The sequence below is a fragment of the Strix uralensis genome, chromosome 10 (assembly GCF_047716275.1).
Source record: "Strix uralensis isolate ZFMK-TIS-50842 chromosome 10, bStrUra1, whole genome shotgun sequence".
Taxonomy (NCBI): domain Eukaryota; kingdom Metazoa; phylum Chordata; class Aves; order Strigiformes; family Strigidae; genus Strix; species Strix uralensis.
In genome coordinates, this window is record NC_133981.1 from 2,332,985 (window position 1) to 2,476,481 (window position 143,497).

A 143,497-nucleotide genomic window follows, 5' to 3' on the forward strand; every position below is an offset into this window, starting at 1 on the left:
CAGGCAGTAGGGCAGCGCTCGTAATCCCCCAGGGATTTAAATATTGCTGTGCTGCGCGGTGAGGTGATGCAGCAAGGCTCAGGATGCAGTCAGGCTTTTCCATCTGTACAAAAAAATTACAGGCTTGGGTCCCTGAGAGCCCATCCTGCCCTGAGGGATTTGGGTATATAACTATAGGAGTATTTGGTGGGGTTTTTTTTCTCCTCACAATAGGATCTGGTGTTATCTCTTGGGATTTGCAGCACAAGGTAAGAATGAGACAAGATATTTTTACTGAATAGTGAATATTCAGCGGCCACTAATCCTAGGAAACCTGAAAGGGAAGGTAATCCAGGTCCTGTGAGAAGTCTGGCAACGTACCTGCTCTGAGTTAGGTGTTTATGAGCCAGGTAAAACCCTATGGGTCCTGTTTCAGGAGTTTTTACCCTTCCTTTCAGAGCCCTCATGATGTTGCAGATACAGTTCTTCCTTGGAGGAGGCAACATCTTAAGGAATAAGAGGGAGAAATTTCCACCTCCAGAGGGAAACTTGAAACATGTTTTTCTTGCAAGACCTATTTGTTCTTGGAAAGCTCAGACTCCTCTCTCCCCACCACCATAATCAGACTATAAAAAAGAGCACCGAGTATATGAGTCCCCGCTCTGCGTAAAGCCTTGCTCGCAGGAGATCTATGTGACACAGTAGAAAAATTACCTCTCTCCATCTCCTCCCTCCGAAACGTGTTTCCTTGCGATGCAGAAGCCACGCATGGAATCGTCTGCTGTGCACTGACACGGGATGGGCAGGACCGTGGTGGTACCTTGCTCCAGGGCTTCACAGGGTTCCCTTGAGCAGAAAGGTCAGGAGCTGGCTCCCACCCCAGCCACGCAGTGACATTACAGCCCCCCCTTCTCTTTGTATAACCCCGCGTGTCACTGTTACAGGGACGGCAGATAGACCTGGCGGGTTGCAGCTGCTTTGGGCAGTAAGGAGAAAGGCTGCAGCTTTCTGCTGTGAATGTGCAAGAAACAGGAGAGCACGAAGCAAACACCGACCGCAGGAGTGAGTCCCACACTCCTGGTGGGACGCTTGACAGGTTTGGTTTGCTGCTCTCGCTGTCCGAAGTAACTGCAGCTCCCAACGTGGTGCTGAGACCAAGGGCAATGGGCTTTACAGTGTGTGTCTGTAAATCACAGCCCTTCCTCGTGAGGGCCTCTAAATCAGGCATCAGCAGAGAACAAGCTCCCAGCTGGTAATGGCATATAAAATAATGAAATAGAAATTCCTGGTACAAAAGGCGAACACGGTCCCTAGTTGCCAGCACTGAATAAAACAGTTGATGGGTGTTTCCATCATACCAACGGCATTTCCAGTAGATGCAAGCATTGCAGACACAGAGTAGTCCTCAGAGCCTGTAATTTGGTTTGCTCCCATCACCACTGGTGCTTTTAAAAGAAAACAGCTGCTGCTTTGCTTTTGCTTTTTTTTTTTTGCCTTTTTTTTTTTTTTTTTAAATTGTGGCAGCAAGAAGGTTAAAGGAATGATCTCCTGAAATCTATTTTGACAAGAGGCCAGCACTTCACGATGAGAAGTGAAAGCCCAGTTTTTAGTCTCTTCATCTCCAAGGAGACCAGGAATCCCAGGAGATCAGGAGATAACTGCAAAAGGATCTCTGGGAAGCGGCTGGCGTTTTGTTTGGGAACAGAAAGGTCGGCAAGCTGTGGAATGAGCCAGGTTACAGTATCAGCTACTCAGGACCAGATGCTATTTGCACCATCCTAACCCTTAGTACTTTTTTTTCTGACAAGGCTTATGAACCTGCTTAACTTTAGGCAACGTACGCCGTCATACCCACCAAATCAGTGGGATTCCCCCGGGTGTGGAGTGTCTTTGGGATCCTCTGCTTCTCCTCTGCCCTGTCCCCCTGAGACCAAGGAGATTTCTCAAGGCATCAGTGCTACTTTGTATGTACAAATGGCAAAATCTGGCCATAGATTTAAAAGATCCATCAAGCATCTTGTTTTATTATTTAATTCTCCAGAGGTATTTAATGTAAATTCTACCTTTTATCCAACTTGTTTCTCTTATATATTGAGCCTGCAAATATTTACTCCAACATTTAATGGTGAAAAGTCCACCCCAGCGTGACTCTCTGCTGCTTTGAAGTATGGCTGTTGTATATCAGTGCAAAAGGGATATAAGCACTAGTGTTTTGATGAAATAATATTTGAAAACTCCCATTCTGCAGGTGAAAAGGACTACAGGAGATGGTGGAAAACCAATGGACTGCTTGAGAAAGCAATTATTCCAGCTTGGTGCTGTGAGTAGAATTGACCTTTCCTGGTTAATACAGAAATGTGACAGACCCAGTGTTTGTCTTTCAGGGAAAAATGTTGTGGGTCCCAGTTATGACGAGGATGTTTCAGATAAGGTGGCAGGAAAATTTTTTGAGGGTTTGCAGAGCTGGAAGGGCTTGCTTGGTAAGATCATAAGGTGTCCATCTCGGGGAAACTTTCAGAACAGGCTGCACAAACATCTGCTCAAGTAGGGGATGAGCTGAGGCCTTGCAAAGTCCCTCTCAGCTGGCACATTACAGTGATGCTATAAAATTTAAAACAAAGCATCAGGTATCAGGATACACTGGACCCCGCAGAAATCCTGGAGGCAGAGTGATGTCTAATGCAGTTCTCAGAAAACAGAGAAGAGATTACCCACGGTCACCTCTGGGAGTAGCTCCCCAGCTGCTGGTCTCTGAAGAAAGCCTGTACAGCACCAGTGTAATTCCCTACATATCTGCCCAAGCCCTTGCTAACTTGGTAAAATTTGGGGCCTCCAGCAGCAAAGGCAGAATGCACTGGTGCCTGGCCACCAGCAGATGGAGGTCTTATCAGCATGAGGCCAGGGTAAACTATTTCTGTGGCCTTCCGGCTCCAGAATTAAATAACTGGGTGCAAAATCAAAATATCCCCTAGAAAGGCTCCTTTTCACAGTAGCTGGAAAACCAGGAATTGGGGAGGAGTTCAACAGATTCCTCAGTTTCCAGCTGAAACTAGCTCCTGTTTGATTTCCATTCAACATGGTCACCAGACCAAAGCTTGGGGTTAATCTCACTGAGTGGCACCAAGGTCCTGGGAAACAGCAAGGCATGTGCAAGAAACCTGCTGAGAAGACAGTAAAAAGCACTACTAATGAGCAGGGAGGGAATCAAGCATGTACTGTATCAAAGGCACAGCATCTTCCTGCAGGCAAAAAGCACTCCCTCTTCACCTACAAGTCAGATGCAGTTCCAGGCCTCGGCAGTAATAAATAATTTTCCTCCATGCCGTGTTATTAGTACCATTTGACCATTATTCTTGGTTATCAATATTGTCTTTACAGCCATAAATAGCTCCAGCCATGGCCTGAGCCCCGTGGTGCAGAGAGGGAGCAGGGTGGCCCTTCCACGGGGAGTTCACAGCCTGGCAGGGAAGGAGCTGTTGCCACTCTCTAGCAAATATTCCATTTCCAATTCTTCCAATTAACCTGGCAAAGCAGCAGATTAAGAGAGCCATGCTCGTTGCTTGCCCATGGAAAACTGCCGCACTCGTTTCACACGCTGAACACTCGTATTTTCACGTGTGCTGTGTGCTGCAGTTGTTCTCCAGTTGCCAGTGGTGCCTGGGGAGGGTGATAGGGGCTTTTCCACTGCAGACTGAATCTGACAATTCCCGTAGAAATAGGCTTGGGATAATAATTTGGGAGTCTGAGAGCCTGAATTTAATCCTCTACCCTTCTACACTTCTGGGGTGGCCTTTCTTCTCAGGTAAGCACCAGCCACTGTTGGTTGCCTTACGGGCTGGGGTTACTCTTTCTTTTCCGTACGGTGGGGCTGCAGGGGAAGGGGGATGTTACAAGACATCAGCATGTGGGACCAGGGGGGCGTTTTCAGACACACAGAAATAGGCAACAGCAAAGGCCTGACCTCCCAGCAGCTGGGGCCGTTGCCACCCAACAGCTCTTACCAAAAAGTACCTCTTCCCCCTTGAAATGTGTTTGTTCTTCTAAAAAGGGTGTTTCAGCATCGGAGCTGATCATATTTGCAGCTGAGTCCACTCAGGAATCCTGTGAAATCTTCGTGGTGTGCTTCCCCTTCCAGCCCTGCGGATCCCAACGCACGTTCACCTCGGGTTGGGAGACCAGCCCTGCAGAGCTGACGTGATCACAGATGGCCCGGGCCCTGCCCTCCGGCTGTGGGATACAGACAGCAGTCAGCAGGACTCGACAGGTCAGTGTCTGAGTTTCAACTGGGATGTTTTACTGTATTTTAAGGCAATGTCCAACTATGGGTGAAGTTTGGGCACTCCTACTGTTTTTATTTCTCCTGCTGAACCCAGGAAAGCTGGGCTAAAGGGATGATTTTTTTCCCTTAGCTCCTCTGAGAGCCGTGGGCTGGATTTTCCAGTGTTTCAGTACTGGGAGATGTAAATAGTGAAAAACTCACCAACTGTCTGAGTGCACCTTCCAGCTCCTGGAAAACTACTGGAAGGGGGTTCCCACTGCACAGGCTGGATATGCCTTCAGCCTCTGAACCTCACCCTGTTCCCTTGAGAGGTTCAAGGACAGCAGTGCCAGATGTCCCTTTTGCTGTAGCAGACACTGAGAAAACTCAGGGAACTACTCAGGTCTGTTCTAATGCTGACAAAACCCGTAAGTCTTTATTCCCCTCTGAGGTTGTCGGAAGCCTCTTCAGAAACAAAAATAAAGGGCAGTTTCACTTTGTAGCACATCCCATTACGAGGGAACTCCTGTAAGCAAATATCAAAATGTATTCACACACACACCAGTCCCTCCTCCCCACCTGGACTCAGCCAGCCCCTTCATCCTGGGGGTCTCGCAGCCCATCTTAGCCTGTAAGGCAAATCTCAGCTCTTGGCACACTCGCCGAGGGGGGCAAAATTGCTGCACCACTCGCCACAGGGCGCAGCCTGCATCTGCAGAGCCATTCCCAGCTCTCCCCCAGCACTGTCTTGCTGCCCAGTGGTGGGGTTACAGCCCCTCCCTGCACACACCAGGTGGGCACAGGGCTCAAGAGCTGAGATGATCTTTCCAACTGGTTACTGCAAACACCGGTGTGTCCTTGCAAGGAGGTACATGAGGGTCTCAGCTGTGGTCTCTCGTTTCTATTGCCCCTCTCTACATCATCCAACACGGACTTTAAAGCACTGGGTAATTTCATGGTCATAGCTCAGCTTGGCCAGCAAGACACTGCTCGGGTTCGTGTTTCGTTCCAGCTTCCTTCACCGCAGTGAATTCCTCCTCCTGGTTTACTCTGCCCTAATCAAGGGCAGAATGAAGCCCAGCATGTGCATGCACCCAGGCTTTGTCATTCCCAGCAGCTCCTCCTTGAGCTGTCCTCTTTTTCTTGAAGCTAAGCATTTCGGGGATGAAGAGAGAAGCACTCGGTGACTGTTGTCAGTGGGAATCCAGCTCTCAGCCCGGCTTTCTAATTCGGCAAGTGGCCTTTGAGTAGATCCTGAGTGTTTTACAGAGGTGGGTCAACAGCATTGTTGCTATTTAAAAACTGGGGCAACAGAAGCTCAGAGCTTGTTTTGCCTGCAGTTACAGAGCCTGGAGGTTAAGGGATGCCGTAAGAGAGCTCTGCGCCCTTGCTTTCCAAAAACATGCAGAGATTAGTAGAAAATTATGTCCTCCTTCTATAATATAACTTAATTGCTTGAGTTCGAATTAGTCAGAAGCATGACTGCTTTCAACTGAAGTCTGCCGGGGGGGTTAGCCAACTGAACAAAATCAGTTCAAAGTAAGTTGTTATTCCCATAAATAAAGGTGCTAAAATGTGGTCCAATGCAGAATTAGTGCACTGATTAGATTTTTATAAAAACGAAACAAAGGCCCCACAGACAAACTGTCCGAGTGCATCGTCCTTATTTGACTAAGTCTCTGTCACGGATGAGTGGAATACACCTCGCTCAAAAGAGAAAAGCAGCAATATGTTTTACTGAGGTAAAATAATAATTTGGCGTAGTTCAATAAGTTTGATGGACTTTAACAGAGTTTAACAGTGGTCTGACAGGGTTCAGTAAGTTTGATGGCAAGGTTCATCTTCTTAATTATGGCATGGCAGACCCATATAAAGAAAAATTGAGTTAGAATCGAATTAGAGTGCTTCACACAGAGACCAGAGACGCAGAGAATAAGGAGGGCTCTCCCGTGGAGTCATGAGGTTCAGAGTGGACCCCGCTTTGCTTTCTAAACTCCTTTTGGAGCCCAAGAGCAGCTGGATCCAATCTTAAGTTTCCAACTTGGTCAACGGTTTGCGTCTATATTTCATTGTGTCAATGCCTTCAAAGTCTGCAGGGCCGGGGGGTTAGCCAAAAGCGAAATCAATTTTTAAAAAAAAAAAAAAAAAAAAAAAAAAAAGCGGTTTTAAGGCCACGAAACTTGGGGATGCTTAGGAAGTACCCAAAGCGCTGAGAAAAGTCAGCAGCAACTGCCGAGCCCTGGCAGCCCCCAGCCGCTCGCCCTGCCCCTGCCAGGAGCTGCCCAGCCTCGGCGGGGGTGCGGACGGGACCCCCCGCCCCGGGGATCCCCCCCCCGCCGCTGCTCGGGGCTGGATGGGGCGAGCCCCGGGGCACTCGGGGGGCGAAGTTCCCCTTCCCCCGCCGGTGTCACTTCCTGCCGGCGGCGGGGCGAGGCGAGGCGGCCGCGGCCGCGGAGCGGGGCGGGGCGGGGCGCGGAGCGGCGGGGGCCGGCGGGGGCCGCTCGGCGGGCCCGGGCCGCGGCGGAGGATGCGGCGGAGCCGGGCGCCGCGGCTGGCGCTGGCCGCCTGCCTCGGCTCGTTCCTGCTCGGCGTCTTCTACTTCCAGAGCAGCCTCAACCCAGGTGGGTCCGCCGGGCCCCCCCCAGCCCCGCTCCGCGCCGCGGCCACGGCTGCCCGCGCTCCCTCCCCCCCACCCCCGGCCCGACCCCCGAGGTCACCCCCGGCCGCCCCCCGATGTCACCCCCGATGTCACCCGCGATGTCACCCCGGCGTCGGGGGGAGCGGGAGTTGGGGGGCGCGTTGGGGGCCGTTTCTCGGCCGAGAGCAGGGAAGTTGTTGGTTGCTTTTGCTCGCTATCTGTGAGCGCCTCGCCGCCGCAGCGCTGGTGTTTTGCGGTGAAATTTCGTGTTTCGTTTTAAAAGCAAGCGGCTTTGGGGTGACTGGCCCGTCCCGTGTCCCTGCGGCCAGCGGGGAGACGGGGCGAGAAATCACCTTCCAGCTTCGTGCAGCCCCTGCGAGGCTGCGCCGGGGTTGGGACAGGTAAGAGGAGCTGCCTCTGTCCCACGAGTGCCTCTTTCACACCCACGGTCACTAAAACCCCCGGGAAAACTGGTTGAATTGCTCAAGGGACTTCTTTAGTATGTGCTCTTAGAAGTATCTTCCACATTGGGAAACAATTCAGACCGAAAATGTAAACCGTTTTGCACTGGAGGGGTTATTTATTTCCCTGTCGGCTCTCTGCTCTTTTGGGGAAATTAGCTCCTCTTTCCTAAGAGACGTTATTGAGTAAGTCCTGTAGTTTTAACAATGTACTAATGTTTTCTGATTACAGCAGCAATCCATCAATGGGGCCTTTAAAGTTGCATCTTAAAATTCAGAAGACTGATTTGACTGAAATGGTAGTGGAATTTTATCAGTGCGGACTAAATGAAATGCAATTTTCCTTTTATAGGGGCCGCTCCATCACTTTAATGTGTTTTTTCCTAAAAATAATAAAAAAAAAGGCTTAACTTGTTGGCTGAATAAGATTGAAAAGGAATTAGGTTTCGGCAAGCGTTTGTTATTTCTAGAAGAGCATGTGAAGTTTGTCAAATGAATTCAGTAATCCCAGAAGATCGCAATCAGGGTTGTATTCCTTAGTAACCTTTTTTTTTAAAGAAACGATATATGCATCTTATTTAGTATTGGGACTGTTCAGTAAAAAGTGCAGCGCGGAATCGGCGCTGATCTCCAGGACTCCTAACAGAGAGACGATTGCCTTTTACATTGGATTCGCTTTCTAGTATTTGACTGGAAAATGTGGCTCTTTTCAGGACTCTGGTTTTCAAAAGGAGACTTCTGCATGTCTGAGTCAGCAGAACTTCCTATGCTTACTTGACTTTAATCCCTTGCATGATCTCAACGCAGTTTCGCGCCGAGTTCCCGTCAGGTCAGAGCAAAGCAGGTGACGGTAACACCGATGGCATCTCACGAGGGTTTTGGGGGAATTTCGGGTCTGGAACACTCCCCGAGGCTTTGGGAAATGCGACGCCCTTAGTAGGCTGCAGATCTGTCGCCTTGGTGGGAGTGTGATTTTCGGAAGGTCTTGCAGATGGTGAGAGGTCTGGGGTAGGGATCCTCAGCTGGTGGAAACCGGCGGCGGTTGTCACTCAGTGGAAGCCCCTGTGCGAGGGTGGTGAAAACCCTCCGCAGATTTGCTGCTTAACGTTCACAAAAGGGGTGAGTTAAAGTGATATTCATGTTCTCTAAAATCTGGTTATTTTCTAGCCACACAGTTGTCCCCCTGGGTCCAGCCTTCATTTTTGTGCCATTTCTTTCCCTTATTATTTTTCAGTTTACAGTTCCTTTCCTCTTTAGTTCTGTGAAAACTCGCACTAGCAGAGGAAAGGTCATTGCCATATACAGAAAAGCAGCAAGCTAAAAATTGCTGCTTTTTTTTCCTTTTTTTTCCATCCCAAAGGAGAGCAAACTGAGGCCAATTACTTGGATTTTGGAAGTTACAAAAGAAATAGGTAAACAATCTGCAGACAAAAATGTCATCTTTAAAGCGATGGTTGCCTTGAGGTTATTTGGAGTTCTAGTTGTCTGGTGTCATTTGGTTTCTGTATAATAATGAAGAAAAATGCTAGAAAAAGCAGCAGTGCCCTGAGTTTCCCCCAGGAGCACTCAGATCCTTTTCTCCATCTTTAGCAGGATTCAGCAGGTCGCCTTTCCTGGGCCACCCACAGTCCGTTACGTGTAACGTGCTGGATTAATCCTTGCTAACAGCACACGGAGACCCAACCATCCTGTGACCAGGACAAGGCGAGGGGGGACAAATGATACATCCAGAAACCTTTAAGTCTGAGCGTGCTAAGGGCTCGCACAGCTCAGGGAGCGGGAATTAACTCCTCCGGTTGGGTTTTCCACTTTTAACTCCATCGGGGCAGTTGTGGGCTGGAACGGTTTACGCTGAACATCATGGGTGTGCTGAAATAAGGCTTTCTTGTTCTGCCCTAGGAACACCCACACACCAGTGTGTGCTGAAATAACTCTGCTCCTAAATGTCGCTGAGTTGGTTATTTCAGTGCTGGGCTGAATTTGTTTGTACTGAAGTCGGTGGCAGAATCCCGGAGGCAGAAATGGGCTCGGGTGTGTTTGCCAACCTCACTGGCACTCAGGAGAGGTGAGACAAGTCTCAGAGCAGCCGCATGTGGATTTGAGCTTGCATTGGCTTCCTACCCCTGACTGCTTTGCTTTGGCTTGTCTTGCTGCTGGCTGGACCAGTGCACGGCTGCGGGGGCTGTAGGCCTTGACCCTGGCCGTGGGGTGCAGCTGCAGCACGTGGACTGTCCCCTGCTCGCTTCGGGACGGTGATGTCCTGCCTGTCCTGTTGGCCTTCAGCTGTCTCACTCCAGGTTCCCAGACACGTGGCCGAGGCAGTGGGGAGTTACGGGGTTTGGCTGGAGCATCTTTCAGCACCCCCAGGCCCTCCTGCATCTGAACCAGTGGTGTGGGCAGGTACACTCAGCTCCTGGGCAACCCTCACCCCATCTCAGCTTGGTGCTGGGAGTGACGTGGTCCATCAGGGTGACTTGGTTGTACTGGGGTCAACCCACAGCACCCAGGAGAGCCTGCCTGGCCTCAGCATGATCGTCATCATCTTCTGAATCACAGAATCACAGAATCATCTCGGTTGGAAAAGCCCTTGAAGATCCTCCAGTCCAACCATGAACCTCACACTGACCGTTCTCAACTCCACCAGATCCCTCAGCGCTGGGTCAACCCGACTCTTCAACCCCTCCAGGGATGGCGACTCCCCCCCTGCCCTGGGCAGCCCATTCCAACGCCCAACAACCCCTTCTGCAAAGAAATACTTCCTAAGAGCCAGTCTGACCCTGCCCTGGCGCAGCTTGAGGCTGGAGCACAGGACTGATGGGGAGCGGCTGAGGGAACTGGGGGGGTTTAGTCTGGAGAAGAGGAGGCTGAGGGGAGACCTCCTGGCCCTCTACAACTCCCTGAAAGGAGGGTGCAGAGAGGGGGGATGAGTCTCTTGAACCAAGGAACAAGCAACAGGACAAGAGGGAATGGCCTCAAGCTGCGCCAGGTGACTAGATGATCTTCAAAGTTTTTTCCAACCGAGATGATTCTGTGATTTTAGCAACAGTGGGGGAGCTGGGGATGAGTATGTTAGTACAGATGTGGGGTAGAGGGAGGGGAGAGCGTCTGAAGGAGGTAGACGGAGGTGAGTGGCAGGTGGTGAGGTGATGACCTTAATTAAAAGTGCTATGGGGTCACCCTGATGATAGGTCTTTTGGGGAGACTGTGAGTAGGCAAATTGTGCTGACATCCAGAGAGCTGGCAGTTTTCAGGCTGCTGTTGAGGGGCCAGAGGGATATGTGCATGAACTTGCAGTCTCCTAAGCAGTTAATAAGCAGCTCCTCCATCCCAGAAGAACGTATTTCCCCATGAGAGGCGACTGGGTGCTATGCGAAGTGTTTTACATAACCTTCCCCCTCTCGAGGCTTCTATCTCTGACAGTGTTATTTGAGAAGAAATCCCCTTGCAATCTCAGAAGTGTTTGGAGGAAGAGGCACCTTTGGAAGCCTGAGGCAAGAAGGGAGGGTGAGGTCATTCAGTCTGATCCCAAGAGAGCCTTGCATAAGAGCCGGGCTATTCTGTTCTTGCCCCATCCTTCCTGTGTCCAGTCCAGTGACTGGAGGTGACTGGGGGGACAAAAGCAGACCTTGCTCAGCGGCAGCCTGCGGGACGGGAGTGCTCCACTTCCTGTTGTTTCTAGTTTGTTCCAGCACTGAATCACCTTCTCCAATAAGGAAGAAGGAAAAACCCTCAATCTCAAAATGCTGTTTTATTTCTCCTCCAGTGCTGTCCGACTGCAGCATCCAGCTGTTGCATCTTATGCCTTTTTAGCAGCACTTGCTTAACGCTGGCTTCTGCGCTCCCCATGTTCTGCCATGACCTACTATCAGCATGAGTTGTTGGGCTTCGTAGGCCTTTTCGGGTTAGACATACTCAGCCTTTGACCTGAATCTTTCACAAGGAGCGATACCAGAACCAGGATCGTAGTAGTGCCAAGGTTGTGATGCTGCTCCAGAAAGGTTTACGAGTGGGGAAGAAGCAAGATTCCTCTCTCCAGCCTTATCTGCTCCTGCATCAACCAGTTGGATCTCCTCTGGGCAGTGTTAGAGCAAGGTGTCCTCCAGCCACTCCTGGAGTGGAGGTACCACTTCCCCAGCCTGAGAGAGCAGAATTGGGGTGTTACAGGAGGATGAGCAGCAGTGCCAGCAGCCACACCACCACACGTAGCACGTATGGCAGGCAGGAGATGGTGCCTCATCATTTTGGTGTGGTTAGCAGCCCAAGGTGGATGTGGAGGATACCCATTGCCACCACCCTCTGCCGACTTTGGGATGGTTTCTTTTGCCCAACCCAGCATCTCTCAGCAGGTCCTAGAGAAGCTGTTGCTTCTGATCATTGCAAATCTGGCCCTTCAGGTTTTCTGAGCTATGCATCCAAAGTCTCCGGTTGCTTTTGTGAACTCTCAGTCAGCTCCATCCTTGTACCTAAAGATTTGTCCCTTCAGGGAGGGACAAGAGGTTATAGAGTTTATAAGTGATTTGACTGAAGTCCCTCAGAGCTGCAGTCCCTGAACCTACAAATGCACCTAGACCTCGCCTGAACAGAGATACTTAGATATATATAGAGACACACTTAGATAGAGAAGACTCTTACAAACCAGGGTTGGTTTTTTTTTTCAGAACAGGAAAGAGCCTGTTTCAGACCTCAGTTCCTCCCCATTGTTTAAAGGTATTTTCAGGCTGAAATTCAGGAGCTGCCTTGGGACGTGAGCGCAGTTCGGCCAGCGAAGGCTGTCTGAGACTGGGTCATGTTTGCAGCTGGCTGACACATGTCCTCAGCCTTCCAGATAACAAGGACTACGCTGCCTTCACCCTGGCTAACGCTGCAAGCGCGGGCAGGGATGTGAAATCTAAGATGCCCTCTGAGGTGGTGTTAGTTTTTCTGTTTTGTTTGCTTTTGTCGTGAGGCAGTTTTGCCCGGCTCAAATTCTCAGTCGCAACGCTGTGACGCCCAGGATGCAGCCACTGCCCTTCAAGGAGCCAGTGCTCAAAGTACAGAAACATTTGTCAGCCAAGGCACTGGGCAAGGCTCAGATCTGCCAGGTTTGAAGAAGACGTGACATGCTGTAGCTGTGACCTGTCGTGGTAGAAAAATCTACCCGGTCCAACGCTGAGAGCAGGGAAGTAATGAAGCCCATCTGCTCCCAAGGGCCAGGCTTTTCATGAGGAATGCTTTCTCTAGTCCTTCTTGGCTTTCTACAGTTTCCTGAGAATCTCTGATACATGCGAGAGCTTTGGGAGGGGGAAGGAGGGGGCTTAGCACGCCTGGAGTTAACTCTGTGCCTGCAGGAGAGGTTCACGTCTCGGTGGCTTGCCAGGTGGATCCAGCTTTTGCCAGCCCCGCATCCCTCTGGCATCCCAGCCCGGCTGTTTCTCTCTAGCAGCACGTTACACCTGCACTTTCTGCTTTGTCCCCACTCCCAAAGCCCCAACACTTCTATTTATGCTGCAAAAAGGGCTCCACAAAAACATCTTCTGGGAGCAGCAGGACCTTTGCCTGTGTTGGTGCAGGAAGGACCTTCTGGTGATCATCAGTCAGGGCTGAGGCTGGGAGACTGAGTGCTCACACAGGGGCTGGGGCGCTCCTGGGGGTGCTGGGGTTTATTACGTGCTGGATTTTCTTTCTTGGTCCTTGCTGCCCGCAAGCATCTGAATGGAGAGCATGACAAACCCTCCATCTTAATCCCAGTGCAAACACAGCTGTCTTGCCCAGGACTAGCTATCAGAAGCCAAGAAACTACAAAGGCATTAGGTGCTTAACTCCCATTACTCCCCCTCGGAGCTGAGTACCCAAAGAAGAGCTTAACTCCTCAAATACCTCTGTGGGGCCAAGGGGGGGATGTTTCACATTGAGGCTTTGAGGCACAGCTGGGCAAATGCCCAAAAACTTTCCTTGTTAAAAGGCAGTTAAAGGCTATTAGCAGTCTGAGAGGGAGGGAACATCTCACCGAGTAGCTGCCTGAAAGGCCTGGGATGAACATCGCCATGCCTAGGTCCTGCCCAGCTTGCACTGATGCTGAGAACAGGGCTACCCTAAGGGCTGGGGGTATTTCCCCCCCCCCCCCCCAATAAAATCATTCATGGGTGGAGGGGAGTTGTGTCAGGGGAGACTTGAACCTGTATTCCCAGCCTTTGCTCTCCAGTTCAGACCAGTCTGCCCTCTCCCACATAGGTGCCTGCATCTGCAGAGCTTGCAACTGCTGTAAACCCTGTCTCTTGTCTCCTGTCTGGATCTGCAGCTTTAGGACAGGTCTATATCCAACTACAAGCCCTCTGCGATTTCCCCACTGTTTCACATGGATCTTTTAATTTTACCCTTCTTCAAGTACAACTGCCCCCTTGGCAGTAGAATCCTCCCAGCAGGGCTAGATGATGTGAGGTGTTGCTAAATGCACCCTACACATGCTGCCCTGTGGGGATGTCTCCAGATGCCAGGATCCTTGCTTCATGGCTGGCTGTCACAGCTAGCCCAGTTTTTGCTCTGTTGCAGGTTTGCACCCCATGTAACTCCAGTAGATTATCCAATAATCAGATTATCCAATCCAATATCAGAGTTGTAGAGCTCTGATAAATAGGGTTCAACCCCCAAATGTCTCATCTGCAGCCTGGACTCGCTCTGATCTCCATTTCCCAATTGCCCATGGCTTCCACTGGGGAGCCAAAATTTCAGTCTAAGTCAAAGCCCTGCATGGGCAAAGGTGGGAAGAAAGAGTTGCTCTGTATCCCCAGGAGCTGCTCAGATAAACTCTTTCTGCACGTCCTTCACAGATCACCCAGTGGATGAGGTAGCACTGGGTCATGTGGTTTGATTTTGTTTCTCTTATAATTTTAACGAGCCAGGGAGCAAAGACGGTGCTTTGTTTCTTGTGTTGGAAGGAGATCGTGATGCTCTGGGGGAGCACGCAGCGTGCATGAGAACAAGGAGGGGAAGGGGAGCCAAAGGACAGGGTGTGACTTGCGTCCTGTGCAGAAGTGATAGCCCACGCTGCCACTGCAAGCCTGGTGGTGTCAGGAGAGGCAGGTGCTGGCTGGTCAACAACTGGGGGCTGCACCAGCACCAGCCAGGCACTGGGACGTCTTTGCTGGAGGCAGCACCGCTGATTTCAGCAGCCACCAGTGCCTCTTCCCCTCTGCATGGAGCCAAACAAGCCAAGGAGACCTAGTAGCCAGATGAACCTGCAGCGGCTAATATCCTCAGCTGTCACCCCACCATTTAACAGCCCCTAAATTTCTGCTCCGCTCTGGCTGGGCTGGATCTGGCGCAGTACAGTCGTGCTCTGAAGTGTGCTTCCAACCTGAGCCCTGCAGACAGGACAGCGATTGCAAAAAGCAAACACACCGCAGTGCCCCACGCACGCGCGCTCCCCTGCAGTTGGCAAATAGTCTCAGCGTCAGCCCCAGGCTTCGCTGTGACTCGCCCTGGGCTGCTGCCTAAAATAAGGCCTTTCAGTATGAAAAGTTGGTGGAGAGAGCACTGCGTGGGATCTGGACCCCGGCCATGCCATTGGAGACCCATCTTGAACCTGGCGCTGTCCTGCTGACCCCCGCAGCCCGGCAGGACCTGTGGGTGTGGGGACATCTTCATGTTGGTTTGCTGGCGGACAGGTCAGTGTGAGGGAAGCTAAGCCTTCCCCTGATACTTATTTTGAACGCTATCGAGCAAGTTTTATTTTTCCCAGGCCCTTACTGGGGTGGCTGGCGTGAATATGCTCTCTGAAGATCCCTGCCTCGCAACCCTTTCCAGCTCCCACTTTTCAGAGGCTCAGAAGTGAAGATCTGCAAAACCCCTGAATTTTGGTTGTAGATAGACCTCCCTTGCCTTGGAGAAGGAATTCAAAATCTGTTCAGCTTGCACAAATCCATTCCATTTAGCTTGCTGGGATGGCACTGAGCAGGTTTAGCTTTAGGACACGGAGGTGTCCAGCCTTGAGCCATCCAGTGGGAAATTCCTGCAGCCTGGCAGAGGAACAGGCTGGCTGGCCTGGCTGCTCGTTCCTCTTTTCCCCATAGTGCCCCTGAGCTCTTAATATTTGGATGAGCTTTGATTAGATAAAACGGTTGTAAATTTATGGGCAGGCAGACTGATGGGAATTTGGTTGGGAAGAGCTGAGAGTTGGTCTTTGCTGGGAGAAGAAAGCAGTTTTTCTCCCTGCGGCAGCTCTGACACCCTTGAGTTCGGCAGCTACATCCGCAACCAAGGCAGCTTGTCACCATCTACCCATGCAGGAAAGCCTGCCCGCATAACCCACATCCTTTGGCAGCTCTGTGCTGAGATGAAAATCACCATTTGGTATTAAAAATGGTCAAGGGCCTGGTTTTGAGGGTGCGAGTGCACGTGGATTCAGTGTTTGCCTACTTTGGCTGCCCCAGTTGCATACACCACCCTGTGCAGTCTCTGGTCCTTCCCCGCGCAGTGGCGGGAGCGTCCTGACTCACAGCTGGGCTCTCCAAGCTGCAAGATGCTGCAAACCACCCTGCCCCAGATCCGGGTCTGGTGTCATGTTCACGTGAGTCTGTTTTGTGGCCGTGTAACCCAACTGTGGCTGAGCACAGGTGCTGAGACCCGCTGTGCTGGAGAAGGCCCCGGTGCTGGTGAGACCCAGCTTTTTCATAACGGGACTTAATTTTCATAAACTCCCCCAGAGTATTAACCAGCTGGACTTGAAGTTGCTTTCTCCTCAAAAAGTCTCTTCTGAAGGTGGCACTGTCTCCGTAGTGGCTCACGTGGCAGGTCAGCAAGCCCCAAGCCCGGGCACAGCACATGGGCGCTGTGGTGTGTGTGCGTGGAGATGTGCTGTTGAACATTTTGGACCTGCACAGCCTTGCACAAGGCATGTTGCGGCCCGTGGGTCTCTTCCCATCCCTTGTCACCCCTGTGGTATGGAGGGACACTGGGACCACGAGTCCTGGCACAGCACTTGCTCACAGCTTACTCTTCTCTTTGTAAATGCCACTTGATTAATATCCCTCCACGTCCCGGCTGCTCTCCGTGTGGGGAGAGGGTTTGAGACGTCCCTCGGAGTGGTCTCTCTGGGAGTGCTGCTCTCCCTGTGGATTTGCAGCCTCACCGTGAGCGTGAAACCTGACCCGAGCCTGCTCTGGCCAGATGTTGCTTCACTGCTCTGCGCCGTGAATTACTGACCTTGCAGGGACACAGGTAATATTGACATGGGGTTCAAAGGTGATGTTTGTCCGGAGCCACTGCGTGTGGGTGTCTCTGGGGCTGGCTCCCCTGTTGCAGAGGGCTTCCTTCAAGGCATGGATCTGGGAAATTAGTGCAAGCTAATTGGAGGTCAGAAGCTCCTCAGGAATTCCCCATCCCTGTTCTTGTCGTGATGCCCTGCAAGCGGCTCTGCTCGCCTGTCCCAGCCGTGGGCAGCGTCTCCGCACGGTCGTGTTTCTCCGTGGCACGGGAGGGTGGCGAGTTCAGTCCTGCACACATCTGCAGTTCCTTTTGGCAAGGGTGCGGGGTAGCACATTCACAGTTGGGTCTTTTCCAGGTTTACTCCTGGCAGTATCAGAGAGATTGATTCTCCTTTAGCTTAATAGGATCAGCAGACGCAGGTGCCGTGAGACTCAAGGCTGACTTAAGTTTTGCTCCAGCTGCCCATGAACTGCTGGGTGGGTGTAGGTGCAAGTCTCCCAGTTCCCTTCTTCCTGAGGTCTCCATTAGACCTTGATCGTTCCCTGTAAAAAGGAAGCAGCAGAGCACCTGCTGCTAACAGCCATTCTCAGGGCCTGACCGGCAACAAGGAGATAAATCCAACAACCACTCGGACAAGTTGCTACCAGTGATGTTGGATCTGTTGCATCTCGGTGCTGCAGTGACACTGGAGATGTTTGTATCCCCTGTTAAAGATGCTGACTGGGGAGACAAGGCTCTTTGGTGGCTTCAGGCAATGCCCACTGCTAAATGCAGCAGAAGTAGGCACAAGGAGCTGTGTGATGGGAAGTTATGCACTGGAGATGGTTTTCCCTAGTCTCCAGCAGGCTCTAATTACCTCCTCTGCCAGCTCATGCATCTCTTCACCCCATTGTAAAGCCTCTCATTCTGTATCTCGGGGTAGTGAGTCTCACAGGTTAGTGACCCGCTGCCAATTAGAAAGGCAGGACACAGACCCTCGGCTGCCTCCACCGAGAGCAGAGGGGTGAGAGCCGTGAAGCAGAGCTGGGGAGGGAGTGGCTGTGTTGGGAAGAGCTTGCTGAGTGTGCATTTTTCTCCAAGATCTGCTTGTTGAGGCTTTCATCAATTCCAGATGCGTGGAGCTGACAGGATGGCTTGAAACACATTCAGCAGGCAAGTTGTGGAGCCGTATGACACTAGAGAGACTTCTTCTTCTTGTGTGTGTGCAGGTAGCCTGTGTGCAGAGGGCACAAACAGCATCTGCCTGAACCAGACCTGAGGGCGGGCAGGTTTTGAGCAAGTCCAGCCTGGTCCCCTGGCCTGCCGCGGCCTCAGCAGCTGAGCAGAAGACAGCAGGCTGGTGCAGATGGGCTCTTGGCTTGGTAGACCCATGCTGCTGTCTGAGCCCAAGAGCTTTCTGCAGCTGTGGCTTGCCTGAGCCTGCCCCAGCGCTGGGAGCGTGCGGGGGTACGGGCACCACGGCAGCGTGCGGGTGTGCAGGGGAGAGGTGGGTTTCTGGTGCAGTCTCACCAGTTGAAAATCAGCCCCTGTGCATCCCGGCAGGGATCTCTGCCTTGGCACTGCCAGCCCAAGCCCTTCTGCTGCAATTCCTGTCGAGCAGCAGACTGGAAAGGAGGAGTTTATTGACAAGGAATGGAAATGCTGGCAGTTCAGGCTTGCATTATATATGCAAGCAGCCAGCTGGGGCCAGGAGAGCGACAGGCGTAATGGGAAAGAGAAATTGCTCTTGGAAAGCTTCTAGCTTGGCTTGTAAGAGGAATTAACCATTAGAAAACAGAAGGTTGCATGGTACTTATGCACAGATACTTTATTTGCTCACAGAGGCCGTATTCCTGCTGGATACTGTTAATTTTCTGTTTCCTATAAAGATCTTAATTGCAATCCTTGTGACAGCAGAGAGCTAGGCCTGTTGCCCCAGCGAAATACATCCCCACCTCAAACGCCTGTGATCCTGCTTTTAAACCTTCCTGACATCTGCCTCAGGCTGGTGCCAGGTGACCAGAGCCGCCTGCCACTGAGGAGACCTGAGGGTTTAGGAAGAACCTCTGAATGGGACAGAGCGTCCAGACCAGCTGCTGTTGGCTCTGCTCCTGCTCCGAGCCCCACAGACGATGCTGTGGCATTTGGCAGGTTGCTTGAAGCAGCTGGATTCTCTCTTTCCCTTTCTGCATGATTTATTGTGAGCTAATCCTATAGCTGTCACCCTTTTCCATCACTTGATTAGAGTTTCCCTGGCTGATCCTTGACTCAAGTAAATTGGAATAAGAAAGCCTTTGAAAAACAGAGCCTGAGCCATCCCCATCTCTGGAGAGGAGGGAGCCACACAGCCAAGGACCAGCTGTGCCAAACACTGTGCCTGGGTATGGCTGGTGACACTGAGAAATGAAGAAAAATTACCTTCAGAAACACAAAGGCAAAGTAAGCTGTGAGAGAAGCATGAGTCAAGAGAGGAAAGAGCTTTTATGAAGCTTCAGAGAAAACAAGGAGCTTCCGTATGTAATTTTAATATCTTCCTAATGGCAATGGCAATAACTTCTTCTTAAGTAAACCTCCCAGGATCTTGAGGATCAAGAGTAATGCTCAAGTGGTTTTAAAGCATGTGCAGCAGCTGGATCTCTAATCACAGTGCTTCTGGAACCAGCAACTGCCAGTCCCTGCGTTGGCTTGGGTACGGCCAGCATTCCCTCAACAGGAGTCATCTGGCTGAAGCCTGGACAGACCAGGGATTTCAGGTGTCAGGAGTCTCTCCCAGGCTGTTGTTAAAGGCTGAGCAGTCTTCTGTTAGGGAGGGAAAAGAAAAGGCAAAAAATAAAGTTAAAAAGATAATTATTTTCCTGCCCAGTGTGTGTGACAGGCAGTAGAAATCTAAACTAGTGCAAGATGTTCAGACCCAATCTCACGTCAGGAGTTTAATGTTCTTTTTGTAGCAGCTTAAAAAAATACCTACATCTGATGACACCCCCTCAAACCTCCCAGCCGCCTTTGTGGCTGCTGTCGGAGCAGTTGTGTACAGCATGTGGAAGACGGAGCTGGCAGCAGACCCATTAATGCTAAATCATCTCTCAGCTCCAGCGTTAACTGCAGAGTGCTGAGTTTGCACCGCAAACACGGAGCTCTGTGGGCTGGGTTTGTCGTCCAGGCATGAGAAGAGAAGCACACACACGAGTCCATTGTCTCTTTTGACGTGCAAGTGCTCCAGCAGCCTGCTGGGAAGTGCCCCTCTGAAGGGTCACACAGGGTCACGCTAGCTTTGCCGTGGCTGGGAGCGCCGGCATGCCTCGGATGGTGAAAAGTCAGCACCGTGCCTTCCAGTTCCTGATAAATCTGTAAGAGGATTAATAGAAATGGACAGTGGAGATTACATACTCAGCAGTGCTTGCTGTGTTTCTTTGGAGGGCTTTCAGCAGACACCCCTCTTTTTTAGTGATTTGGAAAAAAAACCCAAACAACTCTGAATATTGGACCGCTGGCCGCCCTTCCCACATCCTAGAGGGTGTTGAATGGGCACGCAGGCTTGATCTCACCCACAGAATCACAGAATCATTCAGGTTGGAAAAGACCCTCGGGATCATCGAGTCCAACCACCAGCCCTACTCTACAAAGTTCTCCCCTACACCACATCCCCCAACATCTCATCTAAACGACCCTTAAACACACCCAGGGATGGTGACTCCACCCCCTCCCTGGGCAGCCTATTCCACTCTCTGACCACTCTTTCTGTGAAATGTGATGTCCACTCTGAACCTCCCCTGTTGCAGTTTAAGGCCATTCCCTCTTGTTCTGTCACTAATTACCTGTGAGAAGAGACCAGCACCAACCTCTCTACAACGTCCTTTCAGGGAGCTGTAGAGAGTGATGAGGTCTCCCCTCAGCCTTCTCTTCTTCAAACTAAAGCCAGCACCCTGTCTCCAGCCATGGTCTGTGCCGAAGGCACAGCAGACCTTGAGGAATGAGAGTAAAGAACCTGCCTATTGGAGGGGTATTTTCTGGACCCTTTCAGTGGAAAAGGGGGTGATGACATGAAATAGGTTTTATTGTCACATTTCTGTAGTAACGGCCATGCCAACCCTGTGTGTGAGCTGCCAGAAAGCCCTGTTCAAGCGCCAGGACAAGAGGGAATGGCCTCAAGCTGCGCCAGGGCAGGGTCAGACTGGCTCTTAGGAAGGATTTCTTTGCAGAAGGGGTTGTTGGGCGTTGGAATGGGCTGCCCAGGGCAGGGGGGGAGTCCCCATCCCTGGAGGGGTTGAAGAGTCGGGTTGACCCAGCGCTGAGGGATCTGGTGGAGTTGGGAATGGTCAGTGTGAGGTTCATGGTTGGACTGGAGGAGCTTCAAGGGCTTTTCCATCCGATGTGATTCTGTGATTCTGTTCAGGTGTGATTCTTGGTTAGGATGTTGGTTGGGACATGTTTGTGCTGGAAGAGAATATACTAAAAGGAGATGACAAGGGGGACAGCCAGCAGGAGACTGAGGTTTGGAAGGGGGGGGTCAGGTCGGCTGCAAGGCTGCTGCGTCTGTCTCACCAGCCATTCAGGAGGCGTCTGCCATCGTCCCTTGGCACCATGGCATTGCCTGCCCTACAAAGGTTGCCACAGCATTTGGGAGGCTGGGCTGAGGCATTTTCCTATGAAAGTCGATGTGTTTGTGTTGAGCTGGCTCCAGACTGAGAAACCTGAAGCCTGGTGGCACTGAGTGCCAGTGGCACTTTGCACTGGAGGCCAAATGCCCCGTACCTGCAGTTTTATTGCATCCAGCATGAGCTGTCGAGCATGGAAATGTTCATGGGCAGGCGACAGTCCTGGACAAGGGGCATTGCAGCCCCGCACCAAGGAAACAGGGAGCATCCAGCTGCCTTATGCCAGCAGGCTGGAAACCATGTGAGGGTATTTAATACGCCCGAGGCTCCTGGGCTGTCCCTACGCCTGTCTGTCCTCAGCTTTCTGTGTGTGAGGGCCCCATGCTGCGAGTAATTTGCACTTTGTGGGTGGTGTCAGTGTCCCAATATCAGACAGAAAGGTGATGCAGCTCTGCTGCCACTCAGTCCCCCGATGCATCATGCCATGGGCACTGCCGTGGCGTCAGCCCCCGGGCACAGGGTCCCAGACAGCGGACGACTGTGTACAGACACCCAGGATCTCACACACAGGTGGAGGCAAGTGTGCTTGGATTTTTGGTCCTACTTCAGTTCCCTGAGGCCATGTGTTTCCGCCCCCAGACGTTCACCACAACCACTGCTGCTTCTGGCAGGCTCGGCCATTCCTTGTCTGGCTGGCACAAGAGCAGGACGTGTGCTCAGCCCTCTGCGTGACTCTTCCCATCCATCACATAGAGAATAGCTCAGGACCTTCGTCCACACCCTGAATTAACATTTCCTGGAGGCATCATGCCCCCTTGTCCTGCTCTTGCCCATGGACCGCTGCCTTCCAGCCAGCAGGGCACATCCCAAGAATAGTGAATGATTTTTCCTATTAAAAGCGGTACAGTCCGTCAAATTATCCCGTGTAAAACAGTGACTCATTGTCCCCTCTCTAGAGTGTGTTTCTTGGCTAGAAGGGGACAGTCGTTAGTGCCAGGGAGCCTGGCTGCCGTTACCATCCAGTTGTGCCACACAGCCCTGGGACTCTGGAGAAGCTGCAAGGTGGTGATTGCTGCAAACAAGGGTATTATTTTTAGGGGGTGGCACCCTCCTTTCATCTCCTCCCCAGAGGAAGTTATCTTGGACATCTTGCCCATGCACATCTTGTAGTGGTGCAGTCGGGGGATCCCCGATACCTTCAGACCTCTGTGTTTGTAGGAACTGTGTGGTTTGGGGCTGGAAATGCTGCAGAAGGGTTTGCCCCAGGGGACAGTAGCTGTGAAGCATGTGCCTTTGGTGGAAGGAGGTTGGAAAACACTCCTTTCCCTCTTGTCCAAGAGGTTTGAACAGCTGGGCCTCCTCAGAAGTGAGAAGTGTCACCTCAGGTCACTGCCCAAGGTACCTCTTCTGAGGAATGTGGCTGGGAAGGAGGTACTGGGGGTGTTTCAGCAGCAGAGGCAGGGGCTGGAGATGGGGTGTCCCATCACTCTTCAAGAGCCATCTGTGGCTGCTTGGAGTTGACCTTAGGAGAGAGTTGGCTGTCATGAGACTCCCCTGCAGTGCTGGGTCCAACTCTGGGGGCACAAACATCAGAAAGACACGGACCTGCAGGTCCAGAGGAGGCCATGAAGATGCTCGGAGGGCTGGAGCCCCTCCCCTGTGAGGACAGGCTGAGAGAGTTGGGGGGGTTCAGCTGGAGAAGAGAAGGCTCCGGGGAGACCTTAGAGCGGCCTCCCAGGACTTAAAGGGGCTGCAGGAAAGGTGGGGAGGGATAGGATGAGGGGTAATGGTTTTAAACTGAAAGAGAGGAGATTTAGATTAGATATAAAGAAGAAATTTACTGTGAGGGTGGTGAGGCCCTGGCACAGGTTGCCCAGAGAAGCTGTGGCTGCCCCCTCCCTGGAAGGGTTCAAGGCCAGGTTGGACGGGGCTTTGGGCAACCTGGGCTAGTGGAAGGTGTCCCTGCCCGTGACAGGGGGGTTGGGACTAGATGATCTTTAAGGTCCTTTCCAACCCAAACCAGTCTGTGATTCTATGATTAAGTAGCTTCCCAGAAAGCCAAAAGGATAATTTGGGGAAAAGGAGAAGATTTCCAGGGGAGGAAAGTCTGCATGAGAGGGGCTGGTAGGACCCTTCCATTGGCTCCACAGGAACGGGACATGTTTTAGCCAGGTACTGGAGAAGAGGAAGAGGGTGGACCATTATGCAGCCTTCATCCCTCTTCTGCATTCCTGCCTCATCTTGCCCTGAAATGTTACTTTATCATGGTGGCTAAAACATCACTTCTAGGTGACCCTGGTGCCTGTGGTGCTGCAAAACCTCTTTCTCCCATGTGCAAATATGTGCAGGTTCATCCGTCTGAGCGGATGGGAGAGAAGATTTGTCTTTTGCTGCTGCAGCTTATGGTGCCTGTTCACAGGCTATTTTCTGGGTAAACCTCCTCATGTGCATGTCCTATCTTGCCCCGCTCAGGTTTGCCTCCAAGCTGCTTTTCTTTGTGTTTTTTTCCCTCAGCTTTGTGGGTAACCTCCTCGCAAGGCATCTCTGTTTAGCCCTCTGCAATTTCTAAGTGCTGGGAGGTGAGTGGAGGCTGGGAGGGGGGGTTAATTATTTGGTTTGGCTGTTTCAAAAGGGCTAGGGAGGATGGTAGAAAATATGTAGCAGTGGGGAAAAAGCCTGAGCTAAGCTTTCAAGCATCCCCATGCTGCTGGGACTTGGTTCTGTCTGATCCAGCCAAGTTCAAGTCACTCGGTTGGTTGAATTTCTGCTGAATGAAACAGTGTGAAGTCAGAACCACGTGAACTGCTGTCTGGATCATTCCCCCTTCCCGTGGGGAGCAGTCCCAGCAGGCTGGGCTGCTGGTACCAGGGTGTCTCTGGGCACGATCCTGTGCTTGGCTGATTCAGCAGGACCTCTAAACATGGGTGTGTTGCACCACTTGAGCCAAAACTTCCAATGACCTGTTGCTCAGCCCCAAAGTGAGCAGGTAGATGTTTTCCAGCCCACTGTGTCGTGTGGGTGCCGCTGGGGAAGTGCCTTATACAAACCCATAGCAGCAGTCTTGTAATGGTAAGAGAGAGTAAATACCCTTCGTTAAGCCCTCTGATGGACAAGCAGATGAGCTTCAGGCTCAGGTGTGTGTTTTACTCCCCATCCCTGCAAGAACAGATGTTATTTTGGTTTTCCGTGCTCCTGGGGGGGGTGTGTGACACCGGTGACAGCTGCCAAGCTGCTGCGATGCTCCCTGTGAGAGATGGCACCTGGCTGGAGATGGGGCTTTGCCATGGGGGATAACTGGGCTGACAACATCCAGGTGGTGGCTGTGCTTGAAAATAGGGTTGTATGGCCCAAAACCAAGCTACCTGGAGGCAGTTTCTGAGCCTGAGAGTTAGGATGCAGTGCTGGTGAGAGGAGACACTTATCCAGTGGTTTGAGAGGGACAGTTGAGCTTCCAGGTCCCATGCCGGTGCCTGAGGGTTGTGGCTCAGCTGGTGACATGGGGAGATGCCATTAAAGGACTTATCCAGTGGTTTTGCAAGGGACAGGGATGTGCCTGCCTGCTGACCTGCTCAAGGTAGCAGGAGCACAGTGGTAACTAATCCTGCCCGTCTGATATGCTACATTAGCCTGGCTGGGTTACCTGGGAAGGACTTGCTCCAGGTACCCTCGCAGGGGTACAAGCAGCTCCAGATCTCAGGCTCCCTGTGGAGGTCCTGTTGCTAATGCTGCCGTTGCCCATCCCTCCAGGGAGACGTGTACAGGGTCAGGGTGTTAGCTGGGTCCTGCTGCAGACGCGTGGGCACCCTGTGCAGTTCTTTCGGCTGTCCCTAGATAGTCAGCTCGCTATAACGTCTGAAAATACTCTGGAGCAAGCGAGGGGAAGGTCCTGCTGCTCCCCAGGATGCTCCAGGTTGTCACGCTGCTGCAGGCAGCAGGAGGGGAGCTGGCAGGGGGGGGCCTGACTGAGAGCAGAGGATTATTCCCTTTCCCTAACGAGGGAGCAGAGACAGGCCGACAGACTCTACGCCGCCTCTACCTCAGCAGAGAGAAATGCAGAGGCAGCCAGCCTTTTCCAAGGCTTGGCCATCAGCAGGGGAAATACTGGAGGCGGATGGCGGTGGGTCTGCCTGCGACCACGCTGCATGGAGCTCTGTCAGGTGGCAACCTGTTGCCCACGTCCACCTAACCTCCTGCACAGGAGAGTCACTCGCTGCTCACATGCTGCTGGGAACGAATGATGATGACCTGTGCCTGCTCTGAGCTTCTTGCAAGAGGACATTGTCAGGAGGCAGAACAGGCTGAACAAGCCATAACTGCGGAGAAAAACACCAATGCAAAGAGAAACAAAGATGGGAAGGGCAGCAGGGGCATTTCCCGAGCTATGGAGGATGTTGGTCTGGAACAAGAAATGTATGTTTGTATTGTAAATATTAGTTACAGAGTTCTGCGAGCTGATGCCAGCTCCCCTCCGTCACTCCTCCTGCTCACCACTTGCTGGCGCAGCCCCAGGATGAACAAAAGAGGTCAGACACAGCATTCGCTCCAAAGGGATCTGTTGGCTGCCACGTGGAAGCTGTGCAAGGTGGGGGCCATCGCAGGTTGATATCTGAGCTCTCCCCTTCCCTGTAACGCAGCTGCTTGGGGAGCAGTGCCGTCCATGGGAGAGGCCCGGGGAAAAGATCAGAAAACATCTCTTCTGGTTGTTCTCCACAGGGCTGGCTACTTTTTGCCATTGCTTGTGCCCGTCTGAAAGTTGCTGTTCACCCTGAAATGCTCTGTCTCCCCAAAATGTTTAGTCCTGTATGTGCTCTGCTGCCAAGTGTACCTGCCAGAATGGGGCATGGATGCTGCCCCGCTACCTCTGAGCATGCCCAGGGGGCACAATCTCCTACCACTGGAGTGTAAACATAGTGCAGATACCCATCAGCTGTCCGGGGGGCAAACCTCAGCTCTGGTGATGTAGGAAGAAACTTGGTCTGCTACCTGAGAGAGCTCCTTCCAAATCCTCCCAGCCCCAGCAGCTCCTGCAGGCCCTTGGCAGAGGCCTGGAGGCTGCCAGGCAGGTCTGAAATGCCTCGTGTACCCCCCTGGTTCTCCTGCTGACCCCTGCACGCCCAGACGGGCAATGGTTGGGGCTGCACTGCAGAACAAGCACTTGCTTGAGGTCTTTGTACACAGTCGTCGTGCTGTTGTTTCACTTTTGGGGGCAGAACGGGCCCTGTCACGTCCTGCAGATTCCGGAATCAGTGTTCTTAGCTGTGACTGATGTTCTTGGCTCTCTACCCCAGCTCCCATGTTTGCACTGCCACTCTGCTGGCATCCTCAGCCAGGTCTCTGGTGTTTGCCATCCACCCCAGATTTCCCACACTATGGTCTCAAGTCCCGTGCCCCACATCCAAAGCCTTTGGGACGTTCCCTCTTCCCTTGCAAGCCATGGGTTTTGGTTTTTATTCCCAGAGGTGCTCCCTTCGCTCTGAAGATGCGTGAACACTGGAATTGCCACGCTTTTTCACAGCTGAACGCAGCGTGCAAGAAAGCAAACGGTCGCTTATTTGGTCATCTTCTCCATCAAAGAGAGGTCACTGCCTTCAGCAATGTTAAGTCAGTGGGTCTGGAGTTTGCTGTTGGATTTTGGTGTTTGGGTTCCTGCATCACCACATCATCAAAACATCAGTTTTGTTTTGAAAACTATCCTTTTTAAAAAAACAAAGCAACAATCAGCTCTTGTGCTTAGGTGAAGCAAATGTGTTCTCCACCAGTACGAGCCCAAGCATAAAAGCCAGAGCTTTCTAGAATTAAACTGCTTCCTTGAGACCAGCACTGTTCGACCCAATAGCTCTGATCCTTCCAAGCAGGGCTGTTCTTCACGCGGACCACTGGCCGCTGCCCAGGGGCTCGACTGCTGCTTCCATGTGTGATTTCTTGGTCTCTGTGCCCTGGACCATCCTCACACAGTTGAAGTGTCCAGCTGCCAAGCAGGCTGCACGTCCCAGGCTTTGCTATCAAACTGGGAGGGAAAACTGAGCTCAGACTGCAGGAACTGGATTTATCACTGCTGCTGTCAAGCTCTATTTTCTTCTTCTCTCTTTTTTTTTTCCTGTTGGATGTTAAAATCGAAAATTGGACAGATTCAGCAGCCAGTGGCTGCAGTTTGCATTTGGCTTTGAATAACGCAGGCTCAATATCCTCTCTTAAATTAGATGGCAGGATTCTTCTCCGGGTCTCCTGGGTGCAGTCATTTTAATAGCGAGGAGCCTGTCTTCGTGAAGCACGGCCGCGTTTGTGCAGGCAGGGCCGAGCGAGCCATCGCTGCCATGACTGATGCACTCACTCATCGCCCGTGACAGGTGCCAGAGAGGAGTCAGCAAAGTCTGGAGAAGCTCACTGCGGTGCCCACAAAGAGATCCAAGTCCTTATTTCTGGCTCTTCCAGTGACTGATTTAAAGCAAGTGCTGATCTCTTTACACTGTGGAGCTCTGTGTGTCGTTTCCCCTTTTGATAAAACAGGGTAGTACTGTTCTTATTTGTTTCCCGCTGTAAATTCTTCTTTCTTCTGTGAACGCCATTCAGCTGCACACATGCCATGTGTGCCAGGCAGTCCATTCGTGTCACCAGTGACCTGTGTTCAGATCCAGAGTCCGTCACAAATGTGAATCCATCACTAATGTGACGTGACGAATTTTGGATTCACACCCCACCTCCACCAAGTTCAGAGCTTTTTTTTCAGTCTGAGAGAGATCATCCCCTTTCCAAGAGGGGCTGCCCTGAGAGCTGGGACTTCCTACAGTACAAACAAGCAACTATCCCACTCACCCTCTGGGAGTCACAGGATGTAATTAACACTCAGACTGATCATTTTGGGTAGCCTGGCTACAATTATTTTTTCTCTTTTTTTAGGTTTTGCACAGACACAACAGGAAGCAAAGCTGGGGCTGTGAGACAGCAGCGGGGAGACAGTGGTGGGGTCAGGATTAGCTCCTTGGGGCCTCTGGGGTGCATACTCATGTGCAAGTATGCGTGCTGTCTCTTCACTTCCCTTGGCTGGCGACCACTGAACCTCCAGGTTTTAACCCTCTCCAGCATTCCATATTGGAGAACACAAGTGGAGCTTTTGGCTCCTTGTGGTCCCAGGATCCAGCCTGGAAAAAGCCTGAAAGCTCCATCCTCCAGCCCAGAAGGAGTTGGGATTCCTCCTGCTGCATCTTGGCCAGACTCCCACTGATCTGGGGTTTCCAAACCTCTTCTGATCTGGCACCCGAGCAAGCGGGCAGGAAGCTGTCCTGCACGTGAAATACCTCCCGTCCCTCTCTGCCAGCCAGTTCCCCGGGGGACAATCACATCCCAGCTCAGCTCCAATACACATCCGGCCCTTCCAACTCCCCACGGGGCAGCGAGTCCTGGGATCACCTCGCAGCCCTTCTCACCAGCTCTGGATCTGCCTCGGGCCCAGGAGAGCAGAGCTGTCTGTGCTGCCGGTGAGGGTCACCAATGCTATGGATAATAGTATTCATGCTTTTTTTGCTGCTACAGCAAATACCTCACCTGATACGTTTCAGGACTTCATTTGCCTTTTTCTATGACTGTCACACTGGCAGCTGGTAGCCCAGAACTAATGCATCTGGGACCTCCTGCCACTTCCAGCAGCAAAGTAGCAGAAACTGCTGAATTCCAACACTGTGAATTAAATTCTGTTGAATTTCCACTCCCCTGGTCCAGGATGAAGCTTTAGTTTCCCTGTTTGGTGTTTCAGTCTCCCCCTGCCATGGCAGCCTGTCTCAATGCTTTGTCTGTCATCAGTATCTTTCTATTTTTATGTCAACTCATTTCCGAAGTACAGATCCCAAAGCCAATCGAGGAGATATTTTACTAGAAATCCGCCTTCTGCCGAGCATTTCCCATTTAAGCACTGCCTGCTTTCCAGTTTCTTCTGTCCCTTACAGTTCACCTTTTAAACTTCATCTGCTCTGACTGAAGTACTTGTTTCCTGTGGTATGTCATATCTCATGCGTTATGTATATCTAGGTGAGGATCTACCACATATTCTTGATCTACAGAAACAGCTTATTTTATTCACAGATGAGGTTGCGTGGGTATAAGCCGCGCTTAGTAAATGCCATGTTGATTTTATTCCCCTATCCAGTTGCACCCACATCTTTTAATTGTTTTCTTTCCTTCAGACTGTTTTCTAAAGCCTCAGTCATGCTGATGTCAGCCTAGCAGGCTTGTTGGTGCCGGAATCCTGTCTCCTAGCCAAACTCTTCAGTTCAGGCGCTGGATTTGCTGTTGTGGTTGCTGAGAACCTCCCTCCGTAATCAAGAGTCTCCACAGCCAAAACAGCAAATTCTTTCACTGGTGCTTCCAGAAGTCTGGAATGGGCATGATCCATTCTTTCCCTCACCTCACACATGTCTGGCTGTCTTTGTGATCAGCTAGTACACCTAAATATTCACAGCTTTAAAATCTATTCCCTTTTCCAAAGACAGCTGGCAAGTGATGGAAACCCCGCTCCTGCTGCGGTGTTGATGTCACACCGCTGCAAGCAAATAGTTTTGGTTTTGATGGGACAGCACTAAAATCTGGGCTGTAGGGGGGAAAGGAGGGATGGAGCACGTTGCCTTTTTAGGCTCTGAAGGAAAGACTGAAAGCACTTGTAGCACAGGAGATTCCAAAATGTGCCTGAGCTGCCTTTCAGTGATTTCTGGTCAATGTTACTGCCTTTGCACGAGGCTTTTGGTCTCTTGCTCTGCATCGCTCCTACTCCCTTGCCTCATCCTTCGAAGATGCAGAGAACAAATGTGGTATTTCCTCCTGCCTGTCTCAGTGAAAAACATTTTGGATTTGGATCACGGACATACACTGTCTTGATACTTGTTATCCAAATGGTGATCCAGCAGCTGCCTAGGTTTGATGTTTTATCCCCTTTAGAAACTTGATATACCTTGGCGAAGTGACATCCTTGCTTTCGGATGCAATTGAGGCGATGCTCAATTTCCAAGGGTTACCACTGCATGTGGTGGAATCTGGGAACCTCGGGAACAAGCTATAAAGTCAGTAGGAAAGACAGGATGCAAAGATCTTGGCAGCTCCCCTGTGATGGAAGATCCTGCTGTACTCAGGGCCATGGTGCCAAAACGCAGCATGAACCATTAATTTACTCTGATGATACTCCCTCCTCAACACTGTCATATATTTTGGTATTCCTTGGCCTTTCCAAACTTGGGAGTCCCAGGAGCATCCCAGGGATGGGTAAGCCAGCAGTACAGGGGATGGGGTGACTGACCCACTGACAGCATGAACGAGTGGAAGAAGAGGGATATGTAAATGCTGTTGCCTACCTGCCCCCTTCTTCCCTCCTTCTGCTCACAGTCCAGGCTCTGTCCCAGGTCTAATAGAAGAAACAGGCACAGATCAAGAATCGAGCCTTTCCCCGGTGAGGTGGTTGGGATGAAGCAGCCAGGGAAGAGGGGTTTTGTGTTCAAATTAGGGCTGAGCTGTGTTCCTAGGGCTGCACAATGGGGACCTGGGGTCTGGCGACGGGGGGAAGACTGGGAGAGGAGTGCATCAGCAGAGATATTACAGAATCACAGAATCATCTAGGTTGGAAAAGAACTTGAAGATCATCTAGTCCAACCATAAATTGCAGGTGCTGGGGCTGAGGGATGGTGAATGGGATGGCTGCAGCTTGAGGTCATGGGGCAGAGCTGTGTTAGGTGCCAAAGCCTGGTCTTAGAGGGGCTGGACTCTGTTAAATCACTGTCTACAGCCTCCCACTGGCTCAGCCTACCGCTGTGATGGCCCATGCTGCTCTGCTGGGTGATCCCAGATTTTTGGGGGGTGCTTTGGGCACAGGTGGGCTGGACTTGCCTCTGTTTGAGCTCACATTGCCAGCTGCAGGCGTTGGCAGCTGCTCTGACCCCGGCCCTGCGGAGGAGGGACACGTTGGTCCCCACGGGGCACACAGATGGGTGCTGCCCCCCGCGTGCACCGTGCTGAGCCGCACACATCCCACTCTGCTGCAGGGTTTAACACTGTTCAAAATCCATCCTTGGCCCAGCCAGCACCCCCTTCGCTTTTCTCCTCGGGAGCCGGGTGTAGCACGAGCAGACGGTTCTTGGGGGCAGGGGGGGAGACTTCCTGCGGTTGGAGCCTCGTACAAACCTGCCGTTGGGCCAGACATTTGCTCTGAAGGGTTTGGCGACAGCCCCAGGCAGGGGATGGTGTCATCGCTTTGGAGAGCAAAAGCTGTCAAGATGCAGAGTGGGGAGCGCTGGCGGTTTCCTCCTGCCAGCTCAGCGCTCCCGGGCTCCTCCAGCCACACGGGAGCAGCCTGGCAGCTTTTTTTCTTTTTTTTTTTTTTTGTTCTTCCCTTTTTTTTTTCTGGAACCCTGTACAGCATGAGCATAGCAGGGCTCCCAGGGGGTTTGCTGCTATCCGGAGAAGATGCCTTGTTCTCTGCCAGATCTTGTGCTGGGGAAAGGCTGGAGGAAATCCATTTTGCAACGTTTCTGCTGGGACTGTTGGTGAAAGTCCTGCGAGGTGCAGCAGTCCCTGGCCAGGCTTGTTCCCCTGCCTCAGCAGCACCAAAAGACGCAGCCCAGAGCAGATAGAGCACAGATCTGTCCTGCCCGACCTCTGCTCGCTCCGCGCTTTACTGCAGATTTGCTTTTTGTTCACCCGAAAGAACCTCCTGCCGAGCCAGCCCACTCCTCCCAGGCCATGACCTGACCCTGCACCGGGCACCGAAGCTTTTTCCTGGGATGGCATTTCCACGCACCCCTGCGCAGCGCCAGCATGAGCAATTTGCATTTCTAGCAGCTTCAGGGCAGCCAGAACCACCCGGGGTTTGCCTGCGTCCCTCGTAAGAAAGGTTCTGGTTGATGCACGTGTTAATCTCGAAAACAAACGCCTCCACGTTGCTTTTACTAAATATAGGACAAGTGTCTGCTGCGGCGCAGGGCACTTGCAGACAGCCCACAGCGGGGTCACACTGCTGAATCGAACAGGAGTTTATCAGCCCCAGCCAGGAAAGGGACTCGAGTTTAATACTCTCTGCTTGCAGATTTGAGCTGCAGTGAGTTGAATTTTCAAGGTCAATCTCATTCCCTGTCATTTGCAGAGGACTGAGCTTGGAAATGTGAAACGGGGCTCCTCTGGGACGAGCATCTCAGCCCAGCGCTGCGTACGTTGGATCTTCCGCTTATCTCTCGTTAGCACAGATGGCTTTTCACCCCCCTGTGGGGTAACTGATACAGGGGATTGAGGAAGAAACCGTCCCTTCTCGTTGAGCCACATCTCGATCAATCCAGTGCTGCAGGAAGTGTCATTTCCCATGAACGCACAAGCGTACATGCACTGCTGATGGATTCTTGTGAGGTCAGGCAGTCATTTCCCCCTAATTACAGCTCCAGGAATGAACAGTGTTCAGCTTAGAGCCTGGTGACTGTGTGCTTTGGAGCAGTTTTCATTTAAGCAGAATATAATCACGTGAAAGTGAAGATGGAATTTGGATTTTTCCTTCTGGTTATTTTGGTTAAAAAGATGCCATCTGGGGCTTGTATAACTAATTTGGTTTTGTTTGGTGATGGTCAGTGAACGAAAAGATCCAGAGCCCCAGATTGTCATGCAAAAAGTCTCCGTGTGAGAAACCTTCGTGTTGCCAGAAACAGTTTGTGAGCGATGCTTTTCCCTGCACCACATACATCCCTCTGAGATTGCAGAAGGGCCCTGTAGGAGCAGGAACTTGGAGGACTGGAAGAACCTCCCAGGCCACAATCTCCCGAACAATGTGTCCTATCATCCCCTTCAGAAAAAACATCATCTTCCATTTTAAAACTCAGTGTGGTTTCTTCTGTGGAAGCCAACTCCAGGGCTGCACAACCCCCATGGTTAGAAACCTTCTTCTCCCATGAAAACTGTCGTGGCATCCTCTGCCAACGAAGAGGGTCAGGTACAAGAAGCAGAGGGTGGGTGAGAGGTACTCTGCACACGAAAGGCTGTGCCCCTGCCGTGGCTGGCTCCGTGCATTAGGTTTGGGACATCCAGGCCATGTGGTTCTGCCCACGCTGTGCTGGAAACATGTCCCCGAGGCTGAGGGATGGCAGCTGAAGCGGATACTTCATAGCCTGGAAGGTTGTTGCACCCCTGCTTAATTTATGAGCATGAAAACTTGAGCATCTGTCACCGACTGGGTGTCCGGCACCATGTTCATGGCTGGCCAGATCCAGCCTTGGGTTTGGTGCTGCTGCAAATAGAGCTCTGAAATCAAACCAGCCAATCTGCATGGCAAGGAAGGGGCGAGGACTGCTTGGGTGGCTGTCTTCAGCTTCAAACACTCAAGGAGATGCTGTTCATTTAGAAGTGGAAAAAAAAAAAGCAAATAAAAACTTGAAATGACTTATCAGTCAGATGAAGCATGTCTGTTAATTTGTCTATTAATGACCGTGTCTCTGAGCCTGGAAATGCAAACTCCAAGCCCGTGGGGGCTCAGCACAGAGCTGCTGGTGTTGGATCTGCCCCTTATCTCTGCCAAGCACAGACGCTGTCTCGCCGCTGACAGGGCCGTGGCGATGCTGGTTGGGGTCCTGTCACCTCCTGGGTCATTCCCTCGCCAACGCAGTGGCAGTTCGCAAAAGTACATGGATCAAACTGTTCCCATTTGCTCTTGAAATTGTAACAAGATGTTACCTTTATTTATTGTCTTTTATTTGTTTAAAGGTTGGGTCTGGACCTTTTGAACTGTAACGGCAGGTTTTGTTAAAAAGCAAGAGGGAGGGACAAGCGTTGCTTGAGCACCTTCTCCCACAGCCAAAGCTTCTTGGGGATGTTGCCTCATCCCAACTTGGGCATCTCCAGAGAGGATGAGGGAAGCAGCCCCTCCCAACTCCTCTGATTTTTCTCACTCCTTTTCCAGCCGCAGAAGATGGGGTTATGAGATCCACCTGGCAGGGGAAGGCCGGTCGCAGCCCACTCCAGGCCCTGTATGAGAGTGACCAGGTAAGGGGACAGGGAGAGGGAGATGGGGGGGGTGAAGAGGGAGTGGGGCACTGGGGGTTGGCCCCTTCTTCCACCCCTCTGGTGCGCAGGGCACTGCACTGTCTCCAACCACCCCCAAGGTCCCCACACCTGAACCTCTGGCCGTGTCCAAAAAAACCCACACCGCTCTGGGGAGCAATTGTTGATAAAAAACTGCTTATGGCCCTTGCTGGTACCTGGGCAAATGGTTTCATCACCAGTGGGCTGAGCTGGGAGATTTTGCCATCGGAGGATTTGAAAGCCAACTGTGGGCCATCACAGCAGGGCAAGAGCATCATTGCTGCACTTTCTGAGCTAATAATTGAGAGATGCTTCTTTGTTGGGTGCTCTATGTATACACACATACATGTATATGCATATATATACATGTATAAAGCTGGACCCAACCATGAAGGATTTATAATCCTGGGACATCTCAGTCCTCTCTGTCACCGCTCCCCTCCAGGTGGGTTTAGCGAGTCCCTCCCTGTGTAAGGGTCTGCTACAGGACAAGCCACGGGCCAGCGCAGGGCAGAGAGCACTTGCCTTTGGCCACTGAATGGGAGCTTGGGGATTTGTGCTTGAAGCTGCAAAAGGTGTGGTTTTTCCCTTCTGCTGCGTTTCCCCCCTGGGTGGGCAGTTTCCCCCCGTGCAACCAGCCTTGTCTTTGCAGAGGGATCCTCGCCCACAACTTCCCCGCAGGAAGTGCTGCAGGAAACCACCCTCCAGCCGGTGCAACGGGCTGGGCCATGGCCACATGCCCCAGCCACCAAAAGTGCCCTGCACCTCCCCATGTCTACAAGGCCACCATCCTCCACGGCCTGCAGGAAGCAGAGGGCAACACTGGTGGTCCCTGCAGCTGGCTGCCGTCCCCACTGCCGCAGCCAGATCTCCTTCCCAGTTGTGTTGCTGTCTAGGATGATGCTTTTATGTCTATAAGCAGCCACATTACATTTGTTCTGGGAAAAACAGCAAGCGTGGACTTCCCTGGCCACCACACCGCAAACCCGAAGGCTGCTAGCATGCTGTGGTGTTACTTCCTTAAAAGCGATACTTAATTTCTCTGGCTTTTAAAGAGAAGGAAATGAAGGGAGCAATTTTGCTCTGAAATAACTGCAAGACAGGCACTTATTCCAGTGGGCGGCTGTTGAAAAGCAGTCACATTTATCTGTTGCCATGCCTGCAGACAGTGTCTGTCTGTCTGTCTCTCTGGTCTGATAGTTCTGAATTATGCAAGTGCAGGGAAAAACACCTGAAAAAAAAAAGCACATGGTTAAAATGCAGCTTTTTTTTTTAAGCACTTACAAAAAGCACTGCCAGTTTTAAAGGGTGATGGGGAGCCTCCAAAGAACCAAAATTATTACTGAAAGGCTCCTCTTCAGCTATGATTATCACCACCCGAGGTGCTCTATCTTTTTCATATATCAACAATGTCAAAGTCATCTTTTGCTGGCAGTTACAAGTCTGTTGACCTGCATTTCCTCCATCTGAGCATTTTCCCGTATCATCTCCCTCTTGGAAGGAGCGGGAATGGGATGCTTTCTCCTGCCCATGCAGGTTCCTGAGAAAGTGGTCACTAAGGTGACCTGGACAAGGTGATTTCTTTTGTGAAAATGAATCACAGAATCATCAAGGTTGGAAAAGCCCCTGAAGCTCCTCCAGTCCAACCACGAACCTCACACTGACCGTTCCCAAATCCACCAGATCCCTCAGCGCTGGGTCAACCCGACTCTTCAACCCCTCCAGGGATGGGGACTCCCCCCCTGCCCTGGGCAGCCCATTCCAACGCCCAACAACCCCTTCTGCAAAGAAATCCTTCCTAAGAGCCAGTCTGACCCTGCCCTGGCGCAGCTTGAGGCCATTCCCTCTTGGCCTGGCACTTGTTCCTTGGGTCAAGACTCACCCCTGCCTCTCTGCACCCTCCTTTCAGGGAGTTGTAGAGGGCCATGAGGTCTCCCCTCAGCCTCCTCTTCTCCAGACTAAACCCCCCCAGTTCCCTCAGCTGCTCCCCATCAGACCTGTGCTCCAAAGTCATGAGACATGAGATCCAAAAGAGTCTTGAATGTGGTTCATGCCTTGCAGGAGGAGCTGTTTGTCCAGATGTTAGTGCTCCTCTGAAGTGTTGGATCATCCACGGGATAGGCAGTTTGTGTCAGGATCCCAGCTCATGGCAGGAGCTTTACAAAGCCCCATCTCCACAACGCTGCCTCTCCCGGGCTCTAGTGCCTCCCAAAACCCCTTACGGTCCCCAGGGAGAGGCAAGGGTGCACCTGAAGCTTGGTAAAGGATGTCCTTTGGCCTGCCTCAGCGATGACAGCTGTCAGCAGCAAGGATGTAGGGACCAAGGAGGTGGCCTGCCCTTGCCCTTCATCTTGACGTTGCCACATCTCTGCCAGCTGCAGAGACATTAGCCATGGTGCCCCAGAGTGCCAGCAGGACTGTCTTCATGACCACAAAGTGGAAACCACCATCATCTTATGACATGGGGGTTCCCAGCAATGACCCTGGGTCTGAATGCGAAACCTCCCAACCCTCGTGAGCAAAACGGGCAGTGAGTGGGCAGGAGGAGGAGGAGATGACCTTCCCCTTCTGAGTTCCTGGAAATAATTTCCTTCCGCAGTTCTTTTACTGACGTTTTGGAATTTCTGATGAAAACCATGACAGGAAAGGTCATGTCCCCAAATCTGGAGGGTGGGGGGGGATTTCAGCTGGGGCAGGAGTCGGGGGATTCTTGGCTCCTGGGAAGCCAATACAGCAGCTGCCAGGCCTTGATGCAGGGGTCAGAAGGGATAAAGAAAAAGGACCATATGTGGAGTCCTCATCCCTGTAGACAAAGGAGGCTGGGACCAGAGCTGAGGCACTGGACTGGCCTGTGTGAAAAATGTCCCTCATGAGAAGAAACACACAACCCTCAGGAAGGGTCCCACCACCGCCTCCAGCAGCATCTTGCTCCTCTCCATCATGCCCTGCCACCCCACTTCACCTCCAGCTCCCCATCTGCTCCCCAGGGTTTGACTGTCAGCGTTAAAAGACCATTTTTCCTCCACCTGTCTCCCTTTGCCTTTCCTAGGGCAAGCTAATGACCATCTCTCTTTTTTTTTTTCTCTCCCCAGTTTGAGCAGTCGTCACTGCAGGCAGTTCACCAGCAGAGACGGGAGCTGTTGAGCAACATCTGCAACCGTTACACCCGCAAGCGGCGTCTCCTGCGGCCGGATGACTTGCGGCACTTGGTGGTGGATGACACGCACGGGTTGCTCTACTGCTACGTGCCCAAAGTGGCCTGCACTAACTGGAAGCGGGTGATGATGGTCCTGACGGGGCAAGGCAAGTACCAGGACCCGCTGGAGATCCCCGCCAACGAGGCCCACGTCTCATCCAACCTGCGCACCCTCTCCGAGTACAGCGTCCCCGAGATCAACCACCGCCTGCGCAGCTACCTCAAGTTCATCTTCGTGCGGGAGCCCTTCGAGCGGCTGGTCTCGGCGTACCGCAACAAGTTCACCCGCAGCTACAACACGGCCTTCCACAAGCGCTACGGGACCAAGATCATCCGGCGGCACCGGCAGGAGCCCAGTGACAAGGCCCTGGAGCGCGGGGACGACGTGCGCTTTGAGGAGTTTGTCTACTACCTGCTGGATCCTCGGACGCAGCGGGAGGAGCCCTTCAACGAGCACTGGGAGCGGGTGCACTCGCTCTGCCACCCCTGCATCGTCCACTACGATGTGGTGGGCAAGTACGAGACCTTGGCTGAAGACGCCAACTACATCCTCCAGCTGGTTGGGGCCGACACCAGCATTAAATTCCCATCTTCATCCAAGACCACCAGGACAACAGACGACATGACGGCCCAGTTCTTCCAGGACATTAGCCCTTTCTACCAAAGGAGACTCTTTAATTTATACAAAATGGACTACTTGCTCTTCAATTACTCCATCCCCTCCTACCTCCGCATCCGATGAGGCAGGGGCTGGGGGGAGAGGTGAGGGAGAGCTGGGTAACTCTCATCTTGCTGCAATTCCTCTCCTCCCACCCTGTGCTCATCTCTCAGTTGACTTCTCCCCCCGTGCCCTCGCCGTTACGGTCTGTTCCACAACCTGATGCCTTGTTCATGCATGGTCTGGAGGGAGGAGACCTCTCAAAACACCAGGGCTGGAGCTTTTCGTTCCCTTTCCCTCCACCCTGCAACATGTCCAGGGGATGGTGGTGGGACCAGACACTGCTGGGTGGGAGGGCTTGTCTTGGCTGGGGACTTTCTTTTCACTAAGAGACTCCTCTGTAGATCCAAGTCTTGGGAAGGCTCCTCTTTTGGGCAGGATCCCTTCAGGTCTTTCTCCTCCTTACTGGGCTGTTTGGGGTGGACATGGCATCTTGGGGGGCAGGGTGGAGTGTGTCAGAGACTTGCCTAGAACCAGAAATAAAGCAATAATTTAATGTAAGTTTTCCATTTCGTTGAAAATTGCTCCCACCTTTCCGCCTTTTTCTCCTCTGTCCTCCCACGCTGTCCCCCATCGCTGGGGAAGGCAGTTGGTGTGTTACTGTGACTACACATTTCTGCCTTGATAAAGCCTGGAGGGCTTTTTGTTCCTCTCCTTCCACGTGCCCTCGGCTGGGATGCAAAATACTCCAAAGAGAAAGAAAGGAGCAGGTTTGCAGCAGGTATGGGCTGATAGAGACATGGCGCTTTCTCCTGAACTACAGCAGCAGAGCACTCGGTGCCGGTGTGCGTGCGTGTCTCTGGATTTCTGGTCAAATCCAATAAATCCAGGCCCCACACCTCCTGTTTTTTAAGAGCAGGTGGTAACTGTTTTGCAAAGCCATGCGTATAGCGGGGGGGCAAGGGGTCTGCTCTGACAACATCGTGATGTCCTGCCCATGGACCCGTTGGGCTGGCAGCGCCAGCTTCTTGTCCCCTGGCACCGTGGGCTCCCACTTGGGGTGGCCACATTGCCCCCGGGGGATGGAGAAGGGTGCTGGGACAGGTTTGAGTTATAAACTGCTCCAGAGAACACTGTGCTAGGATGGGGAGATCACTATGGTCATGAAAAGGTGGTGCTGGGCTGCAAAGGCCAGAGAAGAAGAGTATGTGTCTGTGTCTGTCTGTGTGTGTGTCTGTCTGTGTGTAAAAATTGAGAATAAAAATGGGGACAGAGACACCTAGAGGCAAATTCCCCTTTGCCTGGCTGGCTTTGGACAATTCATTCCTTGAAGAAAAAATGGGGAGGAGGGCGCAAAACACAAAAGAAAATGACAAACCCAGTCCTAGGATTTTAAATTAAAACCAGTCGAAGGAGCTGTATTTCTTTAAAACCATATTTCAGTCTTTCCTCTTTTCTGTTCAGCTTTGAGTCAGTGGCTGCCTTTGTAAATAAACACGCTGGTAATAGAATTTGCTGTGGAGTGTGTCTGCTGGCTCGGCTGCGAGCACTTGACTTATTAGTGCAATACAATGGGAGATTTTATAAAACCCCAGTGCTCTCAGGCTCTTTTAAGAAATAATGTTTTCATCTAACAACTTTCGGCTGTTATATCTTAACCTTTTTCCTCTCTGCCTCTCATTGGCATCTATACGCTGACACTCCCCCCTTGGTTGTTCAGTTTGGAGATGAAGTTTAGCAAAGCAATGAAAAAGAAAAGTAAATAAAATTGCTGGTGATCCTGGCAGTCTGACTGATTCTCCCAATCTGGACTGGAGATCTCGTGGAAACGGCCTTTCTCATGCTATCTTAGTATCTCCCTGTCTAGCTGAAACTCAAAGCACAAAAACAGATGATATGATGCAACAAATTTCATCCGCAGCGTTCGGGCTTGGAGTGCATTCCTCCTGCTTTCTCAGGAGTCTCGCATTCCCTGCTTCACACTGCCTCTGCTTGGAAAAAAATCATTGTTCATGTCACCACAAGCTCTTTTCATTGCTTTTGGTCATGAATCACAATTTGGGGTCAGAGTCACAAAGGGATGGATTTTTGGATGGATTTTTTTTTTTTTTCTTTTCCTAAACACTGGTCCCTGCAGGTGGCTCTTCAAGCTGATGGCACAGACAGAGCATGGCAAGGACAGACACACAGACTCTCTCCCCGTGGTGCTGCCTGTGGGTGTTGAGGCAATATTGGGCTGGCTGGGAGCCTTTTTGGGCTCTTTTTGGTGTGAAAGCACGGGAAGGGCTGACCCATCGTCCCAGACAGCAGCAAAGCCACACGAGTGGGGAGCAAATGCAGCCCCCCAGCCTCAGCCATGGGCTGTGAAGGGCAATAAATACCCTGAGACTTGGTTTGTGACAGGGTCATGGAGGACCTTTGGAAATACCTACCTTTGGGCTTTTTCTTAAATCCCAACCAACCAACCAACAGCCACAATCCAACCCATTTAGGTCATACCCTTGGCTTTCTCCCTGCCCAAATACCACTTTCCAAAGCAAAACCTGCCCATGCAAACAGAAAATGGCCATTTTGTATTGCTGAAACAACCACCTTCAGCCCGGGCTGGAGCTTTCCGGGCCTTGGAAACGTTTTTTTTTTTTTTTTCAGCCGGAGCCGGAGGGAGGGGCTCCGGGGCCGAGGGTGCTGACCCCGCCCCCGCGGCTCGTACCGAAAAACACTGCAGGACTGGAGCAAAACGGAGTTACGAGGACACCGTGTGACTGGTGATCCCAACTACAAGCATTTTAATTTCCTGTATGATTTCGGGTGCTGGGAACCGTTTCTCTGAGGGGCTCCTCGTTGTTCGTGGTTTTTTTTAGCCGTTTCACTGCATTCCTTTTTCTTGCTAGAGGAGAAAATATCGAGGTAGTCTAGGTCACCTCTAAAGTGTAATTGGATTTGGTTTTATCCTCTATTTGGGACTGGAAGTGTGGCAGCACCTGATGGGCACGAAGCACAAGGAGATGCCTGGGGGCTGCCCCCCAAGAGCACGGAGCAGGGGCATCATCCCCACGGCCCTGCCTGAGCACCCCGCTGTGAGTGGGGAGTGTTTCCAGGAGGAAGACAGTGATCTGGTGACGAAGGGCACAAATGCACTACTAGGATCCCAAGCGGGGCCAAAATGCAGCCCTGCAGATGTGTCTGGTCGGTGGCGATGGGGCTTTGGTGTGTCTGGCCTGTGGGGCTACATACCGTGTGCTGAGCTGCCTTTTGGCCAAGGTTTGATGACAAGGGGAGGTGAAGACTCTTCTCAAGCAACCAGTGAAGACAGGACCAACCATCCCACCACGAATGAGCTCAGCCACTGCCACCTGGAGAAAGAGCAAAGGGATAAATGCAGGGGCAGCAGGACTTCTTTTGGTGCCCTTAAATACAAGCCTTACTGTGCTAAAAAAAAACCCAACTTGTATTTCTGCAGGGAAATGAAGCTCTGCCCAGGCTGGAGTCCTCAGTAGCTGTTTGGCAGCCACAGGTTGGGGCAGGAGAACCCAGGGTGGCCAAGGGAAAGCCGCCACAGTCAACGCTGCCAAGGTCACCCCAGCTCGGCAGCGGGAGCCCAAAGGCAAACGGAAAAATCCAAGTTAGACGGCTCAGCCTCAGGCAAGGAATAACCTCACAAACTCTTATTTAAACCCTCCCTTCTCCAACCTCCCCATTAAAAGTAAAAAAACAGAACATGGCTGTTGTCATATTAAGTAGTGTTCAGAGTCACAGAGTGCCCGTGACACGCAGCCGACCTGGGGCGGGTGCAGCACAGGCGCGCTCAGTGGGGAGCTCGGGGGCAAGCGCCCACCCTGCCAGGCTGGCCCTAGGGCTTGGTGGGAGGCTTGGGAGCTGCTGGGGAGTGTCAGAGCACCAGAGATGAAAAAAACAAGAACAGCCTCACTTTGGTATGTTCATGTGTGCACACATATACAGTGTGAATAACAATTATATTATAATGTACAATACAATCATTGCAAATAACTGAAATATTTATAGGTGACAATACATGCATTATATGTAATATGTATATGTGTATAAAGTATGTATTACAAGAACAATTAAAAAGCATTTAAGACTACACTCACGTATGTTGAGTGATTATATTTGTATATGAATCACATCGGTTGGAAAAGCCCTTGAAGCTCCTCCAGTCCAACCATGAACCTCACACTGACCGTTCTCAACTCCACCAGATCCCTCAGCGCTGGCTCAACCCGACTCTTCAACCCCTCCAGGGATGGGGACTCCCCCCCTGCCCTGGGCAGCCCATTCCAACGCCCAACAACCCCTTCTGCAAAGAAATACTTCCTAAGAGCCAGTCTGACCCTGCCCTGGCGCAGCTTGAGGCCATTCCCTCTTGGCCTGGCGCTGGTTCCTTGGCTCAAGAGACTCATCCCCCCTCTCTGCACCCTCCTTTCAGGGAGTTGTAGAGGGCGATGAGGTCTCCCCTCAGCCTCCTCTTCTCCAGACTAAACCCCCCCAGTTCCCTCAGCCGCTCCCCATCAGACCTGTGCTCCAGACCCTGCACCAGCTCCGTTGCCCTTCTCTGGACACGCTCGAGTCATCCAATGGCCTTTTTGGAGTGAGGGGCCCAAAACTGAACCCAGTCATGGAGGTGAAGCCTCACCAGTGCCAAGTACAGGGGTAAGATCCCTTCCCTGTCCCTGCTGGCCATGCTATTGCTGATTTGGTTTATGTCTACATGTGCATGTGCGTACATCATATTTTTTACAGAAACTCACGCATACCCCAGCATTGCCACAGTCCAACGGGGCTTAGCAGCTATCAGCGAGACGGCCCCTTCCTCCGAGTGCTGCCAACAGCTCTGCTCGCTCCAGCCTTCAGACCATGGCGGGCTCTTTGCCTGGGCTGTGGGTCCTTCACGCTGTGGAGCTGCTGGCCCCATCACTGGTGGCCCATGTGAAGCTGCTGGGTTTCTCCTTCAGTGAAACAAAACTGAGCTTCAGTGATAGGGAGGTTTCCTTCCAGAGCTTGCTGTGCACCACAGATTGGGTTGTTTACCAGCTGGAGGATTAAATAGACTTGCATTGAAGGGAAAAAAAAAAAAAAAGTGTTTTCAAGTATGTCTTGGAAGTGGTGTTGCGCTTGAAGGACAAACTTGCTTGTGTTTGCTGGCTGGCACTTCACTTATCCCTGGTAAGGATGTTGCATCTCGCAAAAAGTAGAGTTTCTGGAAAAATACTGTATTAGGATGGAGGCAGTGAGTGGAAGCTGGTGGGGAGAAGAAAATAAATGCTTTGACTATCCCTGAAAACAAACCCCTGCTCCCACCTCTCTCTACGGTCGGTGACAGGCCCTTCCCTGCTTGCAAAGAGAAACCCTTGTGCAGTCAGGAATGAGGGAGCCCCTGAGCGACCTTCCTCCCCCCGAGGTGGCTGGGATCTCCCCGAGGTCCCAGCAGCCACCCCAGCACCCAGCACCCCAACAGACTGGCCTTGAGGTGGTGCAGGGCAGGCACCCACACCCTCCCAAACTCCCCTGCCCTTCCTCGCCCCCCATCCCACAGCACTATGAACCTGAGATTTAGTTTATTTGGGGACAACTCAGGACTGAGTCTAAACCTCGCTGCCAATACAGTGTGAAGGAAAACTAAGGGAGATTAAAAAAAAAAAAAAAAATTTCTGTTTTTTCTCTGCCTCCTACTACAAACTGGATAAGCTGGCTGATGGCTGCACAGGTCTTGGAGAATCCAGCCCAAAGGTGATTTTTTTTTTTATTTATTTCTGCTTTATTCAAAACTAGGCAGTCTCATTCTTCTGCTGATACTCCACATTTGCTTTATTTCCCCCTAGAGATTAAAACAGGATAAGCCTTCCACTGAGGTCTCATACCATGTGGTGGCCAAACAGGCAGGTTGGCAGCCGAGGACTAAAGAGCAGCGAGAAAGGAGCTCTCTTCTCCCACCTCCTCCTTTTTAAGGAAGTTGCTTATTTAGGAGCTGTGAAGAATAAATACAAATAAAAGTCCCTGTCAGCTCAAATGGAGGTGCTGGTGACTGTGGTAGGGTGGCTACAACCCAGTGAAAAGCTGGGCACAGTAAGGACACAGCAGCAGAGAAGCCAGGCCCAGTACTGGCTTAGATTAAAGACTGAAATCCCCATAAAATGTTCACACCCTACCTGAGCTCTGCTACCCACACAGGTTTGCTCTGAAGTCATGTGAATTTTGTGAAGGAAAAGGGAGGAAAGCAACCCCCTCCCCAAATCTCCTCCCCAACAAAATCATGCCAGTAGAACACCATGGGGAGCATAAAAGCAGGTAGGGCCTGCTGTGATGTACTGAAAGCTCTTAAAGCTGAGGATCCTGCAGGCATTAAGTACCAAATCTCTGCTTTTAAGGGGAGGGAAGGGGGACAATGCCTGGACAGCTCTGGGGCTTTGGGGGCTGCGCTCAGTGCTAGCGAGGCCCCCAGTGCCAGGGGGAGGGACACGGAAGGGCTGGGGGTGCTTCTTGGAGGAGCAGGTTCAGATGGAGTTACAGCAATGCTGATCCAAGCCATGCTCCAGGGTTACATATAGCCTTTGTTAGCAAAGGCCCTTTCTCATTTGCACAGGGAAAGAAAGAAAAGGAGGAAAGAGTAAACAGGCTGAACAGCCAAATAACTAGCCTTTAGCTGCCCTTAAAAAAAGAAACGGGAAAAAAAAAAATCCCCTTTTATTGAAACCATTTCCTTTGGTTATATCATTTCTCTTAAGGCTGGAAGCAATTTTCAGTCTTAAGTGCACTCCCTGCAGTAAGTGCAGGAGCACAAGGCTGATGCTTGGCCGCCCACCAAGGGGTACCCAAGAGAACAGCGCTCTTGCCGAGCCCTTTGTAACCTCCCCCCATCAGCTCACGGCCCTGGCGCCGCCTGCAAGGGGGGAACCCCCCAGACCAGCGCAAGGTGCAGCGGGGGTCACCCCGGCCCAGCTGCATCCCGCAAGTAGGACACAGGTGGCATCGATTACGTGTTCCCATCCCTGTTCTCTGTCAACTGTGACAACCAGAACAAGCCGAGCTCTGCCCAGAAATCCCCCCCCAGTGAAGGGACGCACCAGCACTAGGTTTTTGTTGCTATCGTGTGGCAGAAGCGCAGCCGTGTGTTGGGCACAGGGAATTGATGCTGGAGGAGGGTGATGGGGGTCCCTTGTAGTCTGGCCCAGCCACAGGCTCCAGTCTGGGGCTTTTGGGGGATGGGAGGGAGCAGGGGCATGAAGAGTTTCACGTGTTTGGGACCCTGCAGAGGGCTGGGGAGGCCTCAGCAGCTTGGCCTTAGGACCAATCTTACCTGATTTACACCAGCAGCAAAAGCATCCAGGTCCAGAGAGGACCTCTCCAAGGTAGTTGGGACATGCAGCAAGAAGGAGAAAAGCATTGAGGCAGGAGGAGTTATTTGCCAGGACTGCTCACGCCAGCACCAAACTGGAGCTAATAAAGGTTTACAAAACAAAACGCTAAGCTCAAGTTATTAAAATATCTCTGTAGGTATCTCCTAATGCAGCCCCCTCAAACCGGGAGCGGCCGTCAGACGCTTGGCTTTGCTTTCCCCACAAGCCCCCTCAGCTGCTGCAATTACCACCCACGGGTGCTTGGGGCCAGCGGCGCAGCCGAGCAGAGCTGACAGCGCACAGGCTGCAGCCAGAGATAAAGCAGCGAGGCCTGAGACGGGTGGAGTGTGGGCCTCGAATGCTGAAATCTCCCCCACCGTGAAGCTGGTGTGTGCATGCTCTCCAGCTCAGCCAGCATGGGGTAATTTATCCTTCATAACAAAAAAAAAAAGAGGAGGCTTGGAGAGGGGGGAGGTGACAGATCATTCTTTTTCCAGGGAGTGCTCTTCCCCCCATGCCTGGCAGCCCAGAGTGAACAGCTTTTGCTGTTGGGGATCTTCAGCCACATGCTGATCCTGTGGGACTACAGGAAAGGGGGGAGGGACTCTTTATCAGGGGGGTAGGGATAGGACAAGGGGGAACGGTTTTAAACTGAAAGAGAGTAGATTTAGATCAGACATAAGGAAGAAATTCTTCCCTGTGAGGGTGTTGAGGCCCTGGCACAGGTTGCCCAGAGAAGCTGTGGCTGCCCCCTCCCTGGAAGGGTTCAAGGCCAGGTTGGACGGGGCTTTGGGCAACCTGGGCTAGTGGAAGGTGTCCCTGCCCATGGCGGCGGGTTGGAACTAGATGATCTTTAAGGTCCCTTCCAACCCAAACCATCCTGTGATTCCTACGATTCTGTGCAGGGGCCTCAGCTTTGCAGCAGCTCTAGGAGATCAGAGCAGCACGGGGAGCAAAGAAACACCCGAGGTCAGTAGACACCCAACACAGCTCAGATTTAAGTGTTTAAGAGCTGGCAGGTCCTTGAACAAGGCATCTGTCTGCCAGCAGGCTCTGGGACTTGACCTCCCCCTTTCCCTCCTCCAACACAAACAAAGGCAGATTATTATTAAAATTGAGGCCTAGGGGCGTTTTTCAAAGGTTTGATTCGTGTCCTCAACTCTTGACTCTTGAGCTTCTTTGGGTTCAGTGAGAAGTGGCCGCTTGGAGCCCCACGAGCCTCCCTGACATGTTCCTGGCAGCACAAGATAGCCGCCCCGGAGCAAGGACCTAAGGAGTCATCTGCCAAACCCTCCCCCAGCCCAACACGGTCCTTACACACACACACAGATTCTAGACTCATCACAGAGCAATTGTTAACGAGTGGATGGCGACTGTGGGAAAGGGAACAGGCTTTAACTGCAACCTGAAACACACGGGCTGCAAAAGGCTGCTCTTCGTTAGGAAACTGATTTTCCTGAAGCCCTGTTAAAATGGTGTTGTCCAACCCTGACTGGATGAGAAAGAAGCAAGCGAGAAGTTCTACCTGATGAGTTTGAACCAGACACAGGCAGAGTCACAGCAAGAAATGGTTGGATTAGGTGATGGTTTTAATGGTTGGACTAGATGATCTTCAAGGTCTTTTCCAACCTAGATGATTCTGTGAAGAAAAAACAACCCCCAAATCCACATCATTACTTTTTTTTTTTAACCACTTTATTTGTGTGTGTGTGTTTCTATAAACATTTTAACTACTGGACGTTTCATAAACCGTAAAAAGAAACCTTCCCACCCCCAAAATGCAATCAATGCAGCTTGATGGTCTGACAACAGTGCCGCTGCCAGGGCAGGTAGGGGGAATCCCTCAATAACCTCCCGCGGAGGAACTCACTGCGTCAGATCCCGAGCGTCTGAGTGACAGAGAAGAGACACGTTTAAAGACCTGATTGCTCTCCTCCTCCAGGGATGTGATGGGAGAGAAAACGGGGGGCAAAAAAAGAATTTCCCTTGGTGCAAAGTCAGAGTCTGATGGAGAGGTTGCGCTGTCCCCTTTGCAGGATGGGATGCAGTGACCTCGGCAGGCTTTGGAGCGGGGTGGTAGGGACCTGATCAAAACGCTCATTCCTTTACAAATGGCCCAAATGCTCCTTAACGCCTCGTTTGCTGGGTGAAGGTATGAGCAGCAGGTGCTGCTTCAAACCGGCTTGCTCACTTGGGAGGGCACAAGTCTACGGGTGCCGATTCCTCAGGGCGGGCGAGCCCAGCTGTAAGGCACGACGGGGAGGAGAGATGCGGTGTTGGGGGAGGCCCAGCGCGGCCGGGTGACCCAGCGCTTGTCACCAAGTACCCCGCTGTCCGAGAGGAAAGCACCGTGTCGCACGAGTGATGCGGAGCAGCACGTGGTCTCTCAGTTCCCCAAGTTCATGTCTGTGCCATGGACGAGCCAAACCAGGCGGAAACAGACAGCGAGGAAGCCGGTGCCCAGGAGATCTCCCAGGGCGGTGAGGTAGGGGATGGAGAAATTATCTGGATCCAGTGCCTTCCTCCACATCAGGCGCACAATTAAGTCAGCCACGTAGAGCAGGATTCCCACCTGAGAGAGAGGCGAGAGAGGCCCTGCTGTGAGGCAGCAAGGTGGTCACACACAGCCTCCCTCAACTCACAGCCAAAACGAGGTGGCCACGGCCAAGCTCCCAGAAACTAAGAGGTAACACCCTCCCCGGAGAAGCACCGTTTCTCTGCAGGATGGAGCTGGGCTGGGCATAGCTGGCTCAAACCCTCAGGCACTGCACTGCCTGGCGTCACCTGCAGTGCCACAGCCCCTTACCACCAGCCACAAGCGTGGGGGCCACGCTTTAATCACTCACCAGCATCACGTGGGCCAAACTGGGAGTCTGGCCACACCAAAAGCATCTCCCCAAAGGTACGGTTCCCACTTCCCATGCCCTGAGTGGGAGAGCTCGCATTCACTCCACCAGAAAGCAGGCTGCTATGAATACGCAGGCAGCCCCAAAGGATAAGTTTGTAGCCAGATTATTTTCTCTTAATCCTTCTCTTTTCCATTAGAAATTCAGATCATGTCTACTTTGTTTTTCCTAAAAGTCTCAGTGGACAACTGGAGTTTGAGGCAGTTTTTACATCAAAGTTATCCCAAGCAGCACTGACACATTAAAAAAAGAAAATAATTTCTTTTTTTTTTTTCATCTCAACAGTTTCAAAATCTTTGTTGTGATTTCTTTTAATTCCTATTTCATTCCCAATTCTGATAAACAGATGGAGGAAAAAAAATACTTCGGTTAAAGATTAAAGACTGTCTAGTTAATTGAAATAAGAAGGGAGGGAGAGTTTGCACCCTACATCTGTGGTCCCTCCATGGGAGACTGCAGCACAACAGGAACCAAAGCCAGAAGCAGCGTTTCTAAAGGTGAAAACTGCAGGCTGGGTTGGGGGAGAGGGAGGAGGAGAGATGGGGAAAGCAAATTAAATAACAGAATAACAGAAATTAAAGCTGGATGGAAGAGAGTCTTATCCAGACCACTCCTCTGTCTCAATACAGGATCAAACGTGTCTATCTTTCCTGACGGTTGTTTGTTTAACATGTGCTAAACAATCTTCAAAGATGGAGATGCCACACTCTAAGCAATCAGTCCCATGGCTTGCCTTTTTTTTTTTTTTTCCTGTTCTTGTTTTTCCTGAGGTCTAACATAAATCTGCCTTTTTGCATTTGAAACCCGTGATTTCATGTTTCATCCTGAGTGACCACAGAGAAAATGTTATTCTGTCCCTCCCTACAGAAACTTGGTAGTTTAAAGGCTGTTAACCAGATTTTTCTCAAGCCTCTCTTCTTTGGACTAGCTAACCCCAGTCCACTCAATCATTCCTCTGAGGTCATGTTTTCTAAGCCTCTGATCTTTCCCTCTGGGCTTCCTCCAGCTGACCCAAGCTTTCCCCTTGCTTTCTTTCTGTCTTCCTTTATGAAGTATAATGGATGGGAAGAAAGAACCAGGCTGAGCATATTCTCCTCCACTGGCCTCCATGGGAATCTTTCAGGGTCAGTGGCGTTGCTGGGATTCTACTCTTCACACTGTCATTTATTCCGCGTATTTTCATGCTTGGCTCTGGTTGAGGAGTTACCTCGATGCATAAAGAGAAGAATAAATATTTTTCCTTTACAACTATGGCTGTGCTGCTGGGCTTAGGGTTGTGCAAAGGTCAAGAAAAACTGATTGTTTACACATGCAAGGAATTCACCCACAGACACGAGGCTGCTTGTAAGGCAAAGCGAGAAGTCAGCTACCTCACCCTGCAAATTAATGAGCCACGGATTTAAAAGGGCAAGTGAAGCCAAAGCCTCTGTGAGTTCAAGCAACAGCCGTGGGCATTTCTGAGAGAGATGACAAAGTTTACAGGGCAGGCAAAGCAGTGACAGGGAATAGACAGAGCAAACTGGATGAAACACCCACTGCCTACCCAGAACTTTTATGTCTGAAGATGAACTTCTCAGGCCTGGGTTTGCCCTTTTCTTTTGAGCCATACGGCCCTGCCCAGAGGCATCCCTAGGTCTTCACCGTGATACGTGAAAACAGTTTCCAAGATGAGTGGGGAAACCTGTTCACGGCCTCTCACTTGTCCCTTATGGGGATGACCAGTGGCTGTCTAGAAACACTTAGGGCTTAGAGACTCAAGGAGTAGACATGGTAAAACAAGGTACCACCTCCAGCAAGAGGTACCTCCTTGCTAAGTGTGTCTCTGCACATTCACTGCAGCTCAGCGGATGATGATAACCTCATCTCCCCTCTGAACCCTCACTCACCCTTAAGGGCAGTTGTGCTCACGTGGGAAACCAGACCCTGGCAATTTGGGTGAAGTATGACTGGATCCACAGAAAATACATGATGCTTGGTAGGAAGCACACTAGAAACGATTGGAAACGTGGGCCACTGTTGGAAGTTTTACCGTGACTCCTGCTTAGCCTGGAAGCTGCTTTGTTTTCATAGTATCTGAGAGGTTCCTTTTGGATGAGAGTTTGGGGTTTACCTGCAGCAAAGCAGCAGTCAGATAGAACATCACAAAGGTGAAGGACAGAGACGTGTGGCCTCCCTGCAGCAGATGGATGGTGTAGAGGAACACGAGGTGCCCTGGGATAACCAGGAGGAACAGGACTCGAGCTGACTTGGAATTCACCTCTGCAGAGGACAGAGACAGAAACAGCGATGACAGGGGCTGCAGACGGGGCGGGAAGGACAGGAGGCAGCTGTGTATTTTAATGCATAGACTTGGGGCTGTCCCCTCCCACCAACCACATTGCTAACGCCTTTTCTAGATCACGCAGCAATCTGGAGCATCTGCAGTACCAGCCCAGCAGCTTTGTCTAGCACTGAAACTATGTGCCAAAGACGTGCTCCACGCTCATCCACTCCTTCCAAACACTCCTCTCAGCCACTCTCTACCTCCCACTGCTTCAGCTCTGCCTTGCTGCAACCCACTTTCCCAGTTTTTAGTTTGTTTTAGCAGTAACTCCCAACCTAGCAGGAGAAATTAAGAGGAACCTGCAATAGAAAAAGACAACCGACCCAAATCCAGTTTTACTGATGTTTATCCATTACTGAAGGTGGAGGAATTACTGGTTTTCAGCAAGGTTATGCTCTATTCACCCCTCTGTCCACAGGTGATGGCTCTAGGCTGGCCATGGTTAAAATTACTTTCTATTAGATCATATTTGAGATTCTTTTTCAATTACTTTCTTTAGTGCTCCCTGAAGGCCTGTTTCTTCTCATGCCAGTGAGCAAATATACCACACGCTTTTTTTTTTTCAAGCTGCCCACTGCAAAGATGCTTTCTCTCCAATCTGTGTATCTTCCCTGTAAGGGGAAATTCTGCCTCTGAAACCCACCTAGTCCTTCGCCAATCAGGCTTGATAAAGGAGCTCTCTCTGATGAGAGGCCTTGGGACATGGACACCTAGGGTTCAAGGTCTACCTGATGAGAAGAATGTGGTGCAGGGGTTGGGCCAACTCTGCCTCATCTTGTATGGCAAAACTCCAGGCATGCTCCAGAAGTGCAGGAATGTGGAAATACGGCTGGCCTGGATGGCGACCAGATTCCCTCCAACGCCTGTGAGGACAAAACACAGTAAACCTGTAAACCACCCTCACTGCACTTTTTAAACATCAGTCTAAAACCTAGCCCAAGGTGAGTCGATCTGCATTCACTTACAAGCTCAGAGAGCAGCAGTGAGAGAAAAAGAAAACCTGATCCCACATGTCATGGTGATGCTGCACTATTCACTTGGCAGGAACAGCTCTTAAAAATCAGGAAGGCTCCAGTGATCGTCTCCTCCTGACTGCTTTATTGGAAACATTTTCCCTCGCTTCCCAGCACCGGCTGTAAGTGCCACGTGGCCTCTGAAGATGATGTAATTGCACCTGGTTTGACGCAGTCTGTGAGCAACACCTGGGGAAAGCAGCGCAGGCAATGACAGATGCTGCTCACAGCCACTTCTTGGATTTACTCACCCAGACAGCCATTATTGTTTAAAAGACAACAAACATCACAGAGAGTGATTATATGTCTGTCTGAAGGCACCTAAGACACTTGTTAAATGAGAAGGAATCATATGAAAATGAATCAGAGCCCGAATAGGTTAGGTAATTAAAAGGAAATTAATTCCTTCCAGACTGATTAATTCTAGCAAACATGAAAAAGCAGCTACGTTTTCCAGCAGAAAATAGAGGGTTGATGATCTATGGAGCAAACCTCCACGCCCCTGAGTACTTGCAAGGTAGAAATGCCACAGAATGGAGCAAACCTCCACCCCCCTGAGTATTTGCAGGGTAGAAATGCCACAGAAAAGATAACGACAAGCCAGATGCTATATGTTTTCCCTTCCCTGAAGAAGGAAATGCTCCATCATTAAATGTGAGATTTGCCAGAGCAAAATCAAAGTGACAATACTAAGACCAGCTCAACACAGCTCAAGATGGGAGCTTTCTGAATCGTGCACTGCCACACTTTGCAGGACTCCCCTGCACGTGGGAAGTGAAGAGCTACCTGTGCAAAGACATGGAGCGGTGTGTAACTCTGCCACCAGCTCTGCCAGACAGGTCACCCGCCCCCAGAGAGCGACGTCTGGGTCAATCACTGTTCAACTAAATTGCTGTTGACTGTACTTTCCTAATCAGGCTCTTTGGCTAACCACGCTGGAAAGAGTTTGTCAGCAAGGTGGCTGTCTTTATGCAGATCCAGTAAGGTTACAGCTGGGTGACACCCTGTGACACTGCAAGAGGACACTGTGCTTTGAGGGTGGCACGAAGCCAAGCCTGCCCGAGGAACGTGGGTGTCCCCTGGAACGGGCCTGGCCTGCAAGAACATTACAATAGCAGAAAAATAACCTCAGTGATGCCAGAATCCCCAGCAGTTTGTGCTGGTATGTGTATAAAAGTACTGTGAGGCTTCAAACAAATATAAATATACACACAAAAGATATTAGTATATGTATTAAAATCCCTATATATAATCTTTTATATATACATACACATATATAATCTTAATATATTAATCTTTATCAACAATCTGTATAGGGGATGATTGCACAGCTCAAATTACTGAGTGGAGAGAGACAGGGAAAATGGATTTGTTGTGACATCCTTAGTAGGTTTGATGTTATGAAAGTCAAGGTGTCAATGTAGCTCCGAGACAACCATCAGATGCCATTAACCTTTCCCACAGCTCTGTCAGTATTTTTCAGCCCTGCCTATTTTGCTCCAGAGGCACTTCAAGATATGAGTAAGTAGGGATGTAATAGGGACCAGTAACTTCACTTCCACTTGTGATGGGAGCAGGGACTTGAGCACAGACCTCTGTGTAGGGACAACAGTGGACACCTTGGGGAGGAGGGGGAGGTGTAAATAAAAGCATGCATAACACCCCCCCTGCCCAACCTACCATTAATCACAGGTGTGAAAACTGCCATGCCTTCAAAGTTTGGGTCAGTTACAGTTTTGTCCAAGATGAGCCCACCAATGCTGTTAAAAAAGGACAGGCAATGAGGGTGGATCAATCTCTCTTCCCAGGGTAATTCCTATGCTGTGAAAATCCCACACTGAGATGAATTACTGCTTCTTCCCCATCGCTGGGGCTGGACTATTCACCATTTACCCCTTTTACAGCTCAGTTTTCACCAATAGATAGCCTTACAGTTTTTCTTAACAGCACAATGAGATCAGGAAGACCTCCTTGCCTACCCTTAAGCAAAACTGATGGTAGCCAGGGAAGTTTTATCATCCTCTCCAAAAATTTTGCTACACTTTTATACTGGTCTTAGCAGGTTTTTTTAATTCTCTCCCAGATCTCAGCTGGGTCTGAAAGATGTAGCACTGGGGGAATGAACCACCTGGCTCTATATTCAGCAGTCTTCTGTCTTTACAGCTGGATGAAAATGAGGTTGAAGTCTGACTATTTGTGATGGTCATCATTCCCTTTTTGGTTTCCTGGCTTGCACCCATAAGGTGTGTGGATGTGCAGGTGAGACTTAAAACAATGACTTGCTTTTTCCAGTCATCTGGGGGCTCCTTATCTGCTACCTCACAGCCTGTTGGAGGGCCTCCAATGGCTGAGAAGCACTGGACCAACACCTTTCTGCTGTCCTTTCCAGTTTTATTTTTGATGGCTTTCTAACGAGCGCAGGGTCTCTCTGCAGTGTGCACACAGGTGTGGGCTCAGGAGCAGCTCCTCCGTTTACCTGCTGATGCTCATGGCAACAATGACCGGCTGCCATCCAGATTTCAGGACTTCGGCAAGGGAAGGACTTTGCTTGGCGATAGCAACCCAGAGAGGGATCATGACAATGAAGACAGCACAGATCAGAGGAGAAAGGTATTTCATATCTGGCAAGGAAAAGAAAACTTGAATTAAATGCCCATGGCTTCACAGGTTGCCAAAATCATATTGCACAAAGTCTGGAGGAAAGGCAGCAGGGCTCTCCAACTGAGTTACGTTAGCAGAAAAATCACATGAACCAAGATATTCCCTACACAACCACCTCACTCCACCACAGAAATCCATAATTAATCCCTGAAACTCACTGCTAGAGGATGTTGTTTGAAAATCAGCAGGATTCAAAGCAAGTTATATTTGAAGATGAGCAAGTCTCCAATTCCATCTCCAACTAAGCAAGACAAAAAGTTACAAAATTTCTGGCTTCGGGGTACAAATCAAACAGCAGGACAAGGGGGAAACTCCTGTGTGCAAGCTGTATCACACTTACGACAGACACCTCATGCCTTCACCTAAAACAAGAAGTAATAGGTACTTTTGGTGGCAAGCGAGCAGAATTGCTGAGCAGCTGGTCTGCTCTATAGGAAGAAATGCTCTCTTGCACAGTTAAGCCAGTTAAGATCCAGGGTTTCTTTTGTGCTAGCTTACATGTGTTTCCATTAGGTGCTTTTTCCATTTGGTAGGGGCATAGCCTTGAAGTGACCTTTAGAAGCAAAGGAATTAAAAAATAAGTAGATGTGCAGCACTAAAAGAAAATAAACATGACTCAGAAGCATGAGAAACACCTTCAAGCAATGGGGATGATGCCAACCCTTTTGATATAAAAATGCTTCTTCAACAAAGCTCTCCATCTGGTCTCTGTGCTGGGGCCAAAGCCAGCGGGTTGTAAGGCAGACTTTGCAGGTAATCTGGGGGATGAAGCAGGCTCAAAGTGTGCATTTTTCACAATGACACTGCCAGGGCCTCGGGCTACCTGGGTGAGATCTCACTGATGTGATGATATCTTCCATGAATCAAGGGCTCTTACACAGAGGTGCACTCTTTATGCGGGGCTTTAGTCAGCACTAAAATGCAACTGCTTCTGGGTGTAAATAGCTGCTGTTTTGTCAGTGTTTTACCACCTGGAGTCATTTAGGACAGAGGGGTTGTATGAGAGACTTAGGTGCTGTACTGGACCTCCTACACCCACCCCTTGTCTTTTCCGGCAATTAATTCCTTCTTAAATAATGCAGACACGGGGCACTGGAGTCTCTCAAACCTTATCAAAGCCAACAGAAAGACTCCTGGTAGGATGAATGGACTTCAGGCTCCACATTCCAGTTCTGCCACATTCTCTCACATACAGCCCATAAGCAAGCTGAAACCCTTTGGCAAAGTTTGTATCTCCATTACGCAGGACTGGGAAGGACCGGGGTTGATTTTTTTAAAAATTGAAAATCTTCATTGCCAAAAGGGTATTCTGCAGAAGGAGATGGTGCTGCATCAGATAGCACATAATGCTCCAAACTTTACAGAATCACTGGCATTTTTGAAGGATACATTTTGGTAGGACCCAGAAGTTGTCACAGCGTGACCTGTCCCTTACTACACACTGGGGAGGGAAATGGATTTATTCAACCACCATGAACAGTGCTTTCCTCCTACCTGCCTCACTTAATGCTCCCAATGTCTAGGTGTCTATGCGCCTGAGTATTTTCCACCTCAAGAAGCTATTTAAACTACTCCGACAACATCACAAATGCTCTCTGGTCACAACCACAGAGGTTATCATGTTCCACCATGTGTTCCCCAGGAGATATTATCAGAGGCGTAGCAACTGAAAGACAAAGTAGCTTTACAGAGGCAGGTGTGGTGGCGTCATGGAAAAAGCCTATTAAAAAAACGCACCTCTGAAGCTGAAGGAGGACTGGACGGAAGCAATTCGTGGGCCTCTCCCTGCAATGTGGTCTCCTTCACTCCTGCACTTGCTGGCATGTGGGACAAGTTATGCAAACTGAGAACAGCTGCCTCACTGCTTCTGCTCACAGTCTGAAAGCAGCAGTTTGGGTTTCAAATGGTACTGAGTTTGCCGGATCTTTTTATTTTCCTCTTTTGTTCTAAGTTAGGCTCATGTTAAATAGCCTAGCACTTTCCAAGCAGAAGTCAGGTATCTATCACTGCGTTGCTGCATGTTTTGAGCTTTTCAGTGTCAACAGGTGCCCAAGTCTTTGCCAACTAGCAGCACAGTAACCCCACAGCCACAGTTCCTGCTCAGAGTCCTGTGAGCACAAACCAATGCAGCACTGCCTCCCTCCCTCCAATTTGATAATACCTTGTTCATCCACCACTCTCCACGTGTGAAGATCAAGAATATTTTACAGCTGCCAAAACTCTGAAATTACTTTGTGAGGAAGGACCTGCTATTACCCATGCACAGAAAGTAGCTATGCTTGGCTAGCGACAGATGCAGGAACAGAGTCAGAGTCACATATGTCAACCGTCTGTTCTAAAGCTATGCAATACACGTTGGTCATTTCTTTGACAAATCCCAGTTGTGTTTCTTAGGCTATGCCTTCCAGTTTGCTACTAGAAGAGAGCCTGGGAAAAGCCTCTTTGGTTATTTTTCTACCCCAGTGGCATGGCAGCCTCCATTCTGAAACGTCCCAGAAATAGGTAAGCACCCTGTAAGAATTTCAGAAGGATTCATCCCTCTCTTGCTGAGCTGCAAATCCCTGCTAAACACTGTACCTATGTATTTGAAGAGTGTACTGCTGATTCCTGCCAGCAGGGAAAGGGTTATCAAGTCTCCGAGGCTTGCTGCTATGGGTGTGGCGACATTGTCTGGATTGATCCCAACTTTCCTTGCTCCGATAATCACGCCAATCATCACCAGACCTAGAGAAGACACAAAGCAGGCATCAGAGAATGCATCCTGCTGTGTTTCACCCCAGAGCTGCTGCTCTGTTTCCCAGAGGGATGCGGACTCTGGGAAAAGCAAGCAGCAGATTGCCTGTAGCGGTACCACGCAGCTGGAGATTGGACATCCCCAGGAATTTGTCCTCTTGCTTTCACCAACCTGAAGGGCATGACTCTGCCCTTATGAACTGCACCAAAGGCTCACAGGCACACGAGCAAATTCCAGGGATCAAAGGAGATATCAGCAGGCGGCCCAAATGTAGAAGCTCCCCTCCTGAGCAGCCTAATCTTTGCTGCCTTGACACAGGACCAGGCACGAAGCACAGTCATAGATAAGCACACAGCAGGCATGCGGCAGCCTCCTGGTGCCATCCCCTGCTCTGGATTCCACAGCACAAAGATATTTTCCATATTAGACCAAAATTTCTTTGAGTTTGAACCACTAAGGAGCGACGAGCTTCCTTACAGTAGCCTGAATTAGCCTTTCGGCCCAGCCATTCGACCGACCCCTCATGTCCCAGAGTCTTTGGGGTGCTTTAATCTGCACTGGGTGGATGTTGATGCTGTGAGCAGCTCCAGAGCCAAGGGGTTATGGAGGTGGCCCACATCACCTCTCTTCCCCTGTCCTCTGTGCTGCACCTGGAAAATTCAGCTGCTTTTCAGCATTGTTGGAGAGGAGGGAAGTTTTGCTTGCCCAGGTAAGTTAATGAGCACAAACCCTGATGAACATGTGGGAATCCCTCAGCCATCATATCTCTCACAGGCCTGTGGAAGGGCCACCTGGAATAAACCCTGCCTGGCCAGCTTCCACTGCTGTGTGACAGGCAAGAGTAGCCTTGAGACAAGACACACGACATCTCTGCAAAGCCCTTCTGTGGCTGACAGGACGCCCCAAAGGAAGCCTGACAAATGGTGGTTCCCTCCAGCTCACCACCTCTCTGTGCCTGTTTGGACAGGCCCACCAAAGCTGAGCGTGCACAGGAGCATCAGCTCTCCCCTAAGAAATGCCACTTGTGCCCCTTCCCTGATACAACATCCCTTACACAGACACACAGCCTCACACAAAAGCCCTCCCAGACACCGACGCTCCCCTCCCCATAGCACAGTTCATGCTGCTTCCCTCCCTGGTCATAAAAATAGCAGCTTCCATCGTGCACACCCACACACAGGCTGCCTGTGGCCACGTCCAGGGAAGAAACTAATGCTAGCTGAAAGCCTGTGATGATACAGCAGCAAAGCCTCTCTGTATCACACCGAGCAGGGAGACGGAGGGGAAGAGTTTAATGAAAGCTGGACTGCTGTTTTTCTCTTAACAACTGCCTCATCCCATGTTTTTCATCAAAGGCATCTACAATCACCCTTTGACTCCAGCTTCAGGATACGCACTTGCTGTAACTTGTCTCTTTTATTTAGAAAACTTGCTGTATCCAACTCTGCCAGCTCCCTCTATTCAGGGTGTCGTGCTGCCCTCATATGGCAAACCTACAAACTGATCATCTTCAGGCGACAGAGCCGCTCCTCCCGTCCACCCCAGCACATTTCCCTTGCAAGGGGAAGAGCCAGGAGGGGCCTGCCTGGCTCAGAGCTCACAGCAGGCAAGTCACAGGGGCTGGCCACAATCTTCCACGGGGTATTGGGTGACCCAAGTCCACCCCAAGCGTGGTCTGTGCTAACAGACTCTCAATACCCTGCTTTGTGCATGGCTTTAGTTCATTCTCGCCTAGGAAACGGCCGGTGCAGATGGCAACATGTCACCTAAGACACACGGAGGAAGTGTGGGGGGGTGTGGTGTGTGCGCACCCACACAGAGCACGGGGCATTTTTCACATCTCAGGTGAAATGGGACATTTTGATCGCTGCTGCGGGTGCCAAGAGCCCAGTGAACAGATCCAGGGAGAAGAGCAGCACAGGCAGGATGCAGCAGGGGTGAAAGCCACAGACATAGAACTAAGGCTTCCTGCATCCCTCCCCCCTGTGCCAGGCCAAAAGGACGTCAGTTGGGCCTCCCTGGCAGAAGAGACAGTTTTTTCCACACCTGAGCACTGCACGTTTGATCTGATGAACCAAAACGACTCACCAAGAGAAAGAGCAGCGATGAAGGCTGTGGTGACGCTGCTGGCACACAGCACGGCAGCCTGGCTCAGCTCCACAGAGCCCTTGGAGATGGCTCCTAGGATCACAGCAGCAACAGCAGCCAGAAGTCCTACCACAGTGGCCTGGACCTGGGGACCAGAAGGCAGCTGGTGAGCAACCATCCGCATCTGCTCCCCGGCAGTCCTGGCTCCATGCAACTGCAGCATTTCCACACACCTAAGCCTTGCAGAGATGCTGATTGCTTATGTATTTAAGCAGCATCCCTGTAAGGCTCCACTAAGTTAAAAAAAAAAAAATTCTAACAAAGTTTGGAGAAAAACTTTGGAGGCCTGCAAAGGGCAGATAACATTTCAGCAAAGGACACTGAGTCCATCAGAAAAGGAATAGCCCTGGTCAACAGAAAAACGGGCTCCCCATCAACACAGCACTCCTAGCAAGCTAAAAGCTGTGGAAGGAGATAAGGGAAAGCAGGGAGACACATGTTGCAACCCCTGTGGCCTTGCCATGTGCAACCTCTAGGTTGGTTGCTGGATTTTAACAAGCAGAAAAAGCTACAAGAGGCACATTTCTCCCATCTCTCCCCTCCTGCCCAAGGCTGATTCCCAAACGTTGCCAGCGAACAACAGGCTTTATCTAGGGACTGTTGTGAAACAGGGATTGTGCTGCAGCTCCCCCTGCAAAAGATTTTTTCATTATTTCAGTTTGTCCACAAAGGCAATGAATGTCTAGATGTGTTTTGCAGCTAAACTACAAGCTCTGGGGCCACACAGAGCTTTATTGGAGGTCAAGTCCTGGGCTCTGCTTGGCTCTGTTGAGAATACCTGCTTGAAATCAACAGCTTGGGATTCAGCAGTGCTGGGAACAGATGCTGTTGGGCTGCAGCACAGCAAGAGAAAAGGGCCTTTTTCCTCTCCCAGCTGAAGGGACTCACCTGGATGAGGGCTAAATTGCAGGTCGCCATTTTCCATTGCTTCTGGGCATCATCCATCTGTCCGGTGTTAGCCTAGGAGCCAAGAGAGACACCCTAAAAATGTGTTCCTGTGGCACAGGTGGCTGCTGAATGCAGTTTCACCTGGTCCCTGTGGGAAAGCAGCTGCTAAAGCCAGAGAGGCATGAGCAAAGGTCAGCATCTCCCAGCCTTCCCTGCACTTCCTTCCTGACACATCTCCATCACATCCAGCCCAGTGTCCCAGGGGTATCAGAGGCACCACAGGGCACCCAGCTAAAGGTGGAGTGGGCACTTCCACCACATCCTGCACAGACCAAAAGCTGAACAAATTAAACCATTTTTCCTCTTTCATTTCCCCTAAATTGCTCTGTTAAGCTCTGATTTCTCCCAAGACATGCAATACAAACAGTCCAAAATAAACAAAACTGCTTAGGGAGATAGGAGAAATCAAATCCAGAGTAGCAAAAGCTACTGCAGGTCCCAAGAAGTCTCGGTCTGCTCCCCCATAGGTAGGATTGCTGGGAAGCCCTGGGTGTCTCAAGGATCAATAACTGCAGAAAAGCAATCCAACACTGAAGCTGACAGCTGTGGAGCCCTGGCTTTGTCTCCTTCGTGTGTCACAGGGCCCAAAATATCAGTAACTGGCCACCCAGGGATTAATTCACCTTCAAAGCACAGATGGAAATTCTCTGTTCCAGTTACAAAATGAGGGCAAACACGTTATTTTAACACTCATACACCCCTAGTTTCTACTTAGCAGAAAAGGGCATGTCTCATACACACAGCGTGGTTATATAAAAGCAGAATCTCCTGATGTCTCCTGCTAATCCCCCCACCACCACCTTGTTAACACTCACAGCAGTGGAGAGCCTGGATGCCAGCGTCATCTCAAGATTACCCTTCAGGCCAACCAAGGCAGGAACCAGGATAAAAACTTCCGTAATTGTCCGAAACACATCCCAGTGCTGGAAGAAAACAAAGGCAATGTCCTCAGTTTGTGATGCTGACCAGTCCAGTGCTGTTGCTTCAAAAGGGAGTGAGCTCCCCCACCACCACCTGCTCTACAGGTGTCTGCTATGCACGTGGGGGCAGATGCTGCCCGGGGCTGGTTGCATTTTGGGAGTGAAGGAAGCAATTTTGAGCTTGCAATATTCCTTCTGATCTCACGCACAGCTAAGCACTATCCTAACAGGGAAGGAACCCTCTTCCTGAGGGCAGCAGAAGATTTTGGAAAGCCACAAATTAAAATGTGCCTTTAGCATTAGCCAAGAACAACATGAAAAATAATTAGGGTTCACAAGCCAAATGAAATACAGCACGCTCTCCATCCTTTGTACTGACACTAGACACAGGAACGCCTATTGCTGTCCAGACTCGTAAGAATAAACACAAAGATCTGGAAATGATCTAACAACAAAAAGTTGTGTCTGTCTTTTTTTACCAAACTTCTAACTAAGCATCTAAGACTGGTGGTGGAAGGGAAGGAGATTTTGTATCTCTCCTCCACGGGCAGTTCCTAAATCTTCCTGTTACCAAGAATGCTCCCAGCACAGCTGGAAAAATGATTTTGAATTAAGAGATCCCATAAGCCTGAACTGCTGGGCCAATATCTTGATTATCATTGCTCCTCTGAAGTTGAACTGTACAAAGCTGTTGAATCAGCTGCAACACTCGAAATTATCTGAAACCTTAAGAAACGTTGTTGATTAACACATCTTCTCTAATTTATCTACCATACAGCGCCTTGGAACATAATTCATTCACCCCCTGAGCACTGAAGGATATTGGCAAAGTCCCACTGTAGCCAGAGAGGATGAAATCAGGATGAAATCACAAAACGGAGCAGCTCACCGTGAAGAAAAAACGACTAGCCCAACATCTAAGAGCAGAATACAAGAAAAAAAAAGAGTAGCTGCAATGAGTCAGATCAAACGTCCATCTAACCTATCCTTACCTCTACCAGGAGTCAAATTCAGGTGTGACAAGTATGACAAGTAGACAGGCTAATTCTCCTGTGCATTTTCCAGCCTACCACTATCTGCCCTGGGGTACTGAGCTGGCAGGGTTTTTCTGCACGCTTACCACTGCTCAAAGGATTTCTCTTTCAGGTACTCATCCAATCTCCCCCCTTCAAGGCACATGCCATCCTGTGGCAAAAATATCCATAGTTTAGCTATACATCACGTGAAGGATCAACTTGTTCATGAATTCTAACTTGTCACTGACTAGTATTGTATGAGGGCCACAAATTCTGGCACTAAAGGACAAAATGAACAACAGACCCCTGCCCACCTTCCCCACATCCACTGGGATTCGAGAAACCTGAAAATCCAGGAGGTTGGAGAGACTCAGTAAATGTTGACACATTCAGCCCGTTGGGAAATACAGACAGGCTGTAACAGCTTGGTGTTGGGAGGCTGTGGGAAGCCAGCGGTGTGGCTGTCTGCTGGGGAGCCCTCACAGCTCCCTTCTGAGCCAGGATGAGTGAAAGTGGGGCTGAGCACATGATGCAAGACACCCCTCAGAGGTGCAGGTAACAGGCAAAACATTACCATCAATACAAAAAGGCACATTTCCTGGCAGTGGTGACCTGGAAACAGGCATGTTTCAAAATGTTAAAGGTAAGTTACTGCTGAGTAAATAACAGATAATAGCAGAATAGTCACCTTATTTGACACACTACAATTTTGTTTGAATTTGTTAACGTGGAACTTAAATACCTGAGAAATCTAGGGGCGGACATCCCTTTATAAAGATTCAAATCCCCCTCTCTCTTTAATTAAGAATATAGATCCAAACTCACCTCTGACACCTTCAAAAGAAAGAGGAGAAAAAACAGACTTCATAGTCATAATGTAAAAACCCCCAATCATTTAAAATACACAGGCGTGCAGACATTCATATGTAAGACCTTCCATATTTTGCACATAAAAAGACATATAAATAAAAAGCAACAGAAGAACTCAACTGTATCTTCTGTGTGTGTCACCTTTGGGAAATATGACTTTGTTATATCAATGTAAGCTCCAATCCTTGTGTTCATGATGAATTTTGCAGGTCTCGAGCCATCATAACAGTAGTTTCAGCATATGAGGTATGACTTTTTGCGACTCTGCCTTACATATAATTACACTGAAAGGCTTTGAACAATTAATAAAGAATTACACAACTGTACTAATAAAAAAAGCTGAGTTAATTGCCTCCATTTGAGTCTCATTAGTGACTCACCAAGAGCCTAAGGACAGATTCATAATGATTTATACCACCGTAGCCAGGACTCCACGGTGTTACAGACTGCAGAAATACAGAAGAAACAGATGATCCACATGGCATCACCTTGGCGGACCAGGTGAATGTGGCAGGTTAGAGCCGTGCAGGCAAGGAGTTGCCTGAATGAAGACAACTGGATTAAGTCTAGGAAGCATCTCTGTCCTTCGAGATGAAAACTGGCCTAGAAGGAACAGAACAGCATTGCAAACCCCCCAGAGGGATACTGAGCCAGAAAGAGACTTTTTCCTCCTTCACGTCCCCATAATGGAGTTACAGCCCTAAAGCTCAGCTCTGAAGAAACCTGGTTACCCCGTGATCCGCTGCAGCTGGTCGCTGTGCCAGCTGGATCTGCTCATGGGGTCCTAAAGGGGAAGAGGGGCTATGATGTACTGAGACAGTCTCAGCTACAGTCTAGCCCCGCTGTCCCTCCTTACACCGTCCTCACAGTCCCAACCACGTCCTGTTACCTCTCCAGGGCATCCATCCTCCCACGGCAGCAGCTAAGAAACCTCAGGGGTTTTCCACTGCCCTGAACAAGTCAACAGAAAGATCAAAAGATCCTGGACTATAAAATGCAGGCTAATCCAAACTCCTAAATTTTCAATGCTAATCATCTCAGGGGCTTTTATCAACAAAGGACAGGGCTATCTTTTGTCTGTGACTTTTATTTGGCCTGTGTCCCACTGCAGTGGTGTGGAAGGGGAGAATGAAAGGGAAGCTTTGCTCCTGAATTCTCTGGTTTGAAATCTGATCGCCCACCTTCAATCTGATTCTCCACCTTACTGTAAAAGAGTGGGCCAAACCCTGGCAGGGCCCTGCAAGGTCTCCAATGCCAGCCAGCCCGGAATCCAGATCGACCAGCTGGCCAAGGATCACTGGAGCAGAGGTGGAAATGTCCAGCAAGAGAAGACCTGTGCCACACTACCAGCCCTGCACAACCAAGAAGAGAAAAATAGCAAATAGCTACTTCTTTGAGCATCCTTTTATTACAGTAGGAGAGACCCAGGTTTGAACCTTGTAGTCAACCAGGCTACACAAATCTCTCTTGCTGATTTTTTTTTTTTTTTTTTTAAACAGTAACATGAACAGTTCTTGGTTTCAGCCCAGGACAGGCCAGAAACTGCTAGAATCCTGGAAAGTTTGATAGGACACAAACAGGCAATTTCCACTTTGTTCTCTTTACAACATCAGCCCTGCAAACAAGAGACCCAGCTGGACTCCCAGCACAGAACCACATTATTTCAAGATATTTTGTATGTAACAAAACAAGGGCAGCACCATCACACTCACATGTATGCTCTAGATACCATCCTCGAGTTGCCCATATATCTCCCTGTCAAAGGCAGGCACGGAGTTTCCTAAGAATGTTTTGCAGGGATAGCAAATAGGGTAAAGCATTCCCCAGCCAGACCATCCCCTGAAAAATAGGCAAATCAGACTCCTGGATTAGGAAAACCTGTAGTTTCAGTAGCACGAGCCCTCACGATTACCAATATGAGTCTTATGGTACCTGGCCTTAAGCAAACAAACTTAGTCTCAGCTTTTAGTTGGACAGGACAGTGAGTTTCTTGCAGGAAGAAAAGCTGAAAGTAAGCAGTTCAAAGACAAAAAGGCACAGAAGAATAATCCAAACCTTTAAAGGCTAAAATCTCTGGATTTTCCCAGCTACTGGTTTTGCTTGTAAATATGGGGTTGTTGATACCACAGCAGCTTACCTCACTAACATCTCTCCTTTGCCAGTTGTGACTCTCAATGCACTAAACTTCCTCTGGGAGCTGAACCCACTGACTGATGGCTTCTATTTCAACATAGCTGGAAACACCTTTACCAAAAAATACACTTCCTATTATTGTACTTCAGGCACGACCCCGTTTCTAAGAGTCTAGAACAAATACACAAAGTAGACCGCACTCTGGTGTTTAAGTAACACATGCAATGTAGGTATACATGGCTTATGTTGTCCATCAGTTTGGATAATTACATTTTTGAACAGAGCCCAATTCTTAGCAAGCGTGTTTGATTTCTTTTAGACAAAGACCTATTCACCTACCAACGGTATGGAGTGGGTATGTACTATGTCTTTATCCTTCTCTGAGATAACTGCTAACTATTAACATAACATCTTGGGTAGTTTGAGAACTTCTGTAATGCTGCAAGACAGGTCTGTGCTTAAGCACAGCACAAGGTGGAGACAACAAACACAGCGTAGCAACAGCATGTGCCACTCCAGTTAACTCTTCTTTGATATTCCTCATATTCCCTTTAATTCAACTTCTCTGCCTTCTTTGTTTCTTCCAATGCAAGAAAAAAACAGCAAGGTATTGTCTTTCCAAACACTCAAGTATCCATATTTAGCTCCTGCTGTGATACTAATGCCAGAGAATCCAATGTACTCCTGTGAGCTCAGAGTGCAGGATATATCCTTGGGAAACTCTGCCAGCCTTTTGATTTGTAAATCCACTGGCATGAGATGCCCAAACTAGATCAAATTTTGCATTTCTATTTGTGCCACTGTACAAAAGAAAGACAGATGGGATAGATTCTGGTGGTGGGCACAGTGGTGTAAATCCAGCAGCACTCCTTGCAAGTCAGTGGAAGTGATTCCAAATTTACACCCACCTCAGAATCTGGCCAAGAAGCACTCAGTTTGTAGGCAATGCTAATCTTTTTCTGCCGGCATGCCTCTCATCACAGTATCTAAATGCCTTCTAGACCAAAGATTACATTAGGTTGTTTGCAAAGAATGGAAAGCATAAACTTGCCTGTGAGACAGGTAGTTAATAACAACCCTGACCTAGATCTCCTTATCAGCAATTTCTGAAGGAAAGAAATAATATCATGCAATAGGGGAACATGCCTCAGTCTGATCCCAGTCGCTTCACAGCAGTCATCACCGAAGTGCTTAGCCAGATACAGTGAAGGGAGCTCCCAGTCTCATGCACAGTGTCAGGCAGCCTGTCTGAAAGCCACTAGCCCACTTTACAAGGAGCCCAGGTACTGCTCTAAAGATGGATAGTGTCTCGCTAGCACAGGAAAAGCCTACAGCCAACCTGCTGACTGGCTGCTAGGACCACACTCGTTAAAAACAAAACCACACAAATCCTCAGGGTCAGTGAATTAGCCCACCCTCTCACTACAAAGTTGCCTAACCACATATACCTACTTGAACAACATCCATCAAGAGGCCAGCAGCTACCATGCCCAAGCCAGCCAGAAGGAACGGCACGAAAATCTGGGAGGCAATGGAGAATGAAGTCTCTGGGAGAAATCCGCTGGCTGACCTGGTTAACTTGCAGGTGAAACCTCTCAGCTTCTTGCCATGGAAGCACAGTTCCAGCTGTAACTGGGTGACCACCATGGTCAAACACTGTTACCCCATGCTCAGCAGGGCAAATGGGTGGAGATCAGGACATCACACAGATCCTCCTGGTAGCTCTCTTCGAAGTCAAAAGAATGTTTTTTGTCAAACTACAGCAATGATGCTAAATTGCTTTAGCTTCTTCTCCTCCTAGGAGCGCGTCCAGAGGGTTGCAGCAAGGGTATCCTCCAAAATTGATTCAGCTGGGTTGAGCCCACGTGGCAGCAAACTTGACGGACACAACTTCTCCAATTTGTATCCAGGGGGGAATTAAAAAAGAGAAAAGAAGATTGTGGAGATGTCTGTGGACGAATAGAAACGAGCCCACACCCCATTCAGCTCCCACCACCTCGGTAAAAACCAGTAAGACCTGCTCAGGCTACAGCACTGAAAGAGTGACAGGTCATGCAAGAATCCCTCAGCGTGCTCAAACGCACTAGTGTCCTTTCTCCTCAGGTTACATTTCTTGTCAGACTGCGGCTCGCCTTTGATACGATGGTTTAATATGTAAGCCTGCTGTGAACTGGCCCCAGTTCCCTCACTCCCACCATAAGCAACGTTGAACTTTTCTCACTGTCCCAAGGCCGAGGAGGTGGGGAGTTAACAACCAGGATCCGTTTTGCTCTCCTTCAAGGTGAAGAAAGGTCAACGAAAACATGAGTCCACATTTCTCACGGCTGACGATATGACGCAGGTCTCATCCCCAGGACAGTGACACAGCTAAGCCAGCTGGTGAGAGAAGATCTGCCTTTCTAGACCCTGGCCCCTCCTGTCCCCTCCGTGGGATGTAACGATCCGTCTATGCCAGCTATACCTCTGAATGACTGGCTTTCAGGGGAAAAAAAATAATGCAGAGAACCAGCCAATAAGCTTCAAAAGCGAACACCCTTATCTGCTGTCATCACTTCAACTTTCTGCTAGTTTGCAAAGGCCAAGATAAGAGTCATAGCCAGAGCTTATTTAAGGTAGCTCCGTAATCTCGCTACTCCACAGGCAAGGGAGAGAAAGGGTGAATGTTTCCATGGCATGCTGTGAGCTGGTCTCCCTTCCTGTCCTAAAGAGAAACACACTGCTCCTGCATTCTCCCAGGAAGAGACCGTCTTTAAGAGATGGGGTCTCACCCCAGAGTCTCCGTAGCCAAACAGCTGACACAAGGTCAAGAACCAGAGCATCATAACCACATACGGCCAAAGAATTTGTATCCTGCTCTGTAAAGACTTCAGCTCAAAGTCATGCATGCAGGGAAGGGAGTCAGGGTATTCTGCTGGGGCTCCTTTCTAATCATTAATTTGGGCAGACTAATTGGATCAAAAAGTTTTTAAAGCACAATTTTGGATAGGAAGGATTGATTTAGTACATTAGCAACTGCGTTTTTTCAGCATTCGACTACAGGTCCAGATCCAGCCGTGCCACAGCGAAGGCAAGCAAGCGAAAGCAAGTATTCAGCGGTAGGCACCAAAAGATACACGTTTCTCAGTTCAGTTCAAATTCAAAGTTTAAATTGCATTGCCTTACTTACACTTTTTGTACTAATCAACCCCTTTCCTGACACTCTCTGCAGAGGGACATAAAGATTAATGGCTTGTGGACTCTGTCCTTGTGAGAGTTCCCAGCCTGGAGCTAAATGCATCGGCAGGGTAGGACAGAACAAGACATGTGTCTGTCTTGCAGATAAACATGGAACTGAGGAAGTTCTCAGCCCTCGGGATGGTCTGTTTCTTTTGGTCTGAATTCATGCAAACCAAAGCACGAAGCCTAATGGGCTGAGATGGCACAGCAGCTCTTTGCAAGCTTGGCAGGATGGAAAAGATGGGAAACTCTGTCCTTTGCTGTTTTCTAGGTTTATATTTTGGTACAGCCCCCAAAGCCTTCTCCACTCCCAGCTGGCTTGGTGTGTATATGTGTTCCTTCCACCTAACAACGGCCCGGTTAGCTGAAAGCTAACAAGGGAGCACACTTCAGCTAATCTAACTGGAAAAAAAGCCCACAATAGCTGGAAGAGGGAGGTTAATAAAAATCCTGTAATAACCACCCATGACCCAACCTCTTTCTACCAGCCAGGAACTGAGAAGTGACAGCATGAAGGCCCAGTTCTGGTTAGAAACTCACAGCAGCTTTAAGGAAATAAAGGACAATTTCTGTACAGCTACCGCAAGTCTTCAAAGGTCTGATAATGTGCACACCTAGTTCCATATGCCACTATATCTGCCAACTGGATTGCTGATAGGCATAAACATTAATGTAAAGGAAATCTTAATAAGCCCAAATGACTCACATGCCATTAAAAAACACAGCAACAACACATCCTGTACTAAAGCGTCAGCCTGGCAGGGTTTATGGGTTTATCACGCTTCAGCTCTCTCTGTTTCTAAGCAAGCACCATAAAAAGCTTTCAACCGATGAATCAGAATGCAGAGAAAGTAATTGGTTCAGGTGACCTGCGTGTGTACACTGGGTCATTTTATTATGCATTTAAGGAGCCTCTGATAAAGATCCGCACCATATTTGTCAGCAAAGGGGTACATCATATTTTCCTGGCAAAGAGATATACCATATTTGTCTGCAAAGAGACACGTCAGGTTTAAGAAGAAAGAGCGTGTTGCTGAACAGCGGGAAAAATATTGTAACTAGTTGGGGAAAAAAAAAAAAAAAAACAAACCACATCTCATGGCTGCACCACTCATCATGGCAAAGCCTGGGGAGGCACACTGCTGCCCTTCTCTGCACACAAATACGTCGTATCCCTATGACTGCAAACTAGCCAACAGCTAGCATTGTCCTGGAGAAGCCAAAGCAGAACCAGCCTCTTTGGTGGGCCCTAACTCTGATCTAGGGCCTCCATCCACTGCCACAGGCCAAGAAAAGAACAGAAAAATGACAAGTGCCAAAGAGCACAGTTTCAGACGTGCCTTATCATCCCTGCAAAGGGACACGGATACCAGTGAATACTCTTACAACATGACAGTGTTAGCAACAGATATCACTATTCTGACTCCTTAGACTTGTGGGCGGGCAATGCTTTTCAGGGACCATACCCCCGGATGCTGGGGTTCTCTCACTCCTGACTCTGCTAGCTCTCTGTCAGATCAGGCTGTGTATTTTTGTTTCTTACCTTGCTCCTCTCTTCCCCACTTTAGGAAAGGGCAGGGAAGAGAGGTTATGTGAAGAGAATGAGAGCAAGCAGATGGGGAGTGCCTGGGGCCCAAAGCCTCGCAGCACCTCCTGTTGCCCCACAGGAACAGCAGCAGCAGGGATTGGCTTAGAAAATAAGAGCAGCTCCTAGCAGCAGTGAGTCCACAATGAGACGTGCTCAAGTAGTCCATGATCATGCACGAAAAGTCACTGTGCTGATTGCCAAAGGCCTGCTTTTCCTATGAGATGCTGGATGGGTTGATTTCCCAGGTTCTAAGCACTAACATGAAAGCTCTTTGTGAGCTCTTTATTTGCATAACACAGAAACCAGACTTTTGTGGTTTCAGAGGAGTATGAGGTTTGCTTCACATTCTGTTTATATTAGTGGCCCAATCCTTCCCAGAGAAAAAAAAAATACTCTAAGGGAAGAACACTGAAAGAAAAGCACTCCTCCAACATCATAAACCCATCTGCAACTTATTTCACACTTTAGTATCTCACAATAGGAGGTAACACGCATTTAATGTCAGAGATCCATAGGAATGGGCAGGTCTGAACAATCTGAAAAATAAAAATGAAAGTGGTTGCTCCAGGCTCAGGATTCTCAGAATGACGTCTCAGGAGACAAAAAGTAGTTTGCCACTGGGTTCTGATTTGCCTTAGTGTTTTCTGATCTGACTAGACATTCTGCTGGGTATTGAGTCCATGCTAAGGTCAGTTAAGGATACCGTGTCACTCTTAAGCCTTTATAGCTCTTCTAGCTTAGGGAGATCAGCCCAGGGCTAATCACAAAAGAACACAGCTCCAGATTTGTGGAAGTTGTCAACACAAGCATAGTAGTTTCCATGTCACTGTATCAGATAGGTCAGGGCAGACTGACCCAAGAGCTAGCTAGTCAAATAACAAGGGTTAACAAAAAGGCACACAGTAGTGAGAATCACCTAGAGTGCAAAGACAGAGCAATTTATAATCTGGAAATTAACCGCAGCTTCAAACTGTCCAAAGTTAGGTGCTCACCACTACCTTAAAGCTCTGTATTGTTACACCGCAGGAGGGAAGGCCTGGTCCTGACTGTCACAGAATCAGAAGTTCGACTGGGAGAAGACTCAAGGATTTGAGCCATCTGCTACAAGGATTTAAAAAAGGATGCGGTGCACAGGCTGGGCTGGTTGTATGAAGCATTAATAGTGCTGGGCTGGCTGGCTCCTTGCGCAATGAAGCGGGACTCTCCAGAGCTACATCCAGGAGTGATGCAGCTGTATCTACTGCAGGAAAGCGTTGTGCCACCACGGCCCTTGGGGCTGGAGCTCAGCCACCCTCTTCCCAAGACCAAGGTGAGATCTTTGCATAGGACTACACCTTCCTACATAGATGCCTCAGATCCTTCACACGCTCTTTGGTACCATATTGTCTTTTATCTCCAGCGGAGGAAAAGGGCCAGAAAACCACCACGCGTTGTCTCCTGAGAGCTGCACAGAAGCATGTAATAGCTGACTCTGAAGGATGCTGGCATGTGAAACTGCTGCAAATCTTCCTTTACTTTGCCATCCCCAGAGCAAATCCTCTGCCTCTGAAGGAAAGTCCCCCACCTATCCCATTGCCAGGTACATCAGATCTGTTTCTTTCCCTTACCTGAACATAATCCAAAACCATGCCTGCCAAGACCATGCCAAGCCCAGCCAGGAGGTATGGCAGGAGCACTTGCAGGCAAATCGCAACGGCTGACTCTTCCCGCGACTTTGCCATGGCTGCCTTCTCCTCAGCCAACAGCTTCTGCTGCGCATGCAGAGAGACATCCTCTGCCTCCTGGCTGCCAAGTCGGCTCTCTCTGTGTTTACCCTTGCTCTTTGCTTTGTGCCTGGATCGCTCTCCATTCCTAGTCCTGCCCTCTTTTCTCCTCTGCCGAACTTCCTCACCTTTCATGGTGGCTTTCTTGAATCACAGAGCTTTTCTGAAAAACAAAGTCAGAAACAACGAGATAACAAAAAAGGGGCATCAGATGGGTCAGACATATGAAACCCTTTGGTATTTTGTCCACTCCACTAACCTGAAGGCAAACTACTGCTTACTCCCAAAGCCCTGGATGCTCTGCTGACCCAAATACTAGTACTTAATTTACCTTCAACTTTGTACAGCGTCAAATCAATCTCCCTTTCCATAACTGCATCTCTTCCTAGGCCCGTGTTCACACTGGAGTGCTTGCTGTGCCTCCTGGCTCTCACCCTGAGAAGGCCCAGAAGGATGCAGAAGGTGCTGCACACAGCCTGAATTCTGGACCCACGCTGGGAGTCATGAGAACTGAGCAGCCCAGCAGAATCCAACTCTTTCTAGAGTCTGACCCCTAGCCACGAAATGGGGGCAGTTCATATCCTACCATCCCGCAGTCCAGCAATGGATTAGCACACCCAGCACAGTACAGGTATGTACTACGCCTAGTACCTAGCATACTACAGCTAGCTGTCCACCACCCCTCAATAACAAGATAATTCTTTGACTTTCTTTCTAATCTGGATACTTCCTTTTGTGCCTTAGCTGACACGCATGCACTATGTGACTCATCTATCTCCAGAGAAGCTGCCATGACCCCACAGCATCTTATAAGAAAAAAAGAAAAAGAAAAAGACATGCAAAACTGTTACCAGTCACCCTTTTCTTGCCATCACATCTTATTCCTTAACTGTCATTCATTCCTCCTGCCTGCCCCGCTGCTGGCCCAGGCAATGCCCCAAATCTTTCCCCATCATCTCCTCACAGAATCATCTCAGTTGAAAAAGCCCCTGAAGATCCTCCAGTCCAACCATGAACCTCACACTGACTGTTCTCAAATCCACCAGATCCCTCAGCGCTGGGTCAACCCGACTCTTCAACCCCTCCAGGGATGGGGACTCCCCCCCTGCCCTGGGCAGCCCATTCCAACGCCCAACAACCCCTTCTGCAAAGAAATACTTCCTAAGAGCCAGTCTGACCCTGCCCTGGCGCAGCTTGAGGCCATTCCCTCTTGTCCTGGCGCTTGTTACTTCATTAAACAGATTCATCCCCCCTCTCTGCACCCTCCTTTCAGGGTTAGCGGCCAGCAGATATTCTCTGATGCTCTCATTTTCAGGATGGGCCCCTAAACCCCTGCACTATAATATCCCAGGTGCGAGCAATCCTCTTCTTGCCCAACATCTGGGAAGCAGAGGAAACTGCTAGGAGGCCCCAGTCCCGGCTTGGGGCGGGGGGGGTGTATGGACAAAACAAAATCCCCCTCTGCGAGAGGAGGAGACCCAGCCCCCATGTCCCCGTTCCGTCCCCTCCGGCGCTTACCGGCTCCTTGCCCTGCCCGTGGCTCTGCCCTGCGCGGGGGCTGTGCTCGCAGGGCCGCGGGCTCAGGCGGGACGATGCAAAAGCGGGAGGCACCCGCCACATCTGGGGCGCGGCGGCGCGGCTCGGCGGAGCCCGCCCTGCGCGGCGGCCGCGGGTTCGAGGCCGGCCCCCGCCGCGGAGGCGGTGCGCTGCCGTGAGTGGCAGCCGCCGGGCCGGCCCCGGCGCCGGGAAGGCACCCGGGGAGCAGCCCGGGCCGCTCTCCGCAGGCCGGCAGCGGCCGCCAGCCCTGCTCCGCTGTCATTAGTGTTGTAGCCCTTCTGTAGCCCCAACTGCCAGAGGGGTCAGTTGGGGGGGGGGGGGGGGGGGGGGTAGGGCTTGCGTGGGGGGCTGGAGGTAACGGCCCCCCTGGAAGGAAGCTCTCGGGGTATCCGGGGTGCCCCACTGGGCCGTGCCCAAGTCTCCGGGCCTCCTGCCACCCCGACAGCTCGTGTTACCGGAAAGGGTGACAACAGGCAGCGAACAGGAGGAAAGACATTTCCTCTATTTTTTGGTTTTTTTCTTATTTTGGCATTTGCTCTTGTTGCAAGCTTCCTGTGCAAAAGCCTGCCTCCACCACAATCACAGCAAAACCGCTGTTGATTTGCTCCCCCCGCCTCCCATACTGAATCAGCATGTTAGAAATGTGATTACAGCATCCATCACATTTAAGCACATAAATCTCATTCAGCACTGAAGTAACCGTACTCATGCAAGTCTCCTGAATCATGCAGCTCAAATTTCTAGAACAATTGAGGATATTAAATCATACCTCAGTACCAGAGCAATCTTACATCCTGCTGAAGTCTCTCAGAGGTCATGCTATGCTAAAGGGCTCTTACTGATAAAATGGTGTCTCTGGGCCTGCGAGCTCTGGCTCAAAGCAGGGCACACCAAAGGGAGTTGAAGGTTTTTGGAAGTGACAGTAATGAAACCCTGCAGCTGCTGCTGCGTGTCGAGGGTGCGCGTTAGCCGTTGAACGTCACTGCTGTAACGGCAAGGCTTAAATTTCAGCTCACGTGGTGTCATTTTATGTCTTCACTTTGCAACTGATGCTTCCCTGAGAGTGGTCAGAAGATGGGTGGTTTCCTGGGAGAAGAAAGAGGGGAAAGGACACGAATTAAAAAAAATCAGCCACCTTGCCAAGACAGTTTTAGACCTGTTACATGTATTCTGCTACCACTTTATCACTGCGCTTCAAAGAAAAATATCTACAGAGCAAGCGGAAAGCCTCCAGAACTTCACAGAATCACAGAGTCATCTCAGTTGGAAAAGACCTTGAAGATAACCTAGTCCAAGCATTAACCTCACACTGACCGTTCCCAACTCCACCAGATCCCTCAGCGCTGGGTCAACCCGACTCTTCAACCCCTCCAGGGATGGGGACTCCCCCCCTGCCCTGGGCAGCCCATTCCAACGCCCAACAACCCCTTCTGCAAAGAAATCCTTCCTAAGAGCCAGTCTGACCCTGCCCTGGCGCAGCTTGAGGCCATTCCCTCTTGGCCTGGCGCTGGTTCCTTGGCTCAAGAGACTCATCCCCCCTCTCTGCACCCTCCTTTCAGGGAGTTGTAGAGGGCCAGGAGGTCTCCCCTCAGCCTCCTCTTCTCCAGACTAAACCCCCCCAGTTCCCTCAGCCGCTCCCCATCAGACCTGTGCTCCAGACCCTGCACCAGCTCCGTTGCCCTTCTCTGGACACGCTCGAGTCATTCAATGGCCTTTTTGGTGTGAGGGGCCCAAAACTGAACCCAGTCATCGAGGGGCGGCCTCACCAGTGCTGAGTACAGGGCAACTTGACTGATAAGGGCATTTTGGTAACGGTTCCAGCTCAGAAATGTCACTGTTCTCCAGGGGATCTCCCACCTGGGTCTACCCAGCAGCTACAAGAGCTCCCAGCACGCTTGCCACACCTCACTCTGCGTGCAGATGACACAAATGTTTGGCTCATGCACCATGACCTCATGTACCAGTCTGAAATCCCTGGTGTACCAGTGGGTATCTATTTGAGAAGGCTGCCTTTCAGCAGTGGCACAAGGCTGCACTTTCTCCGAAGTGCAGCAGCAGTGTTTAGATAGATCCTGGCTTTGACGTAAGGGAATGGTGGCTGGACCTTGATTGCAAACAGAGCTCCTGTGACTCTCTAGATAGCCCAGCTCAGCTGCTCGCTGCAGTCTGTGAAGTGCTTGTTGGCATGAAACTGAGCAACTTCACGTTAAAATGTTTGATCTCCACACTGAGCTAGAATTCATGTGTACTGCTTTTCTCTGCTCTCATAGATGTGCAGGTAGTGCCAGCAGTTACAAGCGCATTTGAGGACTTGCAGCACTCGTTTCTGTTTCTCTCCACAGTGCTTTTAAAGACTCTTTCCTCCAGTAGGAAAATAAGAGTAAGTTTGGTATTCCCTTCCTCTCCTCCATGTTGCTTCACTCCTGGACTTTCTTTCCAACAACGATTCCCTTCAGCCAAGTGGAGGGGAATTTTACAGCTTTTTCCAGTATTCCGTCCAGAGATATGACTTTTTTTCTCTTCCCAGTTTCCTGTTATAAAATGGCATTTCTTCAGTGACTAGGGACTACTGAAGATATTTCTCAAATATAAAGCTTGATTTATGACTTCAGTTAGCCCTGGTGACAGACTTAGTTTGACTGCTGGACCATGCAAGCTCCCATGTCACCACTGGGGCTGTATTAAGGCTGCTGGGGACCATTCCATGGCTCGTTGGGCTGCAGTCCCATCATGGGACATGCCTCTGGACACCCAACGACTGCCATGCAGGGGGGCATAAAGAAATATGCGTGTCTAACCTTTCTCCTCCATGAGACAGTGTTAGCTAGCATGGCTTAAAAGAATTATTTGGAGATTTGTGTGTAGACAGAAACGGGCAGTGCAAAACTGATATATGATGTATACTTACTGCCTTATAAATCTGGGGTTTTAGAGACAAAAAACACAGCAGAAACTTGCTGGAGTTGAGTAAGGGGGAGAAGGAGACATCTCTCCTCCTTTGCTTTTTCCTTTATATATTATTTGAAGGAAAGTGATTTTTATTGTCTGTTAGACTTTGGACCAAATAATTTCCAGATAGCTGAGTTAATTTTGTTCTAGTCTCCACCCCCTCCTCTTTCTGTAACAAAATTCTTGAAAGTGCAGATGTTTTGTGTGCACCAGTGGTACCCAAAGGTCCATCTCCTACCTACTTTTTCTCATCACCTCCCCTTGCCACAGGCACCCACACCACTCAGTTACTGTTGCCCTTGGGACAGTTGTTAAGCCAGGTTACAATCACAGACTTTCACTCAGGGTTCATGTATGGAATAGCACAGCATAGGAGAGCAAAAGCAGCACGAAGATCTGGTTTTTGTAGGGGGACAACTCTTACTTGATTTGCAGCACAACAGGCCTTTGTGAAACTACTCTATAGAGGAATAAAGCCAGCTTAAATCACCATGTTTCCCCCCCAGCACTCTTAGGGGCTGATGAAAACTCTCTGCACAGGTTCTCCCACCTACTAGACTCCCAAAGATAAGATATTTATATTGCATGAGGCCTCTCCACTCCCCATCTGCCATTAGATGGCAGCAACTGAATGCAGAATAAGGGCACGCAGCTCTGCAAGTCCTATTTATCCCGTGGCTTGTGCAGGGATTTCAAGCTTTTCACTTCTAGGTCAATGGTTCAAATCTGGCCCACGTCAGGAGGGGCCAGAGATCTTTATAATCCGACAGCTGCTCAGCATCCTGTGCAAGAGCAGTTTGCGGGTTTCTGTTTCTGATCTTGTGGACAAGTGCCCATCTCATCACTGGCACTAATTGGCACTCCCGCTCTACACACTAACAAAGAGCCGGAAGATGCTCCAAAAAGACTGAATTCTCCCTGCGCTCCAGATGATTCGACAAAGGGGACCACTCATCTCTGTGCACAATCCTGTCCTCGGTAATGAAGCCAGAAGAATGTGTTGGCCCCGTTCCTCATGTAAGCGAATAACTGCCCAAAATGATCTCATTCCGGACAGGAGGGTGACAGTTGGGGTCTTTCAGCAGATAAAATTAATTTGTTATTAATTTGGGATATGATATTCAGATAGACTAGTGATGGCGCAACGAAATCCCGTCAAACATGTTGTAACACCTATGTTATTTACAGCCTCTCCATAACTGCAGGGACAAACTCCATCCAGAACTGCCTTACAAGGTGACCTAATTTGGAAAAGAAAACAGATACAGAATTTTCTCACATTAGAAGATACCTCACTGCGACTCCTTCCCTTACAAATTTAAAAGGTTATGAGGGACTGGAGCAACTGATACTCTCCAGAGAAACCTGTGAGATAAGAAACGAGCCTAGCAAGCATGTGATTGTGATATAGTTCAAGCCTGCGTGTGTATCACTCAGCTTGTTCCATTAAGATTTGAGGAGCATGTCACTACGTAAATCCCTTTGGGCAGCTGGGCACCCCTCCAACACACAGATTTCCCTCGTTGCTAATGAATCAGCCTCTTTTGCTAACTTACCTCCAAAGCTCGTTTACTTGGAAACCAAGGGAGCTTAGGGAACAGGGTTCTCTCCGTGCATAACAATGACCTATTTTAGATCCTTCTCCTCACTCGGTCACGGAGAAGGGGCAGCAAGAGAGTGTGCTTCTATCCAAGAGGCATTTCCTGGAATCAGGCCTAAACAATGCTGGGCCATTTCCATTTTGAGACCTGACATTTCATGGTGCCAATGCCTCTACACAACAGAAAATGCCAGTGTGAGCCCGGGATGGGATCCAGCTGCCTCATTCCAAGGACGAGCACCCAGGCCCTCTGCATACGTGGTTATTATTCTGACAAACAGCCCCCTTCCCACAGAAACTGGGAACACAGAAGGGGAACACTTCACAACACTCCCAGAGCAGGATGGCACATGAGACCAAGGGCATGTTTTCCACCTCTGGGCGTGTTTACATTGCTGGCCTTTCTCAGGTATCATGAGCAATACAGTAAGGGAAATACAGACATGCATTACGGAATCTGTCCTTCCTCACCAGGCCCTGTGCTGCTAGACTCCTACCCATGCTGAATTAGTGGCGTAGCTCTACAGGACTGTAGGAAAGCTGTACCTGGTACCCCAACAGAGAATGCTTGAAAACAGGAAATGTTTTGTGTGCCATCTCATCTGAGACGTGAGCTACTGCCTGAACTCCGGGAAGAAGCCAAACATTTTGCTCTTTTCCCACAGTTAATGTCCTGGGGCAAAATGAGAGGAGCAAGCACATTATAATGCATTCATTTTGTATTATATTCAACCCAAACCCCAAATTTCACCAGCCAGAGTACGAGGCTCAGATCCCAGACTGGAACCCTGTGGTTTCAGCCCCTCTGTGGTTGATACCTTACAAGGCCACAAAGGACCACTGTCCTGTGTGACTCGGAGGACCTAGCATGTCTTTAGATTGTTGAACTGCAGCATTTCCGTTAGAAAAGTACCTGACCTACAAAAAAACAGCCAGTGATCGAGGAGAATCAACCACAAGGGTTAAGAACTCAACGAGTATGCACTTCTTTATGGGGCTGAATTTGACCAGTTTCAGCTTCCAGCCCCTGCATGCATGTACTTCTTTATGACTACATAAGCTCGTTTCCAAACTACCCTTTCCCTTCTTGTGGTTCTCCTCGAGCCCCTCAACTTTAGGTCAAGCAGATCAGCTTCCACTCACTCACGTGGCTCTCCTCAAAACTCACCCCGATTAACTAACATCTTTCCAAATCGTGTGCTACGGAATGGGCCCCAATACTGGGCAGTACTACTGAATCCAGGGAGAACCAAACCCATCTACACCAGCAGAAGACTTTGTCAATCCAGGGATCATTTTAGCCCTTCTAGACCTCTAGTGACTGGGACACTGGCCTGAGGGTTTTCGTAACGAAAACTCTGGGTAGTTGCATGTACAACAGGAGACCATCAGTGTATTACAGTGTCACTGTCAGCCAAACAATAGATTACTGCCTGTAACCTGTCAACCCAACTGCATACTAGGTTAATTTGAAGGGACCTCTTTTCCTTAAATAAATGTTCAATGCTGCTAATTACCCACTTACTTTCATTCATGAGTCACCTCTAAGCTCTTTCATTATTTTGACTAATAACACTCTCAGCTCTCTCAAACAGTGACACACAGCACAAGCCTTTTTCCCACTCTCCTGGAACATCCCTGTTCTCTGCTGCCCTGCAGGGTCTGTTTCTCACGATCACCGACAGCTAAGCCTACTGAGCAAGAGAAAGGAAAGAAAAAAAGTTTTCCTAGCTACCAAGACTTAGCTACTCGGTCTGCTTCATCTCCCAGATTTATTAATGGCAACACCAAATATGTTCTGTTCAGCTAATGTAATTTTTTAATATTAAAGAGGGAATCATCTTCCTGACCCCCAAAAATTCAATAAGAGCATGATGAATGATTATTCTTAGTCATCTCAGCATGCTTAATTTAGCATCACTGCACCTTTGCTAAAAAAAAAAGATGGCTGCATTTATGCTAAGCACTGAAATTAGCTCCCTGTAACGCATATCAGAACACAAGGTAAAAGCTGGCAGTGCTTAGTCCTTCTCTGCTTCCCAGTTTGTAGTGACCACTTCAAGGTAACTTGCAGAACCATTCAAGAATACGGTACACCTGAAGTGCCTTGATATAGGACACAGCCTTATGGCTGGTAACTCCCATCTCTGGTTTTTTTAGGTGCTTTGAGTATGCTGGAGATTGCAGTAGGAAATCTTTCTGCTGGGACAGAGAAGCTCCAAAAGTAGGTAACTAGAGCATCGTATCTGTGATTCAGTTCTGCCAGGGAATGGTATCTTCAAGTAAGGCAGCGATTCTTTTACTGCATGTTTTTTTGTAGCTGTTAAAATAAACCATCTTTCAAAACCACTCAGTTTTGCAGAATGTGGGGCACCATTGAATATATCTGGAGCCACATTGTTGCCCCCAAGGAAGAGGAATAAAGCTCTCATCCAGTATCCTTTCCCCACAGATAAATGCCTCTTAAGAGGAATTAAATCTAGATAGTTATTCCTTAGGGCACAGCTGTGCTAAAGTGATTTTATTAAATGACTTACAAATGATCATTTTGAAATGTCTTTCTGGTTTGTTGGGATATTTCCTCGGGCAACTGTTTAATTCCTGCCTTTTGCTGATCTGTATTATGAATCTTTGCATTTGATTTCTTAGCTGTTTGCTGCTGCAAATAACAGCAAACGTTCCTGTCTGAACTCTTTCCAGAAAAGCTGAATCTTTCTGGAGAAAGGATCTGGGAAGTTCAAGCAATATTGTTTAGCAAAACAGGGTATGCAGTCAAAGCGTTTCAGGCAGGTCTAAACAGCAGAGGAAATTAGTCAAAGGACAAAGCAGCCCCTCCACTCCCAAGCTACCAATTACAGTTGCACCCAGAGCAGTACTGGCTAGGAGTGATGAGAAGCTAAGCATTGCCTGGTGGCATCTGGAAGGAGTTGTTGGTCTCTGTTCAGCTCCTGCTTGACAGGTGTCCCAGGGATCACTGTGAGAAATGGCCTCAAGCTTGGCCAAAGCCTGCAAGTCTTAGCAGAAGACACAGGGCTTAAAGAGGACTATGAAGATTGAGCACAGACTCAATACCAAAAAGAGACTTTTAGGAAGGATAATTATAGCCACAGACTTTCAGAGGCACCTTTTCAAAGTCATTGTCTAACAAGGCAGGCGCAGTTTGTGTACCCTGTTCAAGACTTGCCAAATGTGTATGTAAACTGCAAATAGTTATTACACAAATGCATTTTAATCCCCAAACATCCCAACACAAAACTTCCATAAAACAGCATTTAGACCTTTTGGAAACCACGTGAGGCACCAAGCTCAACCCAACTCCACAGATTTTGAGATTGATTTAATAGCATGCTTTGTACTTCTGAGATAGAGATGATCAGAAAAAAAAAAACTCAAGCAGAAGCCTTCCTGGAGAGGAATGTGGTCATAGGCTCCCTAACCAGAGGAGGTGTCCTGCTGTGGCTAGTGTGAGGGTCACTTGTCCCCAGTACACCCCTGTGCTAGGAGGCATGCTCTCCTTGCTATCGTCCTTCACGAATGCTGCAGAGAGGGAAATGGAGAAGAGGAAGATTTTGTCATTTGCCAATGCCTGTATTACTGGTGTCACAAACCACTGCCTAGTTTTCACCCTTATGCATGTGGCCTTCCTCCTCTCACTCCATGTCTGAGCAAGACTGGGGCACACAGCAGTACACCTCCAACAACACCCTCAAGTATTATGCTCTTTACTCAGCCAACCCTTGGTCACCTGGGAGAGCAACATATTACCACTGCTGTAGAAGAGACACGCAGAATTGTTACGGGTTACCTTTTAAGAGCAGAATCCGTTTGGGGGTTGTGTAGCAGGAAAGACGTATTAGTAGCATCAGAATAATAGAGACATATTTTCTCCCTCGGTAATACCTTCTATCCAAGGATCCTCAAGCAATTTATGGGCTTCCTCAAGCAGATTATGTATTAAGTAGCATTCTGAAAAGAAGATAAATGTTACATAAGTGTCCTGATTCTGCTGTTATTAGGCCCAAAAACATAGGTTATAGATCCAGACTCAGTCTCCTTCAAACTGCAGGACGGTGCAAACACCGAGTTTTTATTTCTCCCCATCAATCACCAGGTACCCACATGCTCCTTCCCCGGCTTGTGCAGCCGACTGTAGGCCTGCACACCTGCAAACTCTTGCTCATCATATAATTTCTTTGTTCAAGCCCAAATCTGACAAACTCTCCTCATTGAAAACTACCAGCGACAACTTTTTCAGCACTTTCAGTTCTATTTCAGTCATGACTTTTCTCCTTTTCCCCCCCCACAGAGTGAGCAAAGCACCAAGTTCCCTCTAGTTTCTTTGCCCCACCAGTGTATCTTCCTCCACAGGCAGAAGGGGACAAACACAGAAGACCTGGGCAGAGCACATCCTCAGCCTCTGCAGCCCTGCTCAAGAGCATCTCACCTACAGGAAGAGAGAAATGTGGGGAAAAACTTGCGTCCCTGCTCTGCAGCTGAGCTGCAGCTTGTCAGCCTTTTCCCGTGTTAAGTAGGTTTGCAGCTGCCTGTTACAGCTCTCCAACAGAGGCTGATCAGGTTCATTTGGGACCATGCCAGGCTCTCCTGAAAAAAAAAAAAAGGTATTTATTTATAACTGGCTTGTGAGATGGAAAACTGGTTTCTATATTTAATAGAAAGTGCTCCCAGCAGAGTAACCCTGGCAGTGTTGGGCCTGGGGACTTGTTGGGTTCTTTTTTGAGTATGAGCTACTACACTTACCACGTTTCTAGGTCTAATCCTCCACAGATCTAGGGTCTGATAACACAATTATTTAATGTTTAGAGGGATTAATTTATTCTCAACCCCTCAGAAGATCCAGACTTAGAACTGTACAGTCTGGAGGAAAGACAGACAGAAACATCCAAGGTTTTGCTGAGTCTTACTTTAATTTTGAAAAAGAAAATTAGTGTTTGAATACACTCTTGATGCTGTGTGCGACAGCCACAGGTACCACATGATCCCTGTCCTATGATACTATAGCAAGACCATTTCTGCCTTTTGAGGCCAAATTCAAAGGTGTGTTCCCATCTAAACAGCCAGGTTAGAAACATTGCATCAGATCTTTGGGGGGATGCACACTTCAAGGTAGGTTTGTCTAAGTATTTCCTACGGCTGGAAAGTCACTGATGCATCCAGCCAGGAGATGCAGCAGCTGCAGTGCCCATGCCCGGACAACAGCCGGATGCAGACAGACACTTTGCTCACAGCTGCTTCTGGAAGGGCCCTGCCAGCGCAATGCAGCATCTCTGGAATCAGTCTTCTGCCAGCACTGCACAAAGGGAGGAGGGCTGTCAAACATGGGTGCAGATGGAAGGAAGAAAGTTCATTACGCAGATGATGTCCCAGCTCCGGCCTGAGTAAATTATATTCTTTAAATTTGCACTTCCATTGCTTCTTCAAAAGGTATGCAGTGCCTGATCTCTCTACCCTGTTGAGAACTGCTGTGCCAGGCTGTGAAAAAATGCTGTCATAACATTCAGTCCCAGACACGGGTACATTCCAGGAGCAGGGGACACTATTGCTGTGTATTTCCTTCTACCCAGACCAGCTGAGCTTGTTTTGAACCTGACTTTCTATTTGTAAAAGACTTCGGGGATATTTGGCTAAAAAAATACACACACATCTCCCTTTACAACTTGGGCTACGCTCCCCTTGTGGTACCTTTAAGGAAACACAATGAGCTCTAACTTATGCAAAGCTACAGGCTCCAAGCAGAAAAAAAAAAATTTCCTTGTTTAAATTCTGTAACCCCTAGACTGTATCACCTTCTTGTCCAGTCCCTTCTCCCTAATAACGAGGAACATCTGTCCAGGCTCAGACTCTAACTTGGAGTGTTCACATACACCACCATGCAAGGAGATCTCATCCATACATGGCGAGCCCAGATACTCCATCAAACCAGCTTAGAAATCTGATTACATGCAAGTATATATATGTAACATTACAACACCAGGGAAAAGTATCATTCTAGGATTTTTTTTTTTTTTATTTGCAACCCAAACAAGGGAAAAAGACAGTATTTTCTTGCTTGCATGCCACCACTCGTTTTGTGCATGGAAACGCTCGGTTCCTGAACGCAAGAAGTTCACATCAGTTTTGCAAGTGTGAGTCAAGAGCCTGCCCGCGGGTATACAGCCTCTAAGTCTCATACCAACATGTTGAGAGTAGCCATCACATGCCTCGGCTTTTCAGGAATTTGTACCTTCAATATTACCCAAACCTCTCTGTGCCTCTGGCCGTAAGCAGAGCTATCGCTTCCCTCTAGCAGCAGTGAGTAGTTTATATTAGATTCAAAGTCCTTCTGATTCAGAAACAATGAAAAATCATAGCACGTGATATATGCTAAATAGCTATTTAAACTGATTACCAAAAGTTTTGATATGACTCTGAAGGATACTGGCACTGCTGCACACTTCAGAGGCAGCATGGTCCAGTTGTTGAAAAAGAAAGCTTGGAGGCGGCAAAGCAAAGCTTACACTTACATGTGCTGCTAGTGCAAGCAGCGTTTTAGTCTCCTGTGTCTCAGTCCTCTTTTATGCTACCAGGATAATTACAGTTAACAACTGAGCGTGGTCAGTGGTAAAGCTTTCTTGAACACTTGGGTGAAAAAAGCTGCAGACACATGAGAGATCGCATTTATGGATTTTTATTCCATTAGTCGCTAGCGTCTGCCACAGATCGGACCCAAACCAGCTTTGATATCTTAAGGCAAGATCTATTTATGTATCCATGTGCTAAGCAAAAAACCAGAGTCCTTGAAATGACGGACAAGCAGATTTCTCTGTTTGGAGATCCTGGCTAAGAACAAGAAGCAATCTGCTGAGCACGGTGTGTTTAATACTGCCCTGTGCCACAAGAGAGACACTGGTGAATGGAGCCTGCCCCGCGCTGCCTGGAAACAGAGCTGGCAGCAAAGTGGTTCGGAGTAATGAGAACCATAATAGGTATGTGGGCCTTGAGCTTTCCATATTTGTGACGGTCTGTTTGGAGCCTGTGGCAGCAATCTTAGTAGTACATTACACCTTGTGATCTGTTCTGTACTAATAAGCCTGAACGGATGGTGACATTAAGACTGGGGCAAATGTTTTGCAGTGTGCAGTCCGGGATGAAGGTAATAATTTAATGAGCTTTTGAAGTATTTGCACCCTCCCAGAAAACTCTGGCTGTGAATGAGCATTAAAACAACTTCCTTCCCATCTGTAACACCAGGGGACTATCACTCTAACTGAACAAATACCAGGTCACAAGGCTAAAAAAAAGCACCACAGAGTTTTGTACAGGTGCAAAAAAGATCTTGCTGAAGTTCTCCTTACTTTTCAAATCACTATATAATCAAATATATTTCATTAACTTGAGCTGGGAGAGCTCTTCAAAAGCCCTTTGCAAGTTTTTGGAGTGAACTACATTTAACTTTAAAAAACCCAAATGTTTCAACTTACTTCCACAAACAGAGCACCTCCTAAAACATCTCTAATACTGCAGACAGTCACTATCTTATCACTGCCATAATCTAGTTATGTCTGCAGATGAACTGTAAGCCTCCCTTCTCCTTTCTTGCCCACTGAAATATCCTTTGGGAATTTTTGGTTTATTTTGTTGTCCATTAATACGTTAGTTTAATTATCTATGTTGATGTGCTAGCAAGCGTCCAGAAAGACACAGGAAATTGCCCTTCAGTTTAGGAAGATCTTTCAAACAGAGATAATGAAGCACTAGGCCAGCATGCCTCCAATAATCAAGATCTTTACAGGTGTAAACACCTACACACAGGTAGCTACAGCCAAGGATGGATGAGATGGTTTTCAGAGTTCCCTTCCTACTCCACAGTTTGCTAACTAGCTGTGATAAATATCCACCAGCTTCTTCCTGAAAGTAACAAACTATCAACACTTGGCAATAGATCCTTGGGTATTTTATAAATTGCAGTTAACTGCATTTCTCATCCTCAGACACTCAGTTGAGTTGCTCTGGTTTACTGAGCTACTGCACATCAGCTGAGCTACATAAATCTTTGCCTCTCACAGATAAGAGGGGAAAATGCGAGCTGTGAGCACTGTTAACCCAGCGTAACTTGACTAATGTCTAAAGCCCCTGACTGCATATGTCAAAATTGAAACAGGCTGGATCAAACCCATTAAACATCAGGAAGGTAAGAGAGTCAGGGGGCAATTCATCCAATCCCTCTTAAACACTCCTCTTCAGCTGGGACTCAGTATAAGTGCTTATCTTTCTCTGCTGACTACAGAAGGAGTCTGCCTTAAACACTGAATTTTAAAGGGCAGTAATCAGACAATAGGAATCTCAGAAAAATCTTCAGCACAAAACAAAGCCCAGCATCACTGCCCATCTCTCTGCTTGTACCCGAGGAAGGATTTACCACAGACTACAGTGACCACAACAGCCAAGTAGCTTCTGGGTTCAGCAGAGCTCGTGCCTGTGCACAGAGCTGCGTTTCTTTTCATCTGGTTAACAACTATTTTGGCATAACTACTTATCTCAGTACCGCCGCTACGCAGGGAGGTTTGCATTTCACAGGAACACTGGGATTGCTGCTTAAGGGAGATCTGCCCAGCATTTGCCCACGTTAGAACCTTAATCCTGAAAGTTCGCGCGGTAAGTGCCTCGGCTCGCTGTGTCTATCCCACATGACAATGGATTCTGTGCAAGGAGACACTGAAATCTGAGTGTTAAGCATTCATTTCCCCATATGCACAATGTTAAATCCAAAAATCCTTTTAAAGCAAGGAATGAGTAAAGCACACAAGGAGATATACTGATACAGCTTGGTATAATTTGCCAGAGTAAAATATAGATCACTTACTCTTCCTTGTCCCCGAGCTGTTCTGCTTGCCGGTATCTGCCCAACATCCTGCCCTGTCCCAGGCAGGAGAGAGTTATTTGTCTGCCTCTGCCTACTGGCAGTCCATCCTTTCCAGAAGTAGTACAGACGCTTTCTTAACACACACATTTTTCAGTGTATTACTTCTCCTTTACCTATGCCCACACAAACTAATTCTCAAGCTCAAAACTGATCAGAAATGAAAAGGCTCAAACAAATTAATTTCTGACAATCATTGATTAAGACTAAACTGTGATACACGAAAGCTTTGCTTGTGTTTTACCTCATTTGTTTCAAAGCTTTGCTTGTGTTTTTTTTTGTTTCCCAAGGACTCCTTAACTGTTTCCCTAGACCTCTTTGTTTAGATCTCCCTATGTAAATCACTGGTAGCAGACTCAGAGCCTTCAATGGACACTTGGGCAACTCCTAGAATGGGCAAACTAAGAGAAGGGGGACTCGAACAAAAGGACACAAAGATCCTATCTAGGGAAGATGATTTTGCTAATTTAGGAAGAAGGCACCTGGACTTTACTTCACAGCACATGCTCTGGAAAGAGGGTCAACTAGGGAACACCGTGAAGAAGACTGCTTACTTCTTCCCTCGACCACCGAAGACCCTCACTATTTTTACTATGCATACTTGGACTATGTAAATGAATTCCAGGAACTCATAAGACACCCCTTTCCAGGAAATCTAATGAATATGTATGATTTGTGTGCATGTAAACTGATGTCCCTTGCTAGTTCTTGGGAGCCCTTATGGTGGAGAATCCCCAGGGCAACCCCAGCGCTGCAGAATAATAAAGAATACCTGTTTAACAGTTCTATTGGATTCTGACTGTTGAGTGAATTTCTTTCTTTCAGAAGTGAAAAACATTGGAAATAGCATACCAAGTTGGAAAGGGGTGGATTAATGTCGTTCAGTGCTTCAGAGAGCAAGCTGGATGTCAGAAGCCAGAGCTGCGGTTGCAGCAAGCACGGCTCCAGCGCAGTGGGATGGGGTTGGTCCTCAGCAGCGTGTCTCTGGGCAGCCGGGAGGGCGAGCTCCCAGCTCCCCATGTTCCCAAGCACGCAGCCGCTCCAAGTGTGTTTTGGCAGCATGTGTGGCTGACAGACACATAAATTTTGGCTGCAGTGCAGGTGCAAAAGGAACAGGGGTGATTGCAAGAAGCAACCTCCAACCTCTGTGTATCGACACGAAGAAGAAAAGCATCACCTTAATACAAGACTCTTCTTCTGGCAGAGAAACATGACTTGTCCCTAGACAGGACAATCCTGTCAGATAAGGCTGACTACAGCCAGCAAGAGAAGAGACTGGTTCTGGCTGAGGTCCTCAAAGTAACACAGCCCCAAAAAGGACTCCTACCCTCCTCTAATCTCATGCATTTCCCAAAAGAATGAAAGTCTGCTGAGGGACATTTCTGGCTACAGGGATAAGTGTCCTTCAGAGAATAAAATTCATTGTTAAAATGCCAGAAATGATGGGCTAACATGCTAAACTGCTTGCAGTGAGAACATCCAATAAAGGGGATGTGTACACCACAGGGGTAGTAGATAGGACAAGAGATCAGAAAGTTTTCCCCATTGCCTGGAAACAAGACACTGAAGACAACACTTTTAATTATCTGCTTCTGCTTAGCTCCTTAGGAAAGGGTGCAATCTGAGGAACACTTACTCCTCCTGCCCAAGCTTAAGTAAGGAGGTAAGATCAAGTTGTAAATACAACCCTGTCTTGAACCTCACAAGCCTGCACTCCTGGCTCCAACTCTAGCCACTGGCAAAAGTCCCACTGATTCCAGTGAGGCCAGAGATTGGCCCCAAGATGGTCACACCTGGGGTTTTATTCATTCCATGATAAAGATTCACTAAACTTGGAACCCAATCATGGATCAGCTTCCAAACACCACCCATGTTTGGGGTGGCTGGAGCTGGAGTTTCAGTGCTGGCCCTTCTCCATGGAACTGAAAGCCAGAATTATGATGATGACAACAAATATTCAGCACTTCATCTTCAAAGGGTTGGGTGGATGGTTCAGTCAGCAGCTAGCTAATCAATGGCACAATATGACAATATGTCACAAATTATTCATGCAATATCTTTGCAAGCTACATGTGAAGACAGTCCATGGGGTTGATAGATATATTTATATTTATTTTGCCCTAAAGACTCCATTATTGCTAGATCCCCAAACCACAATAGTAGTGATAATAACTTTTTTAGAAAGGGGTGGTGTTATGACCAAGAGGCAAGTTGGAGGGGAGATATGAATGGATATTCCTAAAGAATCATAGAATAGTTTGGTTTGGAAAGGACCTTAAAGATCATCTAGTCCCAACCCCCCTGCCACAGGCAGGGACACCTTCCACTAGCCCAGGTTGCCCAAAGCCCCGTCCAACCTGGCCTTGAACCCTTCCAGGGAGGGGGCAGCCACAGCTTCTCTGGGCAACCTGTGCCAGGGCCTCACCACCCTCACAGTAAGGAATTTCTTCCTTACATCTAATTTAAATCTCCCCTCTGTCAGTTGAAAGCCATAACCCCTTGTCCTATCGCTACATGCTCTTGTAAAAAGTCCCTCCCCCCTTTCCTGTAACCCCTTTAAGTCCTGGGAGGCCACTCTAAGGTCTCCCCGGAGCCTTCTCTTCTCCAGCTGAACACCCCCGAGTCTCTCAGCCTGTCCTCACAGGGGAGGTGCTCCAGCATTTTGCAGGAACAGATCCCCATGCAGGGTCAGGCTCTGAAGCATTTGATGCTCAGTCCTCCCTTCGCTTTTAAACATGTCACACATCTGTTTGAAAAAGGATCAAACCCCCTCCAGGGCATAACACTCTCAGGCCTTTTTCTGCTCAGTGCAGAGAGCTGTGCTTTGCATTTACCCTTCAGTGCACCCCTGTGGACCACCTACTAGACTGTGGGCTATCCCTTGCGCTGTCTGCAGCTCAAGACCGACAGGAGGCTATTCTACTTATATCAGAGCCTAGTTTAGATGACTTGAAAGAGCCTCCTGAATCTCAGTAAAACCTAGCTTAATCCATCACCTTTCCTTCCTTTCAACAGGCAGTTTGCATTGATTTCTTGAGCTGTAGTCAATTCATAGCCACCTCCTCTCAAACTCTGCTGTTGTTTTCTGCTTTGAACTTCTCCTCCCAAAAGGGTGTGCAGTGCAAAACAATCATGTTGTAGTTGAGCCCTGAGCACTTTGGCTGGGGGCAGAGGGATAGCATAGCTTCATGGCAGTTACTAAAATCAGACAGACTTCCCATCACTTGTGGTGATTTAAATTAAGACCCTTCTTCTAAAAGATACTCTCATAGGTCCCATACAAATAGAGGACTTGCTCCAGGAATTTTTGTATGTGATTCTCTGGCTTATGTTATGCAGGTCAGAGGATTTGGTCATAATGGTCCCTTCTGGCCTGAACATCTAATAATCTATGAATCTTTTCAACTAGTCCTGTGATCTCGTCTCCTTTATGTCACTAGCTCTTTTCAAAACAAAGCATGGGACCCATCTTCTCTTGCAGAACAGAAGGAACAGAGAATCAAGGAAAGATGACCATGAAATAGTGGAGAGGCAGTCACAAGCCTGTTACCAAGTACACCTCGTTATCCAAAGACAACTGGTGATTTTTTTCCCAGTACTGGATGAAGTGAATTTATTCAGCTCAAGTGTCAGTTTGTATGATGGACTTGGAGGAAGCCTGCTGTATACATTGAGGCCTGCAGCTGTGGTTTATAATACGACACATCAAATATATCATAATTAACTCTCTGTGGACAGTCATGAGTTCTGTTGACAAATCACAAGGAACAGGAGCTCACAGGCACTCAGACTTGCTGGATACTGAAGCTCTATGAGGCTCCTTACACCTGAACATGTACAGTGTATCATGGATGTATGCATATATATTGAGTCTCTTACTCTAGCACCAGTCAGTAAGATTCTCCCTGACATTCTATCAGGAACCCCTTTTAACAGGGTAATTTAAGAAGGCAAAGTCATTCCTTGCAGGTGATTAATCCCATCATTCCTTCACAATGCAAAGCAGGTGTTCCCTTGCATTTCCTCAGGGACATGAAAATTTGGATTTGAAGCTGGAGACACACACAGGTGTTCCTGTCTAACACCCTCCTTTTGGGATCTTGTCCCAACCAGAAAATATTAAGAAACAAAGCTTCACAATACTACTGTAAGGTAAGTCATGATCCAGAACTTAAAGGGAAGCAAAGAAACTCACTTTGGACACCTTCTTATTTGCTGGTGGTTTCACACACCAAATGATTCAGAACCCTGCAGTACAAACACAGAGCAGAGGTAGTTCTGCGCATGTTCCTGGGCTGCCCACACATCCCTTCTCCTCCAGTGCCTTGTAAAGGGGTTAGGTGTGCCAGAGTCTATGGACAGAGATAAGGGCACCCTCTCTTTGCCCCATCCTTGTGCCACAGGGCAGGGAGTATTAGTTCTGCCACTGCACTCAGCTAATGCACCTACACAGCACCTGGACCAGCACCAGTTTGTGTCTGACCAGCCTGGAGATGGGGAAGCAGAGCTTAGCTCTGTCTGTTCGCATCTGCACAGATATGCCCTGGAAAGATAAGGGAGGAGGCCAAGGATTACAACAGAGACCTTGTGATGTGCACATCATCCCCTGCGAAACACTTCAGTGGAGTGCCCATCCTTCCCTCCCTGAACTAGGGAGCAGAAACGTGCACCAGTGAAAGCCCTTAGAGCTTCTCAGCTACATATAAAATCATGCTGACCAGTCCCACACCAGGAGAACCACCTGGCTGGGGAGCTCATTAAATCCTGGGAGCCTTCTGGAGGTCTCATAGACATTTTCAAATGTTGCAAAACATGAGAAACTGAACCAAAATCCTAAACACTGACTGTTCAAGGTTGCATCACAACTCCAGCTCAGCTCTAGGAAAGCCACGCTTTGCCTGCTCTACAGAGATATTTCAGAGATGCTCCTCTGGAGGCTCAGGCACTAAGAAGCATGAAATAAGACACTTAGAAGTGGTAACTCAATTCCATCTTCATCAGTAACAGCGAAATAATGGCTAATGGTATTTTACCTAACTGTGATTACATATTAAGTATAGCAACAAACGAAGTTGAGAAACATGAGAGGCTTCTTATGCAAAATTATCCAAATTACTCAGTCCTTTTGGTTTCCTAAATAGTCAATCAGCAACCTCCTAAAAAAAGGCTTGTATTACAAGGGATTTATGCATTTTACTGCTTCTACAGATATCCCAAGAAAGGCAGCATGCTTTCCCCAGAAGCTCAGGGGTGCATCTGAAGTCCAATTTTTCTTTTTGCAGCTGAATCAGCTGTCTGGGCCACTAGTTGGGATAACCTGTCATATCAGAGGGTAAGAAACCTGAAGTCTGACCTTAAAGCTGACAAAAAAGAAATTTCTTGTTCTACTCACATCATCGATGTAAGCTGAGGTTTAAACAGGGTTTGCATTTTAAGCTTATATTAAACTTGATTAGCACTGGAATGAACAGCAGTCAACCCAACATATTTCTTGGGGTAAACTATCTGGCCAGCTAATGAGCACTATATACAACTCATTGAAAGTGTATTAAGTTTGCAGAACATTAAGCTAGACTCATGTTTATCAGGAGCATCCCTCGGCACAGTGGTCCTTCTGCTATCCCCAGAGAGCTTCATGTACTACTATGAACAACCAACCTGTTTACTTCCTCACCTATTCACCACCTCCTCTCAAAGGTTGTACTGGCAGGATGTCACCTCTCTGTACCCGTGATTAATGGGTGTGGGAGCATAATGTGGATATACCCCTTTTGTAGAGAGATTCAGAGGTCTGACACCAGCAAACGGGACTGTGGGTTCCACTAAGCGTCACAGTGCAATTCAGGAATCTCTTCTCTGCAGAGACAGCAATAAGCCCTTGGCAACTCTCCCACCATTGCTTTCCTGATAGCAAAACAGTATTAATCAGAATATAGCTTATTTTCCATGACCAGCATTGTGGCCCAAAGCATGGTCTCACCCACACTCTCCAGGAATAGGTACAAAAAATAACCCAATTAGTTAAAACACAGGCTGGATCATAAGTGATAAGAAAGGAACTGGGTGGGTTGGTCCAAAGTTCCCAAACTCCAAACTAGTTTGAGTGGTAGCACCAGGAAAGTGGAGCTCAGGATGTGGAAAGACAAGAAAAAAAGCCTTTGACTGTGTCCAGTAAGTAGGTGCAACTTGACAACTCTCATTAGTGCCACTGAAGGAAACAGAAAGCCCCTGTGCACTCACACAAGTTTCTTCTTGTTGACATGATTTTCACATACCACAAGCTCCCCTGCTCACTTCAGGGGATGGTTTACGTCATTCCTCCCAGACTTGCTTGAGCCTGTATCAGACACACTCCCTCTCTCCATCCTCGTTTCACACCCACTCCTCCATTTCCTTTCACGACACCTCTCTGCCACCCTTTTTTTGCAGCACCATCTGTCCAGGATGGACTTGTCTGTTTTTCTTCAGACCAAATTCTTCTTGAGAAGCAAGTGCGTGATTTTAGTGAGGCTAAAATCCAAAACCAAGCTAATGATAAAAGGAAATATATCTTCCTTCCTGACTGTCCCCAGTTCAGAGCTCCTACCTGGCAGACGTTTTCAATGCACTGCCAGAGGATTGTTTCATCTGCTGGATATGCATTTCACTCCACAAGCCAGTTCTTCCCCAGGTGTCTTTCACGTGGGGTCTTCCATGCCAAATGACAACCTGCCGCCTTTGTGTGAGATAGTGGCAGCAGTTCAGAGAGAACAAGCTTGGAAGCAGCAGGTTAGAAGAAAAAAAGCAGGGAGAGCTTCGAGATTGGAGGGGACTCATTTGAATCCCTGCCATCAAACTCCAAATGCTTCCAGTGATGAGGTGGAAAAATTAAAAAAAAAAAAAGAAGAAAAAAGATAAATATTCTGCATGCCAGACCTACAGCCAGTGCAAGTCAGCACAGCTCTGCTGCCATCTGGCCGGCTTCACCCACAGACCCACTCCCCTTCCACGGGGAAAATCCTACAGACCCACAGGACACCTATCCCAGATGCAGAGCAAAAAAGATCCCAGCTGCATAAAATCAATGTTCAGCTCCAGTAGTACAGTGTAAACTTGCACCAGCTATTAAACTGCATTAGTAATTATATATAATATAAAGAAAAATCTCAAGAAAGAAAATTTTAGAAATAAAAATCAAGCCGAGTTACAGCCAGCTTCTCAATTCCCTCAGCGCCCTTTACTTAGGCAGCTTTCCAATTAGTGTCAATGAAAGTTTTGCCTGAGTAGCAACCAAGTAAAAATAGACTCAGAATATCAGGATTCGACCCAGAGCCTTTAATATACAGAAACAGACAGACCCACACACAAACACGCACAGAGAGGATAAACCTCAGGAGTGATAATGAGCTTTGATTTTTCATCAGCCACAAAAATGTCAACTATGCTCCCAGTACACTCCACAATAGAGCAATATTTATATTTGATCTCTGCAGTGGTTTCACGCTGCACATTACATAAGCCAGTCATTCCCCATACAGTAATGGAAACAGATGGCATTTGCCACGGTTTATTTTTTGCATCAGGCATTCTTTGGCAGATACTCATGGGAAACAATATGGCAGGGGAACGGCACTAGACTTCCCCTGTGCAAACACCAGAAGGGCAGTGAACAGTCAGCACAGGACTTTCACTCTTTTTTTTTTTGGAACTGTCACAAGAGCTAATGGCTCATCTTGCCCCCTTTGCATAGCTAGGTGTCATGTGTTATGAGAGCAGGTTCACTAACAGAACAAATTTGGCCCCAGTGCTCAGAAAATAGTCTCTGCAGTGAGCTCCCCTCCTTTTCCAAAGCAGGAAGCCATCAAAACTTTTGCTCTCTTCTTCCTACCTGAGTGAGTGAGATTCAAACAATCCCCAGGATGAAATCACCCTTCCCACAAGTGCCATTGTTTCCCTGGGATCTCTACTGACACAGCACCATCCTGTAGAAAATAAGCCCAAAGATGCGTTGACTCTTTCATTGAGCCCTAGACCCTGAAATAAATTACTATGCAGAGTAAAATGAGGGTTCAATGTTATTAAGAGGACTGACCAGTTAATATTGACACCAGCATTAACTACACAAAATAGCGACTCAGTAACGTATTGCTGCACAGCCTGTGTGAATCTATCCACCACTGTACTCAGGTTATATAAACACAAGACTTCAACAAAAAACTTGGATCTAGAGTGGAAATACCACTACAAACTTGGCCTCAGCCTTGGTTTTTGACCCATTACAGATGTCGAATCACCCAGCAGCTTTGCTTGGGCTCTGCTCTTTTTTTTTTTTTTGAAACTGTGCTTCAGGTTGAGGTTTGGACAGGTTTTTTCCCACCATTAAACATCCTTAGAGGGAGAAAGCTGAAATATCGAGAATTTCATGCAGTTGGTAGCATTGTTCTTGGAGCTTTTGGAAAAAGGCTGAAAGAAAAGAAGCTGCTTAAGCCACCCCTCCCACACTAAAGTAGGATCACCCAAGCCTGGAGTAAAAACCTCCTGTCAGATCTGACCAAGCCACTCTGTGGATCGGGGACAGAATATCCTTAATCCCACTGGCAGCACTGAGGAGCCAGGAGCGCTTCACATTTGACAGGCTGGGCCCTAAGCTCACGATTACACAGAACAACATCTCTCCCCGTGTCTCAGCCCACACTTGCCCAGCTCTGAGAGCCTTGCAGAGGGTTTGGCATCCAGAGGACGCTGCGCTCCACAATTTGCAAGCGCTGCCCAACACTTCTGGGCAGACTGTTAACATCTGGTTCTGCAACAACAGGCTCGGTGGAAAAACTGTGATGGAAGAACTTGGAATATGCCCCTCGGTGAGCTAAGGAAGAGCTGGAAACAGTCTTTGCAGGTTTTATTGGCAGGGATCAGAAGATAGCAGTGGGATTTAAGTCTGCCTCTTCTCTATAACCCATGGTAAGCTGTTTTTCTTGGTGCATAATTGCTTACAAACTCTGGAGGAACATAATGGCTGGAGTTTTAGCATGTCTTTTGCTTCCAGCAAACATGCGCGATTATTTTTTGCATCCTTGCTGGAAAGAACAGAGCAGACTGTACTCCAGGACTTTGTCACCTTAGGACATATGATCAACATTCGCGTGTGTCACACTCCGATTTACGCCAGCCTGTTAGCAGAGCAGGAATAGTAAAGGCACTGAGAGAGGAGCTGCATTTCCACAACCCTCCAGCTGTCAAGAGGAGCAGAGACTGACAGAAATAAGCTGCATGGAGGAGACAGGCCAAACCAGAAATAATCCATCATGTGCCACAGTTCCCAGATTCCTCAGGATCTTTTCCGAGGAATCTGATGTCAGGCATTGAGCACGTCAGTACGACTTGCACTTTGGTGATTTTCCATCTGTAGCTGCTGTTTCTGATATTACACGCAGGGTTACCACTGACACGTATCAGTACGAACAGCTGGAGGAGCAGTGGCCAACCCTCCTTTGCATACTCAAAGTTCTGCACAGCCAAACCCCACAAGACACACCGTATCATTCCGCAAGCCTGGGAATATGTCACAGGGGCAGGGATAGCAGCTCCACTGGGGTCTCACTGCTCCAGGGTGTGCTGGCACCGGGCTGTGCATGCAGCAAGAGCAGGCTTAGCCCCTCCTGCTTTACTTCCAGATAGATCTGAAGCCACAGAGAAGCCTCCAGAGCCCCACAGGCCCCCACTGCTGTTATGCGACATAGTCAGTGCGTGAGGAGTTGTGCTTACGAGGCAGCTGAGGCTCCAGAGCCACACAACCACCTTGAGAAATATCAAGACATTAATGAGGGGAGTCAGGAAAGCAGCCAGAGAAAGGCAGACTTACAGTTCCTTAGTCCAAGTGCAACGTCTGAGCCATTTTTGAGGAGAGAGTAGCTCAGAGTTTTCAATATCTGGTTTGAGCAGCAAAATAGCCCTCAGAAAGCACTAGCACAACAGGACAAGGGTGCTACACAAACCTCCTCCCCACTTTGCCTGCTACAACTCTCTAGAGAGTCACACAAGATGGGGCACCACTATTGCTACCTTCGTCTCTCCACCACATCAGCATTGCATTTAGCCCTCAATATAGCCAGCTACTTGTACCACTCCCAGCTTTGCAGGAATGTCCAAATATCTCTCAAAGAGTTTAGGACTATCTTAAGGGTGTCCAAAGGACAGGGACATCCACCACACTAATCGTGGTCAATGGCACAGAGACCAGTCTTGCATGGACGGACCCAGCTCCTCCTCTCCACCTACCTCTGCCACCAGTTCCCCTGCATGGGAACAAATCCTCCTAGAAGATCCCTTTGTTAAAAGTTTTTGGAAGCAACAAAAGCAAACTCTCAAATTCCTGCAGATCTTCCACGGCACTACACTGCTGCCAGACATAGGGAGGGAGAAGGAACCCAGAGCACAGCCCTGCCCTGGAGACATTAGTCAACAAAACAATTCCACAGAAACTGAAGTCTGGATCGCCCTCAGTGCACGCACACCTTTCACCTTTGCTCTTCTGCTCACTCTTCATCACCATTTCTATCTATTCACAACCATGTCAGCCATTTAAACTAGTTATGAGGAGAAAAGTATGGAAAGGAGGCAGTTAAAAAGTAACTAAATTGGTACAGTTAAGATCATTTTGGAAAGCAGAATGCCCCCAGGAAATAAGAGTGTTAACAACTAGCCAGTTTCATCTCACTTCTGTTTGCAATGTGGTTGGAGCTACAGTGCCACAAGCATTAGAAGGTGTAGAAAGATGCAATTCTCACATGTTCAGAAGTAAAACACTCAAGGTCAGCTGAGCAGCCACTGAACAATGCACTGAATAAGAAATTAAAAGCGTACCCAAGAAACGCCAGCCAACTGAGGAAAACACGGTCACATTTCTCAGCCGCATGTCCCAGCTGAACTTTCTGTTCCCTTCTGTCATTTAAACCCAGCTTTTCCCAAGTAATCAGAGAGTGTTTCAAAGGAGACTGCTCACCAGAGTGCCCAGAAGCTGCACAGCCCTCTTGTTCCAAATTCAACACCTCCTGAGCTACTGCCTTTCATACCATCAAAAGGGTCTTATGGGCATATTTTAGGCACTAAGCAATCCTTTGCAGCATTCACAGCAACAAGTTCACTGCTTCTCCAGTTCTCGCCTTTATCCAGGGAACTTTATTTTATATTTTAAAAACCTTCTTCTCTGCTTTCAGATGGGTTTCTTTCCCTTGCCCGCTCCCTCATTGATGTCTAATGTTCTTCCACAAAGTCATGCTGCCCTCCTCTGTTGCTCATTTCCTTTTCCAAGCCATGTTACCCTCCTTTTTTCCCCACCAAACCTTATATACTACTTTTCTCTCTTCTCATTCAGTTGTTGCAGTCAAGTTTCTCTAGCCAACCAGATTCAATGGACAGATTTCTGCACAGAGCTCTCCTCAAATCTCAGCCCTCTCCCTGCCCAAGTGCGCTCCCTGTTCACACAAAAAGAATTAGGTCATCTGATTGCAAGTGTACACAACAAATGCTACAGCAACAGATGTTACAGCAACACAGAACTGCGGGCTGTTCAGTGATCCAGTTTACCATGACCTGGTTTTGAGTCACTATCTGTATCACTGGTGTTCTGAAAAGTAGGGGTCTCGTTTACAAAAAGAAAAAAACCCACATGTATACAAAGCTCCGTGCAGAGTTTTATGGCTGAAGTGCTCATATAGCCAAAGAAAAGAGGGAAAAAGAAAAAGCATTTGTGCAGAAGAATAATACACAGTTGCAACTGTCAGCATTAATTTCAAGCTGTAATGCTAATGTATGCCACCGCGGGATGAGGTGGAGGGTTCAGCACACATTGCAGGAACATGACAAAAACCACACTTACTCTAGACTGAGGTAGCCAAGCCATGGTAACGGGATGGTTTGTAGAGCTTGGATTCACCACTGCCAACTACTTGCTGCAGGCACTGCTGCCAAATGAAAAGTGTTTGTGGAAGCCTGTACTAGACCAGTACAAATTGGTGTGAACTAACGACGAGTGCCACACTGTTCAGCCAGCAGAAGCAGGTTTCTGCAAGGTAAAACAGCATCCCGTGATTCAGAGAGGGTTCTCCCATCAGTGCCTCATCTGCTAGTAAGAATGAATGTGACAGTAGGACCAGGACTACTGCAGGACCATCATTAGAAAGGTTATTTGGCTTTTTTCCTGATATAATTCTCACACTCACAAGCATAGGAACTGCAGTTTTCACTGGGCCCCATAGGAGAAGAAAGCTGCATTTCTCTGCCTGCCTCATTCCCTGCTCCCTAGCGCTGCCGTATGATGCAAGAGCTGGACAGTTCAGCCCTCCATATCTTCAGCTGTTTATTGTCTCACATACCACAAGCCAGCAGAGATGATCACAGAAACATAACCTTTACTAAAAGTAAATAATAACAAGCTATTCTATCCAGAGGCGTTTTGGGAAACAAACCCTTCACTTCTTAATTAGGAAACTCAACACCCTCTGAAGTCAACAGCACAATCTATTGCCACTAATTCCCAGCTCTGGCAAAGGAGCTGAGGTTCATATTTCTAATCAAGTCCACCACCACCGTTTGGTTTTTGAGTGACTCACTTGGACCCAAGCAGGGAACCCCAGAGGAGAATGCAGGCATGGAGATCCCATAGCATCAGCATCCTTTTTTCAAAGGAACTTCATTTAACTTGCTCCCACCCAAACCTTTCCCCCTTTAAATAGAACTTTTCAGCAGTTTAATTCCAGCTCCAACTCCTTTCTCCATCTCTTACAGAGCCTTGGACTCGCCAGCATTAGGGATTAGACTGTACATGGCTGTCCTAGCACAGAACAGAGAGAACATCATGTAATTTCCATTTTTCTCCCGGTTGTGTTCTTTCAAAGCCCCACACTACTTATGGTTTCCACGCCACATATTCTTCTGTCCGTTGCCATGGTGCAGCAACTGGTTTGTCATTAATATTGTGGGTAACTTCAGATCCTTGACCTCAGGGCTTTCAGAGCTTTTCATGGTGTATTTTCCTCTTGATTGAATTGCTCTGCATTCCCAAGCACGGCTAAAACAAAAATAAAACACTGCTGCTTTTGAATGAGGAAAATTCGTTTCACAAAGACAGGCTAGCAAAGGCTGGAAACCCATTGAAGAACAGCAGATTAAAAGGAAAACAGCCATTCTCTGCAGACGTAGCAACTGTGGCATGGATTTAAATTTACCTACAGCATCTGAGTCAAGCAATGGTCCCCAAGGTCCATGCATGAATTCAGTATCTGGCCCAGTTCTGACTCTAATAATGTGCCGCCCCACTGCCAGAGGACTTCAAATCATTCTATAAATTATCATCCATGAATTTTCACAACAGTTCTGAGATGTGTAGAGCTACTTGTTCCCAGATTGCAGATGCAGTAAGCTAAATGACAGATGTAGCTCATGGCTTCCCATGCATTTGCCCTGCCTTGATTTCTGTTCTTGCCTTAGGGGCTACAGGGATATTTGCACATATAGGGTTGCCTTACTCCCACAGCAGACCTGTGCAAATGCTTTTTTGCCTATGATTTTTGCCCAAGGGGATTATTACCTAGACAGCAATTGGTAAGACAAAGGCTATCTGTCATTCTCTATACTCAGATCTTGAATTTACTGAGAACAGAATTTAATCTTTATTTTTTAATGAAAGCAGTCCGTTTCTAAAGCCCATTAGAAATCAGTAAGTTCATATATACTAGCCTGAGTCTGTGGTATACCTGCTTAACAGAAACATGACTTTTTTTTCAGTCTGAAGAAAATAGCCATTACCATGGAAAATGTGATAATTGTCATACCAACAGCCAACTGTCAAAGCTTAACTACCCTTCAAGTTAACAGGTTTTAAAAACTGCATGCACTTAAAGATGTTGCTTTCATATGAGCTCCTTCTGTTAAATGAGCTCCCAGGAATACAGATTTGCATTAAAAAGGCCTAAGCCATCACATTTCTGAAGATCCAACCCTCCTGCCCAGCCTGGTAGTGGTTTATTTGGTGAGGGGCCCTTCAGGATATAAAAACCCAAGGGAACAGCAGCACTAGCGTTTTCCTTTTTTCTTTACGGTATTATTTGTTTAAAGGGAAGAATGCATCTATTGCCTATTTGGGGAAGATCCTTCAGAAGCTGCAAACAAAACTCCTGAATCTACACGCCATGCAATACTGCATGCATCAGGCAGGCAGTTTTATGCACTTAAAAATGCCTAATAGCAGGTCTGAGGATGACAATAACCACTCGATTGTATCAGAATCAATACAAACACCTGCTTGGAAAAATAAAGATCGGCAAATGGACAGTAAGACACAAAGCCTGAGGGCTTTTCTGCAAATGCTGGGAGAGCAAAGAACAAGCAAAGGACAGTAGGAAAAGTAGTGTAAAGGTGCATCCATCCTCCCCAGGTTTGGGGCCTGGTTGATCTCATGTTGCCACTGAGGCAATTTTAGTACTGCTCTCACTTCAAGTCTGTCTCCCCTAGTCCCCTTACAGGGCAAGAAAGCCCCATCCTGAGGGCAGAGCGTAGCCATATCACAGTGTTTAGGGACAAAAGCCTCTCCCTGCCATGGACACATCCCTCTTGCCAGAGGCTGGGAGTAAAGCCAATCCCACAACTTCTTCCCAACAGAATAAGGACTCCCTTTACAATTTGCTCAGTCAAGAGGACACTCCAGCTGGCTTTGCTCCCTCGAGAGGCCTTCGCTCCTCTGTATCTGCCTTGCCAGGCCAGGCCAGCTATATCAGAGCCGCTCTTTTACTATTGCAGGGAGAGTTTGCTGTAAGATCCCCCAGGCAGCCCATTTGAAAGCCTTTCATTGGGAAGGCTGGTCACATTCCACTTCAGACAAAAAATGCTGCCTGACAAACAACCTTGTTCCTCAGATCCCCGGCTGGAATAAGGAGGGGGGGGGGGGGGGGGGAACGAAAAAAAGGGGCTGTGAAATCCCATAGCTCCTCAAGGAAACGTGCCTCTGTGTGTCAGCGTGCCTCATGACTTACAGAAGGGCTGTACCTAACATTTATTCTTATAAAAGCCATTTAAAAAGTCTTTATTAAAAATTAATCTTATGTTGAGGACTTATAGAAGCTGCAGAAATAAGGGGAAATGCTAAATATCCCTTCCTGGGGGATGCTGAACATTGCCATCTCCTTATGAATAAGGCAGTTAAAACCCCAAGATCATAATTTAGTTTTTCTCATATTATCAGCACCACACTCACTTTCAAGATGCTCTCTTCAGATCCAGGCACCAGCCTACTGCTTCCCAATATCAGAGGTGGGGGGATTTTTATGCATTTATGAACAAAATGATGCTGCAAGTGGTATCTCGCTCTATATATTGCAAAAAACCACATCTGTTCCCACGCAGTGAATCACGCAGGATTAGCCTAATAAAACTCTGCTGTAAATCAGGCTCAAAGCACCTGTACTATGCTTATGGAGAGCAAAATGCAGGATACCTACAGAAATGGAGCTGCCTCGCCTTCTCAACATACTGACCCGATTTTAAGAGATTAATGTAACTGATAGCGCTGTGTGGAAAAGTCATTGCAGATGCCTGCTGATGCCCTCAAGGAGCTGTTCTTCTATTCATGGTCACATGTGTGGCTCAGACATAAACAAACAAGATCTTAACACATATTTAATTTCCACATGGTATATATTGTTGCTACTATCTCTGCTCCAGAGGGATCAGGATTCAGCATGGACATCGAACTGCACCTCCTTAGAGATCACTGAGCCTTAGAGCAGAATTTTTCACTTGGAAGCGTTTCATTAGGCAAGCTTTCTCCCACATGGAGAACACGATGCTGGAATCAAAATAACCCATTTTATAAGTTGGCATGAATGAAGGTAAACAGCAGGCATTGAACAGATTCCAGTCATGGTGCTGCATGCTTCACTTACTGGGTGATGATATAATTCCATTGTTGATTAACTAATTTTGTTAGCATCTACAGTAGTCATCTATCAGTGCCTTGAGGTCTCCAATTATTTCTCTACCAAAATTATGACCTGCTTATACATCATTCAATTATCCAACAGTGACAATAAAAGTGACACCTGGTAGTTAAACTGCAATGGTAAAAGTCAGGAAATAAGAGTTCTGTTCCAGCTCTGTTACTTGCTGTTTGTGGCCAATTTATTTAGGCCACAGTTTCCTCATATACCCTAATTTGGGGAATCCTGTTTCAGACAATTAAGATCTCCATTTGACATCACGAGAAAATACAGATATTCAACAAAGCAGTCCCTCAGTGCCTCCAAGTGAGGCCTCAAATGCAGTAGAGTCCTAGAATTCACAGAATCATCTAGGTTGGAAAGGACCTTGAAGATCATCTAGTCCAACCATTAACCTAGCACTGACAGTTCCCAACTACACCAGATCCCTAAGTGCTATGTCAACCCTAATTCAACTCTAACAATTCCTCAGCTGTTAAATCAGATATAATAAGCTTCATGTGCCAGCTGATTCCTACCTAACATTCCCCCCAAAAAGATGCTGAAACGTAGTGCAGATCCCACTCTCCTGATCCAGCATCCCATGCATTAAATTAATGCACTCTGACAGCTACTCAGCTATGCCTCTTATGGGGAGTCAAGAGGAGAGGTCACTGCTTTGCACTGCCGGAGGTTGAGTCATTTAACAGCCCTGAGGCCAAAGGAGCCCCGTAAAACCATACTCAGATACATTTGCATGGTGAAGAATCCCACAACATGCTGTGTCATGTAATAGGGCAGGGGGGGAAAAAAAGCGCTCTTCAAAACAGGGACAACCAGTATGCATGTCTACCTCACACAGACTCTGGCAGATCTAATGAATACAAACAGATTTTAGTTCCTTTATGGAAAAAAGGCTGCACAACTGTCTACTCTTAACACCATTCCCTAATGTAGCACAGCAACACGCAATGTTCTTACACGCTGTTTTTAATCCTGTAGCCTGGTTAAAAGGATACACTGTTCCACCAAAAACTGTGTGTGCTCGGGACAGCAAAGTTAAAAGCAGAACTTTGTGCTGAAGCTTGAACAAGGTGAATCCTTTATACAGTGGCACCTATCCATGGTATAATGTTCAAGCATGAAAAATAAAACCAGCTGAGTTTTGCAGAAAGCTTTTGTGTGTGTCTGTGTCTGATGTGCTCTGTGCATCTTTTGTCACAGCTCAAAGTGCTGTCCCCAGAGAGGGACAATTTTTTCCCTTCCCTGTGTTTTATGGTTTTAGTCTAATTTTACAACACAATCTGTGACAGCTGGTCACACGGTGTGTCTGGGCTGAATAAAGCCTAGGGACCCTTTGCCAAGCCTCTCTGCAATGTGCTGAGCTTAATGAAATGTGTCAGCTCCACTGTGAATCGGGCGTTCACGGAACTGAATGAATCTGAGTTTTCAAGGAAAACTTAAAGGATACATAACTGAACACAGCAAACTCAGGGGGGTGGAGAGCAGAGAGGAGTCCCAGAGAAATACTCAGCAGCTCTACTAATAGCAAAATAGATCCCGATAGCTGGAATTTAGTCAACCTGTTTGAGTAATGATCTAAAACTATCAGCCACTGCTGAGGCCTCAGGGGACCAGTACAGTTCAGTGGCTGAGTTAAAATGCTAGGTCCCAGCGGTCTAGGTTATAGTGCAGCGCTGCCACGTGCATGCAGCACAATCCCAAGAAAGTCACATCATTTGGGGGCCTTTCTCTCCCGTTTATATAACGGGAACAAAAGTGCTTCCTTCTGGCTCAGTTTGCTTTTCTTATCTTTGGAGGTTATCAGTCCAGGAGGACACTGACCACCACTCCTGAACACACAACAGTGCCTTGTTGGTACTTGAAGCCATTTTCCTGTTTGGGAGAGGACAGCCCTCTGGAAGAGTCCTGTACGTGGTGAACAAAACACTGCAAGGTACACAAAGCAAAGTACATACTGTAAACTGGATTGACCTTACTTTTTCCTCCCCTCAGTGCTGCAGAACAAAGAGGACCCTGATGAACAATAAAAATGCTAACTTCAACAGAAAAAGATCTTCAAAAGGTTTAAGGTTTTCCTGCATCATGTCAACCTGTGACAGTCACGGTCCCATTGCATTTCTCCTCCTCATAGTTTCTCACTAGAAGTTGGCCTATCAGTAAACAAATTAATGGCTTGATTCTCCATTGGAAACAAAAGGAAACATCAGTGCTCAGCATCCTTGAAAATCATGCAGCATATGCTCTGGGAATTTTTCTAACGTAAGAGATTCACAGAGGAAATGGGTAAATTTTTACCCTAGCTGCTGTAAAGGAGTTACTCTGTTTTTCTCTTCCTCAATGTTTTCAGTCACCGTGAATCCAGACCTAAACGTGTCATATGTGAGCACTCTGCTACAAAGCAGGGAAATCTGTAACAAGGCACATGACGTCCATGGCTGGGCCCCGCTGCACTTTGCTGTCAAAGTCAGTTTGACATTTCTGGATCAGACAAGAAGTCATCTGACCTTGTCACGTGAGTTTGACCAGGAAAACAGCAAACACAACACTTGCACAAACATTGTAAAACAGGAGCACAAATGCCAAAACGTGAATGTCCTTTGGGGTAGAGTTAGAAGTCAAAGGCAGAACTCCTGAATGTGTGAACACTGCTTTCAAAGTTTTCTACCTCTCACCAGCAGCATTTACCTCAGAAGTGCTTTACTAAGGAATTAAGCCTTAAAATATCCTTTTAGATAAGATGCGGCTATTATTCTGTTTTACATTAAGGGAAATAGAAGGTTAAATCACTCCTGCAAACCTTACACCTGTGTTGGGATCAGAAATGAAACCCAGCTATCTTTGCACCATTCCTTGGCTTTAGCCCAAGCCCATATTTTTCCACCTAACACAAGCTCTACAGAAATGTGCTCAGGAAAAGAATCTTCCCCTGCAACCAAGAGCCCCCAGCTGGAAACATAACTCTGAACTGTGCCAGTCTGCCACGTGCACTAATAATGAAAAAAAAAAAAGCCACAACCATTTGAGAAGCATTGCTTTCAAATGAGGCCCAGTGCCCGCCTCCCTGTCTCCAGCTACCTTCGTTTTGCACCTGAACCAACCTCCTTGTCCCTGAACTCTCCTTCTCCTTCCACATCTGTTGCCCGCAAATCTTCCTGTCACCGCCACCTTTTTTTAAATGCCAAGGCCTGGAACGCATCCCCATTCCTTCAGGCCACAATCACTTCTGGCCATGGAAAACAGCAAACTCCCCTTCCCTCACAGACCCTCCCCTGTTGCCCGTGACACCAACCTTGGTGCAGGGTGCAATTTCCCACCTTCTCGCCCCATGCAGAAGGGCGAGATGAGGGCTGGCCCCATCCCCACACGTAGCCTTGTCGCGGGATGGAGTCTAATGCAGTGCTAGTGGGATCCAGTCCAGGACCCACAGCCCCCTGATTTCACCAGTAAGTCTTTGATCCTTCCCTGCAATATCTTATCTACACCCCATTGTTTCTGGGATCCAGTTCAAAATAACCCTTTCGGATTTTCTACTCCTTCTCACCCCCATCGCTCCCTCTCTTCCCAGTTCCTCTGTCATGACGCAAATGCACTGCTGGTACAAGACCCTTCCATTGTCTGGGAAGCCACAGGGTCTTCCTCTCATCTTCTGCTAATGAGTTTGTGAATATTCAAATATACTCCATGTATTTTTAACCAAGCTTTATGTAATTACCAGCATCTATTCTCTGCCATCCTGTATATCATTCTGGAAATGGTTTGGGGGTGAGATTTATTATAGGCCATTGCAGTGTGCTCTTTGTTGAGACTAATGAAAGCGGGGTTTACTCCAGAGTAGGGATTAATTTAAGTGTCCTGTATCTCAGCTATAGCAATACTTTTAATCCATATGTTTGTAGGCAAGCCAACCTGTTCAATTCCAATGACCTGTGCAAGAAATAAATTTTTCAAACAAATTCTCAGCAGGATACTTCTCTTCAGCATCTCTGGCTAGAAGGGGCTAAGTGAGGTGATAGAGTTCTAAATCTTACATCTTGCTCTGGAAGTGCCCTAAATGATGGTTGGGTTCTGAGTTTGTAGAAGTGTTTTTAATTACTAAGGGAAAAAAATGAAGTCAAAGCTGAGCCAGCTGCCAGTGCTTCCAGAGGACTGACTACATTCACAAATCTTGTAATCTTTTTATGTTCATTATGAGAATACTACAAAAAAAGGGCAATCAGATCTTGGCCAACAAATTAAATGCTTATTCAAAGATTAATTCATATCATCTGTACTCCATTAGATGTTCTCTTCTGCCAGGGATATAATGCAATATTTTCAGGGGGAATAGTTGCTGCTGTTGCCAAGAGCTTGCAATTTACTGGCTCTTGCAGCGTTGACATGGGAGTCACTGGGCTATGGGCACAGCTAGAGCAGATAGTGTAGCAATATACAGTATGAAACATATGGAGCAGATCTGCTTCATTCTGGTGTTAAAAGGTACTGATTATGACTCTGAGATGCAGCCAAGTGACAAGGGGGAAGCAAACCCATAAACCAATAAAAGTTTATCCTTCGTTGTATCATGAAGGGAACAATTTGTCGCTGCTGGGTTTGGTTTTTTCCCCCCCCAGCTACAAATACATCAAGATTTCATTTGAAAATCAGAAGATGTGGCTGAGGAAACTGTGACAATTTCAGTGCATCTAACCCAAAACACCATTAACAGGGCAACCTTTCCAAGAACAAATGCATAGTACTGCTAAAGGCAGATCCCCATAATAATAATAAAAAATAACCAGCTTTCCTAATCAATTTGTGACTCCTTTCTGAATACACAGTGCCAGAATGCAGTTCTACTATCCTGCCTATTTTTACATTTGCTAAACATGAAGGTTTTACCTTTTGTTTCCCGACTACCACTGTAGTGCCAATCTTTGGGGACCTTACGGGTAGATGTTAGATGGGTGCATGTACGAGGGTGAGATTCATGAAAGCCAGCATGCTCAGTGCAAAATTGCCTACATTAGCCCATACGAAATCATAACTACTTAATTCTTGCCCCTTAGGGAGCTGTTAATACTGTATTTAAATAGCTACAAGGACAATTACACAATGCAAAGGTGTTTGCATCTATTTAGGTCTCAATCCCTTTCCTGTACAAACACTTCTAGAAACAACACAGCAATAAATATCCCAAAATAGTCATTAATTATGCAATAGTCAATTTTTTTTCCTCACTGTTTTTTGTTTTGCATCCAGGGCTCTTCACATCATAAGCGCAAAGAACTCAGAGAGGTCTTTCGTGTAAAAACTGGTGGCATCTAAATGACAAAGATAGCACTGCAAAAGCAAACACAGAGCACATCTGGAAGAATGGGTGGACAATTTCAGCTGCTAAAATGATCTTGAGAAGTCAGCTGATGAGATGTAGGCTGACTGATATACTGCACCCCAGTTTTTGGTAGACAGGTCTTGCTAGTGGATCATATGGTTGTTTCCAGATGTTCTACTGCATCCGTGTTGTGAGAGGCATGAATTTACAAATGTCACGGAATTCACCTGCAGTTATAGTCTTTCATTCCGCAGATTTACATAAACAAATCACCATGAAATCTAGGTGTCACACTGCCACATAATATACCCTCCTCAGCTGCTTTGTCTGAGGTCCAAATCAAAACCAAATGGCATCCTATCACCTTCCCTGGGTATTGGAAATGACCCTGCTTGCATTTGGCTCCCTGTGGAAGCCAGATGCTATGAAGTGGCCATTTTAATTGGTTGAAGGGCAGAACTAAGTAACAGAAAGTTGTTTTTTCCTGTAGAAGCTATACAAGATCTGGGCTACCTAGCCAGGCTTTTAGATACAGAAGTAAATATGCAGTTTGTTCCTCAAGCAATTTTGCATTAACCGTTGCTTTCCCCTAGACAGAGAATTAATCCCGACTCTCCACTGCAGTGCAGACTGCCTGTTTCTCTCACTAGCCTCTCAGAAGTAAAGGGGTGAAATGCAACTGCTCTGTTTAATGAGCTGCTATTATTCTTATTATGATGCCCAATAAAAATTAAGTTTTTATTTTCCTGAGCTCTTTCCTTCAGAAAATGTCAGCCAAACATAACCCAGCAAAAGCGAACACCATATTTGCCTTGGCTTCTGGGACACACCATGTTCCCAGAACGAGGGCATAACAAAATCCTGGGGCCTAGGCATTCCTCCTGGCTTGAAAATTGGGCACCGTCTAAAGCTAGTTTGCAGATATTGGAAGCCAAACCTGTATTCCAGGCTTTGCCAAGTCTGATGCTTTTCCTTCACTTTCCCAAGCCTGTGGTACCCACATCAATATATGTATTTGAGAAAAGTCTGAGCAAATCCAAGGTGTTATGCAAATATCCTTTCTTATGTTCTGCTGCAATACATGTATTGAAATAACCCCTTGTAAAGGCTTTACAGATGTCAACATTTTTTGATTCATTACCAAGCAAAAGCCAACAACTTTCCTGCCTTACTATACATTAACATAACCAATTAGCAGTGTCTAGTTGTCAAGCAGCATCAGAAATAGGGTGTCAATGCCAGGTTTGTGAAAAACAAATGTGGACACCATGCTCTCTGGTTTTGGCCTGTGTATTGTAAACAGGAGGACACCCTTATGTCTTCAAATGTGCCCAATGGAATAGGTTCATACTATAAATCACTCCAACTTAGATTGTGTGTTTTTATTTTCTGCATTAAAAATTCCAGAACATGACTCATCCTCTTGTATTCATGTCAAAACATAGTGACAACTCCTCCACAATCAATGGAGTCACACCAAACTGGGGTGCTAAAACAGGCTTTAGGCGATAGTGGTTTTACTAAGTCCATCCTCTAAGCAACTTCTACTTTCACTAAGACAACAAGACTGAACTACAAAATTATTCCACTCCATGACATTTATTTGTGAAACTCTCACAATCCTAGTGTGTATTCCTTGAGACTGTACTAAACCCACACACAAAACCAAGCAAACCACAAACAGGGCATGTCTGCTAGCACACCTCCCTACTCCAAGATCTTCTGTTGCAAATTCAACCTGAAAATAAATTGAAGAACTGTGTCCCTGACCAGCTTTCTCAAGGGACAAGAAAACTTTAAGATCTGATCTTTGGATAAATAAATTTTGCTTGGCTATTAGTCATCTCTGTTGTTAAAACAACCCATTCCTACAAATGCAGGAGCTGTTAAAATAAGGGCACACTCGCTAAAACCAGAATTTTCAGGATATACAAACATAACCTGCTAATCCCTCTGTTTATCCCCATCTTAATCAGGATAGCAAAGTAGATATGGACATGGTAGCAAAATGGATGCGATTGTACGTTCTGCCTTTTCCAAGGGACTCAGCAGTTTCTTGCCCTCATCAGTCACTGCTCTATGGCCTATCATTAGTCCCTCCTCCCAGATGCCGTCTGAAGACTGTTACATCAATTTACACCATCTTCACAGATGCCGAAACTTACAGTTCTCCAAAAGCCATGTGAACTTGTGAACTTCAAAAAATCCAAATCAAGTCAGGGTTTGAGGGTTTTACTTGGTTCTTTCTGAGCGTCTGTCCCAACATCTCTGTACGTTACAGCGCTAGACCAGAAAACTTTCAGCATAATTACTCCTTCCTAAAAGGAGAAATCTCCAGTGTTGTGATATCAGGCTACTTTTACCATATGCCACTTTTAAATAAAGATATGTTTTCATTGGCACAATACTGATCTGAAACATGTTGGGCCTTTGGAAGGAAAATTTAGGTGGAGAGAAAAGGAGAGGGGAAAACCACCTCATTCCTCTAACAGGTTACCTTATAAGCAACCAGCTTTCTGTAGCTGCCCAGGATCCTGGCAGACTGGAAGCTATTCTAGGGGAGAGAAGCAAATGCTGAGACCTGCATGCAAAATGCAGTCTGTCACGTGGCAATGCCGTTCATCATTCACATTCCACTCCTGTACCATTGGTAACACACACAGACACTGAAGTTGGGCTTTATCAGCATGTTTCTGTTCCTTCACATGCCACCATCATCAGAGATCTTCGGCAACAGCTGAAGCGCTGAACAAGAACAACTAACAATAACCCTGGGCTCCATAGTTTTCTCTTAAACAGCTTTGACAGGACTTGTTGAACAGGCAAGAGAGCCCTGAAACTCTGAAGATGAAAGCAGAAATACAAGCATAACTGTCCAGCTTCACTTGAGTTAACACCTCTGACGTGACTGGAAATATTTTTCCAGAGAAATGCAGGCGGGAGACTAAATATGTAACTGAAAGACATTGCTCCTGGACTGCAATCCCAGCTCTGCCACTAACCAGTGGTCACTAATCAGTGATCTCATTTGGGGTATTTAAGCCCTGGTCACACCGCCCTCCCCACTGGCAAATGAACAAAAGGATATTGAACTTCCTGGGTGAGGCTAAGGTAAGTGGATATATTCTGTCATACATTTCCAAGGCAAGCACTGCACTTGCATAAACTATTCAATATGCTACCCATATGTTCATTCCTGCCTCTATTTTGCTAGTGCCAGCAACTCTGCTATTTATTTCAAATGAGAAGCTTCATATTCCTTTTTCCACAGATGCACAAACTATACTACACCTCATGGCAAGCTGCTTCTAATAGACATCTGTAAATCCACCACATTCTTGACATAAATCCTTACTTAAAACCAACTCTGCTATGAAATCACCCTAAAACATGACAATGAGGAGGCAAGCTCATAAACTGAGACCTTCTCATAATATGCTGAAATGGGCATGTCTGCACTGCAACAGACACATGAAAGGGAGATATTTGATCTAACGCTGCTCCACACTCGCCTGAGCCGCTGTGTTCCCGTGTTCCTGTACACAACAATCTGGAGAAAGTAGCTTGGGTCCAAGTAAGCTGAGAGCAGGTTTGAAACAAACCAGAGGAAAAAGTTTTCCACGTAACACAAACTCCAGAGCTTGTGACCACATGATACAAGTTCAAAATAGGATTAAACACGTTCACAGCGTCACAGTCTATTAAATCTCCAACACAGGGTATGGCTAACCTGCCCGTCGGTGGTGTATCAGGGGACTGACCACTTAACACAAGCCCTGTTCCCTGATCACTTCCTTCCAGCCTTCGTTACCAGTCATTGTCAGAGAGGATGTCAGTCTAAATGAACCTTTGCTCTCAGCCAGTAGCATATCCCTTACATTTTCAGGTAAACTAGTAAGATCTGCTTTTCAGCAAGAGCTTATTACCTCTGGCACACTATATTGCTTTTAGCAGTGTGGCAGCCTTCATGGAGCTTGGTACCCCTGCGTGCTGTCTTGTTATATTCCTTTGTTTCTTGTACCCACTTACTTGCTGATATATTTTCTTTAGCACGCACATTATAGGGAGTGGGACAGTTGTTTGGTCCGATGTTTACTGAATGGTCAATATGACTATGTATAAATATTAGGCACAGGAGATACTGGGGTAAGCTGTCAGAAGGTCCCTGTGGAGGGAACGCATGCAGACCCGACCTCCAGTCCCCTCGATCCATCACACAAGGTTAGCTGATATGATAAACACCGTAAATAGAAACGACTTGTTCTGAGCAATAGCTGTTAAACCAATAAACATCCAAAACTTTGGAGAAAAAACACTGTTTTTCCTCATTTATCAAACAAGACTCTGTATCTTTTTTTTTCCTCCCCCTTTTTAAACAAGTTCAGTTTGTGAAGATTGAAGAAAAACAAGACGTCCTTTCAAATCCCTTCTCTGGATCAAACCTCATTAGGTTTTGATGTCAATGGTGCATAGAAGGCTGACTGCTGCCAGCAGAAGTATTTGGCAGCCGGACTGTTACATAATACAATCCTGTCTTTCACAGAAGAGAGATCTCTGTGCTACTAAATGTGCTAAAATTTAACCCGCTGCTTTGCTCCATCCAGCCAAAACAACTCTACATTTTCCATAGTACTAAACGATGGTTATAAAAAAAAAAAAAAAGAGAGTTCTGCTTGAAAAATAAAACACTCAGAAACACTAAAAACACCTATAGGTATTTATTTAAGGAAGTACACATTTCCCTTTCCCCACCTCTGACCGAAATCTGCTCTGAGAAAGGAGATGTTTGTCCCTAAAAGCAAGGGGAATATTTTAAAAAACTTGTACATCTATTACAAAAATATACTAATGAAAAGAAAAAAAAAGTGTGCTACTCAAAGTGTGTCACCGCTTCATGGAAATGTTTGGATTCAGAACTCTGGAAACAAAAAATGTTTTCCAAGGCTGTTTACAGTAAGCTTGAGTTCTCAGCTCCCATGAGTAGGAAGAAAATGTCTAACTTCAACTTTTTTTCCAGAATGGCTTTTTAGCTGTGCCTGTGTATCCTGTGATGCTACAAAAACAGTATCAGCTTTGAGTGGTGTAAATGAGGGGCACTTTTAGTCCCATTCGTAGTTTCTGCCAACAAACTGACATGGCAATTTACAGTGCCAGATGCTGACAGGTGATATTCCCACTGAACCCAAGTTTTAAAAAACAAATTATCTTCTCCGAGCCCTGGTATAAAACAACCCATATAATCTCACCCAGCCATCCCTGGATGAGCCCCAATATCTTGTGTTCAGCTAATGAATACCCTCCAGCAACAGTGATATTAGCAAATCTGGGAAAGAGAAATCCCAGTTATGGGACTGACTGAAACTGGAAGAAAGGCCTTCAGGATTTGCCCCATAGGGAATCAAAGGGGAAGAGCCCCAGAGGCCCATCTCTACCCAGTCAGTTTATGGTCACCAGTAAAGACTATGCAATGGGCCTCTCAGCTGGAGAAATACTTCGGGGATATGAATCTGTACTCAAACAGAGTTAAGGGGAACTGTGGGGTAGAGCAGAGGGAAGGGACACGCACTCAACCCTGCACTGAAGACATGGAGCATGGCATGAACAGCCATCTCTCTGCTCTCCAGCTAGTGCCAGGCAGACAAAATCCTTCTCTGAAAAGCCCTGGTGTCAACTGCTGCTGAAAGAAGAAGTTAGAATTATAGGCATTTCTCGATGCAACATGGACACAGGTAGCCACAGACATCCAACACAGCACATACTAGAACTGACTGCATCCCCTGTCCTGGGCTCCTACGATACAGAAGACCGATACTGAGGGAGGGAAGAGGTTCCCTGAGGCAGCTAAGGAAACTGCTTTCTATATGCCTCTCTGATAGGAAAGTCAATAGAGGAGTGATTTATACAGTCTGAATTATCCACTGAAGGGGCCTCTCCATCCACTGAGAGCAGAAAGCTAGAGAGACCAGTGAGACCCAAGTCCAAGGGCTCAAGCTCACTCCTGAGAACATACGAGCTCAAATGTCCCGGCTTGGCAAACAGGACGAGCAAAGCACAACCTCCCAGTGGACAGGGGCCAAGTTACCCTGTGTCACTACAGAGTTCCCCTGAGAGGGTGTTACTGTACTGTCCAGCAAAATTCTCCTCAGCACGGCCTGAAGATCCTCTCTTGGTATTCCTCCAAATCCTGATTGAGCCCATTATGTTTTCAATTGAGCTGCGTGTTTCACGGGTGGCCATTTTACTGTACGCAGGGAGGAGTGCAAGAGGAGAGAAAGTAGGTTGGAAGAGTTATTTAGCTTTAGGAAAACTTAGTTTACTTAGGAATTTATCTTTTGTTTCCCTGAATCAGGAATTAATTAGTCCACATTACTCTCTTTGTTTAGATGTTGTGTATTATGCTTTGCTAGGCGGATAGTGGCCTAGAGCAAGTACTACATAAACAAACACTTGTTAATGGAGACTTGGAGCATGACGGAAAAACTGGGGATACAAACCAGCTAAAAAGAGACAGACCAGTCCCGAGATGGTGAACGGGTATTAGACGCACGTCCAAAAACCTCAATACTCTCCTTTTACATACTATGATACCCACCAGCGAGGTCCCAAATGACAGATCCTACTCAGAGTATGTTCCCATGGCCTCGTGCTGCAAAGGCTGCCAACGCAGCCTCCTCCAACAGGAGGGTTTGGGGAGAGGGCGTCCTTCTCAGCTCCGGGAACTGAGCAGCCCCTGTGAGCCCCAACCCTGGCCCTTTCTCCCGCCTGCCCAGTCCCTCGGAGAAATGATACAGCAAAAACCTGGCTCCCACCAACCGTTGTTACAGCCAGAGAGCTCAGAGGTTTCTCTTGGCTCACTGGCTGACTTGTGTAACCAGGGTGAGGTGGTGTGGGGAGCACGAAGGATGAGAGACTGGATCTGCAGTGCAAGGGGGAATGGAGGGAAGCTTAGCTGCATTTTACTGGGTGTGAAAAACATAATTAACAGTTTGGAGTCACTATGGCTGTGCACAGACAAGGGCTGGGCTATGCAAAAACAGTAACTATACTGAGAGAGCCAGGGATCACCTCTGTGGGCAAGGACGTAAGAAAACCTTGAACCAACAACCCTTGTGCAGGTTCCCTTCCTCTTCCTACTTTACTCAAAAGCAGCGCGGTTCTCTCTAAACCAACAGAAAATGTTGAAGATGAAAGTGCAACTCCTTGAGCAAGTCCCTACTGGGGCATTATGGGTATTTTGAATAATCATAACTTCAATGCCATCTGTATGTGATTTCCTTATAATCACAGGCAGGACTCAAATTGTTTTTATTTAACACATCGGCATTTGCATAGATTGATAGAGATAGGCAGCACTTACTCAGATAAAGGACATCAGCCTCTCATCACATGTCCATCTTCTAGAAATCCAGATCTTTATTGTCTTTTTATTATTACAACATCAGTGCATGCTCACTCTTTGTAATGACAGGTACCGAATTGTAATTTTATGATAGTCCCTTAATGCAAATAATCCAGCAGAAGCATAATTGCATGCTATTCATGCTTGGATATTATTAAACTCCCATTATCAGAGTAAGTCTTTATGACGACATGTCTAAAACAGGAACTATTTCAACCCCACACAATATTTTCTTATGCAAACACTACAGTCTACATGCATCACTCAAGGTTAAAGCATGCTGAAGAGTATTCAAAAGCCTTTGGTGCCTAAATCACTTAAAACCACTGGATAAAGTATTTTAAGTCTCGCTGCAATCTATTCTCTCTCAACCCCCCTTTTTTTTTTCCTCCTAATATCACATTACACACTGTTTTAGCCTACAGACATGTTAGGCCTGAACTTTAGTAAGTCATGCCAAGTAAAATTCTGATCTACTTATGAACATCTATGACCACACAAGAGGGTTTTTCACACATAAAGCATTGTTTGCCAGCTGAACTTATCAACATCTAAAACCTCTGGGCCACCAACTTAGTCCTCAGACATAAAACACAAAATATGGCTTTAGACTGCATTTAAAAACCACGTAACACCTTTGCATCACATTGCAAGCTGGCTTCCTGGCCTGCAATCACACAAGAGGTTAAACTCAAGACATTCATTTAAACCATCTGACTTCCTATGATTTGGGGTGCACTGAACAATTCGATTTACAGACGTGTTAACTGAGAATGAAGGTACTGTATTGTATAACACAGTACATGAATGTATAAGCAATCATGCTGTTACTACTGGTTGGTACATACTTGTTTTCCAGGTAAATAAGTAGATAGCAATGACTAGACAAAAGCATTTTTAAACTACTCTCCCATTGTATCATCCAGATACTTCAGAAGCACTTTAATTAACCACCGATTCATTCATCGCATCCTTGAATTTGGACTCCTTTTCTAGACATGTCCCCTTATAATTATTACATATGCTGTTTGCAGATAGCTTGTTCAACTGTGTACACATGAAATAAGGATAAATTCATATCCCAGAAAGTCTACCCAGAGAGACAGCCTTTGGCTCTAGTAGTTCCCTCAGAAATAAGAAAACAGGGTTTCAAGCTGGTCCACAGGCACCATAATTTACAGGCTACTAGTTACTGGCACCTCAGGACAAGGAAACCCTTGGAAAATCATTCTCCTCCTATTTTCTCTCAAATGAAACTATCTGATTTAATCCTAGCTTTGTGAAAAAAAAAAATTACACCAAAATGAAACTTAACATTCAGGGCTTCAGGCTGGAGGCAGATTTGAACTGCACAGAAGCAGACATTTCTAGATACATCTTAGGTGAAAAGACTGGTAAAATGTTCAGTTTGACCAACGTATCAGGGATCAAAGCAAGATCTCCAGAGCTTAAGTCATTCATCACTATAACTCAAGCAGGAAGCCCAGTTTCTCTGAGCTGGGCCTGTACCAGTGACCCTCTAGAGACTGAACAGAGATCTCTGTACTGCATGATCAGCAGATGACACATGCTCCCCCATGCCCCGTACCGTGGGCTGAAGCAGTGCCAGGACTCGCCCCCTCTGCCCACACAGACTCCTCTGCTCTACCCTCAAGAGAGAAAAAGACATCTCATTAAGTCATGAGTGCTAAAAATAAAATCAAAATTAAATTAAAAAGTTTACCAGGTTGTGACATTTTGTGCTACAATGCCACCCAACTGACGACTATTTTTTTTTTGTTAAGCCTTCATTTGGCAAAGCAGCCCATTTCCCAACATGGACCAGGCACACTAGGTTACTTCAAAGACAATGTAAACAAGCCAAGTTTTTCAGATTTGCAAATTAGCTACTGCACACGTACATGTACCATTTGCAGAACAATTTCTCAACACGTACATTTGTACTAAGAGTCTTAATGTCCCTATGGTGCAGAGTGATTTATATCTGAGGCGTGTGTGACAGATTCATGTTACCCGTCCAAAGAGGCTGTGGTATACACCATATATCAATTCTCAGGCTTGTTTTCTTTTCATTTTCTCTATTAAAAAATTAAAGAAAATGAATCAGGGAATTAAGAAATACAATTTGCCAGCCTCCCAGATTTTTCACAGTGGTTTAAATAAATCAAATCAAGATTATAAAGGGCCAAGACCAAGAGTAACTATTGCATTCAAGAACATTGTTCTGAATCTGGAACAACTAACAGAATAGCATTATGTCTTGACTCTTGTCTTTGCATACAAGCTGTACAGGAGCAGGGTTCAAGAAATGAGCACAAATAGAGAATTGTCTTCCTGAGAATGTATTAAGCACCAACTTTTTTATATAACAGCTGGATATTTACAGCTTTGGAAAGACAGTACAGTGAGCCACACTGTCTCTGGCCCTTATATGGGACAAACGTGGCTGGGAAGAGGAAGACACGAGGAGATGGCACCATTATGCATCTTGTTCAAAGTCCAAAGACGATTGCAATCCCTCTGCAAACTTCTGCTTGGGAACGTTAACACTAGGACTCTGCCTACATGGCACATTCACAATCAACTTTTGCGCATGTACATCCAAGCATTGTATGTTCTCACCAAGGGGAGGCCAGATTTAATCACTCCTGAGTTTTGGGAAGGTCTGGATGAAAAACCACATGGCCTGGGTCCACTTCTCACTGCGGCCAAGTGCCCAGTCCTGATCTCATTGAAAACAACAGTAAAACTCCTGGAGAACAATCCTGTTCATAACTAGCCAGCTGTCTATCATTTTTCTCACTACGTAAGCTCTTATTTTTACTATTATACCTGACTAGACTCTCCAAGCTGTGAGTTTTTTCCCACCCTGATCTCACTTGAATGATGTCAGACAGGGGGGTAGGGAGACAAATACAGAAACACAGTAAATGCCAAAGCTGGAACCAGCACATCCAAGAAATAAATATAATAAGTAGATACAGTGCCAAGGCTGGATACAGCAGCTGAGGAAAAAGGGAAATGTAAAACTTTCTTGGCAAGGGCACATGGATTCATCCAGCTGAAAGAGGCACATTCCAGCCCACACCATTGTAAGCAATAATCTATGTCTCCCTTGAGAAAATCCAGATGTTTGTAATTTTTTTGATTTTTTTTTTTAACTACTCATATGAAATAACCTTGTTGTCTTGAAAAATTCCTCTAGGACTTGGTATTGCAAATGTTACTTCTGTACAAACTGTAAAGTGCTGACTCAAACCAAACACAAGATTACATACAGGACAGTTTTGAAATGCATTCTAATAATAAAAATGTACTTGAAGATTGACTGAGGCTAATGAATTAAAAATGCATTCAGGCTAGATAAGATGCAATTAATAATAATAATAATAATAATAATAAAGAAATTGCAATCAGATCTTTTCTTGTCTGTAACAGTCTCCCTCCTCTGCATCATCTATTTCAGAATTTTCTTTGCAGAAACAATACTCAATAAACCAAAAAAATTCTAATCTTCTTATTTCAGTTGAGCTGATACTGCAGTAATTTCATTGTCTTTTAATCAGATGTTGCTGATTTACAGGAGTGTAAGTGGTTGAAGAGTACAGTCATCACATTCTTAGAGAGGCTTACTGAATCTGGCACCAAGTCCTTTGCTGGCAACTCCAATGATATGGGCCAGCGAAATATTTTAACTGAAAAGGCCTGATTCTTCTCTGCTTTCCACTGGGAAGTTACTTACATCTGCATATGGTAACTGTCAACTGCAGCCCTTCTGATTTTCACATTTTGTGGATGTGAACAGCTGTGTGCTCTTGAGCACACAGGTGAATAAAGATCAACGTGCACACACATTTTAGTACACAAATTTTCGGTTTTCATAATTATTCTTTCTCTACATTAACCAGCAGTCTGTTTTGATTTTTTTTTTTTCCCCCCCTGGCTTACAAGTGTCATAGCTTCAGTCAGCCTCCTGGCTGAAAGTCAGCCTTTGTTTTTTTGTCCAGCTCCAAGGAAGATGATGAATTGGAGAATTTAAAACACTTCTTCACAGAAGAGCTCAAGAGCACAAGAGTCACCACTCAATCTGTCAAGCTCAGAATTGAACCCCAAGACAGTTGCTGGGGAGAAGTGTCAAATGTGCAGCTGCTGTAAATCCTCCTGGCTTTGTTGAACACTGTTGAACACAACTTGCATTAGCACAGAATCCAGCCTCAAATTTGAAAAATGTCCAGAATGTACCTAAATGTGCTTATCTGTGCCATTAGAACACTTAGAGAAGGGTGAGCCTTTGAGTCTCTGGAGGTGATAGACACCTTCTATGGATCAGATGATGAACATCAATAGCAACAACACGTCAGCTTCCGTGCAGACATCAGTACCCGACACTGAGTAGTGTGGGCATCCTCTTCTACAAGCATTGCCAGTGACAACAAATAGATTCTAGTCCTTTCTTTGCCTGAGCCTGAAATGGTATGAGGTGGCAGGGAATTCCCCAGGTAGCTTATGGGTGCTTTGCATAATATTCCCTTTTATGTATTCCACGTGTTATCTTTTACTTGCATCAAGTAGCTCCTTCGCTATAGCAAGACAGACCAGGAGGATGCAGATAAGCAGAGAAGTGGTTTTCCACAATGCCCTTCATTACCTTCCTACCTCAAGCAGATCTTACGTGTTTCATCTTTTCTACCTAAACACTTCTCTGACAAGCCCTCAGTGACTTCCTTGACAAACAATTTTGTTGTCTAATTGATCACAGAGTTAAAATGCTTTTCAAAATTTCTCATTTTAATCTACCTGAGCTTAATTTCACATTGTAACTCTGCATGCATCACCTGTGTCTCTCCAACATCATCTCCTCCTGGCTTTAGCTTTTTTCCACTCTCAATTATTCATGTCCTGGTCTCCCTCCTAAGCCTTGTAGGAAATTAAAATTGGCCATTTAAGATGCACTATAAAAATAGGACCACTCCTTCCTGCTAAGAGGACACATGGTTTATTGTTTCCCAAGCTCTGCTGTGTCAGCAGCTCCAACCAGCAATTATAAAAATGAAGACGCCAAGGTTGGTATAAGTCACTTTCTTATTAATGTCTGATTATCTACCAGTAGATCTGGGTCCAGTCTTCAGTACCATTGCACACATCTGATATTGGCTGTGGCAAGTGGAAATTCTGTGATTTCATTTTTAAGGAGTCTTGTGACTAAAAAATGGAGAAAGAGTTGGAAAACACACGGAAATCAATTAAGAACCTGATGCAAACTTTTTGTTTTGCCAGAATCCATCCCCTTCAATTCACTTCAATCCACAGATCATCCATTATGTCTAAGAGACTCATTTTTCATACAAGCTGCACATGTCCCACTGGTGTAAGCCCCCTGAACTGAGAGTGCTTGTGGGTGTGGGGCTGTATCGCATCTTCCCTTCACCTGTAAAAATGGAATCAGTAAGGAAGTGATCAGACTGTTTTCCTAACAGTATTTCCCAAAATACAGCTCCAACTTGACGTAACAGAGATATCTCTTATCTCTGAAGACAGATGCCAATTCAACACAGGGGGAATGTGACACCTCACACAACAGGTAACTGACCTGTGTGATACCCTGCCAAAGCATGTTCTGGATGCAAAAAGTTTACACAGGCTCAATGGAAGTAATTTTATTGAGAGTTACTAATTAGACCATCCACAGAAGGCTCATAAGACCTTCTCAGTGAAAACAGTTGAATGTTGAAAGACTACCTTGGGGAGAATATCATGTATGTTTGTCCTGTTTCTGATCTTCCCTGAATACTCACTTGGACACCATTAGAGATGGAATATTGGGCTGGAGGGACCCTTGGCACGTCTTCAGCACAGTCATGTTAGTGTTTTTAAAATTATAATATACTTAAGGAGAGACTAAATGCAGTGGCATTCAGATGTATATCATCTTCCTGTTCAGCCCAACGCTGAGCTATAGCCTAAGCCTCACATCTGAAAAGCAAACACCATCCTTGAGAATTTGGTTCCAGAAGCGAGTCAGATGACAGGACCAGTGTGATACAGTTTTTAAGCTCTTACAGCCTTGAGGCCTCAACCTTCAAAACTGTCTGTTTCCAGTCAGCTACATCAGGACACCATACACACAGCAATATTAACTTTGAGCCGCAACCTCAGGGTCTGAACCTCCTCTGGCCTCCTCCTTCCTCAAGTTGAACTCTTCACGGAGTCTCAAAGCCATGTTCTTACCTCCTTTCCTCCCCATCCTGTTTCTCTGCCATTTCTTATTCATTCTCTTCTGACCTCCTCATGTTGATAAATCCTAAGATGCTCTGTTTTATTGGAGCAGATCTTCAGGGCAAGGCAAGAAAACTAAGGAAAAGAAAGTGAAGGGACATTTCTGAAATCAGTCACTTTTACCCTTGAAACATGCAGAGATCATAGCTTTTCTAGCCACAGCAGCAAACTCCTGTCTCTTCCTCCTCTAACATGTTCAAGCCTTTTTGTTAATCCATGACCCACTTCATGCCTCCTGTTACAAGCACACAGTTATCTTGAGGCAAGCTTTCACTGTCATTAAACCATTTTTCAACTTTAAACCCAGCCAGGACTAGCTGGAGAGGCCCTGCTTGTCTGAACCCCCAGCCCATAGACAGATCTTTCTCTTTGAGGAAAGCCCTTGCTCTGAAGGTAGACACTTTTCCCTTGGGAACCATCACAGTGGCCATCACAGCATGGGAAGGATGATGGAGCACAAGAAAAAGGACTTTGTCTTATTTTCCACACTCCCACAACAGCCTTCTTCACACCTGTGGAATGCTGAAAGGTTAATCAAAGTTATCTTAGGACTCATCCCTCTATACCCCACAAGGGTTTGAAATAAGAACCTACTCCCCCACACTCTTCTGTGAAGACCCTAACCTGAGGAACAAGCTCTGGGGGAGGCTGAGGTAGCTCTGCTCCTGTCAGCCTCAGCTGATAGATCCTGTCAACAGGAAAATCTTTTCCACTTGCTTTTCCTGCTTCCTGCCAGCCCACGCTTGCCTGTGAAGAACAAAGTTCACTTGATAACCTTGTCTGAGATGGCCTTTTCTCTGTTTTGTTTCATTTCCTATTCCTCTGAGAGGCTGTGAAGGGGTGGGTGTTAGGAGACTGATTTCTGTAAGGCCTTGCACAGCCTCTCACACACCTTCCCCTGCACAAGGGATGCACTCCGAGCCTCAGCACTCAAGTGTTGAGGCAGGATACAGAAAACTGCACACACACTGCTTTGTACCAAGAATCTGTGTGAGAACAGGCCTAGGTCTTTCCTGGTTCCGGTTTCTTTCCAGCCTTATAAAGGAGTGGTTTTCAACTGGGACAAATGAGATTACCAGGGTATCACCACATAAGGGAGAAACTCCAAATTCAGCATGAAAACACAGGAATGGTTTCATTTCTCTCTGGCATGCGCTGCAACCGAGCTAGGAAATCCTGTCTCAGAAAACAGAATGACAGAACAGGGGCACCTCTACACTAGCAGGTTGACAATCTTTGTTGGTAGCCTGCACAGGATTAATTTCTTCTGGTTTTCCTCCACTGAGGGGTATGAGAAAACCAGTTCTTCAAACGGGGGAAGTAGGAAAGCTTCACAGAGCCTGTCAGAGCATCCTGCCCATCTATATACACACACTCATTTTCCTTAAAGCCCATTTCTGTGACTTAACAGCATAAGGTGCTGCTGGACTTAATGGCTTTGTAGTTTTACAGTTCACTGGGGAAAAAAAGGACTAACCCAAAGTCCTTTGAAGTTGATTAAAAGCCTTGTAAAGGGACTTTGAACTAAGTTCTTAGCCCACCTTCAACCAATACTCACTAGGTGATGCCATGCTGTGGAGCGCTCTCCACTTCCTTCATGGATTTAACGCTTTCAGGTCATAACTCAAGAAAAAAAATTTGACTATTAAAGTATGTAGTGAACCACCATGGTAGTAGGTAAATTAGAGTATGTTGCTTCATAGGTCAATGCGGAGTACTCAAAACTATGTTTGAATAACTTGGATAAATTCACGTTTCTCAGTGTACTAAGAAATCAGACATTTAACAAACAGGGTTCTATGTTACAAGTAACTAGTGTCTGTTAGGACCACTCCCCCCCCATCATCAATGGATTCAAGACAGTTTAGATCCAGATCCAAACAATCCCCAAATTCAGGGAGCTTGTATCTAAGATTTGAGTTCAGTTCAAGCCCTTCTTTTTTATTTCCTTATATTTTGATCTATCTTTAAGCATAACCAGGGCCAGAATAACTATTTCCAGGATCCAGTTCAAAAGGGAGCCCTCAAGCTGCTAAGAAAGGGGTTTGCCATGAAATTACCTCCTCATCTTCCAATTTTGCTGCCGTATGAAATCTGGGCAGATGTTAGCAGTTTCTTCAGAGTCCTGATTTGTAGAGTTACAAACTGAACAACATGTAGCTTGTACACGACTGCTATATCTGAATGCTTGTCAGACACTGTTCTTATTCAAGACTGGTTAGCCATCAAAAACTAGAGAGAGATTTTCCTTCTTCAGCATGAGGAAACTTGTTTTTCTTTTCTGAATTTATTGCGTCAAAAACCTTGGCCAGCAGTTGTAAAAATTTAACTCTCCAAGGATGGTGAAATTATCTACTTATTACTTTGTAATTATCTGAAAGTTCTGGATGAAAATTCCTGGAGTCCACTATCTACATTTCATCCTGGCTGACAAAGCTGGCAGATGATCCAGCACCAAGAACAGAAGAATAGGAAATGATTTGGAAACATGCTAAACCTGGAAGACAATACTTTGAGACCACAAAGGAGCCTATGATTAAGTGGCCACTCTGAGTATTCATGACTGATTCGGGTTAGAAGAAATGGAACAAAAAGCCACCTCATTTGGGACTTCTGCTCTGAGCTGAGCTGAATCCAGTTTAGGGAACTGTCCTTATCCTGAGGGTGCTTTAGCAAGGCTGGATCTGTGAGGGCAAAAGGGAATAGAGAAGACAAATATACAGAAGTCCCACTTTCCAGAGAGGAACAGGGGATTTAATCTTACTGTTTTAAATTGCCTCCAGTTTATATCCTTGCACCTCTGGATTAAGATCTCAGAACCACTGGCCATCCCACCTACGCAGGGGTTAGCATTACTCACATCCCACAGCAATCTACTGTGGGTAAAGGAAAGAAAAGTGCAGCAAGTAGGTCTCTTGGAGCTGAACTTAAATATTGTTTCAAGACCTTGATTCTACAAAGCCCTTGAACATATCCTGGAGTTCAGACAGGAGGGACAAAGTCTCTTCTTCCTCTCCACTCTTCCTGTCTATGCCACAGCTCAGAGCAAAAAGGGAACTGGGTCAGGCCAGATATGAGGGAGGGGAACCCTAGTGGGGGTCCACAGCTCATTCCTGAGCCCCTACCCACTGATCAACACCTCAGTCCTTGCCATGTGATGGGGTAGCAGCTATGTGGTTTTTCAGTTTTCCTCCAGCCCCCAGTGCCACTGCTGCTACCACCAGTCAGGCAACTTGTCTCAGCAAGTTCCAGGGACGCCCATCGCAGCTCGAGACCAGCATTGAGAACAAGCCCACAACCTGCCTTGGGGACTCTTTATTCCTTGTTCAACAGACACATTTCTCAAGTGGTTTTGTTCTGTTGTTCCCCTTTAATCTAACGTTTCCCACATATCAGCACTCTTGAACAAAGCCATCTCTTTCAACACTCTCCCTCCAGGCTCACTGCCTCTGCAGTGCCCACAGGAAGTGTGTGTCTCAAAGCATGTTTAACAGTGATATTTATTTGGCTCTGAACGGGTTCTACCTCTGCTCTCCATTTCCTCTCTTTCAGATGACAGGTACAGTACACTAGCAAGGAGCATTGTAACTAATAATCCCGAATCTCCATCCCAGCTCCAGAGACTGGGGTGGGATGCACAAATCAGAAACGAAACATTCACATGTACACACACGCACACACCATAACACCTCGTTTAAAGAAATATTCACACGTCTTCGCAAACAATTTAAGCATCTTAGCAACAATTTGGATTCATTTAATAAGTTATGGATAAACTGAAACTTAAGACTCTCAAAAGTCTCAATTGGAAATAAAACTGAAGTTCTGTCCCTAACGTCCTTCCCCTACCTCAGATTACCATAGTAATAACCAAAGCAGGGTTAAAAGTGCCACTTTTTCCATAGGATTACCAGGGTTTTTTTAAGATTTTGTTTTAAAAAGAAAATAAATAAAAAAGTCCCTTGTTTCAGAATTTAATTGGCTGGTGTCTCCCCATAACAAAGTAAAAACACATTCATGACATGATATTCATTTATCTTCAAACCATCCACTTACAGTCAGTGCCACGGAATATGGATCTCATTGAGCAGGGTGGAAAACAACCCAAGTATCTTTTGGGAAGAATCATTTTATTATAATTACGGGTTTTCAGAACAGACTGAAATCTGATGATTTCCGAGCAGAAGGACACTAAAGCATTTCCCTCCAGGGAATGAGCTTTTGTTTAGGGACATTCCAGGAAAATAGTCTGAACAGATATATTCTGTTGGCTGTAGCTTTCTTGCAGACTTGGTTCTGAATGCCATTAATTAACTGAAGGCCCCAAAAGACAGCCTATTCCACATGAAAGCAGCAGCACACCAGAAGACGTGCAGCTCAGAGCTCCATGATAAAACTCCTAACACTCAGGTTGTTCCTATCCTGTTTCATTTTGCACCTTCCATATCCACCAAATTTCACTGCTGCCCAGGACAAGAGATTTTTCCTAAATGAAGTCAAAGCTTGCTTCTTGCTCTGTTTTTTCTTCCTACTCAACCACACTGAGTCAGCCACCTAATCATAACCTTTGGTAACCGTATTCATCGTAGGGCCTTTCTTCTATGCGCAACACTTGTTTCTCGGAGGTTGTCTTCAAGAGAAACCAAACAGTGCCTGCGACCTATTTTAGATCCCTGAAGTGACCCTCCTCAACAACACGTCAAACCTTCTGCACCTCACTATTAGAACGGCCCTGGGGACTGTTGCGTTTACCATTCTTGAACACATGAGCACTATGGACCCATGGGTGTCAGAGCCATAAGGCCTCTGGCCCTCTGACACACAGGAAGAGTAAGTTGTCTCAAAACCAGAACTGTCCCTCAGTGGAAGCATTTATCCTTTCTCCCAGTGGTACAGAGTGCTTGGATCAAGAAGTGAAAACAGTAAAAATCCTATCACTCAGGTTGTACTCTTATCTCTCACAATCTCCCCTTTGCACCCATGAACACCACCTCCAGCCTGCCTCACTTGCACACTAAGGGTGTGTGAGCATGTTTTTCTGGTGTTATTGTGAGAGGGTGTATCAGTGTCAGCCCCACTGACAGCCAGCCTCACTGCACTACCCCTTTCCTTTCACAGGCTAGATTATAAAACAGTTTAGTGCTTCATTTCTTGCTTTTCAATTTAGGCAAACCAATTTTACCATGACTAAAGCTAAGAAGTTTCTTCCTCCCAGCTATTTAACCCAGTTACTGTACACAAGCAACAATGATGCTTATCTATTGTTTTACATTTCCCTCCTAATTTCTTCTGAACTCTAAGCACACAGTAATCAGTTAAACTCACAGATGAATACTACCTATTCAGAAGAGACACCCACACAAAAAAAAAAAAAAAAAAATCAATAAAGGAATAACTGTACTGTTTGTCACAAAACAAATCCCACTATCCTTCCCAAATACTATTATATTACTTCTAAATGTGTTAGTGAGCTGACCCTAACTCATCAGTAGCTGACTTACAGACTGCATCTGCTCCAGATGATCAAGAGCAAGTCTGCAAACACCAGTGGATACCAGATTCATCCTTGCCCCAGGCCACATTTCATTTCACATGGTGGCAGTTTCTCTTTGATTGGGCAGTACAATGGGCTCTCTGTACAGCCAATACATTCTGTTTTTCTGGAGATAGCTATGTCTCCAATAATTTGGGAAAAAAAAGCAACAGCTGAAATCCAGATGACTTGAGTACTTTCCTAACAAAGAAAGATTGTTGGAGGCTAAATGAGACTGATCCTTCCTAGAAAGAGCTACGAACAAGTAAGTACTGCATGGTTAAATCTTAGATTAGGATTCAAATGAGGATTTCTGCATAGATCATAAATCAAACTTTGCAGTGGAAAGGGTTTGTAGAAGAGCAGAGCAGACGTGGAACATGTGCCTAAGTGTTCTATTATGTCCCTTCTAAGATAAGGGGTTTCTGGTTTAAGGGCTGGAGTAAAATTTGGAGTTACCTTTAAGACCATGCCAGCTTTATAAAAGGCCATGAACAGGAAGATGGGGGATAACATTTTAGATTTCCCCCTTTTGACTGGATGTGATCTCGATCTCCACTTCGCTCTGAGCAGTCCAGACGAGTTCCGCCAGTGCACATTTCCCTGAATTTCTTCCCTCTAACACCGATATCAACCCTGAATGCACAGTCCTGTGAGAGGGGTGCATGTGTGACCTGGAACAGATGCAATCACACATGAGGTCTCGCATGGGAGAGGCACATGCCTGGTGTTTAGGGATGATGTAACGGGAGGCTGTAGCCTGAGGCTGCAACAAGGGAACATGCAGTAGGCCTCCCTTCACAAGTACATTTCTTGGCAGTTTGGGCATAACAACCAAACCTATGAGCTAAATCAGGCATCTTTTTTTTTTTACCCCCTTAGGTAAAAGGAGCTTTCAGCTGCAGGACCAAGAGTTCCAAGTCAGCAGATAATTATGGTGTTTCTTGGAGATCAGTACCTAAATAAAGATGAAGGTCAAAAATATATATTTAAAAAAAAAACACTACAAGATTTAACTACACAAACCTAGCACCAGTCTGAACCGTAGATTTCAGCTGCCCAAATCACAGGCCTCTGGTGCAAAATGAAAGGGAAATGTCCCTTAGTTCTAGCAGTCCCAAGCTCTCCTCATTAGACTTCCACACATAAGAGGGCATGTTTGTCCCACATATTTCAGCCCACCTCTCCTTTCCAGCTGCCAGTGAACAGTGCTGGGACCAGGTACCCGATCAATCCCTGTGCGTACTGCCTTCAGATATGCACTTACTGCACTGGACATGGAAAACATGAGCTTTCTGCAACATTCACCAATAAAAAGATGGGAGGGTTTTTTCCCTCCAAAAAAGCCCAAAACAATGTTATGCTGAGCTGGCTAAGTTGCTTATGTGAATCAAACTTGGACACCTTGTGCATATACAAAAGAAATTGGCTTGCTATCATGTGGTCCCACAAGCCCTTTTCTCAGGAGGCCTCTGTGTAGGGAATGGCTGGAACCCAGCACCTTTTGGGCACTCAGCATTTTGGAAACTTCCCCCACCAAGAGCTTCCTTCCACAGGGAGCCACTCATGCACCCCAGGAGGGAGCCTGTGTCTTTTCTCCCTAGACCACATCAGTTATCAGGAAAGTTTAAGCATTTGTCCTCAGCTGATGTTCTTTTCACAGGGCCCCTTCATTCTCCAACAACTGAAATCTATCTGCTAACAAGCCACAGCCCCCGCTGAGAGACAGGGTTTATGAGCACAAGCTCGGTCCTGTTGTAACATGGCAATGCATCATCAAAGCCAGCTCAGGCTGTGGGCACAGCTCACTCAACTTCCAGCCAAAGATCTTCTGGATGGAGTGTCCAAATTGCTATGTAAAAATTACAGCTCCTCTGGTCCTTGGGGCTGTAACTGCCAGTCCAGCGCCAGCGCCTTAAGTCGATCAACCCCCGAAGTGAGGAACACACCATTCATTAGTAGCCATCCACAAGAAATGTGGCTCAAATAACTTGATTAATGACAAGCAGGACTTTTTGGGGCAAAGGCTGGCAGACACCATCACAGCAAGGTGCTATTGCACTGCCTTCATCAGGGCATCCTCCTGTATCATCTGTACCCCTTAGCCCTGTTCTAGCTCACAACATGCTCCTGTCCCTCTGCCCAACCCAATTCTGCCCCAGAGCGTAACCATCTTGTTGTGTCTTGAATGAAGCAGAGACCTCAGGAGATGTAAAGAAAACTGAACAATGAAAGACTGTATTACATACTTACTCAGAAAGTAGCCAAATTAACCTTTCCTGTGCTAAAGGAGTACATGCCCTTTCATGAAACACTTTAATTTGTCCCATATGTCAGAAACAGTAAACACAGATGTAAAAAGAGGTAAAAAGTCACGTGCTTTAAGACAAGACTTTGAAAATCCATCAGTAAAGCCACTACGGCATGAGTTTGATGGGGCTTCATTTTTTTTTTTTTTTTTTGTTTTCTCCAAATAGCCACGTATGTGGCTGCAACATTTCTGCGGAGACAAATGCATCTTTATTTTAGTTACTGGAGTCCTCTCAAAAACGCTCCTATAAATCCTCCGGGAGCGAGGAGGAGTCACAATGGAAAGACTGATGGATCTGCAACACTACAGCGGCTCACAGAGTTCAATTGCCATAACTGTTCCTTTGTGGCCGCAGCGTTAGCTGTGTGTCACTGAGCCTTAAATACACATTTTGAACTGTCATATCCAATAGAGTGGACCCTGGTGGATAGTTAAAGACAAAGGAGAAAAATAGAGCAGCATGGAAATACGATGTGAAAAGACTCACTTTTTAAACAAGAGAATAGGAGCTGTTGTTGAACATGGTGCCTGATGCCTAGTATATTCTGCTGGCCTTGAGGAGATAAAGGATTTAGTAACACAGCCTTTACGGGTTTACTTAGCTGTACACTCTGAATGAAGAACTGACAGTATTTGGAGGCTCTCGTCGCTCCTTTTTTTGTGTTCTCAAGACCAGAATATTCTCCAGCAATGCAATTTCCAGCTGACCTATCCTGAGGCCAAATGGAAACAATAGAGAGAGATTAATGGCCCAGGAAACTTTGAAGAGAACAATAGCACGATCTTGGGATGAACTAGAACACGTGAAACGTAATAATCTTGGGGAAAAAAAAAAAAGGCAGTTCTGCAAACAGAAACCTTTTCCACAGCTTATTTAGCAATGAGCATAAAAGGAAAACGTGCCTGACTGTTTTGATTTAAAATTTGCTGGCTATAAACAATGATTTTGAAATAACGTGAGTCACTATTATTTTTGTTAAAACGTGACACAAGGTCTAAAAGCCAAGTTCTCCTCTGGGCAAGACCGATACCAGTGTGATCAAGAGCAGAACTCGTGTTGATTGCATTTGGCACCTGGTGATGCTCACACATGAGACAAGGGGGCAAGAAAAACTCCATGAATGAATGGTTTTGATCTGCAAAGAGCAACGGGTTGTTCCAAGAGGAAACGTGCTTTTATTATCAGTATAGAATGACTCCATGGTAAATAAATCATTTGTATTGCAGCTGAAATATTACTCCATTATACATCAAGGATGCATGCAACCTTTCCACTTTTTTTTTCATTCTAATGTTTTCTCCAGCCCGTTAAGTACCTCTCCAAGGATCTATGAACTAGCACCTAGAGGTTAAAAAAAAAAAAGACAAAACAAGAATATCCTAAGAAGTATTCTTATTATACAGAAATCCATCCAAGTCACAATAAAACAACACTTACAGAACACAAAAACTCTTTAACTAACCAGCTTGAGTTGTGTTTCAGTCTCTGCCTTCCATTGCATTACCCAAAATTCAGCCTTACAAAGCATTTGTGAAGAAAGGTAACCTTGCAGAAGGCAACCAAATCTAGGCCCAGGCTATCCAAGAAAGCTAACATTTTCAAGAGTCTGAAAGCGCTTCCATGACCCCTGGAACAAGTCAGGCACAGCTTTCTATTGCCTTGAATCCTGATGGTGGATCAACTTGGTGTTACTTAAAAATCATTTACGACACATAGCTTCTCTGGTATCTCTCATAAGATCTTCTCATGAAGCTTCTCTGACACCTTTTCAGAGGTGCCACAGACTTTCCTTTCTCTCTTTCTCATAGCTGCTTGCTTTTCTCTGAAGCAAGTAGAAAGACAACAAGTTACTAGCTCTCTGTCCAGCATAACTGAAATCAACCAAAATGTCCTAGCAGGAGGATGAAGCCTGACACAAAGACAAGAGGCAAAGTCATACTGCTTCAGAAATCTAGGTTAAAAACACTGTACAGGAGGTTGTATGCAAGGTTTCTCAGCATGGATGATTACACTTATAATGTGCAACAAGGAGAGAAAGATCTTAAAGTATTTTTAAGATTGGAAATACTTCTGGAAAGCCCTGAAGTCAGAACAGCTTTTGAGGTTTTGTTGCTCGTATGTGCTCTGCAACACTTCCCATTCAAAGTATTAATGAAAAGAGACATGGCAAGGAGGAGAAGATCCCCAGGAGAGAAGGAACCTGGGCCACATGCTGATACGCAGCTGTTGAGGCCTCCTGAAAGCAACTGAAATCCAGTACGCTCCCTTTGTCTGGAGCAGGGATCATCCTCCTTGATGTTCTACTTGCCTCTTCCAGGTCCACCAGATTGTGTCAGCTTTATCTAGATGAAGCCTGAGCCAGTTTATCATTAACTAGGTGCTGAAGGATACCAGGGTTATTCTTCCACTGCACCTGTTGTGTTTGCATAACAGGGTTCAAGGCTTTTATATGCTTTTCTACTGGTTTTGTAGCCACGCTAAGAGACTCAAACTGTCTCTCAGTAATGACTTTAAGGAGTCTGAGGGTTAGGCAGACAAGTCACCTTCAAGAACTCACTAAGACCAATGAACTCCCAAACACAACTGCATTTATTTCTACCATGGAGAGGCCTTTGTAGTCAACGTATCAAAGCTGACTAACAGATAAAAATAAAAGGAGCAGAAGCATTATCTTCATTTATTCCCAGGAGAAATCAGATGCTCTGGTATCATCAGTGGTATCTGCTTTGCCCAGCAGAGAAGGATTTAGGAAATTTAGAGCATTTCAGAAGCGTCCCAATTGCATCTGCTATTACTTTGATGACCTACTTCCTATTGCCAAAGATGTGATGTGGGTCAATACAAAGAGGAACTTGCTATGTGTCACGAGTAAAGGATGTAGTTCTAATGTTTTCACTTTTTTTCCATCCAGATTAAGTCTCATGGCTGTTTCTCCTTCATGTGCAACAGAAAGGAGATAATAGTTTCCTTCACCCCTCCCCAAGCACTTCCACATGCACAATCAGCCACTATATGCAAAAAAAAAAAAAAAGAAAAACAAGTGAGGAACCCGTCTTGCAAAAGGCATACAAACAAAATTAGCATGGACAGCTACAGAACATCTTGAACGCTTAAACATTCTTCTTACATTGGTATGTACTGTATATAATAGACAACTGTTGAAGGACATGAGCTGTCCCCTGAAAATTAACAAGTAGAACTAGAGTCAGAAGCAAAGAAAATAGCAGAAATGTTAGACATTTATCTTGCATCTGTCTGCACTACCAAAAGGAGAGATTGTTAACCTACATTAAACGTCAGCTGCACAGCAAGGCTGGAAGGACACGGATTGGGAAAGAATCTACTCACCAGCTGAAACCAATGTTCCAGGCTTCAGTATTTCCAATTTACAAATACTTGGATAAGTTGCACAGCATGGGTGAGCAAGCAGCCCTCCCTCTACTTTGAGAAACATTTAGGGTAAAGCAGTAAAAAGGAACACTTTTAAGGGATGGCCAATACTCCCACCATAGTACAACCCTTAAGGTTCACAGATTTTGTACATTTGCTTCTAATGAGGCTTCAAAGGGAGGGAAGTTGGTTTCATTCTGTGTGGCTTTAGAATACATTCTTCATTAAAATGTCCCTGCAACCATCTCTTCCTTTTAAGGAAAAAAAGTAATGAAGGTTATTCTACAGCATACTGTGATTTACCTTTACAATCAGCCCAGACTAAAGAGCAGGAAAAACACAGCTCCCAAGAAGGATAAGAGAACATGGGTAGTAACACAGTTGTTGTTTCTGCCCTCCTTCATTCATCATTTGCACTTTGCTGGTTTGAGTAGGTCACAGGGATGAAGACTCCTTGTAGAATGGTTTTGTGCTTTTCATACATCCCACCATTCTCACAGAGGAACTGGGGCAGAGAAAGCAAGCAGCAGCTGGTTTCCTTCAGCTCCCAAATCCCTGCCAAATCAGCACACTCACTTCGTTAGCCTAGTACACATCAAAAGAGGAACAGCTTTCTCTAGTACTGCAGCTGAGCAGCAGCAACCACAGAAGGGGCTGCAACCCCTGACAATCCAGCCCTGGGCACTGGCTGTCCGTTCAGGGTCTGGCACCAGTAGCAGTAAGTAAAAAGAAGCTGAGTAACAGCAGCTGCAGAGATCACTGCAGTCAGTCAGATAAAGGCATGGCCAGATCCAACATACTGCCAACAGCACCCCAGAGAGCTCCTTAAGTGGAGTTAGCGCTGACGTTTCTTTGTGGCTTTTGGTTTTGGGGAGGGTGGCATTGTGACCATCAGATGTGTACGTCTCCCACGCATGCCACGAGGGAAGGGAGAAGCTGGAAGCAGAAGGGGTGAAGGTGGGAACAGGAATCCTTTTGCATTGTGTGGGAAGGTGGGCTTGACGTTTAGAGGAATTTAACTAGTTGGATGCAGAGCCAAGAGGCCACACTGGGTGGAGTGCTAAGTATACAAACTCCACTTGTAGACAAATGCCTTGCCTGATCTGGGGACTATTCTCTGAACTGCAGCGTGTTCCCAGCCCCATCTTGAGCTCTGTGCAGAAGGGCCTCTACTCAACCAGCAAATGCTGGGCTTGAGCAGACACAAAGCCTCAGCAACGTACAGCTTGCTTTCAAACAGCACAATGTGGTTACCTCAACATACTTGGCATGAGAAGGAGGTAGAGTTGAAGGCATTTGGTGGTTTTGAAGAAACGCATAAGGCTTTATTTCACCAAATACCTTTCTTTTCCCTTTTTTTTCATAACAAACTTTTTTCTTTTGGGGATGTTATGACTGGAATGTACAGATCCCATGAGTTTGTTTTCTTCTCTTTTCTATTCCCTTGGACTTTCTCTCCCTCAGCTGCTTTCTCCACCAGAGGACTTTGCAGAACAACTTTCTTTGCTTGTGCCTTGTTTTCTATGTGAATAAATATATCTTCTGGCATCCTGTTTAGCAGAGATGCATGCTCCCTCCAATACCCATACTTGAACATATTAAAACAATTAAACCTATTTCTCTTTCAACCTTTTCTTGTTGCACTCACTTGCTGCTTGATACACTTACATGCTTGGATCAGAGACCAGCTCATCCATGATGGAACTGGATCTCCTGTGCACATGTGAAAAAAATAAAGCTTAAGTTCAATGACGATAGGACACTTGGCCAGAGCCAGAGGTTCTGCCCCTTCCATTCTATTCTAGCACAGACAGCAGAAATAGAAGAACCCTAATAAGTAAATTGAACATTCTGGCTGCTTTGGTACATGTGTTCCCTCCTCGTTTGCTTTATAGTGCTTTGGCTTGCTATTCTGTCATGTGAGCAGTACCGAAGGAAGCCAAATCCTTCACTTGGAAATTGATGATGTATGTACCCAAGTGTTGATCCAACTGTCTTTACAGCCCAAGAGGAACATGTTTATCTTTTCTGATACCCTCAAACTTCTTAATACTAATAGGATGGGTCTACCCAAAGTCCTAGCATTTATAAATGCCTTCACTCAAGCTTCCTTTTCTGAGGCTGCCATGCAGTTTGAACACAATCCCTGGCCAACTCTTTCCACATCCAAGCATCCCACCCTATTCTTACGTTTGTACCACTTGCCCTGCTTATTGTAAGTTTCTCCTGGCTGATTTCCCAGAATATCCTTTGCCTCTGGCAAGCTAATTGCACAAGCCTAGCATACTGTCGCCACAGACCTTAGCTACAGCAAATGCTGTTCTCAATATACCCAGGGGGCTGAAAGGCTGTGAGAGAGAAGTGCTAGTTCCTGAAGAGTTAATTCTCTTTCATGTTCCAGAAATCACATGGTTCAAGAACAGTGGAATCAAGTTTAGTGTTCAGGACTTTTTAAACTTGGGGAAAAAGTTCAGTTTTCATCTATCAAGCAAGAAATAGGGAGTGGGGTAAAGGAAGCTGGTCTTTTGTCAGCAAGGAAAAAAAAAAGGTCTTTTAAACAAAGTGGATATTTTCACACTTTTTTTTTTTTTTTAAGTTCAATATCTAGTGGTCTGCTGAAGAGAAGGACAAAGTTTTAAGCTGCTGCCTTACAGTATCTGATCTACTTAGACTACGTCCTTAATATACTAACAGCTGAATGCCAGTTGATGAACACAGCAGAGACTAAAATCTCTGGTCAGTGATCTTTCATGGGCACCATGAAAAAAATCCAGTCTTCTTTCCAAAGTTAGAGGGTGGGGATGCTGATAGACAACACAGGCATGCTGGCAGACAGCATTTGAGAGCTGGAAGTTTCAGCCTTTCATGTAGGCAATATATTACCATCAGCCATTCGCCCCTCTGCAAGGTGGCAAGCTGCCAGTTCCTCCTACTTCTGGATCTCACCAGGGTCTGGGACCCATCTCATTTCCCAGCCCTTCTCCAGCCCTTCTGCTGCCATGCAACATCTGCTCACTGCCATCTTTAACACAGTCTCCATGGTAAGTGGTCACTGAATTACACTCCCTACCAATTCTTTGTGGGCAATTGCAAAGCATCCTTCACAGGTTTTTTTTCAGGTTAGAAAGACTTTTTCTTACAATTTGTGTGCATTTCTATGGCTTTGTTCAGGCCACATCATACATCTTGGTGTCACCAAATGCTAGCACAGAGAATAAGTAGTATTTTTTTTACGTTTGCTGTTAAGGGCAGACTCTCTTCTACTGCCTTCACTTGCGTCGGTTTTGTTTTGCATGCATGATGGGGAAGGAAATGAAGGGTGGGTCTCCCAGTCAGCAAGGATTCCTGGCACTCGGGGAAACCTGAAGGTAGTCCCACAAGGGTTGTTTGTGTGATCTTGGGATAGGAAGTCAGACGTAGGTGTAATTGCAAGGATAACAGGCAAGACATGGTAAAACCTTCATAGTCCAAGCTTTTCTTTTCCCTATGTTACAGCCCTAGAAATCCAGAGTGCTGGCTGCTGAGAGAGGGCGTAAGGCACCTAGACCAGCAGGCACTGACAGCAGACAATGGGAGGGTAGATTCTTGCAGAATAGCTGTTAGTGTCCTCAGCCTCAGGTCTCCTACTTCCGTCTCAACTCCCCGTATTCTGTGTATCCTTCTCATTGCTGGAACAGTCTGACCCTGTTTCAGTGCTGGTTTCCAACTCCACCCACGCCCTAGGGAGCATTGTGCCAGGCCTGCCCACAACCTCAAGGATACTTAGGTATTTACCCTTCCTTAAATTTAAGGTGAGCTAGATTTTTTGAAATATCTAGGTCTGAATATCTCAGATCCTTGTTTGCACCTTGGACCTTTGGACATACTAGCTCTTCTGACACTCCCCCCAAGTTCATGAGTTCCTCAACCTACCATACTAAACATCTTTCTAGACCAGTATTATGTGCTTGTGTCTCCCTCCCTTCAGCCCCGTAAGGCATTCTCAAATGCTGACCTACCCCCTACCAGGCTACAAGATGAAAGTGCACCTTCCACAGAAGAAAGACTGTTGGTTTTGAGCTCCCAGTGATCACAGTTTGGGCTGGTGTCACTACACCAGAGCTGGGTCACTAACTGCTCTCTACATCCCTCATCATCTCAGAAAACAGACCTCCAAGTTAATTCTCACTCAGGCACAGATGCACATTCTGGTATTTAAAGGAAAGCACTTCACTTAACAGCAGAGTTAATTGCATTGGAAAAAAAAGTGCTTTGCTTCAGCAGAAATCCCTACTTAGAAATAAAGAAAGAGGAGCTTATTATTCAGGCAAAAGATTAAACAAAGAACAGTGATTGCCACACTGCTCAGCAGCAAAGACACCGATCAAATGTGATTGAACTCTGTCCAGGAGGATATTGATTATAACCACTTGCTATTCACTTTGATGAAATTAAAGAGGTTGGATTCTACTCTCAATTACACCACACATTTCAGTGAAATCAGTTCAAATTTGTACTGCTGTCACAGGACAGTACACACCCCAAGTCTGTAATTCTTCCCCTTCCCAGTTTAGTTCCTCTCTTGTACTTCATGGCTGAATCTCCACCACTGAGGTTTAACAAGTACTGAATGAAAAAGGCAATCCTTGAAATGCACATTCAGGAAAATGTTAAGAAAGTAATAAAATATCCAGTAAGTCAGAAGTACAAGTTTAGTGGTGTGTCAGAAAAGCAAGTTTTATTTGGAGCTTGGGAAAGGAAAATATAAAACAATTCCATCAGTTGGTAGAAACCCAAAGAACAGTTTTATGTTAATACCCAAATTCGGAATTGCAAGTTACACTAAAGAGTCCAGCATTGCTTGCTGGGCTGAATTAGGCCCAAATGGAAGGAAAAAAAAATGGAGTTAAAAAAACAACTTGCACACAAAACCCAACAACCCTTATTCTTATTTTACTCATCCACATGAGAAACACAGCTGAGGAGAGTATTTCAACAATCTGTGTAATTTTATCTTTCCTGTGTTCTTCTTTGGATATTATGTGTCATCCCTGTTTGCACAATAGCCAAGTGCCTGATCCTGCTTTCTTTGCCAGCCATACAGACCATAAATCAACGAGCACAGCTCACAAGTCATGTGCCACTGAATACTGAATCAAACTAAAACACCCGGGCAAAGACTCCACTTGGTGGCAGCTGCAGGACTTTACCCCAGCTGCCCGCACCTCCCATATCCCCTGAATACATGGGGACAGGCACAAGCACTGTTGTCCTCAGCAAAAAACACCCCCTGGTAGGGTGTCCCTGCCAAGCTGTCTGCAGGGCAGCTGGGGTGCGACCCAGCCTGCTCCTTCTCCTGGGCCCATTTCAAGCCCATATCAACACCCATGCCATGTACATCAACTGGACAACGCAACTTGTCCACCATGTCCCTGTAATCCAGTTTGTAAATATTCTGAGAGAAAAGAAATCCATAAAACATTCAGACTTCTGTGACTAATAACTCTGGCTTTCAGTGACATGAAGGTTTCTTTTGATTTTCCTCTAAGCCTATATTTATGGGAAGGCAACCAGTTCGCAAATAGCCCAGTTCTGCTCAGCAAGGCACTCCAGAAACATCCTTCTGAAGCTGTAACGTGGCCCTGAATGTACCACAGCTGCTCATGACATTCAGCCAGCCAGGCTGCTCATATGAGCGCTCCTCAATCCAGGCAAAAATGAGCCAAATCAGCTCAAACACCAAATCTTTACAACCCCTTCCCTTTCCATCCCTTCCTTCTGCAATGCATGATGGAGCACCTGCACAGACATTGTGCCGCAGCTGAAAAGAACCATGTGAAATGCAGCTACAAAGCACATATGCAAGGATCATCAGGAACGGGCTCAGCACCCAGCTCGCACCCCTTCTCACAGCTCTTTGCAGCAATACATCTCTGGATGTGGGTGGGGAACATGCTTGTGCTTTGGGGAAGAGCAAGCTTGGAGTGACTCAGTGTTGTTTTTGGCTCTCTGTTTTTAGAGACATGGGGAGGAGAAGCTAAAAACATCCCCAGTGAGCTGAGAAAGTTTTCACTGTAGGTCTTTCTCAGAACCTGATGTCTATTGTCCTGAGTAGTGCTGAAATACATGGAAGAAGGTCTCTTAGAGAAGGTCCTAGATGATACTGGATGGTAGGGGAAGAAGAGTGATAAAAAGCTGGAGGCATAGGCACAAAACCATGTGGCGGCGCCACTTTCTCCACAGAAACCTTTATCAAGCAATGGGCTACACCCCTCTCATGCATGTTCAGTGCCATTCCTGCATACACACCCTTGTACTTGTGTGCCTGTGCAATGATCTCAAGAGAGCAACGCAACTATCCCAGCATATCATGGTAATAACTATTCCTACTATTCCACCTTGTTCCTCTCCAGATCCTGACTTAAGTAACACAGGGAAATTTTACAGAGATGTGAGTGCTGAGTAGTGCCCAGATATGCACACTCTCCCCCCATGCTGCTGGGAATGGAGCCCACACACCCCAAATTTTCTAATGCCCTGCTCAAACTGCTCTGAGCTATACAGAAGAAAATGAAAAAGCAACACGCTGTAAGGTAAAACATGCCAAATTCCCAGCTGGTGGAGCCCCACTGAAACCTGGGGAGTTATGCAACAGAAGAGCAGGCCCAAAATTGAATCTAAATATTATTTTCGTAAATGAAGGCAAGATTTTGTTCCCAGTAATCTTTAGTGGTATCCACAAGCCAGAAAAATCTGCATCTGTATGCGATTCCTTTCCCCCCACCCCTCAGGTTCAGAAGAGTTTGAATCTACAGGCTTGGTTCCATTGCGAACTCAGCTTAGGAAAAGGCTCACGTGATCTCATCAGCTGCCAACAGAGGTAATACAGAAATGCATATACCCTGTCCGCAGAAGGTTAATCTCCATTGGTAAGAGAATTAGGCTGAGGCAAAGGAATGATTCTACAAGGAAAAGAAGTTCTACTGCAGCTGTCATACAGAGTTTTATATATATTAGCAGGCATGTGGTTAATCAGTACTTTATTTTGAGTTTGAAATGGTTGGGACTTTGAGGATTTCTTTTTTTCTTTTAGGTTTATTATTTCTTTTCAGAGGCTGAATCAAGCTCCACTCTGCACCCATCTGTCAGTTACGCAAGGGACTCATTTGGAGCTATGATGGTTTTCATTACTGGAAACAGAGACCTTCCCTCTGCCGAGGCAGGCTTCAAAACAAGAAGTTGGTTGCCTCGGGACACACACGCACTTCATCCAAGAGATTTCAGAACCAACATTCGGAGGCTTGGAGCCTAGCTTCTGCTGGACACTCAAGAGCAAGAAAAAGCCCCAGGAACCTCTCCTAATTTAATGGTATAGCTAAAAAGGCAGGCACAATAGCAACCTTTGGCCCTATCTGGACCCTCCTTAAAACATAACCAGCTGTGGAGAAAGAGCACAGCACCGTCTCACTGCAGGCTGATGCAGCAGCTGCGAGCCTCTGGCCTTTGTGGTAGCTCCAGGAAGCGCCATACTGCCCAAAGACCTCTTTAAGCTCACTCAGCAACAGCAACCAAGCTCATCTGGGCACTGTTTTGTCTGACAGGCATCTCCTGCAAAGCACTGTTTCTTACTGGCTTTTAGTAAGCACATCTCTCCATTACCCGTTTCAGCTTCTCTCGTAACCACTACCACAGGGCGCAGGCCTACCAGAAACTTGTTACACATTAAATCCTATTGAAGTTTTCAGGATGTCACATGGTGGGAACTGCACGGGTGAAGGTCACCACCATGGCCAAGACACAGGGAGAGACCTTAGTCACTTGAGTGAACATGCCAAGAAGTCACACCCTCTATGCACGGAACACCTGGAAAGCGAGTCAGATGCTGACCAATGTCTTTGGTGGACTGCCCCATAGCACTGCAAGACCTGATGTCCAGATTAGCAGAGCCCAGCTCTGTGCCCATGTCCCACCTAAACTTTGGTGGGAGTTTTGGAAGTCAGAAGAAAAAGAAAAACTTGGGTTTTTTCTCCAAAACCCCAGCAAGTTGCCTACAATGAACACAGACATCTGTCACAAGCTGCTGGAGGATTACAGGTGTGGGTTTTCCTCACCTTACATATAGAGAAAGCATCTACAGCACACGAATTCACTGAAACCAGGCCATTCGTTTCCCCAACAGTAAGTTAGTTAAACTGAGCTGAAGACATTGTTATGGTGGATGATGACTAAGTAAAAGTTGTGTTTTAACCACTGATTATATGATCCTGAAGCTGATTTGGGGCAAAACAAAGTCTATAGGTTACAGTGAGAGAACTGCAGTTTCTAGAGCACAGGTAAGACCCTTCTAACCCTAGAAATCAAAATATACTATGCCAAAATACCACTACTCCTATTTCTTTATCTACCTATAAGTAGTGTCAGGTACCATCATATTTTCATGCTCATACTCTGCACTGCAAAAATCCATTCTGCTTTAAAATAGAGTGTTTTCCCAGGTACTAGATAGCCACATCTCAGATAACCCCCATGAAGTGAGGGACAGAGAGAAGGATGGACCAGAGGAACTTGGCTCCTGGAAGAGATCAGCGTAGGTAGCAGAATCAGAACAAAGGCAGCTAATGGAAGCGAGTTGAAAAATGGAGGTAAACTCCTCCCTGCATCAGGTAAACTCCCATCACGTGCCTGTATCCACCTTGGTGCTCAGTTACAAGGTTTTGCTTTAAAGCACTGATGTATGGGTTATACCAAAACAAATGCAGAGTGCACACAGTTCCTCTGTAACTAGTTGTCTACAATACACTGTAAATACTACAGGATGCTTTTTTCTCCTTACCTTACTTTTCTTAAATTTTGGTTTATCTGCTTGCTAGTGAGAAAGAACACTAAGTAGCAGCAATAGTACAGTGCCTTCCCACAACAGTATTCTGAAAATGACACTTGTAAACAGTTCCATCAAGTAGAGAACAATAATGCAATTTGGCAGAAAGAATCTTAGAAGCCAAGTTACGCAGAGAAATTATGGTTAAAATTACATTAATCAAAACCAGTTAGGAAAAGATGAGAAGATGACTCTGGCAGAACATGTCTGGGATGTTACCAATTAAACTTGTTTTTCTTCCTAAAAGGCAATAGCATTCTTCTCAATTAGCCTCTGTCATTGTAATTCTAACAATAACCCACGGTGCAATTACTATTTGAGCTACTTGAAAACTTAAAGCATGCGCCCAGTTTCTGTAAAAGACTCCTCTGAGGACAACCAATCGTGCTGGGTAGAGAGGAATAAACGGTTTACTTTTTCATTTCTGAAGCTGAGGTTTATTACAAGATTTACTCAAACGCTAAGAAGCCAGTCTGGGAATAGTAAAAAACGATCTATAACAAATAAATCAACTAGCTAGGAGTCAGAAATAAGCAGAAAGACATTTCCTTCCAGATTTAGCTTTAACGTTCTCTGTGGAGCAACACGCTGGCATTCGTGAACCACCACAGAACTCTGCGTATACTATCGCATTACATGAGCTCACACCAGGCGAACACTGGCATTTCTCCTATTCCTGCTGATGCCTTTGGCACTGAAGAAGTTAATGCCTGTAGGCTGCAATGCTAACCCTAGCTTGGCTAATCCTCTGGCATTACTACACTTTGCAACATAAATGCTTGGCTGAAATGAGATTAGAAAACTTAATGGCATTAATGAAAGCCTGACCTATAAAAACTCCTTAAAACACAGAAACACTGCATATTTCAGGTTCTCTGGGCTAAAATGCACAGATTCTCCACTTTGCTCCACTGATAAAAGTTCAGAACTAGAAGTACAACACTTCCAGAAAAATCTGTGATTCTAACAAAGAAGGTTCATTAATAAGTTACATTTTGTCTCTCTGAATTTGTAGCAGATTGCAGTCTTCATAATTCTTCTCCTTCCTCCACCACCAAGGACACAGCTCTACATTTGTACTCGCTGTGGTGTGAATTACAGAAGATAGGGAGGACAGGAAAGGTGACAGTTTGATAAAAGCTGCACCATGTGTCAGGAAAAATCTCAGTTCAAAGAGAGCTGCTCTAGAAACACATATTAAAACAATTACATATTAAACTTGTGAAATACACCTGTTCTTGATATTCCCTTTTATATCCTGATTGTGACCTACACTCTATGCTGAAATATCTTAGGAGGGAAGAAAAATCTGCAATATTTTCAAGTTCGTTCTTTCCTGTGGAAATGAGTCATTGCTAAAAAGGTTACAGAACTCTTCATATCTTTACTAGACAACAGAATGCATAGCCAGAAGATGTATCTGCTTCCCAGCTTTTTCAGTGCTTTTCCTGCAGCAACCCAAATAGATAGTTTCCCCTTAGACAATGTGATTCTCCGAAACCCATTACAGATCTAAAGAAGGCTTTTACAGTCAGCTCTGTATTATGAATGTTCATGGTGGTGGCCTCTTCCCCAAATATGTCAATTAGCCAATTCCCATCTGGCCACTTTTAACTTCCTTCTATTGTTACAGAAGGACGAGACATGAGGCAAGATCATGAGCCAGAAGATCTGAAATGGTGGAGATTATTTTTGCCTACACAAAACATATCCCCTCCCTCCAACTGGTGAGGTCTTCCCCCAACACACAGTACAAGATAAAAGAAGCACTACGAGATGTAACAAAGCACATTGGAGGATTGAGAGAATGACTCAACAGTTATACAGATAATGGGAAAACATTCACCGT

At 47.1% G+C, this 143,497-nt stretch overlaps 2 protein-coding genes and 1 long non-coding RNA gene across 13 annotated transcripts; 1 reads left to right on the plus strand and 2 right to left on the minus strand.

The window, feature by feature from the left end:
- Positions 1-6,725: 6,725 nt before the first annotated feature.
- CHST13 (carbohydrate sulfotransferase 13) lies at positions 6,726-38,540 on the plus strand. Its single transcript, XM_074878854.1, has 3 exons — positions 6,726-6,858; positions 34,004-34,086; positions 37,218-38,540. The coding sequence occupies exons 1-3, from the start codon at positions 6,765-6,767 to the stop codon at positions 38,061-38,063; spliced, it is 1,023 nt and encodes a 340-aa protein (XP_074734955.1). The 5' UTR covers positions 6,726-6,764; the 3' UTR covers positions 38,064-38,540.
- Positions 38,373-44,394, minus strand: LOC141947608 (uncharacterized). The gene is made up of 4 exons (XR_012630212.1): positions 43,859-44,394; positions 42,755-43,238; positions 41,214-41,332; positions 38,373-38,506 (listed from the first exon to the last, which is right to left on the minus strand). It is a non-coding gene; the product is annotated as an uncharacterized LOC141947608 (long non-coding RNA).
- Positions 44,395-47,007: 2,613 nt separating this feature from the next.
- SLC41A3 (solute carrier family 41 member 3) lies at positions 47,008-86,623 on the minus strand. Of its 11 annotated transcripts, none has more exons than XM_074878841.1 (15): positions 86,540-86,623; positions 81,485-81,645; positions 78,226-78,352; positions 77,266-77,320; positions 74,147-74,216; positions 71,418-71,736; positions 60,883-60,990; positions 60,008-60,079; positions 59,060-59,204; positions 56,815-56,961; positions 54,053-54,197; positions 53,257-53,336; positions 51,292-51,426; positions 50,351-50,499; positions 47,008-47,906 (listed from the first exon to the last, which is right to left on the minus strand). In XM_074878841.1, exons 6-15 carry the CDS (start codon positions 71,706-71,708, stop codon positions 47,721-47,723), a joined length of 1,458 nt encoding a protein of 485 aa, XP_074734942.1. In that variant the 5' UTR covers positions 71,709-71,736; positions 74,147-74,216; positions 77,266-77,320; positions 78,226-78,352; positions 81,485-81,645; positions 86,540-86,623; the 3' UTR covers positions 47,008-47,720. The 11 variants fall into 11 exon arrangements, with proteins under 11 accessions (XP_074734942.1, XP_074734945.1, XP_074734944.1 ...); XM_074878844.1 differs by lacking the exon at positions 86,540-86,623 and adding an exon at positions 82,124-82,263; XM_074878843.1 differs by lacking the exon at positions 78,226-78,352.
- Positions 86,624-143,497: the final 56,874 nt, after the last annotated feature.

Coding starts and splice junctions, on each gene's coding strand:
- CHST13 (XM_074878854.1), top strand. CDS start 6,765: ATGCGGCGGAGCCGGGCGCCGCGGCTGGCGCTGGCCGCCTGCCTCGGC. Junction 6,859..34,003: donor CCAGAGCAGCCTCAACCCAG/GTGGGTCCGCCG, acceptor CTCCTTTTCCAG/CCGCAGAAGATGGGGTTATG. Junction 34,087..37,217: donor CCCTGTATGAGAGTGACCAG/GTAAGGGGACAG, acceptor TTCTCTCCCCAG/TTTGAGCAGTCGTCACTGCA.
- SLC41A3 (XM_074878843.1), bottom strand. CDS start 71,708: ATGAAAGGTGAGGAAGTTCGGCAGAGGAGAAAAGAGGGCAGGACTAGG. Junction 56,962..59,059: donor CATCGCTGCTCTTTCTCTTG/GTGAGTCGTTTT, acceptor TGTCTTCTCTAG/GTCTGGTGATGATTGGCGTG. Junction 53,337..54,052: donor GTTGCCATGAGCATCAGCAG/GTAAACGGAGGA, acceptor CTTTTTTAACAG/CATTGGTGGGCTCATCTTGG.